At 39.5% G+C, this 132,908-nt stretch overlaps 1 long non-coding RNA gene across 4 annotated transcripts; it reads right to left on the bottom strand.

Annotated features, from left to right (window-relative positions):
* Positions 1 to 35,828: 35,828 nt before the first annotated feature.
* LOC106781704 (uncharacterized) lies at positions 35,829 to 110,211 on the bottom strand. Of its 4 annotated transcripts, XR_011426486.1 has the most exons (7): positions 86,615 to 86,733; positions 68,503 to 68,619; positions 67,773 to 67,854; positions 45,085 to 45,167; positions 41,109 to 41,248; positions 40,179 to 40,296; positions 35,829 to 38,619 (listed from the first exon to the last, which is right to left on the bottom strand). It is a non-coding gene; the product is annotated as an uncharacterized lncRNA (long non-coding RNA). The 4 variants fall into 4 exon arrangements; XR_011426485.1 differs by lacking the exons at positions 67,773 to 67,854; positions 86,615 to 86,733 and adding an exon at positions 110,068 to 110,211; XR_002800207.2 differs by lacking the exon at positions 67,773 to 67,854 and having other exon boundaries at positions 45,092 to 45,167.
* Positions 110,212 to 132,908: the final 22,697 nt, after the last annotated feature.

Below are 132,908 nucleotides of genomic sequence, written 5' to 3' on the forward strand. Positions count from 1 at the left end.
AGATTCTTAAAGGGACAAAAGCTGTAGGAGATAGGCGGTGTTTTTAGATTGGGTTCCCTGAGATGAAGCTTCGAGATTTGTGAGCGAGTGATTTATTAAGAAAGTGCTTAGAGGAGACTGGCAAGAGAGTGGAGGAGGCAGAGAGGAGAGAGGAGGAAGCCAAGCAAGGCTGCAGGTTCAGGCAAAGCCCTGCAGAGGGTGCCTTCAGCCGGATCCACAGAGGAACCCCAGGTGTAAGTTACACTTCTGAGTAGGACCAACTGAGGCAAGAGCACTGGACTTGCACATCCCCTTACTTTTAGGCCATTGATCAGGGCCATGGGCAGGGCTGTGGAGAATAAATTCCCAGGCACTTTGGGCTGAAGGCTGTCTGCACAGGCTCTGGTAGAACTAAAAGCAGTTTTCCAAAGAGCTTCAGATGCTGTGAATTAAAATCAAATGCACAACAAAGGAGTGAGAGCATGTGCCAAAAACGGTCAAGAGAAAAAAGATCTTGGGGCTCTGGGTAGGAGCACCAATATTGTCCCGTTCTCCCCCTGAAAGGAAGTGTTCTTAAAAGCCAATTGTAACCAGAGGGCCAGGGACTCGGTACCCCAAGCACAGCCACATAAACTCTTAAGAAGAGATGGGTAGAGAGCTGGGCCGGAGAAGGGAGGCTGGAAGTGTGTCAAGAGGAGAGCTCCCGGAGAAAATGTGTAACAGATACATTACTCCAGTGTCTGTTACTCCAGTAGGTCTGCCTCCCAGGCCTTCCAGAAAACATCTTCTCTCTGGACATTAGTTGTCTGGGTTCTGAGAGTCCATCGGCCTTTCCTGTCACTCACAGCTTCTCAGTGGTCATGTCTTCATCTCAGTGCCAGCCTCTAGCCATTCTGCAGGGCCTTCTCTCTCCCTCCCTCCTCCTCCTGCTCACTGCCCCTCTTCCAGCATCTCTCTCTTTCATCTCATTAATATGTTTTTCTTTTATAATGTAGAGAAAATAACTCTTTTTGTTTCCTTCCTAGTCCAGTAAAGCTGCGCCCAGTGGGTCCCATTTTCATAACCAAACGTACCCATAGAAGGTGTGCTCTTAAGCACGGGGAGTTCTCTCCCTGAGAGTCTGCAGGCGGCACTTTATGGGATTTTTCCCCTCCCTGTTACACACACACATACACCCACACACACACACGGAAACTGAGGCCCAGAGAAATGGCAACCTGCCTGAGGTCCCTGAACTAGTCAGTGATAAAATCAGGACAAGAACTCAAATTCATAGCTCTCTCTTCAGTGTTCAATACCTCCTAACACACTGCCTCCCGAGCATTCAAGCATTTTATATCAATGGTAATAAATATAAAATAGTTTCCTGGAAGAGACAATTCAAGCTAAGTGTCAAATGCATTCCATAGATACATGGATTTTTTTTTTCTGAATCCAGGGGACTGAGGCACACGGTATAAATGTGGGGAAACAGAAATTAGCGTACATTCCAAAAGAAAGTATAGGGGCCTCTCCAAATGGTTCAGGGCTGAAACAGACTGTTTAGAGGGACTGTTAATTTAAAAACCTTGTAGTGTCAGTAGCAATACTTTCTTTGCTGAATATTTTCTTACTAATTTCACCAAAATCATAAAAAGCTTGATAAAGTCAAAAGATGTTTCAATTAGATAATCAGATTCACTTTCCTACCGTCAAACAGGAAGGGGTTGTCTTATCTCCATTTCCAGAGAAATTAGGTAAGCACCAGAAGTCATGGATTTCGTATCAGCTCAAGGGTAGTTTAGAGCCCAGGTCTTCCACTGCCTCATTCTCCGGAAGCCACGTCTAACTCAGCCCTTCACAGATTACAAAGTGCTTTCCCCACATTGTACTGTATGTAACCCTCATAGTAACCTTGTGTGATAGAAAAATTATTACCTCGCTTCACAGACAGGAGAACTGGAGCTTGGAGAAGTTAACTAACTTGCCTAAAAACACCCCACTAGTATGAGACACAGTGGAGACTCAAATCCAAACCCTGAACTGCCAATCCCACGTTCCTTCACCAGTCTGTCTAACAACTCTCAGCGCTAGAGGACATGGGTTTGCTTGGGCCACTGGTTTGGATGTTACAGACCGAAAGAAAACCAGGCTAAACTATAAGCCACTGCAGGTGGGATCTTATCTTTATATCACAGGAGGGTGTTGGCTGGACAGGAGCTGAGTCTTGAACACCAGCAGTGAGTGTTTGGTTACTTCATGAGGGGCTCTGTTCCACGGATGGGGCAGTGACAAAAGGGAAAAAGTCCCCGCCCCCTGGAATTTACATCTAGTGGAATGCGATAGCATTGAAGCAAATAATGAAACATAAAATATGCAAGTGATGGTAAGTGCAATGGAGAAAAATAAAACAGAGCAAGGGGACTTAGGAGTGTGTGTGTGTGTGTGTGTGTGTGTGTAGGGCTAATGTGGTTCTATTTTATATATTAGGTGTTCAGGAATAGAATAAGGTCACAGTGAGAAGGGACCTAAAGGAAGTGAAGGAGCAAGTTTTATGGAGATCTGGGCAAAACAATTCCAGATAGAAGAGAAAGCAGGTACAAAGACCCTACGGTATGAGCTTGGTGAACCTGAGGAACACAAGGGAGGCCAGAGTGGCCAGGCAGGGTTTAACAGCCATGAACTTGCCTTTATGGAGCAAGGAAACTCATAAGAGAAAAGAAGTGCACAACTTTGAAACATAAAGAATAATACAAAGTGAAATTGCGTAAGTGTTATAGCGAGGCCTAAATCTAGTATTATGAGATTGCAGAGGAAGTAAGGGAGGCTGAGAATCATGGAGTCGGAACTTGATTCCCTATTCCAAGATACTGAATTTTTTTGAACAGTAAAATATACCTCTTTCAGGTTATATTTCATGTAGATTGTCAATATGAAAACAAATGGAATCAAAATACTCTGGTTGCAGCGAGGGTGGGAGGGTTCCAAGTTGGCCTTCCTCTTTCTCATCTCCAGCCACAGAGACACCTTCCTGGAACTCTAGCACTCTAAGAAGCAAAGTTTGCCAGTGGTCAATTTAGTCAAACTAGTTCATTTCACAAAAGAGAAATCTGAGGCTTGCAGAAGGAATTTTCTTCTGGAATCTAGTGGAATGAAGTCCCCCTGGTCTTCTGTGCTGGCCCCTGCAGCTGATGGCATGGATCCTGCTTCAGCCTCCGGTCTGCAAGTCCCCACCTCCTTGTGTTGACCCCGGGCCTGGCTGGCCTAGGACTCTTCTGCTCTCTGGCTTTCCCTGCATGTGTGCGCACCAGAGCAATTGCTTCTCTCTGCTCCTCTTGGAGGCCGGATGCAGTGCTCTGGGGAGCTCCTCCATGAGGCTGGCCATCTCCCCAGCAATAATTCCACCTGTGGGACCAATGCCTTCAGCGATTCTAGGGGCAGTCTGAGACCATCAGAACAAAAAGCTCATTGCTCAGATTTGAATTCCAAATTAGATTTTTGAGTGCAAAGTGAGCAAATAGTCTTCAAACTTGGATTTATTGAGAGAATGTACTTCTTTTTTTTTTTTTTTTTTTAAAGATTTTATTTTTTCCTTTTTCTCCCCAAAGCCCCCCAGTACATAGTTGTATATTCTTTGTTGTGGGTCCTTCTAGTTGTGGCATGTGGGACGCTGCCTCAGCGTGGTTTGATGAGCAGTGCCATGTCCGTGCCCAGGATTCGAACCAACGAAACACTGGGCCGCCTGCAGCGGAGCGCACAGACTTAACCACTCGGCCACGGGGCCAGCCCCGAGAGAATGTACTTCTTGACACACAGAAATAATGACAATGAAACTGCCCTACACTGATCCTCTGAACATGCCAAGCACGTCCTGGACTTCATGCCTTCACACCTGATGTGCTTCTCTATTTAGATTCTTTATGGTAAATTCTATTTCTTCTTCCAGGAAGCTAAATTCTCTCCCACTCTGATACTTTCTCAGACTTTCCCAAGTAGAATCAATTGACTCTTTATCTGTGTTCTTTTTTTTTTTCTTCTTCTTCTTCTCCCCAAAGCCCCCGAGTATGTAGCTGTACAATTTATCTGTGTTCTTATAACGCCTTCTCCATACATTTATTACAGCTCTCATTTATTGTGTTGAAAAAACATGTTTACATATCTTTCTCTCCCACTGACTCTGAGCTTCTCTTGTGAATAAGAAATATGTCTTATTTTATTTGTATCTGATGTTTCAGCTGCTGCTAACACAATGTTCTTGGTGCTTGATACATTTGTTGATTGACATTGTAATTCAGCACTGACTAGGGTTATGGGAAATGAGAGTTCTCCACCATAAATGTTTCGAGAAGTTGCCAACTAGTGATAAGCCACTATCAATTATTTTCATGGCCAGCTTGATAATTTATTGAACAGTAAAATGAGTATGTGAATATCCTGTTATTGGCCACTGAAAGTTTCTGATGGAAGACCCCAGCACTCACCTTTGGTCTTTTCCAGTCACAAGCCTTCTGACACATTTTTCTGTTTGTTCATCCACGCTAGATCTGCTCCGAGGCAGACATGTTGCTATGGCCAACACAGCCAGCAATGACACATTCTCCCTCGTGGCTGGCCACAGCCCCTGGTAACTGTCAGCCTTTCAGATATGACTGACAAGAGTGGAAAGCAAAATCTGTGGGAAAAAAATATGAAATCAGGTCCCAGCTCTTAGCCTCTCCTTATGTAAAGATGATCTCATGTTTTCTGAGCATTGTGTGGTGAATCTCACATGATCCTGAGACAGAGAGGTCTTTACAAGAGAGAACTGATTTTTCTGATGGACACATGGGCCTGGCTAGTGATGTCTCTAGCTGGTCAGCACTAATAGACAAACTTAAGTTGCATTTCCCAAATCCACACTACACATCAAAGTTGTGGAGAAGAGTCATTCCCTTTCACAATGGTAACATAACTGAAGCCAATTCATTTGCAGGACTTTATAAAAACTAGATTATCCCAGATCCACTTTCTTAAGCCAAGAACAAAACAAGCTCAGTAATTCAAAAAAGTCAGCTCTCACACGTCTCTTGATCTCTGCTTTGTCATCTAAGACCTTTCGGATTTTGGATTTTTGAAATACAACTCCCCCACCAACAGGTCACCTGCCTGATCATTTCCAGTCGCAGCTTTACAGTTAACAATTCAAAGTGCAATATTCTTGCTTTCATTTATAAGCATTTGTTTAATCACATGGGATTTGCCATGTTTGTTGTCAAACAGTTGATCTTTTCTTCCTAAATCCCTCTAGGGTCTCCATCTAGCTGATGTGCCTTTCATGTTTCTAACAAAAATAGCAAACAAGAACACAAGAGAGAAATGTTTGTATCTTGCTGAAATGTGGAGTATCCGGGGTTATCAGTAAAAGGCACTTGAGACATGGCCACAGAGAAAAGAAAATCTGAGGAACTATTTGGGAAGACGAATCACTTGAAGGGTGTTTATTTGGATTTCTCTGGCTTTATTTACATTTCATTAATATGAAGTTATCCAACCTGAGTAACATTTTCTCCTGCGTGGTTTACTGAGTTGACATTTGCAAGCAGCCAGACAGCAAGGAGGATCCTAAACAAGTTCTTGGTTGATGTGAAGTCCATAGTTATTGAATTAGAGAATTTTAAATAAAAACCGCCCTTTATATGTAATATTTCAGAAACACCAGTCCATTTCCCCTTAAAGAAGCAGATAACTCCGGAAGCAGGTCAGGTTTGGTACCTATAAACTAAGAAGGTCCAGCACTGCTTTCAAGGGCGAGAATTGAACTATAGAGTTTAAATTCCTAAACTGGACTTAGCACAATGGGTGTTAGGCTTGCTTCTTTCCAGTTTGTGTTAACTAAGTTCTAATTAAGCAGGATTCATTTAAATGTATTCAGGAGCCAGGTCTTGCTTTCTCTATCTAGACTTTCAATACTGCAGAGTTCTTTCTTAATTAAGCTGAAGAATTCCCTGTGGCTTTCACAGCCAAAATTTTCCATTTGTTCCACTTAGAACGCCAGTTGGCTTCTACTTCCTGCAACCACGTGCCTCTGGCACAGCTGGACAATTTATTAACTTCTTTGGGATTAAGAAGGTGCTATATCCTTGGGAAATATTCCTAATAACCTGGATTCCTATTTATTCTCACCAATGATCAGTCTTTTCTAAGCAGCAACAAGCAAGTGAGCAGAGAAGACAGGAAACAACAGATTTCAGCAGCAATGTTTCCAGAAAGGCCTCCTCTCCCCCTAAGCCCAGAGCCTGAATTCCGTGGAGACTGATACAGGCAGCCTTTAGCCAATAGCTCCTATCTGGGTGTCCAGAGCCAACTCGAAGATAGAGGAGAGAGGGGTCCTGGGCTGTCGTCATGGCTGCCTGGGTTGTGTGAAGGCACAAAGGGAATGGCCTCCCTTAGAGATGTGCAAGACCCCAGAGCTGGAATCAGCAGACTCAGTTCTAGTTCCTGCCCTCCCGCTGACTAATTACCAGAACTTCAAAGCTCTTTGCATCTCTGAACTTTGGTTTCCTCATCCATCAAGATAGAGAATATGACTAGACCAGTGCTTTTCAAACTATCAATAGTGAAGGAGCAAGATTTTCCCTTCCTTCATTGCCCCCTCCAATCTTTTGGGACTGATCTGTTGTGAAACACAACAAAAATGAATATCACAGTTAATGATACTGTATTGTATATCTGAAAGCTGCTAAAAGAATAGATCTTAAGAGTTCTCATCATAAAAAAATATGTAACTATGTGTGATCATGGATGTTAAGCAGACTTATTGTGATCATCATTTCACTATATATATATATCTCAAATCATTATGTTGTACACCTGAAACTAATATGCTAATTATATCTCAATTTAAAAAAACACACATTAGAAAATTTAGAAAAGAAAACCTTATATGATATATTTGAAATTGCAATCATATTTGAGATGGGACATTATGTAATTACTGCTCTAACTTTGTCTTTAACAAGCAAGTCTCATCCAATATTAAGCATGCAGTAGGCACTTAATAAATATTTGAATTAATCAGTGGGAAAACAAAGAATTACCAGGTAAATGGTGATGTTTGGATGTCACAGTAATGTCAAGCTGCTGTAAAAGTTTCTAAATGCTTATCCTCACTTGCTATATTTATCTCCTCGTGAACAGGTAACAGCGTGGACCAGTGGCAGTCAACAGACCACACTTTGGGAGGCACTGGACTCGATGATATCTTAGGTCGTTCCCGGCTCCTGCCTTGCACCTCCGCTTAACTTACCCAAGCACCCAAATTCTGACCTTGGTGGCAAGATACAATTATGCTTCTGGAGCAATAAAGACCAAAATAACCACTTGAACAACTAACAGTGTTTCTATCTCTGTATCTCCCTCACCTTGTCGATCTCCCTGAACAACGGTCTGGAATCCTGACTCTGCCACTTAGTATCAGGAGGCCAAAAGCAAGTTACTTAACCTCTCTGTGCCTCAGTTTTCTCATCTCTAAAATTAGACGGCTAATGAGACCTTTTGTTGTTTTTCTTTAAAGCTTCAGTACATGGTTGTGTATCCTAGTTCTTAGTTTAGTTCTCTATGTGAGCCGCCCCCACAATATAACAACTGACAACAGGTCATGTGGTTCCACAACCGGGCCACAGCAGCGAGAGTGCCAAATCTTAACCAATAGACCACCAGTAACTCAATAGGCTCCACAGGACCTTCTTGATAGGAGTATTTTTAGTAAATGTTTATCCTGATATAATTTCAAACCTACAGAAAAGTTGCTAGAATAATACAAAGAAATCCTATTTACTCTTTACTGAGATTACCCTTTGTAATATTTTCTCCATTTGCTTTATCATTCTCTTTCTTTCCCTCTCTCTCTCTTTTTGTCTTTCTGAACTATTTGAGAGTAACGTGCATCCATCACGCCCATAGGATTGCTTTGAGGATTAAAGGAAGTAATACATGTGAAATACTCACAATAGTGTCTGGCACATGTTATAAGTTGTCATAAAATATTCGTTCTTCTGCTTAATTTTCAAAGACCCTTCCAGACATTCAACAGAGACCTCAAATTCTAGTGACTGGTGGCCACCCCACGTGGAATCTTCAACATGCTGGGGGTCCATCCTTATGGCTCTGTTCTTCTCAAAGATTTATGCCAAATTCACTTATTTTCAAATGTGTTGGATTTGACCAACAAAAACATTTTCTATACCATATATATCTGGCCTTGAACACTGGCATTGAGTGTAGCTGCTCTAAATTACTATGTGCTATTAAATCCAAAGAACTCTGGGTTTTTTCCCCCTTTTTTATGAAATTATTCTACTACTGTTAACACAGTATTAAATAGATCAATCATGACTAGAAAACCAAACCTTCACTCTTTGTGTTCTTCAGGAAAATGATGGGAACACTGATTTCTGAGAAATTCAAATGTGACCCTTAGAACAAAACTCCTCTAAGCAGCTCAAATGCCTCCTGTTTCTGTTACCCAAAATGTTTATGCTTCTGATTCAGAAACAAAATTTTGATCAGCATAATGTCTTGTCTACTCCTGGTGTTGGTTTAACTTTAAGCTGAACCAGAACTTTCCTTTCTCGCATTCACCCTGGGTTTCTCTGCTTCCCGATTTCTTGCCTCATCCAGATCCTGCTGTGCTGAATTGAATTAAATGTGGAAAAAATACTGATTCAGCTTCATCTTCATGTACCCAGATTCAGCTGCAGAAAAGAAAGACTATTCAGTCCACAGCAATTTTTTAAATCATTCCACGTGAGTCATATACCAGAAAGAAATCAAATCACAGAGGCATCTGGTGTCCAGAAAGACCTACTCTTTTCTATAACCAGAATCTAGAAGGTTGGGTGACTTGCCCAGGTGACTCATTGCTCCTCAGAGAACATTAGAACAAGGCCCATGTGTCTTCCAGGCCCTTTTGCTCAGGATTACCATGTGACCAAAACAAATCCTATCATTGCTCCAGCAAGTTTCATCAGTCTTATGGCTTTTGTGCCAGACAATGCCAGGGGTGGAGTGTAGGCAAAGTAGATGCCTCTTCCATCCCAAGATGAATTACATATGTACAACTAGAGCCAGCTTAGCCTTGCATCACTCTCCTTGGGGATCCTGTGAATTTGAGGCCCCCACATATATTTACGGCCCTCATTGAATACTCTGTTCCCTGGAAAGCCTGTGATCCATATCACACAATTTGATATGTGCTCAAAAGTTTTTGCTTGATGTATGTGCCTTGTTCCTTGGGCTAACCTATCAAGTCCTAGAGGACCAAGGCCATAAGCGCCCTTCAGAGCAACCTCACGGTGTGCTGAGTACACAGTAGGTGAGAATTTACTTCTCTGGATGGCTTGTTGTAAAAAAGAAAATAGGGAAACCAGTCACTCCAGCTGTCAAATCATTGGCTCCATCCCCATTGGCCATCCTGGCTAACAGCGCAAGTGCCTGCTCTTCGGCAACGCCACAGATAGAGTTCCCTTCTCAAGAGAAACCAGCATCGCTGCTGCTGTCAGAGACTCAGACATCTGAAACGACAACTCCCACTCATGCCATTCCTCAAGCCACTCGGCCTACACGTTTCTCTACTAGCCCCACCGTCTTCCCAAAGAATTCAGGGAGTTTTACAGAGACTAGGAGACACACTGATATTCACCTGGTTCGTTTAAAAATCTAAGGTATGGTTCCTCCAAAAGTTACACATAAAGTTGCCATACACACAACAATTTCTTTCCCAGGTATATACACAAGAAAATTTAAAACGTATGTCCACATAAAAACTTGTATATGGATGTTCATAGCAGCATTATTCATAATAGACAAAAAGTAGAAACAACCCAAATGTCCATCAGCTGATGAATGGATAAACAAAATGTAAACTATCCATACCGTGGAATATTATTTGACCATAAAAAGAATGAGGTACTGATAACTACTACAACATGAATGGACTTCAAAAATATTATACCGAGTGAAATAATCCAGGCACAAAAGACCACACATTGTATGATTTCATTTATATGAAGTGTCCAGAATAGGTAAATCCACAGAGACAAAGAGTAGATTAGTGGATGCCAGAAGCTGGACGGAAAGGGGAATAGGGAGTGACTGTTAATGAGTACAAGGTTTCCTACTGGAGTGATAAAAATGTTCTGGAACTAGATAGTAGTAATGGTTGCACAAATCTGTGAATATGCTAAAAATCACTAAAGCATACATTTTTAATGGGTGAAGTTTAGGGTATGTGAATTATGTATCAATTTAAAAATTGATTAAGGAATAAAATAGGACACAAAACTTAAAAAAAAGATGTTCTTGCAAGTGAATCCCAGGTCCCAGGCTGGCCTGTTGATTTTACTGTTGTCACAGCTAAAATTGCCTCCCTTTCTTTTTGTTTCACTCAGATTCAGCACTGCAAACATAGGCTTTTCTAGAACATGTTATGTGCTGGGAAGCTCCACCCAATGTCCAGATCAGGACTGTCGCCAGGCTGTTGGACCTCATCTCTAGTGAGTTTTGATCTGGCCTCAATCTTTAGACAGTGCAAGCCTCGGGGCTCTGGCTTCTCCATTTCCACATTGCCACTGAGGGTTTCTGTCGAAAATCGTCATCTGTCTTCCATTGCAGCGCAGATGATCCCCAAATGTTACCCTCATCCGTCAAACTGTCAAGCTAATTGTTTCTAAAACATCCGGAAATGGTCGTCACAGAACAATCCAACTCAGTCCAGATAATATACACCACTGTGGTAGGGTGCAGCCGCTGGTGATGGAGAGCGCTGCTGACATTTCCTTCACAAACACCTTTCTTAGTCCAACAATCCTCAGAAACCTAGAGGTGCTGCTGCTGTCCTGGGACACCGAAACTGTTCTCAAGGAACTTAGTTGTCCTGTGACTAGAATGTTTTTTGATCATATGGAAATTGCTTCCAGTCCTAAGAGACTCCAGGAGTTGGGTTTTACATTTCTGCCGTGGTCCACCCTTAAGATGGGTGATGCAGGGTTTCCTGTCTTTGCTGCACCACCTGATCATATAAAGACTTATCTTTGAGTGGTGCTTGGAATTTGCTGAGCATTTTCACACAGATTTTCTTTCATCCTTGACCTCCCCATGAGGGAGGCAGAGCAGACAGAGTTATTTCTAGTTTCCATTTGAGGAGCCATTCAGACACTTGTTTCGTATCAGAGGAGTCATTGATGGCAGGGCGCAGACCTGTATGTTCTCAGCTCAGTGCTTTTTCCAGAGCACAGAGAGGATATGGGGTTTAGCTCAGGTCAGGAGACAAGTCTTCCTGAGCACCCTTCCCTTCCAGAACTCTCTGTTCCTCTGCTCAGTCTCCCAAAGCCTTTCTCAACCACAGTTTTTCTATCATTCTTTCCTTTTAAAATTTATCCTATTTCTCATTTCAAGCTTTCTCTTTCACAAGGTCTGAGCCAATCATTCATTTGAGAAGATTGCTTAAGCTTCTACTGAGTACCTAACGCTGTGCTAGGCAGATACAGAGAAATATGTCTCTCATCCCTTAGATGTTCAGAGTCTAGGGGTCGTCAGCCTCTCTGACTTCTGACCCTGAACTGCAAACCCTTTGCATCTCCGGGTTTTGTAGAACTTTTAGGTCTGTCTTCTTTCTACCCCACAAGTTGATTACCCTTTGATCTCTCTTCTCAGGGCTCTAAAGCCATTGGTCTCTCCAGGTAGACCAAGGAAACTTTATGAAGTAGCTATAGACATATAGCATACAAAACTATACATAACATGCATCTGTGTCCACTACAGGGAGGGAGGGACACAGGGCAGGTGTGCAGAAGCTCGGTCCCCTTATTTGACCTGGGCTCAGTCACTTATAGAGTTACTACTCTCTCACATGACCACAGGAGCCAGGGCTGAGCAGGATGCTGACAGGGACAGCTGCTCTAATTATAAAATCGATATCCATTTGTCAGTGTCTTTCCAAAGTCAGTATTTTTCAATTAATGCTACCAACTTTAAAGAGAGATGTCTGCTTTCATAACACAATAATCCATGGCCCTGTCTTAAGAATAAGACATGAGTAAGAGCCGACTAGCACAATACCCTCCCATTCACAGAGCACCATCAAGCCGTGTTTTCCAATGCCTGTAACAGAAAGAGGATCTGTTAAGATAGAATTTTCAAAAAAGTAGAATCATGACTCTCAGGCAAATACAAAAAGAACACTTGTCAGATATTTTATTTAATTCATTAATTAATGAGGTTAGCAGTAAGACATTAGGACTGGTTCAAAAAGCATTTGAGAAGCTAGGTATATATATAAAGAACTGGTTGATATCTTACAGGGCGATAAATCTTTTGGGTTACTAACCCAAATTCCGTTAAACAAGAATTTTCTTGCATCTCTTTTGGGAAAGATGTAAAATTCAACCTTTGCCCCATAGAGGTTTACAACAGGCAACCCCCAGAGAGTTAAACCCAGCACTTCACCAAAAACACTCAGGACTCCCTTTGGGCTACTTGAAGTTACTAGTGACTTTCTGACAGATCATTGATGCTGGAACTAGAAAGTGACTCAGAGACGCCATGGGAGCAAAGCCTTTATTATCTAGTGTTTAAAAAGTAACCAGGAAAAGGCAAAACTACGGAGACAGTAAAAAGACTAGGGGTTGCCAGAGGTAAGGAGTGGGAAGAGGGATGAATAGACGGGGCACAGAGGACTTTTAGGGCAGTGAAACTACTCTGTATGATACATGGATACATGTCATACATTTGTCCAAACTCACAGAATGTACAACGCCAAGAGTGAGACCCAATGTAAACTATGGATTCTGGGTGGTAATGATGTGTCAGTGTAGGTTCATCAACTGTTAACAAATCTACCACTCTTAGGGAGGGATGTTGATAATGGGGGAGGCTGTGCATGTGTAGGGGCAGGGAGTATATGGGAAATAACGGTACCTTCCTTTCAATTTTGCTGTGAGCATAAAACTACTCTAAAAAAATTAATTCTTTAAAAAAAAATGTTTACCAATGAACAAATGCCCATAACTATCCTCAAAGGTAAAAGGTACAACTCCCAGTCCCCCTGCTTCCACACAGCCCTCAGATATTCCTTGGTCAAACCTCTGCACCTTCGATATAACCCCCTGTTGTTGAATGGGAAGAGGAAAGAGGAAAGCCACCCTGAACAGCAAGTGGGCCAGACAAATTCAAGTTAAAGATCCCTCCCCTACAAGCCTGCAGAGCTAAGGCACTCAGGGAGGCCTTCAGCTATTTGGATGTCATGACTTTTTGAAATAGACTAATGCAATTTTGAGTGTAGTTCTACTACATCCAACATTCATATTTATCATCAAATAGAGAAGGCATCAACTTTTTAAAGAGATGTGGACCATTTGAATCATTTCCAATCCCCCCACCTCTAGCCCCTGCTGTCCACCAGAGCAATTCAAAGCTTAAGAAAGCAAGCAAAACAACAACAAAGGTAAGCTTCTAAAATTAAATCATTTCTGATAGGTAAAATTAATGAAAGAAGAGTTGAAGATTCTTACAGAATCAGTACACATTGCATAAGACTATTTTAAATTATAGGGAAGTTTTATAGTTGTAACACTTTTATTTTTATAAATTTGTGTATCTATGTCTCATATAAAATTGCTTATATCTATAACATATACAATTTATATGCATTATTGTTAGATTTATTTGCTGCTTAGTCTTTGATTAGAAATGCAACCCCCAATTATAATATTCTTCATCTGATGTTTTTGCGGGACTGTACTTTTTCAAGCTTTAGGATGGAGTTTTCAGGAATTCATTACTTCTGTATCAGTCAGGGTGGCTCAGTTATATGAGAAAAAAAAACAGCAGAATTTTAGTGGCTTAAAACTGCAAAGACATATTGCCCATTCATGCCTATTGCCTTGTGGGGCAGGGGTGCTCTGCTCCCCCTGGCCCTCTCTAAGGGTGCTGGGAGATGGTGTAGCCACTATCAGGACTTGCCAGGTGTCATGACAGAAGAAAAGAAAGTGTGGCACATACACATCAAGCCTCCACCCAGGAGTGACACATGCCACTTCCCTCACATTTCAGTGGACAAAGCAAACCATGTGGCCTTGCTTAATCTCAAGGAGGCAGGAAGTGCAACCCTAAAGGAAAATATTGATGGCTACGTCTACTTGCTACCAAAACTTGTTTTGGAAAATAGGGTGTCTTGTTTTCAAACAAGTTTTATTCCTTTAGCTACATTGATTTAGCAATTAACCGACATCTTTGTGAAGTTAGAATTAGCATAAATTTTTACCTATCAATTTAATTCGTAGTTTATCTGAAACTTCAACCGAACACAGATTTTTTTTGTGCCCCTCGCCTTAGGCAAAATACCATGGAAATGAATAAGGCAAAATCCTGCAAGCAGATCCCAGGTTGGGTAATTTGGTCCTGTGCCAGAAGACACAGCTTTCTTTTTGGAAAGGGCCCAGGTTTGGGATTGGCTCTAGTTCCTTTTTCCATAAGGTCTGAACCTGTCAACCTTCACAACACAGGATTCATTTGTTACCCCGGCATTCATGTGAGGATTGAATTAACACTGGTGTTTTGAGGAAATTTCATTTTAGCAAATTTGGGTTAGCAGGTGATTTTGTGGTTTCAATTTTATTTCTTTATTATTAATTTTCTACACTCAGCTTAGTGTTGCTGAATCCAGACTTCAAAGCATAAAATTCCCCCAACGAGGCAGTGTTAGGTGCATGAGGAACCAAGGGAGCCCCTGCCAAGGATTCCTGGCAGGTTGGGAGGCCAGGTTCAAGGCCTTGGTGAAATGTACGTAGCAAGTGTCAGCTTCACAAGAGGCCAGCAAGGAGAGGAGGGCTCAGAGTCCATGTTGGTGACCAGACTTGAAAACGAGCTCTTCTAATCACAAGAGGGTCATGTGGGCACTTGCTGTTAAACGATACAAAAAGCAAAATTAAGCAGATCACATAATTCTAAGACATAGCAAGCAAAAACTCAAACCATGAACCAGATAAAGTTCAGAAAGCACTGAAAAAACCCATTTGGCTTTCTAACCTCTCTGGTTTGTTTCCCTGAATACTGTTCCCACTAGCTTAAAACGCCCCATGACCAGCAGACTTAGATGTTTACATTTACAGCGCTCAGAGCCAGATTCTCCTTTTCTGTAACTGAAGGAAGATGTTTCTAGCAGGATGTTATTCTGGTTCATAAAGTGACGACCTATTTCATTTATGATTCCCAAGTGCTTTATCATCAGTGTCATTGGATTTGGCCAAGGGCAAGGAGTTTAGGATTCCCTTTTTTTCCTATGATTAAAAAGACAGACTAAAAGAGATGAGAAGTTCTCTCTGTGACTGAGTCGATGAACTCAGAGGATAAAACAGGCCAAAGAGAAGGTAGAGAGAGGAGAGCATCTAGTCCAGGAGACACATCGGCTAGTAAAGATCTGGAACGAAACGCCAGACTGAAAGGTTCTGAATGAGAGGTCAGAACACTAGCATGGAAATTCTGAGAGACATTACCCCTGTGGAGTGGGAAGAGAAAGAGTACAGCAGTGAAGAGAACTCATTCCTCTGGATGAGGACGTCACAGAGGTTATTCAAGATACAAGGTAGCACTTGGAACTGTGAAGAAGGATTCACAGAAGTTTGCTCCTCTCTGAAGTCTTCCAGGGCCGTCAGAACATGGGTGTCCTCTCCTTCAGGACCTCAGCAGAACGTGTACCTAACTTCCCTACAACGCTTGTCACAGCCAGTCGAAAGGCCTGTTTAGGAGTCTTCCAATGTCTACTTCAAACAGCCTGAGGCCAGGGATGTTGTCTTTCCATCTGTATATCTACTACTTAATGCATAGTAAATGATCAACAAATATCTGTTGAGTAAATGAGTGAATAAATAAATAGAAAATGAGGTAGAGGACAGTCCAAAGATCAAAGAGAAAATCGGTGAGAGGAGAGAGGTTTAGTCAGTGTCCTTAGGGAGTGAAAATTCATGAGTCCTTGGGTTCAACCCAAGAGTGGCTGCCAGCCTGACATCAACTGCTCAAGCTTTTCTGCTTTAGTGACATTAAAACTTAACTTTTCCCTGACTCTCAAAATCTAGACTTCCTGAACGTTTTTCTTTTGTGCGTATTCAGTTGCCTGGCTCTTAGTTTGACCTATTCCCCCGTGTATTTCCCCTCACTTCCTCTCTCTTTGATCAACACTCAAATATTCTTTCTCCCCCAAACCCTGATTTTTGACTCCCACCCTCACTCTCTGCATTTAGAACTTTGCAACAGGCCTCTTCCTTTTCCTGCCAATTCTTCCGAGCTTCAGGAGCTCCTCTACCCCTTCCAAGGCCTGTTTTGGAACAAATAGTCACCTACAGAAGGTAGAGATGGTTGATCTTGGATGAGGAAAGAATGTCCTGGATACAGTAGAGAAAATGCTTCCACAAAAAGCAAGCTCGGGATGTGAAGAACATAGTTGAATTTTTAAATATCCCATTGGTCACAGAGTGTGAGAGAGGTCTGTGAAGAAGAACAAGGAGAAGGGAGGAGGAGGAGGAGGAAGGAAATGAAGAGGAAGAGAAAAAAGAGAAGTTCTGGAAAAGAAAGTGATGGAAGAGGAAGAAAAGAAGGAGGAGGAGAATTGCCTGGTTACAATAGGTAACGTGACTCTTTTCCCTAACAACAGCTCACAGAAAGAGCCTAATCACTCAATTCATTGGCTGTCTCTCAGCCCATAGCTACTTGATACCCCTTCCTGAATTTCCCTTTCCTCTGCCTCCATGACACCTCCAGTCCTGACTTGGCTCCTGATTCTCAGTCTTCCTTGTGGAGCTCACAGCTCTTATGCTTGTTCCTCAAGCTTCTCTTCTACATTAACCCTTGGCTTCAGCCACTGTGGGATGATGGTGATGATTTCACAGCCTAGATCTCTGCTCTGTGATTCGTGTATCCAACAGCCTCTTGGACATCTAAATTCACATGTCCCTCAAGCACCTGGAATTCAACATATCTAGCGCTGAACTCATCATGTACACCACCCCTAATCCTGTTCTTCTTTTGCAATTTATAATTGAGATTGGTACCACCAGCCACCTTATTGATCAAATCAGGATCTGGGCTCCTCCCTCCTTGTCATACACACGTATTTACCTAATCAGTTCCTGTTCATTTCACTGCCTAAATTTCTCTTGAATCCTTCACATTGTTGTCTCTATTCCCTCCCCTGAGCTCCTGCACCACCTCCTACTTGATATTGACACACCCACTCTTGGCCCCTCCAATCCGCTCTCCACCTGGCAGCTGTGATCTTTCTAAAACACAAATCTGATTGTGTTCATGACTTACTTAAAACATTTCAATGTCCCCCATTGCACCCTGTATAATGTCTAATTTCTCTAATACCATCTAAAAGGACTGTATCTCTGGTCCTTGCTTATCTGCAGTCATTTATACTCTTTATCCATCAACAACTATTTGCAGTTGCTTGAACATCCTATTTTTTTGCATGTTCCAGGCTATGCCATACTTTTCCTGTGCCTGCAAAAGAGAGATTATGAAAAAATCATGTTGGATGAACAAATGCTTGAATATGAAAGACATCTACAGTTGCTGGTGATTCTGATTTAAAAACAAAAAAACTCTGTAGTTTATTTTCTTGCTTTTGTCCAAGAATATATGAGTTAATATTATACAAAGACAAACAGTGTCTTCATAAGTATGGCTTCTGCCATGTCTGCAGCAAGAGACTATCTTAATTCTTTTAGCATAATTTAATTTTGCCTGTTTTTTTATTAAACTGCATTTATTATGCAAGAGGGTTTTATGGTCCCTTAAATGATGCTTAGTGTTCTCTCTGCAAATTGTATTTTCTAAAGGCTTGTTCTTCCTAGAACTATTTTCCTATTAGAAGCCGGTTATTATTTTTCCAGGAATGGCAGCATGAAGCTCAGTTATTTGTTTGTAGTAGAATGATCCTGGAGATGTTGAATTTATTTATGTTTCCCCAGATCCCTGTTCCATAATAATGCAGCTTTCTGATTTTGACCAAACCTCAGGACTTTTGCCTGTGGTCCAATAAATGGGTGTGCACACATTGTTTAAATAAGTAAAATATGCTAGTGCTGTCTAACACTGGCCTCTTGATAGTCGGTAAACTGCAAAGCGCCTGCAGAAGCTCACAACCATCGCATCACGGGAGCTGGTTTTCTCTGTTCAAAATGCGGTTACTTACCTTTGCTACAGACACCAACTGCCAAGACTGTAGCTTCTTTTATCTTATTTTTAGGCTTTGTTAAATAATTCATTGGAAGATAATAATATATGGTTGTGTCAGGACACTTCAAATGCAACTGGCTCCAGCTGAGTTAAGCAAAACAAATTTTTTAGAGGATATTGAGTAGCTTCAGAATTGTCAGGAAGGCTGGAGAACCAAGTAAACTTAAACAATTTCCCCATGGGTGTAATATCCCTTTTGATTTACATTTTTGTATAGAGGAGGAGTTCTAGAGGTTTTGCATTGGTCCTTCCTACCATAGTGGCTGTTACCAACAGGTCAGAGAGCTGATGGGGGAATTCTGCCAGATGCTGACTACATCTATTCTAATTACACCCTAAAGAACTGGATCCTGCCCTGCCCCCTTCCCCTGGGCCTACTATGGGGTGGACTTGGCTAAAAATTCCATTTATTACGTGACCAACTAAATCCCTACCCCTTGACTAGGAGGCTACAGCAGCTTTCTAGGTCTCCAGGAATCTTTAGTTCACTCAGGGCCAGAACCTTGGGGATCCTGATATCCCCAGTGAAACCAAGGAGTCACTTCAAATGCAACGTCTTTCATCTGCATCACCAGCCTCCAGAGAGCAACCATCCAGGGGACTAAGAAGGAATAGTCAGAAAGCCAGGAGCAAAGTCTAGAACGCTAGTGTCTTTTCACTGCCGTTAGCCTTAACCAGACCACATTAGCTATACTTGAGTCCCTTGGCTTTTCAAAGGGACTGCCTTCAGCACTTTGGTAAAGGGAGTATCTTGCAGGCCACGTCAAGGGCTGTAGCTGGGGGGTGGCAGAACAGGTTACCATGATAAATCCTCTGCAGCATCCCTACCTCCCTAGTCTTTGAGTTCCTTCATTTAATAAAACATTTTCTGTTATCTCAAATACAATTAGTTTGGGCCACCAACACACCTGGGCAGGTAGAAAATCAAATTTACTCCCAGAGGGACTGCTGCCTGCAGACAATTCTCATCCCAATGTCTGTTCCAGTCCGTGTTCACTGTTTCAAGAAACAGAAATTCTCACTGACTGAAGGAGGTTGAGAAGTTGTTAAAAAGGTGGTAAGTGGCTCATGGAATACCCAAGGTAGCTGGAGAGGCAGACTCAGAGGCTACACAACCTCAGAGGACTCAGGCCCTCAAATCAGGATACAACACTGATGCTGCCACCCTTGTTCCATCCCAGGTACTTGCCCAGGACAACCCCATCCGTGATCCTACCTCAGCCACGGCCACTCAGAGGACTCCATCTTGTGACAGCCAGTGGCACCACTAGACAGGATTCCTGAAGATCCTGCTTCCTTGAAACACCAATCTCCAATGTAAAGTCTAGAGCAGAATGTCACATATCTGTGTCCCAGCTTCACAGGAGACTGGGGAAACAAGAAGTTGCCATGTATAGCTCCTATAGGGGGAAAGCAGCTCAATGATGTAAGATATCGTAGATAGGAAATTCCCTGAACCTAGGAATCAGGTTTCAGATGCTGGGCAGGCAAAATAACGATAAATGCCTATTGCAAAGTGTTTCCAGATTAAAGCTTCATCAAAATATTTTGAAATGGGCATGCGACAACACTTGCCATTTGGTCTCACTAATTTCTTCTAACTGACTCACTGATGAGGTACAGGTTGAAGCTGCAGAGATACCATAATTCATGAAATCTAACATGCCATCAACCGTGAGTCACGTCATTATTTTATGTACCACTAAAGAAATGCTGCCAAGTAACTTATGACTTGTTAAAGCATAGTTTTCAAAAGTTTAAAGAACAACACTCTCATGCAAATTTAAAGTAAACACATGTCAACGATTTTACTTAACTCATTAATTATTGAGGGAACCAGTAAGACGTTAAAACCAGTCCAAAGAGAATATGAAAAGCTAGGTAGATAGAGGCAATTCAATAGGTTGCTGGGTTAGATTAAAAAAAAAACCTACTTAATGTTAGACAGGCTATAGCCATAATTATTGGGCTTATCTGTTCCACTGGACAGGAATTATTTGCATTTCTACTGGACATAAATCTACAAACTAACCTCTGCTCCTACAGAGTTGTAAAATAGCCAAGAAAATAGAAAATCAAACCCAGCACTACACTGAAAGAACATCTAGTAATCTCTTTTGTCTATTTCCAAGATTTGGATAATATTTTTGACAGTCTCAATGCTTTCATATCACTTAGAGCTCCTTTGGACTTATTTAGAATAGAGTCTTATCATGTATCAGTGCATAAAAAGGAGGATGTTACTTAATTGAATTAGAGAATTCTATGCATTCACATTCAAAGTCAAACTCTTATAATTTCGTTTTCAAATCAGCGTCATCAAAGTTTGTACTTTTCCATCCATTATTGTTCCCCATGCCATCAAGAACATTGGGGGTGCAGCATTTCTTTTAAGCATTCCATTCTTTTCTCTGAAATTTTCTTCCAAGAAGCTGAAGCTCGTCCTGTAATTTTTGTTTTCTTTTCTTTTTTAATTTTAACGTGATAAGAACACTTAACATAAGATCTACCATCTTAACAGATTTTTAAGTGTATGATATGGTACTGTTATCTATACCATTCTGGAATCTTTGATGCTAAAGCATTCTTGGTTTTTCCAGGTGTCAGTAGAAGATTATAAAGCAAAAGTAATGTTCACATTCCTTCCTCAAATGGGCTTCAGATATTTTTTTCCTGTGAAGAGCTTATTCTTTAAACAGCCAAGTTTATGAATGTGCAAGTTATAGCAACCACATCATCACTGTTTCCTGACTGACAGAGACTGTAAGACACCATGAATCATTAAAACACATTTCACTTTCAGATCTGGTGTAAGGGAAAGTGTGTATCTTAGAAAGGATGAAATATAGGTAGCTCTAGATAAGATTGATCTAGATATATGCATATGTTTTTATTTTTGTATCATGTGAATGTATTTTTTCTTAACTTTTCCAGTATCAAAACTGAGAACTAGATAAGGCAGAGGTTGCTAAATATTCCCCAGAATATATTCCCCCTTCTTCATTTTAAGAAAAAAACACCCCTCTCACTGAATTTTATCAGGACAGTGGCTACCCAGCTAAATATACATTTCCCAACATCACTTGCATAAAGATGTGGCCATGTGACTAACTTTTTACCAAAGGATTTGAGCAGAAGTGATACCTGCATATTTCACATCTTATTTTTCAAAGAAAGTTTTTGCCTCCCCTTCTTTGCTTTGTCCTTTCCTGTGAGCTAAGATAAGAACATGGTGCTGGGAAATCAGGTTCAATCATGTAAATGGAACCACCCTTTAATTGGTTAGAAAAACAAGACAGAAAGAACCAAGTCACTGGATGACCCCATGGTGCAGAGCTTCCTATCTGCCTGGTAATATAGAAGAGAAATATTGTTTGAGTCACTATATTTTGGGGTCTCTTTGTGACAGCAGATTAGCCCATACCCTACACTAGTACACTAGATCCCATAGTTAGGATAGTTTTTCTAGAATAGTTTGGCTCCCCTTCTCTACTCAAGGGTGGGACTGTGTAATTCTGAGGCAAGCCTGGGGATATCTGATGATTAGCAGTCCATAAAACTTCAGAGGCCAAGTCAGCTTAAACTTTAAGTCAATTCGACCGTAACCTAAATATTTCTTAGGCCCCACCAGCTGCTCGTGCTGGGAAAGCTTTGTTTTTAACATTTTGTCCCCATTTCCACCATATCATTGGGCACACAACACGTGACAGGAACACCAGGAAGAGATGACACATCCTGGTCCTCAATTATCAGTTCTCACTTGAGGAGTGCCCTGGTCTCTTCACTAATCACATTCTCAGCTTTGTCACACTGCCCCAAACCTCTCTTGTCCATTTCATCCCCAAAAGTGGACTATGTCCTGTCTTTATTCCCTGCAGCTCAGCTTGGCAATAATGTTAAAGGGAAAGTATATAAAGAATATAAAGGGAAAGTTTTAAGGGAAGAAAAACAAGCTTTAGTGTCCACGAGATTTCAAAACATAACACTAGCAGTCTCATCAAGGGAATAGGTGGTGGGTTGTGGAAGAGAACAGGAAGCCCAAAACAGACTTTTAAGTTATGGAAATTTAGAAGAATAAAGGTGTAATTCAAATCAGGAGATAAATGACCTTGGGATGGCCATTTCGTAAGAAGCTAACTTTGATTTCTCTTTCAAATTGGACCCTAAAACAAATTTCCTATGGAGTTCTAAGACTATAAAAGTATTAAAAGGATGATAATATTTTAAATAATTTGGTGATAAAAATAGGTTTCTAGGGCCAGCCCTGTGGAGTAGTGGTTAAGTTCGGTGTACTATGCTTCAGCAACCCAGGTTCACGGGTTTGGATCCCAGGTGCAGACCTACACCACTCGTCAGCCATGCTGTGGCGGTGACCCACATACAAAATAGAGGAGGATTGGCACAGATGTTAACTCAGTGACAATCTTCCTCAAGCAAAAAAAAAGAGGAAGATTGGCAATAGATGTTAGCTCAGGGTGAATCTTCCTCAGCAACAAAAAAATGGAAAGTTTCTAAAGTCCCAAAGAAAGACAAAAGATTGAAATATCTGATGATTCAGAAGTTCAAAATTTCTTTATAGCAAAATACACCATGTGCAAGTTAAAAAAGAGGCATCAGGGGCTGGCACAATGGCATAGTGATTAAGTTTGCACACTCTGCTTCAGCGGCCTAGGGTTCTCAGGTTTGGATCCCAGGCACAGACCTAGCACCACTTGTCAAGTCAAGACGGGCCCAGATGTTAGCTCAGGGCCAATCTTCCTCACCAAAAAATAAAAAATAAAAAGGCATCAGTCTATCTAGCTATATCTGTATCTTAGATAAAGAATTATATACATAGTATGAAAAAGAGTTCCTAGAAATCAACAAGAAATATGCAAGTAACATATTCATGGAGGAAGAAATACAAATGGCCCAAAGGGATATGAAAAGACTCTCAATCTCAATAATAATGAGAGGTATGCAAATTAAAATAATAATGACACATCTCTACTCATCAGATGGACAAAAGTTAAAAAGTTGGTATTACGATGTTGCCTTGGCCAGGGCTTCTCACTCATGATCGTGCAGGAACGGGTTGCAGGTGTTGAGCTATTTCACTCTTAATTCAGAGTGACAAGGAGATGCCCAAGGCCCACAGAGCTCCCAGCCAGAAGCATCTTCTGTTCACAACAGGATGTGGTACAAACATATCACTTCATATGAATGCGACCTTGTGATAAAGTCTAGGTAGGACTGATCTGGCATTTGGGGAAACTAGCCACGCTCGCAGAGCCCTCCTGCAGGACAATTTAGTAGAGTCTCTCAAACTTAAATTAGTCACGACCTTTGTATCAGAAGTTTCACTTTGGAGAATCTCCACTGCAGGAATGTTTACAGATGTTCAGAGAACAAATATATATCTCTATATACAAAAACGTATGTTCATTATAGCATAGTCTTTAATTGTGAAATATTAGAAACAACCTAAATGTCAACTAATAAAGCAATAGTTCAACAAACTGCGTTATATGAATATCAAGGAATACCATGTAAGAAATGGAGAAGGAAAGGAAGAGAAGGAAGAAAGGAAGATGCATTGGATGAATGTATCTTTATGATATATTATTATAGTAAGTTGTATAACAATATGTATAACATGATTCCATTTATCTTAAGACATTCATGTATACACACACACACGTTTGTCTGTATGTGTGTTGTGTGCATGTGCGTAAATAATGGACAAAGGTCTAGAAAGTCAGACTACAAAATCTTAAAAATTGTTATGTTAAATTTCTGGCCAAAATAACTCCATAAGCTACTGACTCTTCCCTCACCCCCCTAAAAATCCACATAACATTAAGAAATATTTTTAATACACTAAAAAGACATAGCTGTGCTCCAAAACAGGATAAACATTCCTGTGGTCCAGGAAAGGAACAGAACTACACAGAGGTGAGAAGACTCAGACTTACTGGGCTTCCCAACAGGAAATCGCAGTGGCTGCCAGGAATTCAAGTCAGGCCCGGTAACGGGACTGTGGAAAGGGAAAGGAGCCAGGGTCGCTGCGTGAACTGGGAATTGAGAAGGACTCCTCTGTTAGCGAAAAGAGAGCAAAATAGAGCTGCAACCCCTGCTCTGAACTCCCCCGGCACCCAGCTACTGTCCAGGTGACAGGAGGAAGCAGGGACAGGCAGACCACCATGCACTGAGCTAAGATGCCCACTGGCTCACAATGAGAAGCTGCGGGAGACCTTCAAGTCACTAATGGCAGCCCCAATTTACAACAGGGGACCCGGGTGGGTCACATAGAGGCTCTCACGTCACCCAACAGGGAGAGGTGAGATCCGGGAAATGTGACACACACACACACCTCTCCTACTCAAGATGCTCTTGCACAGTCAAATTTAGAAAGCACTGTCGCCAGAAACAGTGACTTTGAAAGTGTGTCCCCACAGTTTCACTTATAGCTATATGGCCTAGTGAAAATCTTGCACTTGTGCACAAGGAGACATAGATAAATAAGTTCACTGTACTTATGCTTATAAAAATATCAACAATTGCAAATAAGTGTTCATCAATAGGGAATGGTTAAACAAAATATGGTATATTAATACAATAGATTACTACAGAGAAGTTAAAATGATTAAATCTTTTTCTACATTAATAAAGCTCTCAAAAGCATAGTAAAAAAGTAATTTGAGTAAAAAGGAATGTAATTTGCATAACAATTCATATAGAACATATTTATGTAAATAAATGATGTCTGTTATTTGCTGATTCATGGCTGTATTATTAAAAAAAATGAAGGATACACACCCACTTCATGATAGTAATTGCCTCTGGGAAGAGGCATATGATGTGGTTGGGAGTGAACAAAGAGATTTCAGCTTTATAATGCTCTATTTCTTTTACTTAAAAAAAATTTTTAAATGTGAAAATATGCTACCTTTGTCGATTTTGAGTAGTGAGCAGTTGGTACACAGGTGCTCACTATATCATTCTCTGCATTTTATCAGTTCTTTCAAGACTTTTCAGAAAAAAATTAAGTGGAGGAGGTAGTATTGGGGAGTGTGTGTGAGGAAGAGAGATTTCAGCTTTTATTATGATATTTCTGTAATAGGATGTTGAGTAGATGTAACTGCTATTTTAGGATCTACAACTTAGGGTTCAAACTGAGCCCCAAGAAGTGCTAACTACCTTACTTTCTAATGAGAACGTTCACCTCTGAAGAGCAAGATGACTCCTCTAGGATGCACAAGAAAGGCAGACCCTGCCCCGCCTTAGCTTGCTCCTCATCTCTACCCGGCAGATAACTAGAGAAGCTTGGGTAAGTGACAGAAGGCCTAGAGAAAGCGCTGTGGCCTCCCTTTTCCTTTAACCTTTATCACTCAGGCAAATTGACGGCGTCTCCAAAAGAATCACCTTAAAGACTGGGAGAAGCTGCAAGAAGTGGCCACTGGCATCTGAGCCCAGCTTGAGCACTGAATTTGCAGATTGCTACTGGGCCACTCTCCAGTGGGGCTCTCCAGGACCTGTCAGGCGTACTGAGTTCCATGACGCCTTCTTTACAGCAAAGCAGCATTTGTCTGCAATGGATGGTTCGGATATCTGCCGTCGCTAGACTAGGTGACAGCCTTTTGTGCACTGACCAAAGCAAACTTGGTCACAATTCTTAGGTTCTTTTTGGTAAATCACAGAAGCCACCAAAGAAGCCTGTGGTGGAGAGGGTTAGCTAGCTACCACCAGCCTCACTACTTGGTTATAATGAAAGAAAGGTTCAGACCCAGTTATGCTAGACGGAGATGTACTGGACAAACATCCAGGAGCATGGCAGGCACAAACTAAGCACACAGTCTACTCTGAAACCCGGGGAAGTCACAGTCGTGCTTTAGGTTCTGCATCCCTGTGTGACTCATTTTCTCAGGCACGGCCGCGTACCTTAGGCAGGACTCTGCTCCCTGTGATCAGAATCGTGCCAGCAGAAATCCTCCTAAACGAATGGTTTCTCAGCTTGGGGTGCTTTTGCCTCCTAGGGAACACTGACCATGTCTAGGGACATTTTTCCTTGTCACAAGAAGGGGAGTGTACTACTGACATCTAGTATGTAGAGGCCGGGGATGCTGTTAAACATCTTACAATGCATAGGACAGGCCCCCGCAACAAGGAATTATCCAGCCCGAAATGTCAATAGTGACAAAGTTGAGAAACCCCGTCCCAAGCCAATGGCTGGACACAGGCACAATTAGGGATCAAGCCTAGGGCACCGTCTCAAAGGGGATAGGGTACAAACCTTGCCAAATTCTGAAACCAAATTCATGCAAGGTTGGAGACCGTGTCTTTAATGTTTTTTAGCCACCTACATATATTGAATACTTTTAATTTCACCAATGAGCTCTGTTTTCCAGTATTTATCATGCTAATTAACAAGTCACTAGTTTCAACAATTAACAAAATTTTTTTGGCATTCCAGGATGCTAATTAGTAAAGCTTTGGCTGTTGATTAAGCTATAGATAGCAGAAGGCATGGGAAAGATTGCGGAAGTAGCAAATATTTCCATTTAGTTAGAATATCAGGCCCCTTCAAGGAGGTCCCAGAATATAAGGCTGGCAAAGCAGGCTAGAGCAAGAAAAGAGACCTTTAAGTTATCCTCTGGGTCCCTTTTGTGCAAATTCTCCACAGAGGTAATGAGTGTACAGTGAGTATTAAGCATGAAGCCCTGTTAACCCCTCGCTCTGCTGCCCATTTGGATGGATTGGAAACGCTAGCAGAAAACAGGCACACTTCGCGTCACATTGTCATCCTGACCAGAAGTTGGAAACACGTCGCCTACTTCTATAGAGCTGAGGGATTCATTTCCTAAGGACTTACGGGATATTCTACCCTTCAATTAGCCAAATCCTGCCTGAAGGATTTCAGGGAAACATATGTTTTCTAAACCACAAAAAATGCTATACATTCCCCTACAGAGCTTCTCTGTGACTGCTCAAAAGGGAAAAAAACCTGTAGAAATTTCTACAAACATTCAGTTTTAAAGATTTTTTTTTCCCCCCAAAGCCCCCGCGGTACATAGTTGTGTATTCTTCGTTGTGGGTTCTTCTAGTTGTGGCATGTGGGACGCTGCCTCAGCATGGTCTGACGAGCAGTGCCATGTCCGCGCCCAGGATTCGAACTAACGAAACACTGGGCCGCCTGCAGCGGAGCGCGCGAACTTAACCACTCGGCCACGGGGCCAGCCCCTACAAACATTCAGTTTTACATATCCTCCAAAGGAAAAAGAGACAAAATATATATTTAAGCATTTAGACAGACACCATAAAGATATGTGTTAAATATATACATTTCAGCTTCTTTTCCTAAGTTGATAAAAAAAAAAAGGGACCAAAGCTGGCTATAAAATAAAGTTATTTAATCAGGGTTGGAAATCAAACTAGAAGCCATGAAAGGTTGCGATGGGAAAATCTACCTAAATATACAGGTTTTCAAAGTGGGACAAGAAATATGCTCCACATAAAAGCTGAAGAAATTGATTTATACTAAATAATCAGAAAAACATTAGAACTTTCTAGTTCATAAATCTGCTAATCGCTTTGTAGATAAGTGCTGTAAACCATATAAAACTTAGTGGATGAGATTTAAATCATTTTGTCGTCACTCAAACATATATCAGTGGGAACCAAAAAAAGCTTTATACTAAACTATATTGTTCTCTGTAAGGATGAGAAATGGTACCAGTTATTTGTCTTAAACTGAAAAGGAAAATGTATTCGAAAGCCAGAACACATAAAGGTCATAAAAATATTTTCAAGAGTTATCACTTATAAACAGTACTAAAGGTTCAGTGAGCTACAATCAAATGATTAAGTGATTTAAAGAGTTTACTAATGAGTAATGCACCAAATGATCAAATGCATGCTATGCGCTTTGTAAACAGCTGAGGCTATCCTGTAGCATTCATTAATGAAGAAATAAATTCTGACCACTCAATTATGATAATCCCAATGACCAAACAGAAGGGATGGTATACACAAAATGGGGGGAGGAGTTCTCTAGGGAGCACAGATTTTTTTTTAAGAATATTTATTTAAAGAATAACTGGTGCTAACTCTCCAAGCCCTTCACAAATATTGACTCATTCAATCTTCATAATCTCAATGATGTAAAATATTATTATTCCCTTTCTAGAGATGAGGAAACCAAGGTTAAATAATTTGCCTAAGATCACAGCAAAAGGCTGTCACAGTTCTCTAAGAAGCATTAAGAGCTGAGATTTACAGAAAATGTTTAAGTCCACAAGCTATGTTTAGAGTAAGAAGAACACAGTAGGTCTTGCATCTATTGGAGAAGATGGTTTAATGTAAACAGATTATGTAGAAAAACAATTACTTCATTCCGGTATGGCTTCATCTTTTCCATCAAGAATGATCTTCCTTCCGAAAAGGATAGAACAAACATCATCAGCGAGGGAATTGGAAACCTGGATGTAAGGTAAGTTTACATCAGCGAGGGAATTGGAAACCTGGATGAAAGCATCTAATCATGCTAAATGAATTTAGGTCTCTACATCAAAATTAATTACATTTCAGCAGGCAAAAATAACATGCAAGTGTGATTCCTATGACCTTTGAGGAATCACGAAGAGCAAGACACTAAGAATAAAACCGGACATGAGCAGATGTCCTGATTTTCAGAAATGAGGAAAAAGTACTATTGCATGTATCTCTGGCAAAATGTTAGGAGAGATTAGTAAACAGAAGTTTATGAGCACTTGGAAAAGACACAGTGACTGCTAGAAGTCAGCATGAGTTTACTAAGAACAATATGTGGCAAACTGATCTCATTTCTGTTAGGATCGAGGAAACAGGTAGCAGGCCTTGTGCATCCATGATTGCTATCTATGTCTCTTTGATAGGACAGGAAATGGCTCAAAAAAGAAAAGTGGGGTGTTCCAAGGTGTGCCGTGACCAAATACGGAGACCTAACCATCTGCAGTCCTGATTGGAAGACAGATTTCTAAAGTGGGTCAGATTACTTGAAAATTTCCTCCCACACATGCAGCCATCAGGACAGCCAAATTTGACATTGTAGCCAACAAAAGGGAAAATCAAGCTTAGGTGGGTAAGTAGGGGGACAACAGATAATAGATGGAGTAGTCAGCACAAGTCAGGCTATAGGCTCCAAATACAACCTCAGAACCTGTGGACCAATTGAGAGGTGAAATTTTGTAAAACTAAAGCTAGTAGAATCAAGTTTTAAAAAATGACAGTAGTCATCTGCACACCTTCATCCAAATCTTTTGCAAATGTGTTTCTCAAAAATCTAAAGAGATTCCCAAACCTGATTAAGAGGCCAAAACCTCTCAAGCATAATCAAGGTTGCCTGCTGATATTCTAATGAAAAGAAAGAGGAAATCAAATTAAATTTATTATCATCTGACTGAGGAAATTATGAGTTAACAGAAGGGTGGTAAGCCACATGGCATCAAGAGAAAACAGAGCCAAAGAACAAGAATTTGGCTGAGTTTATCCAACATGGTCCAAAATAAAGTGATAGTACCCCTGGCACTGATGACAATTTTTTGTTAATATTTTGATGACCCTCTCTCTAGTCTTTTTTGCAAAGCATATTGTAAGGAACTACATACTTTTATCTTTCTGCCTATCACTACAACATAAGCATTTGCCCATATAATTAAAAACCATTCGTAAACACAATCTTGACAGCAGCACAATATTCCTTAATATGGAGATGCCATAATGTACTTAACTATTGCCTTATTTCTTAGTTTTTAAAGAATTTTTCATGATTTTCAAGATTCTGCAAAAATGCAAAACTTTTGCTCTGCTTTGCATTATTTTCTCAGGACGGATTCTGGAAATAGAATTACAGGGCCAAAGGATATTGACATCATAAAGCTCTTGGCACATATTAAATTGCTTTCCTCTGCTCTCTAATCAGTATGATTAGTCTTCAAAACAAATCTTTGATAATTTAGAAGGTGAAATTACACTTTAATTTCCATTTCTTAACGACGCTGAACATTTTTCCATATGTGTGTCATTTGATTTTTCTCTTGTGAATTGTGTGTTCATGCCTTCTGTCCTATTCGTTTTAGGAATTTTTCTTATGAATTTGAATGAGTTCTATTTGGTAAAGAAATTAAGCACCTCTTTGTCATATATATTGCCAATTATTTTTTTACCAGTTTTTCCTTTTAATTACATACGTTGTTTCTTAATGTTTTACATTTGTCCATAATCAAAACATTTTTCTTTCCTTCTCTATTTCTTTTATCACTTCTTAATTTAAAAGCTTTCCTAATCCTCAGATTTAAAATACCCATCTGTTTAATCTAGGTTTTATTATGATTTTATTAATAATACTTAACTAATTAACATGGGATATATTTTGAAATATGGTATGAAATTTGGATCTAAGTCTTTTTTTTCCATTATCTTGTATAGCTAAATAGGAATGTGCAACTAAAATTTACTGAATCAATCTTTCTCATCTTTCTGATGTATGATGCTTCCTTAAAAATATATTTAATTTTTTTATACAACAGTCTATTTGGGAGCTTTCTATTCTTTTCCATCAATCTGTCAATCTATTTTATACCAGTGTTACACTGTTCTAATTATTATAGCATTTTAATAAAATATAAGTAGGGCTACAAACTCTCCATTTTCAAAAGTTTCGTCTATTTTCCCCAGTTTGTTCTTCTAATTAAACTTTGAAATAACTTTTTCACGTTTAAAAAAAATCCAAATGGAATTTTAATTGTAATCTGCTTCATAAGAGTCAGTATTGAAACACCCATATTCCAGGAATAGTATACATTAGAAAATCAATAATTTTCAATGCTCTTCCTGAAACCATCAAATTACCTTGGTTTTGAGTGTTTGCTCAATAAAAACTTTTGATTATTAATTAGTTTTGTAAATGTCTTGATGTTGGCAAAATGGTGCCCTCAAAGGTAGACCTAAATGTTCTTCCTAAGAACATATGTTGCCTATTAAAAAAATACGTAAACATTCCAGCTAATGCATCAAAATATTGTGTCTTTTTACAAGAAAACGAAGGAGAATTGCAAATATTTTGTCTTTTAACCAGAAAGCTAAAAAGCTGGGAATCAGAACCCAGATCAGTGTTGATCCCACCAATATTCTGACTCTTCATAAGTATTGACTAAAGTGATTAGCTATTCTGTGTCAGTCTCTTGAATAAAAGAACCAAAAAATTGAAAGGAATATTGAAAGTCAACTCATGATTTACAACTATTGTTGAAGCCCTTTGACAACACCCCTCCCAAGTGGTATCCAATTATGCTTAAATAATGTACTTCAATAACAGCAAGCTCACTACATCTTGAGAAAGTCAATTTCACCTTTAGAAAGCTCTGATTTCGAGAAATTCTTGCATAGAATGAAATTAATTTCCCTGTAACTTGCTGGGTACAGAAGTCCTAACCTCTACACTACCTGAAAATCAATCATATATTTAAAGACAGTTATCATATAATCCCTGAATCTTTTATTCTCCAGGCTAACCATATTCAATACTCCACAGACTGTCTCATCAATGAAGAGGCTTCTGATCTTCTCACCATTAGTTTATCTGGCAACCCTAACTAGTTTCTCTAATTTGGATGGGGCAGGGGGATTGTGGGGAGGGGCTTGATTTTCAGTATCTCCCTTAAAATGCAGCACCAGAACTAACCACTAGAACCCAGTTGATTTGGAGAGGCCCTTCTACTTAACCCAAGGAAAACATTTGCTCAGATAAAACAATGTGAAAAAATGTTAAATTGGACTTTTGGTGGTGGTTGTGCTGAAGTTGGTGACAGGAAGTCAGATTTTAAAACAGAGGCTTCAAATGCGCCACATTCTAGAGCTACCAAAACTAAGCGTCTGACACCCAGCCTCTCTCACCCTTCCTTCTCAGAGACTGCAGAGAGGCAAAGAGACACCACAGACACTTTGGGGGACCACAATCAAATGGACTGCGGAAGAGCTAAAAGCTCTGGCAAGAGCTGGATCTCCCTCATTAAGAAATTGTGATTGTGGGGCTCCACATTCCCCTCTGAGGAATCTACAGGGTCCCCGCAGAAAACCACATGTGAACACCTTCCACTTCTACCTGGCAAAACCAATAGAGAGAAGACGGCATCCTTACTAGCCAGAAAAAAAGATATTTTCTCTTTTTTTCTATTCTTCTCCCTTCACCCAATAGCTGAGGGGTTGTAGCATAGAAGGCGGAGACGGAGGAGGTGTCCACGACACAGACCATGCCCCTTTCACCCTCCAATCTGGTGCAGACCATGCCCCATTCCCCCAGCAGGTCTTAGAATCATAGGTGAAGCCTGCACTGGGGGGAGGTGAGAAGGGGAAATTTAGATGGAATTGAGGACAGCTTTTAATTGCAAAACATGACTGGGAATTTATAGAATCTTTCTAAGATACGATCAAGTGATGGGGAAAGAGATTCAATGGAGCATGGATGAAGCCAACAATAGAACAAAATAAAGCTGTTCTGTATTTACATCCACTGAGGGGCAATTTCTCAATAAGCCAGTTATAAAGCTACATCTCCCTGTTTTGCTTTGATGTTTTGAGGTCAGTATAGGAAAATACTCAGACTGTTTAGGACCAGTTCCAAACAGTTGCAAAATATTCATTTTCCCCTATACAATCTTGAAATTAACTAGCTTTCTATTGTGTTCCAAGACATCATTAAACAAGGCCCCAAACACCTCCAGTTTGAAATGGCATCTCTAAAGTTCCTTGAGCCAACTCTGCATAGTTGCTTTGCTGCCAAAAACACTCCCTTTAATCAACATGGAGCAGAGTGGAGAAAACTCTTTTTACATTTCAAAGCAACTTTGGGCTCTCCTAGTAGCAATTGTTTAATGTCAAAAGTTCTGATTGTTTAACTAATCTAAATACTAAATATTCCCCACTCCACCACTGCTGACTTCTATATACCAGGCCATTTTACACCACTGGGCCTTTGCCACAACTGTTCTCTCTGCCTGAAAAGCCTTTGCTCTCTCTCACCTTCTGTGTGGGGCTCCCCTAGTCTACTTTCAAGGCTCCATCAAGTGAGGTCTCTCTGCCCCAGTCTCTCATCTGTTGTTTCCACCCACTGTGGCGTATCTCTCTCTGTGTTTAGACAGTGAGTTCCACAAGAAGAGAAGTTGTATTTTATCTTTTCTTTGTAACTCTGTCATCTAACGGGATCAAAGCACATAATTAGTGCTCAATAATTATTTTTAATAAATGGAGACATCTTCTTATTTCTGGATAAATACACCTAACAAACTTGGGAAGGAAGAACAACTGAGTGAAGTAGCCGTAACAATTACATGAGTTACTAGATCTGGGTGCCGGGGTAGATTCAGGCGGCTTAGGGCTTTGGCCTGCAGAGGGTGCTGAAGAAACAGCCTTGGAACAAGGCAAGGAAAGGAGCTAGACTAGGTAAGATTACCAAGCACAGAAGATAGATAGGACGCAGGAAGAAAAACACCTTCAGGGAAAGGGCGAACAGGGTGGAAAACTCCTTCATCTGCACAAGCTGACAGTAAGGAATACTGGACAGAAGTTTTTTAAAGATTCCGTGGGAACAAACGGCCACAGGCCAGCCTTCCCATACATTCTGGAACTAGATCTATACTGTTCGCATGATTCTAAAAACTACAAATAGATACTTATAATTTAAGATGGACTATGCTCTCATGCCTAATTTAAAGTGGACTCAGATTTAACGCCCGGAGGTGCCTGGTAGAAGCAACAACAATCTTCCCTAGGGGAATGCGTGTTCAAATTCAGCCTCAACAGTATCCCACTGATAGAATTACAACCAATATGAGCTCACAATAAAAAATCACAAAACAGAAGCAGAAGCAAGATACCAGGAGCGAGAATCAGAGGCAAATAAAACAGGATGAGATATACAAATTCATTAGATAGTGGAATGATGATGCAGAGTATAAAATAAATGTGTTTAATATTTAAAAACATAAAACAGAGAATTAGAAGTATGATAAAGGAATAAGCTTCAATACACATCCATATATAGAAGGAATGGCATGTCTTTTATAATGCTCATCATTCCCGTAAAAATGTAATAAATTTAACTAAATTTTATATTGCTTTATAACAAATTAAGTAATATGAAACAGAATATAGATTTATCTTTTTTATAACAACATAAAATTAATTATATAACTATAATAGTTTAATCTTGACGTGATTGTTGTCATCTCTAAGACATGATCTATAACTTATTTTTAATGGATTTTATAAAATTATATGAAATAAAATAAATATATCTCTATATTATATTATTAAATATATCAGATAAATTAATAGCCATTTCTTATTAAGTCTTGATGAAGACTTTTCAAAGATAAAGAAGGGTTTTTTTGGTGTTTTCTCAGAAACTAAGAAATGAATGACTCTAATGACTATATAACATATCCATTTGAAGGGCAGGGCTATTTTGAATTCTTGGCTTTAAACAAAGTTGAAGTTTTAAATTTAAATTTATGATAGATCCCTATGTGATTTTTGGTACAGAAGCCAGAAGTAGTCAAAAGAATTGAGTGATATTACTACAACAAAACTTAGTCTACTCACACCTATCTATGAGAACAAGACTTCTTAAACGTCTATAAAAATGAAAACTAGGTATAAAATTAATGCTGAACTCTCTCTCATTTTGGCAATAAGTCATTCTCATCCAATGGAATCACAAACTAAAAGTAAAAGCTCTATTTTACTTCATTGAGATAAGCAATTCCAATAAAATTTTGCTCTTTTAAACAGTTACTTATCAATATTTATCATATTTTGATCAATTGTATACTAATAATACTTATTACAGGAACTTAATTTACATCTGAAAGCTTTAACACTTAGAGCCTTAAATTACAGAAAATAAAATGAATTTTAAATTTTCAATTTATATATATATTTTTCTAGCAGAGAATTATGATAGGGTGATTGATAAAAACTTTTCAATTAAAATTAGTTTTCATTATGGTAATTTTTTCTAGGTGAAGTGAAATGGAAAGGTGAGCTAAAGGAGATAAATAATGATTGATAGATGATAGAGAGATGATAGATAGATAGAGCAGGATGGATGGATGGATGGATGGATGGATGGACGGATGAGATAGATAGATAGATAGATAGATAGGTAGATAGACAGACATAAAAAGGAAAGACACAATTTCCAAATGTTAAAAGGTCTTGTTCAAGCCAGCCCTGATGATCTAGAAGTTAAAATTCAGCACTCTCACTACTTCAGCGGCCTTGGTTTGCTTTCCAGTTGTGGAACCACACCACCCATCTGTCAGCTGCCATGCTGTGGCGGTGGCTCACATAGATGAATTAGAAGAACTTACAGCTAGGATATACAGCCATGCACTGGGGCTTTGGGGAGAAAAAAAGAGAGAGAGACAGAGGAAGAGTGGCAACAGATGTTAGCTCAGGGCAAATCCTCCCCTGCAAAAAAAAGTCTTCTTCATGTGTTTTTAACTGGACGTGGTGAGTTCTTTTAACTGGACATTGTTATTTAGATCCCACTGAATGCAATTAAAAGAGAAATGTAATCATTTTCTTTCAAGTATCAATATTTATAATATACCAGAAATTATATTCTTTAAATTTTTTTAATTATGACAAAGTTTTTTAGTGTTAATTTTAAAATATGTAACAGACGGTACATAGATTTTCAAAATTCTTTTGGAGTTATCTGAGCAAAAGTCTTTGAAGAGTAGGATACAAGGCTCTAGACTAGTGCTTCTAAATCTATCCCTGGTAAATGGTAAAGGACCATTTCTTAAGTATCCACAATTTTGTGGAATAAGTTTTCCAACTGTACATGACTACTCCACAGTCCTCGCCACACGCAACTTGATATGCATGTTCCACAACACGCAAATTTGTCTATAATCTGTTTAAAAAGATATGTACACTGTGGTGGTTTTTAAAAATATCCACAAACTTTTTGACACTCCTCTCATCAGAAGGTGGAGTCCAACTGCTCTCTCCTTGAGTGTGGGCTGTACTTAGTGACTTGCTTCTAATGAATAGAATGTGGCAGAACTTACCGTGTGTGACTTCTGAGACTAGTCATGAAAAGTGTTGCAACTTCTCTTTTGGATCACTAGCTCTGGAGAAGCCAGCTGCCATGTCATGAGGAGGCTGACGCAGCTCTGTGGAACAGTCCACGTGGAAAGGAACTGAGGTCTTCTGCCAAAAGGCATAGGAGTGAGTCATCTTGGAAGTGGATCTCCTGCCCTGGTCTACCCTTCAGATGACTGCCGCCCCAGCCAACACCTTGACAGCAAACTCAGGAGAAACCAGGCCAGAAACAACAGCTAAGCAGATCCTGATTTCCAGAACTACAGAAATTGTGTGAAATAACGAACATTTATTGCTGTTTAAAGCCACTAAGTTTGGGGATAATTTGTTTTGCATTAACAGATAAATTAATACAGCCATTAGACCTGCTCTTGGATGTTCTGGCAATGCTCAATCACTACGAAAATTTTTACTCTTACTCTCAATTTCAGCACTTATCTCTTCACGTACTTGTAACAGAGAGTTCATGGATCAGCACAGATCCATGGATCATGCTTTGAGTAGCAGTACCTTGACATCATGTCATTGCCACAAACACAGTTGTCCATTGCTTCCTAGGTTCATCTTCCACTCACATTCCCCAAATGAACAAACTATTACCTTCTTTCTAAACAATTGCCTTTGAGCTGGGCACTTCCCTGATCTAGGAAGTTATGACCAGAGTTACAGAGTCACGTGCCATAAAGCATGGCAAATCTATAGAAAGAGCTTCCTTAAAGGAGGATGGATCACATGGCAAGCTCTTAGATTTTCATGGACTCTATAGCACATTCTCCAAATGCCGCTTAGGTCATACTTCTTTCGTGAAGTCTCCTAGAGTAGCCTAACCTAGATCCAACCAATGGTTGGACACCACAACCTCCCACTCCTACTGCCCTGTGCTTCCGCCAAAAGCTGTGCTGCTCTCCATTGTACCAATTACCAATACCAAGCTGTAGGTTGTCTGGTATATTATCCTGGACTGTGACCAGCTCTTTTTATCTCTTTACACAATAAGCTCCCCAAGAGACCTTTGTTTCTATATCCCCAGTGTTAAGTGTAGTGCCTGGCTAGAATTTATTACAGTGTGTGTTTGAGTTTTTAATACAACTGCAATCATAAATTAACCCTTTTGTTTAAAAAATAAGAATTCATTCTTAAAGGAAAACTTTGAGACAATGCTTTTCTCATATGAATTTTCATACCCACACACGATAAACAAACACCAATTTACATACTTGGCAAGTTTGGATTCTGGAAGCAAAGCATACCAGCTGGAGGCTGTGCAGAGCTGGAGTTAGAATAAGTGCTTTAGGGGCAGACCTGCCTGCTCAAAACCAATCCTGTTACTTAATAGCTTTATGATTCTAGGCAAGATAATTAACTTCTCTCTGCCTTGATTTCTTAAGTGTAAATGAAGCTAGTTACAGAACCCAGCACTGAGAATGAAATCAGTTAATACATATGCCTGGAACACAGTAAGCACTCAATAAATGTTGGCCTTTTTTAGGGGCTCCTTGATCATTTGCATGTCGTAAATGTCTTTACCTCCTCTCTTCTGTTTACATGCATCAATCGCAGAGACCACGATTTCCACTTCCCTGCATCTCCCTGTGGTGCTAAGCTAATGGTCTACTCAAGGCGGAATCTGTGGACCACCCGCCTCAGAATCATCCATGGGTCTTGTTAAAAAACGCTCATTGTTCAATTCTACTCCAGGCCTAAATCAGCACATCTGCGTGTGAGGTCTAGGAAGGTGCATTTTAGACAGACACCACCCAAGGAATTGTGGTCTACTCTAAAGTTTGAGAATATGCTCCACAAGCAGGACTGTAGGTATATTCAGCAAATCCACCAGCCTAGGCAAAGGCCAAGAGTGAGCCCCAAGAGAATTACAAATCAGCCACCGTCATTCTCGGCCAATTTCTCCACTAGGATGTTTCACTGAACAGCAAACCAGTGTCAGAAAGTTAAGATTGCTGTCATGTAATTTTAGCGCAACATGGCAGCTATAACATTGCCCATGAAGAGAAACGAAAACACATAGACAGTGTATTCACGGGTGATTTTGTGCTACACATGGGGAAATACAGGCGTTCTGGTGAAGTGAAATGCCGAGGCGCTTCAACTTTGGTCATGTTGCACATTTACATGGTCATAACTTTAAGATATAATAACGGTCACATGTGCCCCAGTGCAGGTTGCTCTTGTCAGATTCTTGTAGATCGCCACTCCAGCATTACGGGCTTCAGAAAGTGCTATCATGTTGCCGTGCCACATCTGTAAGAAATTGAATACAAATTGCAGCTGAATTTATGTTTCAAGGTAGCAGTTTGCAGCTGCACATCATTTGTTTTGTCTTGTTTAAAATAGCTCTAAATCGCGTGCCAGCTACTGTAGGCTCCAGATCCTATTAATTAGGGGTGGAAAACTAAAACAGCAGCTTGTCCTCTGCAAGCTTGTGCCAGGTTGCTTCCAAAAACCTGCCTTGGTCTCTGCAGTCCCATCGGAAGCTTCCAGGTAATCGGGGTGGTTTTTCTAGGACAGTGTGGTCTCAAGGTGTGGTGCGAGGAAAAATTGCTCAAAAATTACCTGGGGAGCTTATTAAAAATGCAGTTTTCTACGCCTCACCCTGGACTCACTGAAGCTGGCTCTGGGAATGGGCCCAGAAATCTACATTTTAAGCATAGTCTTATGTATGATAAAGTTTGAGAACCACTGTTACCTGGATCCTACTCTGAAATCAATCATTTCCCCTGAAACCAAGCAGGATTTACTCAACCAGAAATGTCAGTCCACCCTTCCTAATTTTTTCCTGGTAATACTTCTTTATTCAAGGTCAAGTAAACTCTCATTTGCTTTATTGTGCGCCCTATCAATTATAGCGAAACTCAGAATCAAAGATTTTACTGGCTTTCACTAGTTAGTGAAGTCCAGATATAAAATATCTCACCATTTTATGAATATGGCCCCGTAGGAGTGAGACTGCATCCTGATTCATTATGAGAGAGAATGCATCTCTCCTTATAATATAAAAAGCTCCCAGAACAGGCATGATGGGTAAATAAGTGTTACCATGGCATTGTGCTCCTCTGTAACTTCCTCTCATTACAGATTTAGTTGTAAACATCATTCTTGGCTAAGTTCCTCATTTGTATGACTCTTTTGTGATGTACCAAGTGTGAATACATGTGACTGCTCTTTGAGAGCATTTAACGTATTGACATTGATCCTGACACAAGGATAAAGGGACAACCCCCTCGCACCACCAGTTCATCACCAGATGGATGGTAGGCCCTCAATAAATACGTGTGGAATGAAGGACCAGATGAATCCCACTGCTCTGTTCTCTCACCATGTATATTATAAGCCTGCTGAGGATCTTCTCGAAAAAGCCCATGGGCACTACCGCAATCTATAACAGATCCCTGCGGTTGTGATGCCTTCCTAAACTTCTCGTCGTATGTACCTCTGCCCTTTCGCAAGTTGTTCCCCTATCGTCCTCTACCACCTCTCTTTTTTGTGTTCACATTCTGCCCGTTTCCTTTACCCTCTGTTCAAAATGTTTACATCATCCAAGAACTGGCAGCTGTTCTGCTCAGCTGATCGATGTCCTAAAAATGTGTTCTTTTTGCCTCCAGATGATAGCTGAAAGTAAATCTTTGAAACAATTCTGCTGCACTAAAGAGATCCCTTCCTGATCTCGAAACCTGAATCAATAATTGTTTCTTTTGTATTGCGGCCTACTGGTCAACTTTTACTTCATGTTCTTAAGTGAATCAAAGTAGAATTAATATGGAGGTTAAACATTGTGGGAACTGATAGGCTGAGTGACTTACTCATGTTTCAGCAAAACATCCAGTCACAGGAGAAAATTTAGGACCACTTCTGTGTTTCCTGGTCAGCGTCTCATTCATTAAATCCTTGAGAGTGCCATTTGTCAAATGCAGTGACTATCTGTCAAAGAAAGCAGGCAAGTTTTCTCTGTGAATTGATACTTGACTAGGCAGTGGCTCAGGTCAGCCTGAAATAGTCCCTGTTTGCAATTAGGTCCCAGTATAATTATTTGTAGCATCCTCAAAGTCTGCAGTTTGGCCACTGAATTGTATAGTCACCCTGCACATGACCTCAAGTTTTAGATAGCATAAGAATACTACTTTTGTCCATGCTTTTCCCCCTTCTCATCTCATCCTATCCCACCAAGCTGTCCCATTTGAAACAACAGAGGAGCTAAATATTTGCCACTTTCAAACTAGCCCTAAGCCGTGGCCTCTTGTCAGCGAAGCTGGGATGTGGCACAAAGTAGAACAATTTGACTCCCCAGTGAAAAATGATGATGTGACTCAAATCAGAGCCACATTCTTACAGATATTCAGCTATCCCTTTCCTCAGTAGCCTTATAACAATCCATTCAAATGTGCTCTTATAACGAACACACCAATCACTATTTACCTAATTACAGCTAATTCACTCATTAATTCACAAATATTCATACAACACCTACCATGTGCCAGGCACTATTCTAGCCAGTGGGGATGTAGAAGTTAACACAAGATCTCTGCTGTCACAGAAATTACATTCCAGTGAGGGGAGACAGACAATAAACAAGTAAACAGAGAAATAAAGATAGCGGAAACTGCTATGAAGAAAATGAAACGTGGGTAGAGGGTATATTGTTTAGGGTACAGCTCAATTTAAGTAAAAGAGAAATCAGAAATACAGATGTTCAAAGAATACAGAAGTATATATTTTTTGCTCCCAGAGGTGACCTGTCCAAGGCTGGACGGTGGCTCCTTCTGTAAGGGCTTCCCATAAATAAGATTCCTTCCATCTCCCGGTCCATGCTCTAGGGTGCTGTCCTCATGAGCATGGTTGGAGCAGCTCACCAGCATCACGTCTGCATCTCGGCCTGTAGGAAAGGCATAGACAACATCCGGGGCAAGTGGTTCATCATTAAGGAGATGACCCACACATGATTTATTTTCATTCCTCTCACTTCCCATTGACCCAAATTTAATCACTCAGTCACAGCTAATTATAAGGACATTTGGGAAATGCAGTATCTATTTTGGCAGGCAGGTGCCCACCTAAAACTTGGGGAGTTCTATTATTTTAATAATAAAGGCATAAAAGGCACAAGTTGTGGTCTCTGCCATGATTGTCCCTTTGTACCCTGGACTAGACTGGTGGGGGCTTTTATATTCTTTTTTGAGGAAGATTAGTCCTGAGCTAACATTTGCTGCCAATCCTCCTCTTTTTGCTGAAGAAGACTGACCCTGAGCTCACATCCGTGTCCATCTTCCTCTACTTTATATGTAGGATGCCTACCACAGCATGGCTTGCCAAGCAATGACATGTTCACACCTGGGATCCGAACTGGCGAACCCCGGGCTGCTGAAGCGGAATGTGTGCACTTAACCGCTGTGCCACCGGGCCGGCCCCAAGGTGGGGGCTTTTTAGATGAGAGATTTTTTAGATAAAGTAGTCAAGGAAGACATGAGCTGCAAAAGACAAGAAGGAGGCAGCCATGTAACAAACGTGGGAGCTAAAAAATCAACAGCCGTGAGTTAAGATGACAACGGATATATGCATGTTTCAAACTAAAGTTTTAATTCATGTTTAATTTGATTAATTGTTACAATATGTGATTATTTAAGATAAGCTCACTAGTAAAGCACATCTCTCTTTATATACATATATTTTTTAATTGATAAGATTCTCAATTCTATTTACATTCCATACCTGGTTGTTTTTGATACATCTGATATAAAGTCATGGTGAAGAATTTATATAGATGATTGTCTGGTAGAAATGAAATTCTGAAAGTTTGATATCCTCCATTTGTTTTTCCAGTCATCTCGAATTTCCAAACAGCAATTACCATCTTCTCCACACCCTTTGCCATCCCTTCCATGAACTAAGCTCCTGGGCAGCTCCAGGCACAGGCTAAGAGATTATGGAATGGGCAAATCGTGTTCTAAAGTAAGTTGAGAGGAACCTCTAAGTTTTGGACTCACTCATTAGTCAGATGAATTGTATACAAGGCAAGAAGTGTTTTGACATTGATTATGAGGGAAGAAAATGCTTGCTGGAAAGGCATCTCGTCCTTGCCGGATTCTGGGCACTTGCCATGCATTTGATAAACTCAGGTCTAATTAAAACCGTAAGAAACACCACCTGAGGCAGACCTATAATCCATCTGGCCCACTGTTCAAACTCAGAGGGATCCCAAGATTCTAAGTGAGGGGGTCCAGTGCAAGCCTGATTCAGCCACAACTAGGTAGGAACCGTGTCCCAACAGCCCTGACTTTCCTCTACTGAAACGGGGCCTGAGGGTCTGGACATGCTGTCATCTCCAAGTCGCTTGCTCCCTCTCAGGCGGCTGTCATCGCCTTTAAGTCCACAAGCATCCATTAGTTAAAAAATAACCTATGTCCTGACAATAATTGCAGGAACACAGACTTCACAACAATGAGTCTAAGATGCTGGGGAGAATAATGATCATAAATACCTTTTTTCTGGGTGACTTACAGACTTGGCAAACACTGGGCTTGTGAAGATATGACCTTCCTTCTCCTTTAGTGAAATTATACCTATTATTGTTTCTGAAGAGTATAGTTTTATATAGTATTGCACCTGGGTCATACGCCCTTCCTTCTGCAAGTTCCCTGGGTCATTGGTTTCATTAAATGTTATCTTTGCTGTGAAGTTTCCCTCACAACAGCTCCTATCCCTTGGTCTAACCAAAAATCTTTTAGCCCAAACTCTGATCACAAGGTTTTCAGAGAGAACTTTTGTTTAAAGATTTATATACATAGCCTGAGTGGATGGTATACGAAAGCTGAAAAATTCCACTGCTACCCAGATCTTCATCTTCCGTCTGTTCTCTGCCTCACCCACATGGGCTGGAAGGCTGGGGAATGTTCTGGTTTCTGCCACCATGCTGCCTTAATGGACTTTCTTACAAACCTCAGAGTTGCTTAACTACCCTTGACATATTCTTAGCTATGAGCTAGCCCCTGGATTTTTCTGAAATGTATAGCTCACATATCCCTAGGCTTTCAAGTCCTTGAAACATAAAGTGCATGAAGGAGAAGGGTGCAGACTGAAACCCGGCACCTGGAATCTTTAGTAGTATTTCACACTCAACTAACAAGAAGACAGAGAAGTACCCAGAATACACAAAGGCACAGAAGTCTTCTTTGATCTAGTAAGAACTTCCTAGCTGGACAACACTTTGGAAAATAACTGAATTGCATTTTAATTCCAACTCTTCTCCATTTGAAAAAGGAGGACTCTGGGGCCCAGAGGGATTCAGACTTTCCCCCAGGTCACAAAGTCAGTGAAGAGCAAAGCAGTAAGTAGAAGCGAGCATCCAGTGCCCTTTCACTCCACCTCAGTGTTTGTTGGAAATAGTATATTTCTGTTTTGGCTTTCTTGATTTAGGTTTTGGCATAGTATAGCACGGTGTCGTAATCTTCCTCTCAGCTATAATACTCCCCCAGTCTTAAAAGCCATATAAGGAATTTGAATCTCTATCATACTTCCCAATTAGCTTTGACAAACTTGATGTCTTGCCAGCCAGTATCCTACATCACGCCCACTGACTTCAACAGGCAAATGATTCTATTAAGTATCTAGACTTAAGATCTCAGCAAAAAACAGCCATGTGTTCACACTTAATTACCATCTTCCCCAACATATTTATTTGACAATCTTAAAGAAAAACTGCACTTGCAGAGAGGACTGAGGATTTAAATTTTTAGCCTTTCTGCCGAAGAGCTGTCCATTAAACTTAATATTATCTCAAACCTGGTTCAAGTCTTACTGGAAATAGAAACACACATTTTTTTTTTCAGATGGTTCCAAAAACACATTCTTGCATTTATTTCTAAAAATAAAATTTTAAGAACAAATGGTAGGAGAAAAAAACAATAAAGTGGGCTGCCTTTCTTTTTCTTTCCTTCATTATTTTTTTGCCCTTTTTTTCTCCTTATTTTTCTTTCTTAAATATACATTTTCTTGAAAGAAAAAAATGGGAGGGAAAAAAGTTCAGCTGCCAGGTGTACCTTATCACTAATTGGCTCAACATGCCAGCCAAGAAGCCAGCTAGCTACATTAACCTCCTGTCATCTTCCCAGTGTGCCTCTCGAAGAACTCTTCTGGGTGCCAATCGCTGTATACAGGCAGTCCTTCATTCTCGTGTCACTCCTGTAGAGATCTGATTTGCATGTGGTCATTCAAAGTCTCTTTTAAATGTTTTAAATGGCCAGAATCTCAATGGCTGTCAACTTTGCAAACAGTTTTAGCTTGGATTGTATTATACATCAGATGCTTTTACAAAGTTAAACAGACACTAAACCTGAAGAAATTTACAGCAGAAAAAGGAATTCCCTGGTCACTCAGAATAAACTTATAAAAGCTGATAGCCATAACATGCATAACCAAGACTTTCTTGGCTTAATTATTAGCCACCCACAAGACAAAATATCCCTATCAAAAAAAAAATGTTCTATTTTGGGAGTTATTTTCTGGAATGAAGAAGAATGAGTTGAACCGCCTCTGGCCATCTGTGTATGTTTTTTCACTTTCATAGCCTTTGCCGATTGGAATGCATTCTGGTATCTTGGCCTCTTTTGGGGAAAAACAAGCAATTAAGAAGCTTTCCAGAGACCCACAGTTGTATAGGAATGAATTGCAAACAGCGTTTATTCACTTATTTAAGAAATGAATATTATTGCTTACTATATACCAGTTTCTATGCTCGTATCCGAGAATACAACCGTGGGCCAGGTAGACAGGTTTGCTGTCTTCATGGAACTTACAGTCTAGAGAGAGAGTGAGCAAAAGCATTGCTTAATTAATTGCACAAACAGAAGAAAAATTGTCTGTCAAAGAAGTCTGGCCTCTTTTTTTTAAATAGTTCTCAAAAAATGGTAAATACGCTCTGACCTCCTCAACTAAGTCTTCTTGAAAAGATCACATTGCTTCAGACTTCTCTTTCATCAGTGAGAAGGAAGCACACAAGTTTCTCTAGCTGAGGTCTTTATCTCTGATTACAATAATTGTCTAAGAGTCCAAAAAAATGGTCTCAACCTTATGTAAAATCTCCAAAGAAGACAACCGCCCCCACCTCCGGTGGCAACACAGTTTGCTGTGTCTCAATTCCACAAGCATACTGGTACTCAATGAGCTGCGCCTTGCTTAGCAAGTTCTCATTGCCAGATCAAGTTTCTCTGCTAATCTGGGATTGAGGCCTTATAAGAAAAAAGCCCAGAATTGAAAAGTGGACTAGTTTATATACGTCAACATTCATTAGTCATAAAACAGTGAACTAACAACAAAAATATCTACCTTCCTGATGCATATTACAGTCTGATTGCACAAGTCTTGTTCTAAACACCAATAAAGGATACTCCAGTTTGCATCCTGCTAGAGATGTACAGCAAAAATTGTATATTACATTTTATAAGGAGACTTTATTCTTTATCCATATTTGAGGAGATTAGCTGGAAACTTTGGCCAGTCAGCAGCCCACATTCACCTATAGAACCATTTGAAAATATTTTAATTTAAAAAAATTACACATTTTGGCTCCCCATGGTCTACATAGCATCATAAGCCCACTCCAGAGGATGCCTCCCCCTGAATAAACTGAAAAAATATTCTAAATAACTACCAGAAGACTCAAAGTATGGAATATAGATTCAAAAATTTTTAAGAAAATATTAGCACATTGAGTCCAACAATATATAAACATATAATGCACCATGATCATGTAGGGTCTATTCCAGGAGAGCAATGTTAGTTTAACATTTGAAAACCAATCAAATGTATTCACCATATTAATAGAATAAAGGAGAAAATCAATATGATCTTTTCAATAGATGGAGAAAAGGCATTTGACAAACTTCAACACTCATTTATGATTTAAAAAAGAATGCTCAGCAAACTAGGACTATTAGGGAACTTTCCTAAACTGATAATGGGCATCTACGCAAAACCTACAGCTAACATCATACTTAACGGTGAAAAATGAATTGTTATCACCTGAAATTGGTAACAGGCAAGGGTATACACTTTCACTGCTTCTGTTTAATATACTAGAGGTCTAAGCCATTGCAATAATGAGAAGAGGAGGGCAAAAGAAGAGAGAAGGGAAAAGAAATAGGAGGTAAAACTATATTTGCAGATAGAATTGTTTATGTAGAAAATCTCAGAGAATCTACAAAATAACTACTGGAACTTATAAATAAATTTAGCAAGACACATGGCTGACATTTTTTAAATCATGTATTCCAATAGACAAGGAGCAAACAATTCAAAAATGAAATTTTTTAAAATTCCACTTACAGTAACAACAACAAAAAAACTAATCAAAGATATCCACACTGAAAACTACAAAGCATCACTAAGAGAAAGTTTAAAAAAACGTAAAATGGGAAAGACACACTGTATTCATAGATTGAAAGATTTGATATCATTAAAATGACAATTTTCCCCAAACTGATCTATAGTTTCAGTGCAACATTGATCAAAATTCCAGCAGACATTTTTTTTGTGGAAATTGGCAAGCTGATTCTAAAATGTATACGAAATGCAAAGGACCTAGACTCACCAAAGTCAAAGCACATTTTTAAAAGAAAGAACAAAGTTGGAAGATTTACCCAACTTACCTGATTTCAAAAATTTCTGTAAAGCTACAGTAATCAAAACAACGTGGTACTGGTAAAAAATAAATTTATAAATCTTGGAAGAGAATATAGAGTCCAGAAATAAACCTATACACATAAGGTCAAATTGATTTTTCACAAAGATGCCAAAGCAATTCAATGGGGAAAGGAAAATCTTTTCAACAAACGATGCTGGATACACTGTACAGAAAAAAAAAAAAATTAACATTGACTCTTACCTCACAGCATACACAAAAATAAACTCAAAATAAATCATAGACTTAAATTTGAAACATAAAGCTCTAAAATTTTCTACCAGAAGCATAGGAGAATTATGACCTTGTAGTAGGCAAACATTTCTTGGATAGAACACAAAAAGCGTGAACCATAAGAGAAAAAAAATGATAAATTGATGTTTGACAAAACTAAAATGTTTGTTATTTGAAAGTCACCACTAAGAAAACAAAACAGCAAGCCACAGACCTGTAGGAAATATTTGCCAAATATGTACCAGACAAGTGTTTGTATCCAGAATATATGAAGAATTCTTATCACTCAACAGCAAGAAGGCAAACAATCTAATTTTTTAAATAAGCAAAAAATATAAATAGATATTTTACCTAAATAGACTTACAGTTGGCCCATAAACATATGAAGAGATGCTCAAATCATTAGTCATATGGGAAGTGCAAATTAAAATCACAATGACATACTACTATACACCCAAAAGAATGGCTAATATGTGGGGCTGGCCCCGTGGCCGAGTGGTTAAGTTCGCGTGCTCCGCTGCAGGCGGCCCACTGTTTCGTTGGTTTGAATCCTGGGCGCGGACATGGCACTGCTCATCAAACCACGCTGAGGCAGCGTCCCACATACCACAACTAGAAGGACCCACAACGAAGAATATACAACTATGTACCGGGGGGGCTTTGGGGAGAAAAAGGAAAAAATAAAATCTTTAAAAAAAAAAAAAAGAATGGCTAATATGTATTTTTTAAACTGACAATACCAAGTGTCGGTGAGCATGTGGAGAACGGCTGTTGAGAATGTAAAATGCTACAACCATTTTGGAAAACAGTTTGACAATTGCTTAAAAAGTTCAGCATACGCTTACCATACCACCTAGCTAGCTCACTCCTAGGCTTTTACCCAAGAGAAATGAAAACATATCCACACTAAGACTTGTACACAAATGTACAAATAACAACCTTATTTGTAATAGTCAAAACCTAGAGACAGTTCAAACACATCTATCAGCAGGTAAATGGATAAACAATTTGTGGCATGTCCATGTAATGCAAAATTACTCAGTAATACAAAAAAAAACTATTGGTATGCGCAACAAATTGAAATTTCATGTGAATCTCAAAATTATGCTGAGTGAAAGAAGCATGGCAAAAAGGAATATATACTATATGATTCTATTATATGAAACTCTAAAAGATGTGAAATAATCTATAGCGACAGAAAGCATTTCAGTGGTTGCCTGTGGATCTTGGTGGAGGGAAGGACGGATTACAAAAGAGCTGGAGGAAAATTCAGGAAAAGAGAAATAATTGTTGACTTGATGATGGTGATGATTTCATGGGTGTATGCATTTGTCAAAACTGATAAAATAGTATAGTTTAAACCTGTACACAGTTCATTGTACTTCAATTACACCTCAATAAAGTTGTAAGATAAATTAATACACGTTGTCCAATTGCCCCGACTCCAAGTCAATGCAGGGGATTGCTGCCTTCGCTCCATATTTAGATGTATCTCACATAGTCCCTGCTCCTGAGTCCAATTCCCAAGTTTGATCACGTTAAACTGTAGAATAATAAAGTGTTGTTTTTGAAATGTGGAAAGAATGGAAGCATTAATTAGCATACAAAAACCATACGTGGTGGTTGAGAATAAGGATCACAGAGGGGCTGGCCCCGTGGCGGAGTGGTTAAGTTTGCGCGCTCAGCAGCAGGCGGCTCAGTGTTTCATTGGTTCGAATCCTGGGTGCGGACATGGCACTGCTCATCAAACCATGCTGAAGCAGCATCCCACATACCACAACTAGAAGGACCCACAACGAAGAATATACAACTATGTACCGGGGGGCTTTGGGGAGAAAAAGGGAAAAAAAATAAATAAAATATTAAAAAAAAAAAAAAAAAAAAGAATAAGGATCACAGAGTTAGACATACCCAAGTTTGAGTCTCAGTTCTCCCTCTTGGGATGTGACCTTGCATGAAACTAAATTTCCTACGGATCAGTTTCCTCTTCTGTAAAATGGAGATAATAATACTACCCACCCAATAAACTGATTTTGAAGATTCCGTAAGATAATGCACGTACAGCACATGCCTGGCCCAGATAGCTTCCTAATAAAACCCTGCTGTCACTCTCAAATGGGATCCTCAAATTCCTAATTCTTTAAAATACTCAGTCACGTTACTGCAAGGTTGATGACATTACCCAGATGAGCCTGCACAGCTAATTGATGGGAGTTCCAGGAGTCAATCATCGATCATATCTTCTTCCAATTTCCTTAATTACTGGGTGTGTTTTCATGCAGATTTTATTGCAGTAAGAGTATAAACTAGGCTCCCAGTCTTCTCTGTTCCTACCCACCTCCTCTTCTGCTTTGTTTTGGTTTTTTGGGGTTTTTTTCCTCCTCAAAGCCCCAGTGCATGGTTGTATATCCTAGTTGTAAGTCCTTCTAGTTCTTCTATGTGAGCAGCCGCAACAGCGTGGCAACTGACAGAGGGGTTGTGTGGTTCCACATCTGGGAAACGAAGCTGCACCACCAAACCGGTGAGCGCACCAAACTTTAACCACTAGGCCATCAGGGTTGGTCCCTCATCTTGTTTTTGTAGTCATATCAAAATCCTTTTATGAGGTTTTTAGGTCTAAAATACTGGATGTAGATGTTTGCCCAGGAAATCTGTTAACTCTGTGTTTATAGGTGGATTAACCTTTTCTACACCTTGTCCTTTGACGCTGTTAGTGATCTGTTCCAATTTGGAACTCCCTCCATCTGGTACATAGTTGGAAGTCAATAAATGTTAATACCTTTATTTCTCTAGTTCAGGATTTATGTTTATCAACATAGCACTGAAGGGCACATGATAACGTAGAAATCACATGGGACTATTGGGTTCAGAGATAATTCTGTGGGAGGTTCATGAGGGTTACACTGAAATACAAGTGTAGCAGATGCATCATTTTAATACTATAGCTGATTCTAATCCTAACTTGGTAGTAGTACTTGGTAGTAGTAGTCTATTTTTATCACTCCAAAGTAGAGTAGTTGTTCACTTCATTGACTGTAAAGAAGGGCCTAAGTAAATGGGTATCTACTATATGCCAGTCACTGTGCTAGAAGTTTCCTATACCATTTCTATAAATCCTCATAATAAACCACTTCTGTTTTACACGGGAGCTAACTGAGGCTTGACTTCCTTAACATTGCAGATGTAGTGTGGACTAATGAGGCCAGGATTTGAACCCACAAAGGATTTTAGCTACACAACCTATGTTCTGTACATTATACATATCACTTCTTAATGTTTGTGGGTGTAGAAAAGGTCACTTTCTAATTTATCTTCCAAATGGAGACACTTCTAAGAGTGATGTGGCAGAAGCTCTTTTAATAATTATACCAGGACAGAAGGCATGAACTAGGATTCTGCTGGGCAAACCGAGGTGGATGGTCACCTTAATCTGAGTTATCAACTGTTCAAGCAACATTTCAAAGCAAAGAGGTATCAAGCAAGGAGATGAGAAGAAAGTTTGTCACATGCTAAATGCTGGCCAAACAGGCTCTCTGCAAAGGAAGACAGACAGGACTCTAATTTTAGGGAAAAGATCTCAGGACACAATCTAGTTCCTCACTACTCACAGTGTGGTCTGCAGATCAGCAACAGCCCCAGGGAGCTCTGTTAAAAATACAGAATCTTGTGGCTGGCCCCGTGGCTGGATGGTTAAGTTCGCATACTCCTCTTTGACAGCCCAGGGTTTCGCCAGTTTGGATCCTGGGCGCAGACATAGCAGTGCTCATCAAGTCATGCTGAGGCAGCGTCCCCCACGGAACAACCAGAGGGCCCTACACCTAGAATATACAATTATGTACTGGGGGGCTTTTGGGAGAAGAAGAAGAAAACGAAAAGAAGAAGATTGGCAACAGATTGTCAGCTCAGGTGCCAATCTTAAAAAAAAAAATACAGAATCTTGAGCCCCACCTCAGAGGCACTGAATCAGAATCTGCATTTTAAGAGGATAGCCTGACGATACAATACACATGAAAGTTTGAAAAGCACTGGTCTGTAGGTCTACAAACTTGCTTAACATCTGAGTATGTTAGGCAGCTTTAAAAAAAAAAGATTCCACGGGCCCGTTGCCCAGAGATCCTGCTTCTGTGGATTTTTTAGTGGACCGTGGAATCTACAATTTAAAATAGCTCACCATGAAATCCTTGGGGACGGCTAGTTTGGAAGCCCACTAATCTGGAGTATTCAACGTCAAGGGCACCCAAGTTTTCATCAGAAATCATACAGAGAGTTAAAATGAAGGCAGCCTGAGATACTCTGAGATACACTATTTACATTTTTATCAAGAAATGTATCTATTTTCAGTCACAGAATCCTTTGAGAGTTAGATTCCATAATAGGGAAATATGTTAGCTAGGGGAATTTCAATGAAATGAGGCAAAGCATAATTTTCCAAAGAAGGCCTTCCAGCTCCTGGAGCAAACCCCACACGGCCATCAGTGTACCCAGACACAGACACAAACATAAAACGAGACCAAGAAGATGGCCGAACGCTGCTTCCCAGTGCATTCACTGCACTGCGACCATGATTACTTGGTCTTTGTGGAACATCTCTCCTCCCGCCTCATCTCCAGGCCCAGAGTTTGTGCACAGTCCATGTTTCCACGTCATTTCTCAGGGTACTGTCACACAACAGAAGCTAAGCCTGAATGATCACAAGCACCTTGCTGTGTGTTATACCCACTCTTCCGCCTACGTTTCTTTTTGGCAGTAAATTTGCTGCTAAACGTCTGATGGATCTCTAGTGAAGCAAAGTTCGAGCGTTAAGACTCAGTGACTAGACTGACTCTAAAAACCCAGATCTTAATCTGGGGGGAAAGAGATATAGCATCATATTCGTAAACAACGCCCAGAGTCAGGACAAACAGTCAAGGTCATGGACACAGGTGTTCACATTCAAACTCTGAAATTGGTCCCTACAGCTACCGACCTAAAGTCAATCCTTTTGAAGGAATACTGGAAATTACAGATCTCTCAGGTGCAGACTTCCCATTCTTTATATTCTCTGCCTTTTGACATAATATCGAATTACTTCTACTGCTTACTTTTTCAATATTTTTAATGAAATAAAAGGACAAAAAACACCCCAGAAATAATGATTCAACCATTGTTTAACATTTTGCCCGATTTGAAAGAATTTCCCGATAAGCATTGCTTTAGCTGCTTCTTACAAATTTCATATACTATATTTTTATTTTCTTTTAGTTTAAAATATTGTCTATTTTTTTTATTTATTTCATCTATAAATTATTTAGAAGCATTTTGTTTAATGTCCAAAATGTTGGGGTTTTCTAGATATCTTACTGTTATTGAGTATAGTTTAATGCCATTATGATTAGAGAATATACTCTAGAATTTCGATCTGTTTTGAATTATTGAGGCTTCTTTTATTGCTCAACATGTGGTCGGTCTGTCTTGATGAACATACCACATACAATTGACAAGAATGTTTATTCTTCGGTATTGGGGCGTAATGTTTGATAAATATCAATTAGGTCAAGGTGGTTGATAGGCTTGTTTAGACCCTCTATATTTTTATTGACTTTTTTTTTTAAGATTTTATTTTTCCTTTTTCTCCCCAAAGCCTCCTGGTACATAGTTGTATATTTTTAGTTGTGCGTCCTTCTAGCTGTGGCATGTGGGATGCCACCTCAGCATGGCTTGACGAGGGGTGCCAGGTCCGCGCCCAGGATCCTAACCTGCAAAACCCTGGGCTGCCGAAGCAGAGCGTGCGAACCCAACCATTCAGCCACGGGGCTGGCCTTTTCATTGATTTTTTTTTGCATTGTTTTTCTATCAGTTGCTGAGGAGGGGTTTTTAATCTCCAACTATGATTTAGAGTCGTCTATCTCCTCTTCCTTCAGTCAATTTTTACTTCATATGTTTTGAAGCTCCAAAATGCATTTTACAACTTTTATTTTCCAAGATGGATATAAACAAGTAAGCTTTTTTTTTTAAGAGTTGAGTCATGATTTTAGGTCTCCCAAAGCATTTTTCTTTTTTTTTTTTTTTTTTTTGGTGAGACAGATTGGCCCTGAGCTAACATCTGTTGCCAATCTTCCTCTTTTTTTTTTCTCCCCTAAGCCTCAGTACACATTTGTATATCCTACTTGTAGGTCATTCTAGTTCTTTCATGTGGGACGCCACCACAGCATGGCCTGATGAACCGTCCAAGATGCCAACCTGCCAACCCCGGGCTGTCAAAGCAGAGCATGTGAACTTAACCACTTGACCACTGGGCCAGCCCCATATAATCAAGTATTCTTTCCAAAATGTTTAACCTGAATCTTATCAAGACTTTAGATCTGTCTAATTTCCTACCCTGAAGAGGAACAAATTAAACAAGATTATGAAGAAACAGACACATCCAGAATAAGGGACAGTCTACAAGAGGACTGGCCTGTTCTCTTCAAAATGTTAATGTCATAAAAAGAGATTGATTAGGAGTACCGTCCTACCTTATAAGACCTAGGAGATACATCGACTAAATGCAATGCCCTCTTTGAAATAGCTGATCATTTTTGCATAAACAACCAGGACTTGAGAGACATAGTGTTATAAATGCTCCACTTTGAATGTTAGAGAGGAAATAGAGCTAGATTACATCAGACTGAGTGCACAAAGATGATAAGTCTTGCTGAAGGCAAAGAGATCAACCCAATCCGAGAAAGAATCCTTCGGCACTTTCCCTGATAGGATCCCTGAAGCCAGGTCGACAGCATCAGAGTGCACTGGAACTTTGTGTGACGGTGCAGGAGGTAAAGAAAAGGGATTCTCACTGTGACCATTCATGCCATAGTTCTGTCTCCATTGGAAACCACCAACCGCCATAAAGGAAAGCAAAGTTGTTCACACAGGCTGCTTCTAGCTTGTTTTTTGCCGTGTGTATTGTGCTGGGCTACCCAGATCCTCACATCAGGAATGAAGGATTAGTTCCTCACCTGCTGGAAAGATTGTAAAATGACAGCTATCTATGGAGAGCCCTCCTTGGGAATTGCCTCAAAAGAAGAGAGTCATTGCACCCAAAGTCACAGCCCCTCCTAAGGTGGCCTATATTCAATGACTGGTCAACCTAGATAGAAATCTTGCTCCCTCACTTCAACTTGGTACAACTAAAGGACCAAGCCAACCTCAGAGCTTCCCAAGGGATTAGCTGAGCCCTTACTAGACGCAACCACAGCCAATCTCTCCCTCTGCCACATCCTTCTTGGTCCATATCTTGGACACTTGTTCATCCCAAAATAGTCTCTAGTACCCTTCCTGTGTGCTGATCTCCATCTCAGAGTTAGTTTCCTGGAGAAGCCAACCTGCAGCAAGGTGACATAGCCAACTACCTTTGGAGAGTCCATGATACTTTCATCAGTATTTCTATAGAAGCAGAATTTACTCAGATTTTGCAGGAGGAGAAATCAAGGCACCAAATTTCTGTGACTTGCTTAAGATTATCTGAGGTACCAATATTGTGTGAAGGCAGCGTGCCAAGACGTGCTTAAGAGCCACGTAAGTATGCTGCCAAGTTTTCATGTCTGTGTAAAATTTACTTTTGCTACAACAGAGTAAAACTCACCATTCCAGCAATGTGTGCCAGATGGAATAAGAGTCATGGGTTTGCAGAGTGGGGTACAGAGGAGGGAGTAACAGTTTAGAAAAAGTGTTGAGAAGCAGAGTATTCAAAGAAAGATAATGTGTTTACTGGAAATGCGATATACTCTTTTCGTGAGTATATAAGAGAAGGTGGGCGGGACAGTAAATCTACTGAAACAGCAACACCATGCTGAAGAGTGACAGTGACTATTGCAATAACTGTAGATGGCTTAGAGGTGTTGCAAAACATGGTTTTACAGTAGGAGTAGTTACGTTGATGTTTTTGCTGTCCAGTTTAATGTTTGTAGATATGCCATCAAAATGTCCAGGATTCAAAAGTCAGCATTGAATGCAAAAAAGGTGAGACCCCTGAGCTGGGGACTAGAACCCAGGACATCGGGCCCCCTCCATGAGTTTTATCTGCACCCACATGTTAAAATAGAAGAATAGATCGAATTTTTATTATCCCAAATTGAGAAGCTTCTGTGTTTCCTGAGAAAATTAAGCATTTTGGCCTTTGAAGCATGTTAACCATAGGATTGCTAATCAGAAGAAATTATAAAAGAGGGAGGAGGCATTTACATAAGAAGCAAAGCCAGCATTTTGATGTCCCTGGATCTGTTCAGCAGAAAGATGCGGCCCCATAGAGGAAATAAAAACACGGCTCTTCATTTTGACAGTGTCTACACTGCCTTTCTATTTTCTTTTCTCTTTAAGTTTGCTGGCGCATTCCCTGCCATGCACATTCCCTCCGGTGGAGCTACCAGTTCAGCAGCACAAAGCTTTCTTTGTTCCCCTAAAAGTGAGTATTGATAAGCCCAAAGGAATCAGATGAGACAGGTTTCTGGTTCTTTCAGGCATCAGTGAGGTCCAATTTTCAAAACGTCTGTGGCTGGGACTCCAGAGTCCCATATGAACTACTGTATTCTCTGACTTATTGGCAAATCTGCAACCGTTTCACCCAGGCTGAAGCCGAAAGTCTGCTCTCCAATATCAAGATTCATTGGGGTAATGATCCTAAATACATCACATAACGACACAGCCCTTTATTTCATGCAAGCCAGTGAAAAGTCACAACATTCACTTACAGGTCTTGCTTTAAAGATATTTAAAACAAAGGAAATACTTTAACTATGAAACCAAAAGTTGAGGAGAGTTTGAAACCTCTGCAACTTCTTATCTGCAGCACCTCCTGGTTCTTCTTCTCCGGACAAGCTGGTTATTTTCATTGATGCAGCTGGCAGTTCTGATCTGCCTGGAGGGGAATGTAACCCAGAGCAGCCAACAAGAATTTGAAATTCTCTGGTTTTTGTCACTTGCTGTTAGAATCACTGCCTTTTCTAAATTTAAGATAGTGAATCATATTCAACAGTGACCTGACTGCAAAGCTTCATCAAATTTGTGCCGGGGGTGCAATCAACAACGCATTGGATTGTAAAGGTCAACAATGTGAACATTTCAGAGCCTCCTCCTGGTTCCACGCTACAAAAGAAACTGACATTGTGAAGGAGGCTATATTTGTAGGACAGAATACAGATGTGTTCGCTTGCATTTTTTAGCTTCCTTTTCTAAGGCTCACAGTATAGTTTATGGATTCATAGCATATGCATATGTCAACTTGTGGCTCTAAAGGATTAATTTCACTTTATCCAATCTGTTGCTAAACCGCTTAGGGAATTCGTGGTTTAGTGCGATGGGCTGACATAGCACTAATTTAACTCAGAGTCTGTTTTTCATACTGTCACAATTTAACCATTACAGCATTATTTGTAGGAATTCAGATAAGGGTATTTAATGAAAGAAAAATGACAAAACATTCTTTAGCTCTCCTTGATTCTAGCGTATCTGTCACCCTTTATATCCAACAGGTCACTGAGATCTAAAGACCCTAATTCAGTCCAGCAGCTGACATCTCCCCCTCTTCCCACCACTGCTGCCTTGGTTCAGATCTCTTCAGCCTTCCCCAAGGTCCTCACAGTGACCTCCCACCTGGTCTTCCTTCTGCCAGAGTCTCTCTGCCCTGCAATCAGGATTCTTTCTAATCTGATCATGTCACTCCCTTCCTAAAATAAACTTCTTAGGTAAGCAACCTTTGCCTATAAGATAGAATAAGAAAAAAGTGTGCCATTGTGGAAGTGCAAAGAAGTTCCGGCTTCATAATGTTACATGAATGAATGAATTCACCACAGTCTACAGCCTTATCCTCAGATTCATAAGCTCGGAAATTCGACCAGTGGCTCAGCAGTGGACCCACATTAACTAATCCCACAAGATTCATGTAGGAACCAGAATTGTCAGCATATTTATTTTCATTGAAGCATATCTGCCAGACAAGCCCTAATCCTCACTTTGGCCTCAGCTGCATATTCCTTCCCCAGAAGCAGTTACGTGAATAGCCATTTTATAATAAGCTTCTTTATCGCCTTGGAGTTCTCTCAAAGAGAGTGACTTGTCTGGCCATTTGAGGCTTTAAGAGGATGATGATTCTGGCTGTGACCACCAGGCTGGTCCATGTCACTACAAGTACCTGCAGCAGGTACACGGAGCTCTTTCCCATGGCTCCACTTTCTTGGGCTTCTCTTTTCTACAATCCAGACTGACCAGCCATTTTCTGTTGGCCAAAACAGAGGATGAGGTTCCCACATTCTGCACAGAATTCTTGCCATTTTCCTGAGACTCCATCTCCTGTGGAATTCTGGGAGAAATTCTGGAACTCTTCAATAACAAACTCACTGATGGACCCAACTGGTACTTGCTTTACTCGCTCAACAACTAAACACATTCCATCTATGTCTTCTCAGAGGACAGCTTTGTTTTCAAGTTCTTTGTGGTCTCTTCCTGTCATCCTTTAAAACCTGGCCCCAAACTGCCTCATTTCCAGCTATTCTCACATATACTGTTCTCATCAGCCACACCAAACTCTTCAGCCTTCTCTTTTCATGCTGGAGTAGTAGAATTCTTAGGCTGCAAGCAACAGAAACTGTTTCTGGCTAACTTAAGGAGAGAAGGGATTTACTAGGGGTATATGGAGCAGCTTACAGCATCAAAGGCCAAACTGAAAAACCAGGTTGCAGAAGGGACAGAGAGCCAGGCAGAGCTGAAGACCTAGACAGCTGGGCTGTCTCTTCACGGAGACACTACAAGGAAGAATCAGCTCCAGCCACTTTCTATCCTGCCCAAGATTCAAATACCCACAATCTACACTTCAGCTTAGGGAAGGCAGGGCACCTTACTAGTGGACCCCCAAGACAGTTCAGAAGAAGGCAGGGGCAATTACTCCAAAGAAATTCAGGATCCCTACACTAAATATCACAGTGATATGGGGGGCAAAGCTGACTGAGCGTAAATAAACTGTGGAACCCAAGTATGAAGCTGGACCTAATTCTCAGACATCAGAAATGCTCAAGTGCACAAGTAATTTCAAGGTCAAAAGAGGAAATGTCTAGAGAGGCAACACACGGCATAGAAAGGAAAAGGGAGAAATGAGAAGAGGGAAAAGAATGAAAGTTTTAGTAGATATAAGTGATTTATGGAAATCTGATATGGCTGTAAAAAAAGTATAAGAATGCATAACGTGTAAACACTTTATAATTAAAATTTTTAAGGATTGAGTGGATTTAAAAGAATAGAGGCTCGCGAAATTCAAGGAATTAATATTTGCTGCTGTGTTTCAAGTCCCAGCTCTTCATAAAGGGCTTCAAAACCCAAAATTCTGTCCTGGCTACTCTTCCAGCCACAAGTTCTTTGTGCTTCAGCAAAACTGCCCATTTTTTATTCTCTCAAATGCCAGCTCCCTCCCACCTCAGAGCCTTTGCATACATGGTTCCTTTTGCTAAAGTCTTCTTCACCTCCTGTGTGAGGGTTCTCCAGAGAAACAGAACCAATAGGAGATATATCTATATCTGTATCTAATCTATATCTGTATCTATGTCTATCTATCTAGATTTATTTTAAGGAATTGGCTTACTTGCTTGTGGGGGCTGGCAAGACCAAAACCCAAGGGCAGGTCAGCAGGCTGGAAACTTGGGCAAGAGTTGATGTTGTGGTCTTGAGTCCAAAGGCTGGAAAACTCAGGCAGAATTTTAATTCCTTCCTCTTCGGGGAACTTCAGTCTTTGCTTTTAAGGCCTTCAATTGATTGGATGAGGCCCACCCGTGTTATGGAGGGTAATCTACTTGAATCAAAGTCTACTGATTTAAAAGTTAATCACATCTGAAGAAACACTTCATGGTATCATCCAATCTGGTGTTTGACCTAACAACTGAGCAGAATAGCCTAGCCAAGTTGAGACATAAATGGAACGATCATACTTCCTCCTCCTATTGGCCTACTCACACACATTTCCACCAGACTTTATTAATGCCACCTCCTTCATGTCTCAGCTCAAACTTCAGTCCCCCATGGAAGACTTCTCTGACCCCTTCTTACATGGACACTCTTAGAGCACTCTGGATCTTTCTCAGCATGTCCCACAGCCAGTGGTTAATATGTATGTGTGTGTGTGTTTGTATAAAACTGTGTAACTGCTTTACTACCACCCATCTCCTCCGCTGAAATGTAAGCCCCATGAGGTTAGACTGTTTTCCTTATCACCCTGCTCCCAGCACCAAGCACAGTGCCTGCACATTATAGGCACTCAGTTCATTTTTATTGAGAATTAATGTAGGAATTGTATTGAGGTTTGTGATCATAGACATTTGTAGACTTTCAATGGTTAAAACAGCCACAGACATCAGCAGAAGCCTTTGCTCACTCCCTAACTTTATCCCAACTTCCTACAAGGAGCATCATATAAAACGTTTTTTCAGAGGTTTAATACAAAGTGCCTCATGGGACTGCGCCCAACCTGACAAGTAAATATGGTCTCTTCCTCTTTCTTTTTCTTCCTAATCCCAAGGATAGTCAAGTTAAAAAGGGCCATTTTGGATACAAAGAAACTCCTTCTAGTGCTGAGCAGGCGCCACTGGGTTCTGCAGGCAGAGATTCTGTGACAGATTGAAGCTCTCAAGAAAACATCTTCACACATGTGGAATGGAGAATGCTGTTACCCTGGGAATCATCTAAATACATATAGTTTTTCATGAATAATGGATTTGTTAAGCATACTTGGAACATTCTCCATTATTAAATAGCTATGAATAACTGCAATATTCATAAATTACGATATATTAGCAGACTAAGCAGAAACACAGCAGTCAAATTAATTCCTTAAGCCCTTTCAGAGCTCTTATCTTATAGGTTGAAACCCAGGAAAACTGAATTGATATATCCATAAATGTAAATCAAAAATCTTAATAAGGTGCCCTCCTAAACAAAATACCGGCAGCTTTCTTTTTCTCAGGATGATTTAGTTTGATAAGGCAAAAAAACACTATGAAAAAGAAATGAACAAGCAAATATGGATATATCATATAGTTGGAAAAATCTCTTATCCCTTTTTATGTCCACATATTGGTTTCTACATATCCCCACCACTCATCCTTGACTGTCTCAAGATAAGCTTTTCCAGCCTCTCCATTTTTTCCTGCTGTTTTTACCCCACTTTTCCTTTCCATTTTTAGATAGTGAGAAGGCAAGATAAATAAATCTAGACAATATATTGCTTTTATGCTATAATTGAAAGAGTACATCTGAAAACTTATTTTGGATATTGCCTTCAATACTAAAATGCTTAATATGCACTATAACAGTCATTTGAAAACACAGGTACACCAGACACAGATGAGGCAATGAGCAGATGTATGTACAGACATGGATGGTGGGGTACTTTTTCAACATGAGATGCTAAAGAAATAAAAGGTTCTCTTTGTGCTTATAATCCACCTGGAGTGGGGTAGGGTGGGGACTGGGCAGCATCAGTGATCACACTGGAGATGCTGGAGGTCCAAGCAGTATATGAGAATATTCTTCACTGTGTACACAGATTGATTCTAAACTCAAGAACGTCTAGGTCAGCGGAACTGGACATGACAAGGTCTCTGGGGAAAAATGACCAGTCAAATCTAAGGGAATTTTTAGACTTGGAAGTCAGAAGAGAGCTAGAGATGAGAGTGCAGAGCTGGAAGGAGGGAATACCCAGACAAAGCACGAGGTCATGAATAAGGGCAACTGACACGAGGGCTGGTCCTTACACACCTGGCTGCAGAGGGGGAAAAAAAACATTGCTTGGAGGATCAGAGAGATAAGTATAAAAAATTCAGATGTGGAGGGTCTTGACTGCCACGGGTTTAGATGAGGTCTAATGAGCAACAGCAAATCTGCCCAGGGAGTCATGGAAACCACTGCCAGGGAAGTCAATGGTGAATCAATCAAAGATCCTTTACTCTGTCTCTTACTACTTTTTGACTCAGGAAAAAAGCTTGAGAAGTAGCCACTGACTTGGGACCACAGTGAGCCAATTAAAAAATGAGTTTTACCAGAATCTGTGGAGGACAGGCTGCAGCCTGGAGAACTCGGATGTGGTCTGGTAAAACAAATATTTACCAGTAAATTATTTGTGCTTACTTTCAAGGGCAATTATGCATGCTTTCAAGGGATTCCGATTGTCTTCATTTGGTACATGATGGTGATGAACTGTATCTAAAGATTTACCCAAGTGATTTCTAAACACAAGAATGTCAAGTGAACAGCCGTTTTAAAGAAACGGCTCACACTGGAGAAGTTGCATGGCACCATGGGTTTGAACGTTCCTTCAAGAGCCTTCAGAACAATAAACCATGATGGTCTAATGCAAACCAGAAATTCACAAGCGCAGGCTTTCTATAGTTTACACACACTCCATTCCCAGCTGGAAAACTAGCATTTCAAAAGTCAGAGTGGATACTTCCGGTCAGAAAAGCCTCAGTTCTGAACAGCAAAAGAAAGAGAGGAGGGCAGGAAAATGACATTGCTAAAGACAATTAAAGGAATTGGACAAGGCAGCATGGATAAAAAAGAATTGATGTTTAAGTTCCCCTTGCCCGGATGTGAAAATCATATTTCTTTCATTAAATTTTGGATTAGAAAGATGAGTAAGCAGCAAAGCACTGCTAGAGCTAAATTTTGAATTTACTTGTCTAGCTTAGTTCACTCCTAAAGAGGTTGAAATATACAAAAAGACAGGCATTATTTTTTTTCCCATAGAATCATCAACCTAGACAGATTACTTGCTTTATCAAGAGAAAAATCAAATTTTATTTCCCAAAAGGATGATAGATACTGTTTCAATCATTAGTATGTTGGTAAGAGGGCTACTTCAGGTACTTTGAGTATGTTTCCATGCAGACTACATGCATATTTAATTACAACTGATACGGAATGTTCACTCGATGGGATGCACGTGCCGTGTATATTCTAATCCTCCCAACCACCCAGTGAGGGTAGTTCTATTATTATCTCTACATTTCACAAAATGAGACACTGAAGCAACTTTGTCAAGGATAACCCCTGGACAGGGGAAGAGCTGGAATTTGAATGCAGACAGTGTAATTCTCTTCCTAACCACTGTGAGAAGTGTCTTTGAGAGAGTGTTTCAAAATACCTTCTGTATATAATACTAATGAAAGCATTATTTTCCAATTCACAAATAGAAATTGCTATACCAACTAGCAAGCAGAGTGTCAAAAAAGTTTTGACTAATTACGCACTATGAATTCAATGTAGTTACTCCAAAGACTTGAAATAAGTTGAAAGTTCAAGACGAGTCCATATGACCAATTGTTACATTGTTCATCTCCTGAATGAAATAATTGCCCATATATCCCAAAGTTTATTTTTAAATTATCTGCTGATACGTTAGGGCTGACCTCATGTAGATCACTTAAGGAAATGTGAGCACGTCTTGGTCACAGCAATGGCTGGCCAGCCTTCTCTCCACTTTCACCTCGATCTCCTCTAAAGTCCTTTGCTTCAATCAGACAAAAAGTTTTAACAGGAGGTCACGCCAATTGTCACTCTTTTTTTAATGACTAAATGTTCGCCAATGTCAAAAACTGGGAAGAACAATTAAATATTTATTAGCTAGGATTCTGTTTATATTTCTTTTACCAATTACTGAAAGGAGTTCTATCTTTTAAATGCACCAACATGTGTGAATTTTCAAACTTGTCAGTAGATTCCTTTTCATAGTAGGTACCTAAACTCAGGTAACACCTTCAAGCATCAGCTGATATGATCGAATTACTGATTTTTCCTGCACTGTCAACTTATTTTCACAACAAAATAATAAATAGTTCTGGTGTGAAATTATCTGAGTTTACTAACTGCTTCTCTGCTTTTTGAAATGAGTTTCTATAACAATGCAAACTAAAAGTGTAGGAGTTATAATCCTTTTAAAAGTGAGAGAGGCTCTATATCAACTTGAATGTTTCAGCTAATATTTCAGGACTTTCCTAGACAGGCACTCTAGCCAACAGAAATCTCCTCCATTGCTGACAAAAACTTCATCCTGTCAGAGACAATCAGGCCTAGAATGGGAGAAAAATATTGTTCTTTGGGAAATAAAATTCTCAGTATTCTCCATGTGGGGAAAGAAGCCCATTTCTATGTTTAGAATTCAGTGAAAGCAGATGAGCGCAAAGCTTGTCAATCGATCAAAATGCCAAAATCCATCATTTTAGACATACAAAAGAGTACACATCACTGTGAGCTTCCTGGCTTTACAGGGCCCAGCAGGGGCTGATTGATCTTGGTCCAGAGAATTAACAATGATGTAAATGTAAATATTCCTGTAAATCAGCAGTAAATGGAATTAAGTTTTCTCCCTGCAGCCAAGATTCGTCCTTTTTTCCAAGGCTCTACAACAATCTTAGAACAAAACTGCAATTCATACTTAGATTTCCCCTCTCTAAATGAACTTAACAAAATAATTGTGTATACCCTGCCTTAAGCAAGCTAATACGTAAAAAAATTTGTTTAGGGGATATTTATTTTAGGGATGAATTTTACAGTGCACGAAGTACCTCTAACTTACATTTTTAAAATTCTATATAAGTTATAACAACAAGTTTGCCTGATCTGACAATGCATCCCCTCCAACTCTTAGAAAATTAGAAATTCTAAAATACAACCAAAACATTTTAATATATGGCTGATCTCAAAAGGGAATTATACAAATGAAGTTACTCAACACTAGAGCGGTATGCTTACAGGCTGAGGGCCTCCGTGGCCCTGGCGGTCTTGTGGCCAGGACTGGAGTTTCAGTGTCCACCCAAAAACATAAGGCATTTTTCTGGATGCCAGGGAAAGGTAGAGTCTACTGAATCGTGCGCAACCACAAGGACTCTAGAAAGGCAGCCTCTCACCAGGGCAGTAGTGGGACATCTACAGGGGTTCTAGGAAAAGAAGAAACTTCATGCGAGAAGAAGGAAAAATCCCAAACTTGTGACGTAGGTGGATGTGGGGGTCAAATTTACACTATCTGTGTGATAAAGGAATAACAAGCTGAGAAATTAACATAAAAACAGGCCCTGGACCCTTGAAAACCTAGGGATTCCAGTAGAAACAAATATAAAATACCCTGTAGAGAAAGGTCCATAACCAAGAGCACGGAAAGCCCATGTAAAAACATCCCATTGAAGATGAGCTCACAATGAACAACACAACCAACATTTGGAAATTATTTGAAATGAGGGAAAACCAACAGACATGACAAACAGAGTCAATTAGGAAACTTAGAGCTACATAATAGAAGAGAGAACAATCTGAAAAAGACTTAAAAGGGAATGACATCACCATTATGGCGACTTAGGTCATTCCTGACTTCACTCCCCCTCACAAGAACTGATAACTATTCATGAACGAGACACCACTGAGAGAATCCCAGAACACGAGGGTGAAGCTGAAGCACCCCCTGCACCACTCAAAGAGAAATAAACTAACAGCATTAAAATGACTACAAAACGCAATAAAATTAGAAACCAACATGTAAAAGAAAAGTGAAAATATGCATTTGGAAATTTTAGAACATACTTCTAATTCATTCATAATCATGCTGGAAATTTTAATACTTAGAACTGAATAACAATGAAAACATAACATAAATCTGTGAGGAGCAGCCTAAGTATTCTTTAAAAGGAAATGTGCATGCTTTTACATATCTATGTCAGGAAAGGAAAAACAGAACAGTTACAAGGCCAGCAACTCAGGAAGTGTGAAGAAAACAACGAACGTCCAGGAAATACTAAACATAAAAGTAGAACTTAATAGAAGAGAAAACAAAGAAATATTAGAATTGATCAGTAAAACAAAAAACTGATTCTTTGGGGGGAAAAACACACAAAGGAAACACAAATCTGTAGAAGATTGATCAAGGAAAAAAGAAAAAAGATTAGGAATCAAAATCGATATAACTATAGATAGAATGAAGTTTTTTTTAAGTATATGAGAATATCGTGTAAAACTTTATATGAATAAAATTTAAATGAAAACGCTAGAAAAACATAAATTACCAATATTGACTAACAAAAACATGGAAAACCAGCATAACTCTATGTAAAGTTTAAAAGTGTCCATAGTTAAAAACATAGCTACAAAAAAAAAATTCTTCTAACGTTTCAGAAGCAACCTTTCCCAAATCTTCAAATTGCAGATAATTCACATTTTATATAAATGATTCAGAATTTAGAAAAAGAGAAAAAGATCAATTACTCATTTTATGAAGTTAGTAGAACCTTAATACTAAAAGTAGCTGAGTAATATATGTAAAAAAACAAGCAAACAAACAACACTGACTAATCTCACTAATGTGATAGATATAAAAATCCTAAGTAAAATACTGGAAAACTAAATCCAGTAGCGTATGGGTATGTATGTGTGTGTTTAAATTATGACCAAGTTAGGTATATTCCAGATATGGAAGGATAATTCAATTATTGGTAATCTATTAATGTAACTCACACCTGCTAATAGATTAAAGAAGAAAAATCATAAAATCATCCCAATACATGCCAAAAAAGAAGACATTCAATAAATTTTGACATTGATTCATGATTAAAAAGAGAAACATACTCTTACCAAACTAGAAATAGAAGGAAATAATCTTAATCTAATAAATGGTGCTTCATTATAGTGAACACCATGCTTAATTGTGAAATATGAGAAGCAATTTATTTATGATTGGGAACAAGATAAGGATGTCTGTTATTACCCTTTCTGCTCATCATAATACTGGTGGTTCTAACCAGTGCAAAAAGGTAAGAAAAATAAATAATAAATAAGGATTAGAAAGAAAAAAATAAAATTATCATTATTTTCCAACACCTTAGTTATACAGATAAATATCAGAAAACAGACAAATAATTGGAACTTAAGCAAGTTTGGCAAAGTTGCTAATAAAAAAAATAATACATAAATATTGGTTAAAATCGTATTTACAAACAACCACCAAGGAGAAAATCTTTTTAAAAAGATCCACTCACAGAAGCAACAAAAGGATTAAGTAATAGGGAATATAGGTAACATAAGACGTTCAAGATTTTTGGAGAAAATTTTAACATGTTATCAAATATTAAAAAAACTAAATAATGGAGAAACATAAAATGGTAATGGATGACAGACTCAACATCATTAAGGTATCATTTCTTCCCATATTGATCTATATGTTTTAATGCAATTCCTATCAAATTGCCACAGAGTGTTTTGCAGAATTTCACAAGTTGATGAAAGTCATGTAGAGAAGATAAGGGCCAAGAATGGTCACAACCATCTGAAGACAAAGGAGTCATGCAGGGATTAAAACAAAGTTATAGCGACTTTAAGAAAATGTATTTGTCCAAAGAAAGAGAAAATAGACCAAAGGAATAGAAGAGAAAGCTCAGGGAAAAAAAGACATGTACGTAAGGTATCATTGTAAGTCCGCGGAAAAGGATGGACCACACAATGCATGTCGCTGCAACTAAGGTTGTCCATATGCAAAAAAAAAATGCACAGCTGATTCCAACCTCACTTCATAAAAACCCACATGTGAATTTTAGAACTTTGAAAGAAAAGATAGGGAGTGGATATTTTTATGAACACAGAGAAATAAGTTGTTTCTTAAAGCAGATGCCAAGACCACAAATCATAAAGGAAAAGTTTGATTTTCTTTCTTGATTATATTTGATTATATTTTAATTTGATTATCTTGAAAATTAAATTTTTTGATATAAGATATCATAAACTAGGTTAAAACACTAACCACATACTTGGGAGAAGCTATTTGTCACACATAACTGAAAAACGGATAGTATCCAGAATACATCAAAAAATAAATATAATTTTTACATCAGTAAGAAAAATACAAAGAGTACAATAATAAAATGGGCAGAGGCTATGAATAGGCAATTCACAGAAGAGAAAACTGAAACACCTAAAATTTCTCAGTCTCAGTCGATGTGAGACACCACTTCAGAAAAAGAAGGTGTCTGAAATACTCATCGTTGAAGAGGAAATGGAGAAACTGGAACTCTCCCATGTGGCAGGTACAAATACTCTGATGAGTAATTTGGCAATATATCGCAAAGATGAAGATGCACATCCCTAGGATCCAGGATTTTACTTCTAGGTGCAAAACCCAGAGAGCCATCCCACATATGCCCACCAATAAATCGACAAGGATGTTCATTGAAACCTTGTTTGAATAGCAAAAACTTAGAAGCAAACTCAAAGTTTGTCAGTGAGGAAATGAATAATTACACGTAATGGCATATTTGACAGTAGCTTAAATGAATACATTACTAGTTAATGTACCAACATGGCTAAATCTTAAAATCGATGTTGCGTGAAAGGCAATTGCAAAAAGAATTACAACTACTTCATTTAGTAAATATGTAAAACTTACAAAAAAATACTACACATTGCTTGGGGCACATACATATATGATAAACATAAAAATACAGATGGCAAAGATACACACCAATTTCAGGATAGTGATTAACTCTGAAGGAAGGTAAAGGATGAGATAAGGAACAATAAACTGTATTGCTTATATTTTGTTTCTGAAAAAAGAAAAGACACAAATAAAGCAAATGTTGTTAGTGCTGTCAGGTCAATTCCAGTTCCTAGTGACCCTGTGTTCAGCAGAGCAGAACCCTGCCCGGTCTTTTCCAGCCATCCTCTCATCTTCTGGTGCTATAGCAGACAATGTTCTGCTGCTATTCATAGGGTTTTTATGGCTGATTTTTTTTTCAGAAGTGGGTGGCCACGTCCTTCTTCCTAGTCTGTTTCAATCTGGAAGCTCCCCTGAAACCCGTCCACCTTGGGAGACCCTGCTGGTATTTGAAACACCAGTGGCATAGCTTTCAGCATTACAGAAACATGCAGCTGCCACCAAATGACAACTGACAGACAGGTAGTGTGGCTCCCTAACCAGAAAACAAACCCGGGCCACAGTGGTAAGAGTGCCGGATCTTAACCACTAGACCACCAGGGTAAGGCAGGTGTTACTAGCTTTTAAATCCAGTGGTTGATACGTGGGTGTCTGATAGATTATCTCCAAAATTTTCAATTTCATAGTTTTTTAAAAATAATAAACTAAATCAACAAATCACTTAAATATCCACGATCTCATTTTAATGGAACCTCCAAATAAGATGGTCTGGTGTTCATTTTACAGATGAGGCGAAGGGTGCTTCAAGGTTACATACCTGACCAGCCCTCACAGAGCCAGGAAGAGGAAGAGTTGGGATCGCAACTTAGGTCACCTGAACCAACACGTTCTTCCAAAAGATCCTTATCTTGAAAGATGATTATCCACAGAGTCCCTGTAAAGATCAAGTTTTTTACTGCAGTGAGCATTTATGAAAATTTAACTGGCAATCAACTTTTCAGGGTAACATTGATTTTTTTCCCGTAAGTCAGTGCCTACCTGAATTCATGGAGATTGGCACTGTACAGCTGAGAAAAATGTATCATAATAACGTCACTGTCTGGTTCCAGTTGGCATTTACATTGGCGGGTCTGGGAGCCTGAGCAATTGTGGCTCTAACAGCACTCTTTCCCCCTACCCAATATCATTCCGAAATCAAAGGCTCAGTGGTAGAAGAAAACCACCAACAAATGCCTATCTCCATGGCCTTAAGCCATCTTGAGATTTTTGAAGAAAATCTGTGACTTGGCATTCATACTGATTTACAAGCTCAGTTTAAAAATATATGTTACAACAGCCAAGCAGCTGTTATTTCTCCTTGCTTTGCCAACTGATTATGTATAGCAAGTTTTGTCATTTTTCCATTATTCACAACTCTCGGGTTATCAGTCTTCTGAACAAACGATAACATGCTTTATTGGAAGACAAACTGTTTGAAGACGGAGTTGGAAAACAAGTTATTCAGGGCAACTGAGAAGGGGTTTTGTGCATCAGATGGTTTTAATTAAAGAGCGATCTCAAATCTGCTTCTACTTACAGAGGCCAGACACCTCCCAGGGTCTGAGATTAAAGCTTTTGTTAGTCTTTTCCACCAAAACTCTACCTAGGTCTTCTGAAGTTTTCTCTTTTCCCATTAAATGCCTGAGAATCTTTGGTATATAATCATGGCAGATAATGGGGAAAAGGCTAGTGCTGGTGGCTGTCCCCAAAAAACGAGAGGAAGGGAGGGAGGGAGAGAGGGAGGGAAGGAGAAAGGCTGTGTTTTTTCTGTTTGTTTCTGATTTGTTTGTTATGTTTGTGCAAAATCCTCATCATCTAGAGTTGCCTTAGCATAGAAGATATACATACGGACACTGTATGCTACAGTCTCTTTTCCTAACAGAGTGCATGTCTCCATTCCTACTTCTTCTACTATCATGCAATGCTCTGTGCACCCTGCAGTTTATGACAAGACCCTCTCAATGCTCCAGAAGGGTGTTTAGGATGCTATGTCATTTTTATAAAGATTATGGTCCTCCCAAGTTCACAATTTCTTTTTTGTTTTTTTTTTTGGCAAAGGAGATTGGCCCTGTGCTAACATCTGTAGCCAATCTTCCCCTTTTTGTTTGAGGAAGAGTGGCCCCAAGCTAATATCTGTGCCCATCTTCCTCTATTTTGTATGTGGGATGCGCCACAGGATGGCTCGATGAGCAGTGTGTAGGTTTGCACCCAGGATCTGAACCCATGAATCCTGGGCCACCAAAGCAGAGTTGTGAGAACTTAACCACTATGCCACTGGGACGGCCCCTGAAAGTTCACGGTTTTTCTCTGACTGAGAACCTTGACTTCACCTATTGTGAAATCCCACATGAATGTGTGATGAGCACTCTATTTCCCCTATCAAATTATGGGCTCTTCCTAGGTCCCTTTAAAATAACATTTGAAAAACATAATTCAACACAAAATAATTCTTTATCAACTATTTTACTGCTATCCAGCACTGCATTTGACCCAGGGCTATAGAGACAATAAGAAGTTCTTTTTAAAATTCAAATTTGAATACAGGCTGCCCTGTCTCTTAGGAAAAATACAATACAGCCACATCTCTGTTATCCCAGAGACAGAGAAATGAGCTCATAAGGATACACTTATGTCAAAAAGTAATCCCAGGGGCCAGCCCTGTGGCCTAGTGGTTAAGTTTGGTGCACTCCACTTCGGCAGCCTGGATTCAGTTCTCAGGTACAGACCTACACCACTCATTGGTGGCTATGCTGTGGCGGCAACCCACGTACAAAATAGAGGATGATTGGCACAGATATTAGCTCAGGGCAAATCTTCCTCAGCAGAAAAAAAAAAGTCATCTCAAAACTTTATTTTCTTAAGTCTAGCCACCAAAGTAGTTAAATGACATTTAATAGTAAAACTGGCTTATTAAAAGTTTGTTTCTTTCTTCTTTCTGATCCCCTCTAGGTCCATTACACAGACAGAAAAATTTCATGACACTTAAATTCTAAAAAGTGTTTCCAGAAGCACTTGACACAGTTCCTTAGATTTTCAACAAGAAAAAAATAGAAAAATTTGCCCTACAGTTACCTAAGTACTGTCACCTAGGTAAACCAGCCTTGACTCTGGCACAGATTCTGAATAAGCAGAGCCATGTTACCATACGCACTTGGAAGGGAAAGGGGACAGTATTATTTTTTCCTGTTTTCCGAAAATGACCACACTGCCCAACACAATGCAGATTTTCAATAAATGTGTATGGAACAGACAAACACACCTCCTTCCTGTAACCCACTTATCAATTCAGGTACACTGTCCTCTGAGATTCATCCATTTATTCATTCATTTAACAAATATTTATTGAGCACAATGTGAGCATTGGGGATGCTACAGAAACAACAACAACAAGCCTGCCTCAGGGAGCTTACATTCTAGTGGAGGAAGTCAGGCAATTAATAAAATAATTAAGTAAAATGCACAGTATTTTGGTAATGGTAAGTGCTGTGGGGAAAAATTAGTTAAGGAAGGGAAATAGATGGTTTTGTGGAGTGAGTTATTCCAATTATAAATACATCAGTTTAGGGAGGCCTAATCGAGAAGGTGTGATACCTGAGGGAAGAGGATTTCAGGCAAAGGGACAACAAATGTAAGGACACTACAGAAGGGCAAAGAGGCCGTATAGCTAGAGTAGATTGAGGGATGAGGAGAGTGACCAGCCATGGAATCAGAGAGGTAATGAGGGGCCATGTAATAGAGGGTCATCCCTCGGCTCTTACTCTGAGGGAAATGGGAAGGCTTTCCCTCAGAGTGAGCCTTTCCTGAGGGTTTTAGAATTTCAGACACAATAGAACTAATGTGTTAAAAGCACCACTCTGAGGGCTGCTTGGAGAACAGATCATAGAGGGAGAAGGACAAAAGCAGGAAGACCAGTAGGAGGCTATTGCAATAATCTGGGTGAACAGTGACTTCATCCAGAGTGGTAGCAGGGGATGTGTAGAGACGTTGTTGGGCTCTGGATATATCTTGAAGGTAGAGTCAAAAATATCTGCAGACAGATTGGATGTGTTGTTTGTAAGAGAGTCTTCAAGAATGACTCTAAGTTGCTTGGCCTGAACAACTGAATAGATGGGGTGCCACTAACTGAAATGAAAAAGTCTTCAGGGTGAGCAAGTCTTCTAGAGAAGATCAGGGTCACATAAAGTTTGATATGCCTATTAGACTTCCAGGTGATGAGCTTGAGTAGAGAGTTGGAATTTTGATGTAAATGGAGTAAGCCAGGCTGGAGATACAAATTTGAAAGTCATTAGCATACATATGCTATTTAAAGTTAGGAGACTACGTGACAACCCAAAGAGAGAAAATATACTAAGAGAAGAGGAGATGCATGCAGGATTGAGTCCTGGGTTCTCCAACAGTAAGTCCCTCCAACAGTCCCTCCAATAGTAAGAGATCAAGAAGACTAGGAGGAAGCAGCAAAGATGACAAGAAGGAGCAGCCAGTGAGAAGGAGGAAAACCAGGAGTGTGTTCTGGAAGCCAAATGAAGAAAGTGTTCTAAGAAAGAGGGAGCCACTTCTCAGCAGAAATCTTACAGGCTAGAAGGGAGTGGCATGATATGTGTAAAGTGCTGAAAGGAAAAAACCTACAGCCAAGAATACTCTACCCAGCAAGCTTATCATTCAGAATGGAAGGAGAGATAAAAAGTTTCCCAGACAAGCAAAAACTAAGGGAGTTTATCACCATGGAACCAGCCTTACAAGAAATGCTAAAGTGACTTATTTAAGTGGAAAAGAGAAGACCACAAACAAGAATAAGAAAATTATATTTTAAAAAAAGCAATAAAATCACTGGTAAAGGCAAATATACAGTAAAGGTAGCAGATCAACCACCTATGAAGCTAATATGAAGCTCAAATGACAAAGCACTAAAATTATCTATTCCCATGATAAGAGGGTAACAGACATACATCTACAAAAAAAGAGGTTAGATATGATACCAAAAACACAAAATGTGAGAGGAGGGGAGTAAAAGAGTAGAGCTTTTAGCAAGAGGTCAAACTAAAGACACCATCAACTTAATATAGATTGCTATATATGTAGGTTATTTTATATGAACCTCATGGTAATCACAAACCAGAAACCTATAATAAGTACACAAAAAATTAAGAGAAAGGAACACAAACATAATACTAATGAAAGCCATCAAACCACAAGGGAAGAGAGCAAGAAAAGAAGAAAAGAACAGAGAAGAACTACTAAAACACCCAGAAAAAAAGGAACAAAATGGCAATAAGTGCATTTTTATCAATAGCTACTTTAAATGTCAATGGACTAAATGCTCCAATCAAAAGGCATAGGATGACTGATTCAATTAAAAAAAAGACCCATGTATATGCTGCATACAAAAGACACACTTCAGACCCAAAGACACTCACAAACTGAAAGTGAAGGGATGGAAAAAGATACTCCATGCAAATGGCAATGAAAAGAACGCTGGGGTATCAATACTTATATTGGACAAAGAGACTTTAAAACAAAAACTGTAATAAGAGTCAAAGAAGGGCACTACATAATGATAAAGGGAACAATCCAACAAGAGGATATAACTCTTGTAAATATCTATGCACTCAACATAGGAGCACCTAAATATATAAAGCAATTATTAACAGACATAAAAGGAGAAATAGACAATAGCACAATCATAGTAGGGGACTTTAACACTCCACTTACACCAATAGATAGATCATCTAAATAGAAAATAAATAAGGAAATATTGGCCTTAAATGACACATTAGACCAGATGACTTAATAGATAAATACAGAACATTCCATCCAAAACTCACAGAATACACATTCTTTTCAAATGCACACAGAACATTCCCCAAGATTGATAACACATTGTCACAAAACAAGTCTTAATAAATTTAAGAAGATTGAAATAATACCATGCATCTTTTCTGACCACAAGTTATGAAACTAGAAATCAACTCCTGGAAGAAAATCAGAAAAGCCATAAATATGCAGAGATTAAATAAAATGCTACTGAACAATGATTGGGTCAATGAAGAAATCAAAGCAGAAATCAAAATATTCCTAGAGACAAATGAAAATGAAAATATAACATGCCAAAATTTATGAGATACAGCAAGAGCAGTTCTAAGAGGAAAGTTTATAGCAATACAAGCCTACCTAAACAAACAGGAAAAATCTCAAATAAACAATCTAACAGTGCACCTAAAGGAACTGGAAAAAGAAGAACAAACAAAGCCCAAAATCAGTATAAGGAAGGGAATAATAAAAATCAGGGCAAAAATTAAGGAAATGGAGACCAAAAAAATAGGAAAAAATCAATGAAGGTAAGAGCTGGTTCTTTGAAAATATAAACAAAATTGACAAATATTTAGCTAGACTCACCAAGATAAAAAGAGAGAAGGCTCAAATCAATAAAATCAGAAATGAAAGAGGAGAAATTACAACAGACACCTCAGAAATACAAAAGATAAGAGAATACTATGAAAAGCTATATGCCAACAAATTGGATAATCTAGAAGAAATGGATAAATTCTTAGAATTATACAACCTTCCAAAACTGAATCAAGAAGAAATAGAGAATTTGAATAGACCAATCACCAGTAAGAAGATCAAAACAGTAATCAAAAACCTCCCCAATAATAAGAGTTCAGGACCCGAAAACTTCCCTGGTGAATTCTATCAAACATTCAAATAAGACTTAATACCTATCCTTCTCAAATTCTTCCAAAAAATTGAAGAGGAGGGGAAGCATCCTAACTCATTCTGTGAAGCCAACATTACCCTGATACCAAAACCAGACAGGAGCAACACAAAAAAAATAAAATTATAGGCCAATAACACTGATGAAAATCAGTGCAAAAATCCTCAACAAAATACTAGCAAATTGAGTACAACAAAACATTTAAAGGATTATACACCATGATCGAGTGGGATTCATCTGCAAATCAATCGATGTGATACCCCATATTAACAAAATGAAGAATAAAAATCACATAATCATCTCAATAGATGCAGAGAGAGCATTTGACAAAAGACAGTATCCATTTCTGATAAAAACTCTGAATAAAATGGGTATAGAAGGAAAGAGCATACAATGGAGAAAGGAAAGTCTCTTCAATAAGTGTTGTTAGGAAAACTGCACAGCCACAAGCAAAAGAATGAAAGTAGATCACTATCTTACACCACACACAAAAATTAATTCAAAATGGATTAAAGACTAGATTGCAAGACATGAAACCATGAAACTTCTAGAAGAAAACATAGGCAGTAAACTCTTCGACATTAGTCTTAGCAGTATATTTTCAAGTACCATGTCTGACCAGGCAAGGGAAACAAAAGAAAAAATAAACAAATGGGATTACAACAAACTAAAAAGCTTCTGCACAGCAAAGGAAACAATCAACAAAATGAAAAACAACCTAACAATTTGGAGAAGATATTTGCAAACCATATATCAGATAAGGGGTTAATATCCAAAATATATAAAGAACTCATAATCTCAACAACAAAGAAACTAACAACCCAATTAAAAAATGGGCAAAAGATCTGAACAGACATTTCTCCAAAGAAGATATACAGATGACCAACAGGCACATGAAAAGATGTTTAGCATCACTAATTATCAGGGAAATGCAGATCAAAACTACAATGAAATATCACCTCTTGCCCATCAGAATACCTATAATTAACAAGACAGGAAATAAGTATTGGAAAGGATGTGGAGAAAAGGCAACTCTCATACACTGCTGGTGTGAGTGCAAACTCATGCAGCCACCAAGGAAAACAGTATGGATATTGCCCAAAAAATTAAGAATAGATCTACCATATGATCTAGCTATTCCACTGCTGGGTATTTATCCAAAGAACATGAAAACATGAATGCATAAAGATACATGCGCCCCTATGTTCACTGCAGCATTATTCACAATAGCCAAGACTTGGAAGCAACCTAGGTGCCCATCAAGAGACGAATGAATAAAGAAGATGTGGTATATATACACAATGGAATACTACTCAGCTATAAAAAATGATGAAAATCCAGCCATTTGTGACAACACAGATGGATGTTGAGGGTGTTATGCTAAGCGAAATAAGTCAGAGGGAGAAAGTCAAATACAGTATGATCTCACTCATAAGCAGAAGTTAAAAACAACAACAAACAATCACACAGAGACAAACATTGGATTGGTGGTTACCAGAGGGGAAGCAGAGATGGAGGAAGGTGAAAGGGGTGATTAGATTGTAATTAGTGACGGATTGTAATCAGTCTTTGAGTGGTGAAAATGATGTAATCTACACAGGAATCAAAATATAATGATGTACATCTGAAATTTATATAATGTTTTTTGTCGTTGTTGTTTTTGAGGAAGATTAGCCCTGAGCTAACTACTACCAATCCTCCTCTTTTTGCTGAGAAAGACTGGCCCTGAGCTAACATCCATGCCCATCTTTCTCTACTTTATGTGTGGGACGCCTACCACAGCACGGCTTTTGCCAAGCAGTGCCATGTCCGCACCCAGGATCCAAACCGGGAAACCCCGGGCCACCGAGAAGCGGAACGTGTGCACTTAACCACTGCGCCACCGGGCCGGCCACCTGAAATTTATATAATGCTATAAACCAATGTTACGGCAATAAAAAATAAATAAAATTAATTAAAAAATAAAATCTTATAAAATTAAAAAATAAAAAGGTGGGTGCCATTAACTGCATCAAATGCTTCTGATAAGTCAGGTAAGATAAGGACTATCTTTCTAGTGGGATATAAACTTCGTAAGGAGAGGAGTTTTGTCTTATTCCCAGGTATATTCCAAGCACCTATGACAGTGCCTGTTCGTAGTAAGTGCTCACTAAACATTTCATGAATTTTTAAAGTGCGAACAGGGTATGAATCTTGATGCACAAGCTCAACTGTGCAAGAAATGGCCGAGCTATTCTTTCTAGAAACAACTTCATTTCCCTTTTGAGCCTCATCCCAAAGAGATGACAGGAACCTTAACCTCAGTCATTTCCAGGCCCTGGCCTCTACCCCGCGGGTGACGCAAGTACTGGAGGACCTCAGCGCCTATTGGCTTCAGAATATGGATTTCTAGGAGGTTTTTTCTATGTTTTTTTAAATAGTTGAACTCATACAGTACGTAGAGTTTGGGTTTTTTCTTATTGGAATGTAAATATTTTCCTATGCTAACAAACTCATATGCATCATTTTAATGTCTACGTTTTATAGACGTGCCACACTTAATTCTCCTTTGCTGAACAATTAGTTTGTAACTTTTAGTGATATAAATAACTGTAATGGCCATCTTTGTACATTAAACTTTTTCTATATGAAGAGTTATTTCTCAAGAGTGGGAAAAATTTTAAGACCCAGTACATTTTGTCAATTTGTTTGATGGGTAAAAATTTGACCAAAAAAAAAAAATGAAGAGAAAGCATGAATAAAAGAACAGGACTATACTCAGTTGGACCAAAGCAGAGCCCCACGTTGCTACATAGAATAAGGTGTTTCAACTTGATGAGGTCAACAGTGATCTTTACAAAAGACAACCACTGCAGGTCTTTACAAAAGGATTAACAGTATGAACATGACATTTTAGGAACATTTCTCAGCCAACTAGACCCACTGTGGACTAGGAGATACAAGAGGCTGGAGGCAGGAGACCAGCCAAGAAGTTGTTACAGTAGCTTTGGTATAAGACAATGAGGGTCTGGATTAAGGTGAAGGCAGCAGGAATTGTAAGAACATCTGAGACACAGCAATGTGCTATATCTGACAAAATAACAAAACCGGTTCTTAACAAATTTATTACCGGCAGATCCATTAAATAAGTTTCTCTACAGCTTGGCTCTGATAGAGAGCAGCTTGCGATTGGCTTATAGCCATTCATTCGTTCCTTCAACATAAAGGGGAACCAGAACTATGCTTCTGCTTAACATTTAATCTCCCCAAAAGCTAGGAATTTTTTCAATTCCCTACAGAACAACCTGTTTTGTTGTGGTGGTGGTTGTTGTTTTAATGACATAGGGAGCAGCAGTGGTCTACAAACCCTGAAATCCCACCTATATACATCACAAAATCATCCCACGAAATAACACAGCCTGAGACAATTTACGGAAGTGTCCCAAGTAGGCCCATCCCCAGGATAAAGGCAGAGGCCTCTGAGATCAGCTTGCGTTTTTAGTGGCCACAAGTACTGAAGATTTGGGAACTCTGGTTTTGAAGGAACACAAGAAAAGAAATTGATCCTGAACAAAATGAGATTGGAAGAATTTTATTATACTTTTTCCTTAAAACCTATACTAGACAAAATTCTCATTTCATTCATGTGCAGTCACTGCTCTGAAACGTGAAAGAGAGACAGGACAGTTGAAGAATCAACAATGACAGCACAGGAGGACATCTCTGGGTTTCATTGCTTAACGGATGGCTTGAGCATGAGGATGAAGCCAACAGCATTTTTCTTGAAATGTACACTGAGTTCACAGATGTCATATAATCACTTTTAAATTGGGGGAATCATCTTTTCAAAATGCTTGTCTGCACAAGTTTTTAGAACTGCAATATGTCAGCCAAACAGATACCAAACAAAGCTTCACTTTTAAGGATAAACATGTCCTTCTGGAGGTGTTGCATGACTGCAATATTGCAGACTCTTTCATTTGAAGCTCCAGAGGATGTGGAATTGGCATGAATAAGTGATTTCCAAATTTATCTAATAAAAATGTCAAAACATTGACAGCCAGAATATCCTTCATTTACCCATGTAAAAGTAACAGCAAAGAAAAAAAGAGGCAAATTAAAAGCAATGAATTCAAATCAAAGATAATCGAACTAGACCTTAGCTATGAATGTTTCAGCCCCCTTTCTGGAAGTCCTAACCTTCCTATAAAGTCATAACCCATAAGGAGTTACAGAGATAATTCAATGAAAGCATATTTATTAAGGGAAAAAAAAGTGTTCTCTTACCTCAAAGATTTATTCTAACATTTAAAATCAGCCTCGGATTTCTTTTAAATCATTCCTAAACCTTTCTCAATGGAAAAATTATTCCACAGTTTACAAATCTCTCCCATCACAATAGTTACTTACACATTTCATTTAGTACCTCAAATTTCATTCCCAAGAGCAAAAGCATGACTTGAATACAATAAAATAACAGGATCTAAGCTAAAATCACAGAAATCAGTAAATATGTCTACAGCTAGTTCAATGTGTAAATATTTGGTTCTTGAATAATCTCTATTATTTCCTAAAGACCAGTCTTGTCTAATAAACTTCTACAAATAAAGTAAAACTATGTTGGAAGAAAACTTCAATTGGTACCCACTCCTTCAAAACAAAAGAAGGCATTCTCTCTCCCCATCTGGCCAGCTAGCTAGGCATAGGGATGTATGGTTCAAAAGTTGAACTGGGTATTTTTATTCCCAGCCGCACCGAAAAATAACATCCTTTAGTGCTGTTTCAGAAATTTGGGAGTACCACTCAAATACATCTAGTTATTTGTGGAAGAACATGTGCTAAAGCCCTGAAACTGAACCTCAAAGTCCATCCTAAAAACAGACCAAATATTGGGGCCTTTCCAAGCAAAATCAATTTATGATTAAAATCTCACCAAGACCAGTTCTTCCACTTTGACAAGGAAACAAACATTTTAGGTATTTTCCTATGGTCGAGAATTTCCAGAAATAGCAGCTTTGGGTGCTTGTCATCTGGTAGGTTGGCAACAGCCTGATCCAAAACCTCCTCCAGGGAAAATCATGCAAAAACTGGAAAAGGATTCCTAAAAGTAGGCAAAGGGTCAACAGTGTAATTAACAAGTGCCTGCTTCCCAGCCACACCTGCCTTGAAGAAATCAAGAGTGCAAGTCTGAAACCATTGATCCTAGATTTAAACTCTACCAGGACCCAAACCTGGAATCTTCTGACTTTCTCCCTGAATTGAAGGAGTGCTTTGAGAGGAGAAAAAAAGCAACGTCCCGAAAAGACAACTCTCAGTGAGACATGGAGGGTTAGAGACCTCACTACAGCAAGTCCCTCCCCATGGCCAATGACAGCAAGGGCCTTGATCGCCACCTCCATGCCATACCGCCACCTCCACACCACTTCTCTCTCTCATAACAGGCACCATTCTCTTTCCTCCTTATCCTTAACGCTGTTTCTTTCTTTCATTATTACATCTCTCTCTGTTACAAAACTCGATCAAATTCAGCACTTCTCAAAATGAGTTTGGGAGAACTCTACTAGAAGTACACAGATGCTCACAGGCACTCCTCCTCAAAATGGTCTCACGATCCAGCACTTTTGGGAAACTCTGATTCAAACAAGATTTAAAATGTTTCCTTTGCTGCAGGACTTCTCAGAGCCTTTAATGTGCAAATATGTGTTAAGGATTTCTCGTTTCCTAATTTCTTTAACCATGGATGCCTCTTGTTGCGTCATACTTAACATCTCACTAAAGAGTTGTAGTGAGTGAAATCTTTTTTGAATTTAGCAAGAGTCTAACCATTTGACTATTTAGTTATTTGAAAACCCTGGAACATTAAACAATGCCTTAAACAATGCCACACTTGTTCCCTTTCCTCTAAGTCACCTTCTCATGGTCCTAAACTGGTGGACGTCTGTTGCCCCCTCTCCCTAACCCACGTTTCCCTACAATGGCATTTTAACCCAAAATTAGAGGCAGAAAAATGTCAAAAGACTTTAAATTGGTCCTTGAGGTCCTTTGCATAGCTCCTTTCCCTGTAAGTCTTAAGGTTCTCTCCTGCAGAAAGTGTCCTGGGTCTGCCAAAAGTGTCCCACATCTCCTGAGACAAATGCGTAAGACATAAATAGCTGGAGTTAATGGATTAAGGGAGATAATAGCTATGATAGCATTAACTGTCATAAAATGTAAGGGATCATTATCATTTTCACATCATTAAGTCAGTCCCTTTTATGTATCACCATGTACAATTAGGCACTTAATAAATACTTTTTAGTACTATAATGATTGAGTAAACTGAATCCATGCAATTTCAATCTTGCAATTAAGTTTCTGAAGCACAGAGATAAGGAATGACATATGGCCAAAGTGGGGAGAGGTGGGAGCAAAGAGCAGTGTTGAAGTGAGTAATTAAGTAAAGGAGCTTGTGACCCAGCAGCACAGGTTTGACAAGTTGAGATTTGCCCCCACGGGGCCAGAGATGACATCATGGGAATCCATATCAAGACCAGCGATGAGGTTATGTAGCTGAGAACCCCAAACCCATCTAAAAAGCCAGAGTATGAGTGTTCATTAATAAGCTAGTGCTGCCAGGTATACAAACACAGGAAAATATTCTGAATTAGCCAGAAATGTGAGCCATGACGGAGAAAGGGGGGCAAATAAAGATAGGAAGGGGGAGTCAAAAAGGCAGAGGTTCCCCCAGTCGGTACCCATCGGAATTGCTGCTCTGGAAAGACGAGGGCATTTGTAGCTGAGCACAGGGGCGGCAGCTTCTGCGAATCCCATTGCCTCCTGGAAAGAGTCTCCCAGGCTCTACTGGCTCAAGAAGGAGCAGCAAAGCCTTAACAACCCCAAAGCACCAGCTGATGCTGCCAGCTCCCAGTCTATCTGGAGAGCCCACTACAGGGAAACGAGAATCGCTTAAGAGGCAGCTCACAGACTGTCCTAGGAAAGAGGGGAGGTTGGATAGGGAGGTGCTTAACCCCCATTAATACCTCCCAACCAATTTTAATGCGAGTAGAAATTTGGGTTATCTCCCAAATAAGAGAACAACCTTTTGAAGGGTGCAGTCTTTTAGGAGAGGTAATTAATACAAAAAAGTAGGGGCCTAGGAGACCAACCCTAGCCCTGCTGCTAACTGGCTCCGGCAACTTGAAGCAATTTCTTCTCTCAGTTCAGTGACCACATGTGTAAGACCAGAGGAGCAAGAGAATGAAGATGAAGGTGCTTTGAAACTGTGAGGCCCCTTCACACCTGAAAGACCCGTCCTGGACGAGCCACGCTCGGCCCTGCGGATGGATCTTACTTTCGCCTGGCTGCAGCCACGGTCCTGTGACCTAATAGATCCCATTTCCCCCTTACATTCCACACAAATGCCAAAACCAACCTGCGTTTAATCACGAGCCCTAAGTTTAGGCAACATACTTAGCTCACAGAAGATGGTCCATGGGACCCCAACGCCTCCTCCCTTTCTCTGTGTAGTCACTTCCATTTTCTCAGTTATGTTTTTACTTTCTGGATGTGTCCAATTTTATTTTCAATGATTGACCTGGATTTTAGGTTTTAATAGCCTAAATATCAAATTTTGTTAGCTCAGCTGTACAGTTAAAATGCTCTTACTCTTTCCCTCTTAATTAATGGATACCATTTAACAATGAAGGATTCTGTTTAATCTTTTTTTCAAATGAGATTTAAATTATCCTTTGTTTGCACATGGCCCAAGAGAGGCTTTTCTGGGGGTTTGGTAAAAGAAGTGGTATGAGTCAGTTTCCCTTAATAGAAAAAGATTCCCTGTGACTGTAAAATAGAGAGCTTCCCCACCTGGTAGTTATTTAGGAAACTGATTCTTTAACCTAATCACGGGATTTTTACACTTAGATCAAATTCCACTTTTGTTAGTTTTGACCCAGCAATTCAGCCTGGACATCCGTTTTTAAATTAAGCTTTTATTGTTGTTTTTTAAAAGACTTTCTTAAAAAGTCTAAAGAGGGCCTAGTCTTCTCTTTCGCCAGACCCCACAGTCAGGAAACAATCTGTAATACCGAATGGCCGTTTACTCCACACTCAATGTGGGTAAAGGCATATGAGGAATACCCTCAAAAGCCGTCTTCTTGGCATTATGAATCCAGATACAGTGGAATTCTGAAAATAACCCAAAAGACTGGACATCATTTGACCATCTACACATTTCTGAGATGATGGAGACACTAACCCCCAAACACACACCTTGGCCTGTAGATTATAAAAATTTATTAGGTGAGCCCACTTCAGGGTATTGCTAAATTCCTTAGCTGGCAATGAGCTTGGTTTTCATCAGAGACAAGCTGCCTTAAAATAAGGCCCTTGAAAGGACTTACTCCAGACCCTTCGGCAGGGGAGCTGCCAAGTAATTTCAGGGGAGAATTCAGTTGCTCTGGAAACAGGTTCTGACAATGGCTCTGTGTGCCAAAGGGCTGAGCATGGGGAGGGCACTGGGTTCCCGCCTCTTGAATGATACTTGAGGCTTTGCTCTCCAAATAGATGACTTCATTCAGACAACAATGGTTTTTTTCCGAGAAGCTGCCAGTTCATACACATTATAAAATAAATTCTCTCATTGACATTGGAGTGGCAGGAACTACAAACATTGCTTTTAAAAAGTGAGTTGGAAAAGGTAAGCTGGAAAAGGAACAGAATTTCTTCCAAAAAGAATTTGTGGTAACCATGGAAACCAAACACCTAATCAGCCATCACTTTATCAACCCCAGTATTGATTAAAGAGGTGTTAAGCTGTGCACAATGACTTTATCTTGGGAAACTTTACCCCAGCCTGAACGCGGTGTTCAGAAGCCTGGGTCCTAGTAATGTCTAAGTCTTCTCTTAGCCCTCTAGGATGCCACATCTACTAAAGGAAGAAAAGATCCAGCAGTTAATGAGTCCTTATCTAAATAAGGTTTTTAACATTACTGGTTTTTAACATCCCACACCCTCCGTCTCCCAAGGGGTACCAGAGATCAGGGGTACAGACAAGGAGGAGCCTTTGGACATCATTATTCTCCCTTCAATGCAAACACCAAGGAGAGAGGGGAATCAACTTCTCCCGGTTATGTTCGGCCTGAGCCCACATGTGCCTTGGCTGTAAACACACCTGGGTGATGTGGTGAAGATGAAAGTTTGCACATGATGAAACTGTTTCATTATTCCTACGACCTTAAGCCTTTGATTCCTTTCTGTGTATCAGCTGTCCTTAATTTTTTCTGTAAAAGCCCACATGGCGCAAAGGCTTTGCATGCCGCATGTGGTCTCTGTCTCTTCCACATCCTCTTCCTCCTCCTCCTCCTCCTCCTCCTCCTTCTCTTCCCCCTCCTTCGCTTTCTATAACGCTTTAAAGCGTCAAAACCATTCTTACCTTGCAGATTTGATCTATGGACCATAATTTGTTGACCCCTGCTCTATATCATGCTAAAGAAACTCTGACATCTCAGCCCCATAGAATATAAGCCACTGTTTAGTCCAAGTTTCAGTCAAGCAATCAAGCACACCAGAGCCACTTCCAGCCAGTTAAGCTAATACGTTAAACCCAAAATCTCTGGTAAATGTGCTCATTTCAATAAATTCAGCCTGACCTCATATTAAATTCTGTCCTCCTTGATCTAATACACTTAGAATTTATTCGCACACATAGTCCGTACTCCCTAGGTTTCAGCTGATATAAATTAACTAGATCATGAGCTTCTCTTGGAGTATCTGCTGTCTCTTCACAGGTCAGGTTTACACTTCTGCTCCTGTACATGATGGGATCAGACTCTAGCTGTAAGTCCAGAGGTAATGAAAAGCGGTTCTTGATGGGGTTGTATCTCACTAGACAATAGGGTTATGTGAGATTAAACAGAGTTTTCAAGCAAAGGAGAGAGAATCTCAAACTTGGAAGGAGGAGCTCATTCTGCTAGCAGGGAAGGTTCAGAAACACTTGGGAGGGGTTCAAAAACTTCAGCTTTCTTGGGACCAGCCCAGTGGCGCAGCAGGTAAGTGCACATGTTCCGCTTCTCGGCGGCCGGGGTTTCGCCAGTTCAGATCCCGGGTGTGGACACGGTACTGCTTGGCAAAAGCCATCCTGTGGTAGGCATCCCACGTATAAAGTAGAGGAAGATGGGCATGGATGTTAGCTCAGGGCCAGTCTTCCTCAGCAAAAAGAGGAGAATTGGCAACAGTTAGCTCAGGGCTAATCTTTCACCAAAAAAAAAAAAAAAAATTTCAGCTTTCTCTGAGTCCACACACAATATCCTCATTCTAGATCTCAGGGTCCCAATCAAGTCCCTAACTTTCACAAAAGAAATTAGGCAAGTCTGTGATTTCAGTTTACATTGTAATTCTGCAATCCACACAATTAAATTTGGGATTTGGCTTTCAATAATATTTGTTCCACAACTATAAGAAATACAATGGCCTTTTATAAGGCAATCATAGAAATCCTCTGGTTCCCTGAGACTTAGGCTGAGAATTTTGAACTATCAGCAGCTGAGAGCTTGTCATTTTCTTATTATTCCTCCAGTGCAGACTGAAAAAGCCATCTCATGCCACAGTCCTTCTTGTCATTATTACTACAAAACAGTCAAGTGTAGTGGTCACTTTGACCCCAAGGAACTTACTTTAACAGGAACTTTATCCCAAGTGACCATAGTTGCTGATTTAATGATTATGCCACTGCATCCCATTTTCCTTTCAAAAGGAGCTCAGCGCTACATTCGGGGCCAAGGTCTTAACCAAACCAATCCAAGAATTCCATCATTTATAGTTTGTTTAACAGGACTATTCCTTCCTTCCACAGCAAAGGAAGGAAGGGAGGGAGAGAGGGAAGAAAAGAAATTACACCAGATATTTAAACAGAGAGGGTTTAATACAAGAAATTGTTTTCACAGGTGTTAGAGAAATGAAAGAACAAAAGAGAGAACTAAGATAATCTAGAGATGATAACCAAAGAAAGACTCTACAACCCTTAGCACTAGGTGAAGAAAAGACAAGAGGTTGGGATTATCAAAACCTAGAAGCTCAGAAGAGGGGCACCCATTAAGCTGGGGCTCAGTCCTCTGAATAGGTCATACTGCTCAACGGCTGATAGAATCTCAAAATCTCAGAGAAGGAGCCCCATGGTGCTGGGAAAGGGGAAACACCTGGCTACCAGTGATATATCTGAGTGAGTAAGATAGAGCTAGTTCTGACAAAGCTAGAAGAAGCCAAAGACAAGAGTGAACTTCTAAAGTCAAGGCAACACTGACAAGACCAAAGAGAAATATGGAAGCCTTTACTCCCTGGCTCCTGCCTTCCATTCTCCCTCTAGAGATAGAAATTAACAGAACCCGCTAGGAAGCCAGCTGTCAAAAGAGTCTGGGATATGTGTTTGGCAAAGCTCTAACCTCAGCATCACAGAGCATAGAATTGTGGGTTTGGGGCTCAGAGTCAATAGGTAAGTGATCAGCACAGATAGTAGTATGTTTCTCAGTTCCTCCTGTTTAAAATAGGTCTGGTATCTTCTATGATGCCTTTCAACACTCTCTGCCTTTTTCACTCAAAATTTTACAATTCCATTCTTGCCAGTAATACCTGGATCCAAGTCTCAGACAGGAGAACCACGCCTACAAAGTGAGAAGTCTGCTTCTCCACACACCATCTACGAATGACCACAATTTAACTTGAATTTTCTTAGCTCGGTTCTATTCTTGGTTTTGGCAGGTATGAACACTCAGGCAGATCTGTTACCTTAACCATCAAAATGTGTTTCTTAAAGTATATGCTGACTAGAGCGTAGAGATAAATACCACAAAAATGCTAAAACAAGGCCAGAGAAGGGCCAAGCTCATAGCACACTCTATAGAATGAGTCTTGGGGTAGCCAAGAAGCATCTATAAAACATAATAATAAGAACAGTAGTAAAACATATTGAGCTAAGACACTAATTACTAGGCACTAAGTTACTTATATGTATTAATTCATTCCATCCTTCTACACTTTGTGGTAGGAGTTAATATTATTCTTATATTACAGATGAAGGAATTGAGAAACTAGCCTCCACTAGCTTCATCTACATTTTAAAACATTATATAAACTCTAAATATAATATATACAACTATAGAATATATATATATTTACATAGACATATAGACAATGTATATATCTATATTTAACTTCCTAGGCTCACCCAGATAAAGAACTCAATAGCTTGACAAACAATGTTGCATTGTGTAATGGGTGTTAGACAGAGAAAGAGCCTTTGGCAGTTTCTTTGGTTCTGTTCCAGTAAAAATAGAGAGCAATGAACTTGCTCCAGATTCTGATTCCAGAACTTTCAGAGGCTGGAGATAGTGGTGATCTGTCTGTGAGGCCTCTGTGTTTATCATTTCTCAGAAGCCAGCAAGCAGACCAGGCCACCTGCCAGTATATGGTTAGCACATTTATGTAAACTGGTTTGTCAGCCAGGTACCAGGGCTTTTCCTAAGTCATAACTTCCAAACTATGTGAAAATAAAACCACAATGTTAGCCAAGATAGCAATAAGAGACCTTTCTTTGTATACCACACTAGTAGCTCTGCAAAAAGGTATGCAACGTAATTTTGTGCACTGTAACTGGCTGTCCAGGCAGCTCAATTCCTTCTGATCTGATATGTCTCTCTTCCAGCTGTTTTGAATTTATTTTCTATGGACAAGAACAGAGTGAGTGAGAAAGTGAAGGATATTTTGATATTTGTTAAAAGATACTGAAGCCTAGTTTCTTCCCAAATCATTTTGGAGTCCTATCCAGTGGGCAAAGAACACATCAAATGAATTCACCTCTAAGAGTCTAGTTCTCTTATTGGAAATTCTCAATTTCTAAAAATTGAGCTAAGAGGATTTTTTTCGGTTAACCAATCATCAGATAAAACTATACATGCCTACAAAAAGTAATGGGAAAAGATTATTCAATTTTGCCTTAAAGTTCAATTTCATAACTTCTACTTCCAGTATATGATATAGTAACTGGAACTAGATTTGCCTTCCTACTATAAATTACCTTTTAAAAAGACAAAATACATGAAACAACTCTTGTCAAATGTGAACTGCAGACTGAACAGGACTTGATCCCTGAAAGAAAGGAAACAAATGAGATTAGCTCTAAAAATGCCCCAGCTAGAAAGCTACCTGGAGACTAGAATGTATAAAAATGGAACCCAAGTAGATCACAGGATCTCACTGAAGTGAAGAAATAATATTAGAGTTTGGAGAGGCTAGGGCAGCTTGCATCTGCAATGGAAAGTACCAGAGAAGAGAGAGTTACACAGAGAAAGAGCTCCAGAAATCTGCATAGGTGGCCCTTTGAGTCTTTGGCAGAATGTCCAATTCCACATATGTGTGGTAAGACACCATGAAACCAGGCAAAGAATAACTATGAGTGAAAGAACAACTAACAAGGAGCTGTAAGCCGAACAATTCCCAGAACTCATACAGGGCTGGGAGTCATCCAAGTTCTAACCAGTTGTGGTGGAGAAATCTCATTGAACAAGCAGGGCATTTAGAAGACACTCCAGAAGTATTAGGGCTAAACTACGCTAAAGTAAGGCCACTGCAGACCCACACTAAAAACAAACCTCAAAAGGATTGAGCTGATCTGCAAGTAACTTAACTGACTGCCAAAATAAAGTCCAACAATCTTTAAAATGAGATACCAAAATCCAATTAACAATGTGACATTCACAATGTCCAGTATCCAATCAAAAATAACTAGCCCTGATAAGCAAGAAAATGGGACATGTAGCCAGAAAAACTAATAACTCAATAGAAAAATATGCAAAATTACAAAGATGACAGAATTCGCAAAGATTTTTAAAAAGTGATAATTAAATGTGTTCAAAGATTTAAAGGAAAATGTAAACAAAAGAAATAGATAAATTAAAGATATAAAAGAGAACAAAATGGAACTTCTGGAGCTGAAAACCACGTTATCTTAAATGAAAATTTTACTGATGAGATTAACAGCAGATTACACAGTAAAAATGAAAAGATCAGTGAACATGAAGACATAGAAATAGAAGGTATATAAAATAATGGACAAAATTTTTATAAATTTGGTGAAAAATATAAACCTACAGATCCAAAAATATCAACACAGCTCACACAGTATAAACACAAAGAAAATACATTAAAGTACATCATATTAAAATTGCTGAAAACTAGAAATAGAGAAAAAACACTAAAAGTAGCCTGAGGAAAGAAAACCACATTTGACACAGAAGAACAAATAAGAAAATCACTGACTTCACATCAGAAACAAAGTAAGCCAAAAGACAACTGAATGACAGTCTTAAAAGTATTGAAAGGAAGAGAAAAAGTAAACCCACAATTCTATGTCCATCAAAAATATTGTTCAAAAGTAAAAGCAAAGGGGCCCACCCAATGGCCAAGTGGTTAAGTTTGCATGCTCTGCTTTGGCGGCCCAGGGTTTTGCCAGTTCGAATCCTGGGCACAGTCATGGCACCACTCATCAAGCTATGCTGAGGCAGCATGCCACATGCCACAACTAGAAGGACCCATAACTGAAAAAAAAAAAAAAAAGCACAACTATGTACCAGGGGGCTTTAGGAGAAAAAGGAAAAATAAAATCTTTAAAAATAAAAAATAAAAGCACAATGAAGACATTTTCAGACAAACACAGGCTGAGAGATTATAATCAGCAGACCTACACAACAATAAGTGTAAAAGGAAGCTCTTGGGGCTGTAGGAATAATTATAACAGATGGAAATTCAGATCTACAAAAGGGACAAAGAACTCCAGAGATGGTAAGTATGCAAGCAAATATAAAAGATATTTTTTCATTTTTAAATTTCTTTAAAAGATAACATATGGTTTAAACAAAAATAATAATGATGTATTGTGAGATTTATAATACATGTATAAGTAAAATGTATGACAACAATAGCACAAAAGATGAGAGGGGAGAAATGGAAGTATATAACTTAAATGTTTTTACATTACTTGTAAAGTGGTAGTACATTACTTGAAAGTAGACTATGATGGCTTAAAGATGCATGTTTTAAACACTAGAATGACCAACAAGCAGGAAAGGAATTAGCCAATATTGGAAATAAAATAGAATGCTAACTTGTTCAATCCAAAAGAGTCAGAAAAAGAGGAAAACGGAGAAAAGAAAATATGAGACAAATAGAAAACAAACAACAAGATGATAAACTTAAATCCAAACATATTGATAATATATTAAATGGTCCAAGCACTACAATTAAAAAGCATAAATTATCAGATAATATTTTTTAAAAACTAGACCCAATTATACACTGTCTATGAGAAATACACTTCAAACATATTGAAACAGAGATGTTAAAAATGAAAGGATGGAAGAATACATGCTGTGCAAACACTATTCATAAAAAATCTGGAGAAAATATATTAACTTAGACAGAGTAGACATGAAGACAAGAAAGATTAACAGAGAGAAAGAGGTACATTTTCTCATGATAAAAGGGTCAATCTTCATGAAGACGTAAGCAATCCTAAATGTGTACGCATCTAATTTTAGAGCTTCAAAATACTTGGAGAAAAACTGATAGAACAGACGGGAAAAACAAACAAACCTACATGGAGACAAAGATTTCAACAGTCCTCTCTCAGTAACTGATAGAACAAGTAGACTTTTTTTTCTCCTGCTTTACCTCCGCAAACCCCCCCTGTACACAGTTGTATATCTTAGTTGCAGGTCCCTCTAGTTGTGGGATATGGGACGCCGCCTCCACGAGGCCTGATGAGCTGTGCCATGTCCGCGCCCAGGATCCGAACCCTGGGCCGCTGCAGTGGAGCACGTGAACTTAACCACTCGGCCACGGAGCCGGTCCCTAGACTTTTTTTTAATTCAGCAATAATAAAAAGTTCTGAAAAATTCAAATAACTTGACCTAATTGATATATTTTTTAAACACTACATGTAACATGATAAAATACACATTCTTTTCACGTGCAGATGGAACATTCACCAAGATGGACCTATGCTGGATCATAAAAGAAGTCTCAATACATTTTAAAGAATTGAAATCATATTGAGTGTATTTTCTGATGACAATGGAAATAAACTAGAAATGAATAACAAAAATATGACTGGAAGATCCCCATATTTTTTTAAATTATGTAAACCACTTCCAAATAAGTCATGGCTCAAAGAAGAAATCACAAAGAAAATATGAAAATATTTTTAACGGAATGATAACAAATACACAACACATCGAAATGTATGGGGTGCAGCTACAGCAGTGCTTAAAGGGAAACATATGGCTTTAAACGCTTACATGAGAAAGCACAAGGTTTAAAATCAATAATCTAAACTTCGTACTCAAGAAGCTAAAAAAAAAACCCCACTAAGTTAAACCCTAAGTGGATAGAAGGAAAAAAATAATAAAGAGCAGAAATCAATGAAATAGAAAACAGAGAAAGAATAAAGAGGTTTTTCTCTCTCTCCCTGTTTTGATCGCTCACTCTAGGGGTATCCAGCTGTCATGCTGTTGTGAAGAGGCCCGTGTGGTGAGGAGCCAAAACCTCCTGACAAAAGTCAGGTGACGAGTTTGGAAGCAGATCCTCCAGCACCAGGCAGCCCTTCAGATGACTTCAGCCCAACCAACGTCCTTACTGAGCCTTATAATAGAGCCTGAGCCAGACCTCAAGCTAAACTGCTCCTGGATTCTTGACCCACAGTGGCTGTGTGAGATAACAAATGTTTGTTGTTTTAAGCTGCTTTTAAAAATAGAGAAAATCAATGAAACCAAAGGTGGTTTTTTGAAGAGACTTGTGAAATCCTATCTAGACCAATCAAGAAAAAAAGAGAAAAGTTTCAAATTATCAATATGAGATATGATGCAACAGCACTATAGATCCTGTGGAAATTAAAAGGATAATGAAAGAATATTATATGTTATTATATATTACTTAATGACAATAAACTCAACAATTTAGAATAAATTAGCAAATCTTTTGAAAAGCATAAATGACAAAAACTAGCATAAAAAGAAATTTAAAATCTGAATACTCCTATATCTTTTAAAGACATTAAATTTAAAATTTTAAAACTTTCCCCAAAGAAAACTCCAGGCCTAGGTGGCTTAACTGGTAAATTATATCAAATGTTTAAGGAAGAAATATTATCAATTTTACACAAACTACACAAACTGAAGAAAAGCCAGTATGATCTTGACACTAAAATCAGATGAAGATACTACAGGAAAACCTTGGACTAATATCCCTCATTAACATATGTGCATTAATTATTAACAAAAGATTACAAAATAGAATCTAGCAATCTGTAAAAGGATAATACATCATGACCAAATGGGAATTATCTCAGGAATTCAAGATTAGAAAGCAATGAATGTAATACACCATATCAATGGAATCAAGGAGAAAAACTCTATAATCATGTTAATAGATGCAAAAAAGTGTTGGAGAAATTCAACAACCATGTGTTTTTTTAAGTCCCTCAGTGAACTAGGAGTAGAAGGGAATTTTCTCAACCTAATAAAAGGCATCTACAAAAAAAAAAAAACCAACAACAACTACAGCTAACATCATACATAATTCCAAACTGACTGTTTTCCCTCTAATATTGGGAACAAAGCAAGGACGTGTGATCTCATCACTTCCCTTCAGAGTTGTATTGGAGATCCTAGCCAGTGCAATAAGGCAAGAAAAAGATGATAATAGGCATACATATTGGAAAGGAAGAACTAAAACTTCCTTTATTCACAGATAACATGACTGCGCATATTTAAAATCTAAAGAATCTATAATAAAAAACTATTATAACTGATAGGTGAATACAGCAAGGTTGCTGGATACAAGATTAATATTTTTAAACATTCGTAAATCCATATGCCAGTGTAATGAACAAATGTAAAACAAAACTCAAAAACAATGCCAGTTACAATAGTATCAAAAACCATAAAATACTTAGACATAAACTTAAGAAAAGATGTGTAAGACCTCTGCACTAAAAACTACTTTACCTTTCTGAGAGAAATTTTTAAAGCCCTAAATAAATAGAGAGACGTACTATGTTTACGAATCAAAAGACTCAATATTATAAATAGGTCAGTTTTCCCTAAATTGATCTATAGAGTCAATGCAACTCTAATCAAAATCCGAGGAAGCTTTTTTAAAGAAATTAACAGGCTATTTTTGACGTTTATAGTGACATAATGCAAAGGACCTACAATAGTCAAAATAATTTTGAAAAGGAATAACAAATTTGGAGAACTTAAACTATTTGAATTTGAGACTGTCTATAAAGCTACAGAAATGGAGACAGTGTGGCATTTACATAAAGATAGGCATGTAAATAAAAGGAACAGAATAGACAGTTCAGAAATAGAACCAAACACAGTCAATTAATTTTCAACAAAGGTGCCAAGGTAATTCAATAAATAAAGGATAGTGTTTTCAACATAGTTCTAGAAAAACTAGATACCATATTTTTAAAAAAAAAAAGATAAACTTTGACCTTTCACACAATACACAAAAATTAACTCAAAATTGATCATAGAAATAGAAGTTAAAACTATAAAAATTCTAGAAAAATACATGAGAGAATGTGACCATTCTCTTTGTGACCATGGGATAGGCAAAGATTTTTTTAGCTAGTGCAGATAAAAAGCACAAAATAGGGGCCAGTCCCATGGCCGAGTGGTTAAGTTCGTGCGCTCAACTGCGGCGGCCCAGAGTTTCACCTGTTCAGATCCTGGGTACAGACATGGCACTGCTCATCAGGCCATGCTGAGGCAGCATCCCACCTGCCACAACTAGAAGGACTCCCAACTAAAAATATGCAACTATGTACCAGGGGTCTTTGGGGAGAAAAAGGAAAAAAAAGCACAAAATATAAAGAAAAAATTATAGATTAAACTTTATCAAAATTGAAGACTTCTTCTAGTCCAAAAACACCATTAAAGAATAAAAAGACAATCCAGAAACTGGGAGAAAATATTCACAATACACATACCTAAGGAAGAGCCTGTATCTTCCCTTTATAATTAGACAGGAAGAAGACAAAAAAAAAATTTTTAATGGGCAGAAGATTTGAACAGAAGATATATCACAAAAGAAGATATACAAATGTCCAATAAATGCATGAAACGATGCTCAACACCTTTGATCGTCAGGAAAATGTGTATTTAAACCTCTATACCCTACTGAATTACCTAAAATTCAAGACTGATACCGTCAGCTTTGGTGAGGATGTGAAGCTGCTGGAACTCTCAGACACTGTTGGTGGAAATGTGAAACGAAACAACTACTCTGGAAAATAGAATGGCAGTCACTTATAAAGTTCAACATATAAAATTCCCATCTGACTCAGCAATCCCACTCCTAGGTATTTACCCAAGAGAAACGAAAATGCTTATCAGCTCAAAAACGTGTACATGAATGTTCATAGCAGCTTTATTCAGAATAGCCAAAAAACTGCAATCCAAATGTCTATCAACTGGAAAATGAATAAACAAATTGTAGTATATTCATCCAGTGGAAACTGCTCAGCAATAATGTTGATACATACAACAAAATGGATAAATCTCAAAAATATTATGCAAACAAAAGAGCATATGCTACGAGATTCCATGAAAATCTAGAATGGGCAAAACTAATCAATACAAAGCCAGATCAGTGGTTTCCTGAGGCCAAGGATGGCAGGGATTTACCGCAAAGGAGCAAGGAATTTTTTGGGTGATAGAAATATTCTGTGTCTTGATTGCGGTGATCGCCACACAGTTGTACACATTTATCAAAATTTATTGAACTGTACACTTAAAATGTTTGCATTTTATTGAATGTAATTAGACCTCAATAAAATATTTTAAACGTGAAGAGATAAATCAGATGTCACAGAATGACCAATGTATATTTTACCATTCAGACTGGAATACAAGATTTGGAGATGATAGAGCGTTCTGACAGGCCTACTTCCAGGTGGACTGTCCTTACTGTGATCCTTTTGTCTTGAGCAGTGCTGTACCTATGACAAACTGTATTTTCCAGACATGGCATATCCACAATACGACCTTGATACTCCTCCCATCAAAGAGTGGGGCTGTGTTCCCTCCCCTTATTTCCAAGCTCTCTTGTGACCTGCTTGGAACCAACAGAAAGGCAGCAGAAGTGACACTGTATGACTTCTGAAGCTAAGTTAGAAAGGGTGAAGCAACATTCCCCTGGGTCACTGGAACACTAGCATTAGAATCCACCTAAGCAGGCCCCTCCCTGAGGCCACCGTGCTGTGAGGAAGCCCATGTTATCCCAAGCGAAAGACCCCATGGAGAAGCCCGGAGCCTGCATGGAGGGAGAGATGCCCAGCCAGACTTAGCTCCTGCAGGCGCCTGCTGTTCCAGCTCCAGCCACTGACTGGCTACCATCCCTCGTGAGACGCCATGCCAGAACCACCCACCATAGCCCTTCCCAAATTTCTGACCCACAGAAACTGTGGGGTGATTTGACATGCAGCACAAGCAACTGGTACAACGCCCGCAGCAATACCACACAGACACAGTGCTCAAAATCAAGGGAAGGAGGAGCTGGGACACCATCACTCTTCTTTATAAGCCTTGAACTAGTCCCCTTTTGTCGGGCTCACTGCTCCCATGTAGAAATCAGCACACCTTTTACTTCAGAGACTGACTAAACACGTGCATTGAGTGACTCCCTGTTACCCAATGAGAGTGGCATTGAATTAATCACCATTCAGACAGCCTGGCTTTTTTACAGGAGTGGTGACAGATAAACTGCTAAGCCCACAAGCACAACACATTCCTCTTTTCTGCACCCTGGACTCGCTCTAAGACTTCTGGAAAAAGAATTTTACCGAAAGTATATGGGCAAACGGGATCGCCCTAAGCCGGAGGGCACTTCAGAAACACAGACCTGTTGTCTCTTTCTCAGTGAAGGTTCCTGATATACATTATTATGTAAGACATGGCACTAGACCAGGAGCTGGCCCAGACAGACTTTGAAAAACAATTCCACCTCAAAACACATCAATCTTGCTGCGTCGGCATGTTGACAGATAAGCTGAACTTCAGGGAGGCCTACCCACTGGTAGGCGTAAGTCTCACCATGGCAGGTAATGGGCAAACTGCCTTTACCCTGATCAAAATCCATCCATCCATGTCTGCTTGGTAGCCAGCGTGAAATAGGTTGAAGCAAACCAAAAATGTAGCCACAAAGAAGTGCACACAAACACACACACACACACCCCTTTCTCACTCACTAGTCAAGGAAAGGGTACAAATAGAAATTAAGTATGTGCATGTGTTTATTTTAAAGTGGGTGTTTATTTGCCAGTTTCCATAGGAAATAAGTGAGCTAATACTATCTTCCAAAAGTAAATACTTTTATGCAAAACTCCCTAAAACTGATCCCAGGCCGAGATGCCTGCTGCAGCCTCCTCCCGCCCTCATACCTTCGGACTCTCACACTGCGGTCCACAGCACATAGGATTATTAACAGAGCATGGCCTTGCCTCATCCCCCAGCCCTTTTGAAAGTTGAATGACAGAGTCTTTTGTCTTACTCTCGCCAGATCCTACCGCTTGAGACAGGCCATAAAATCTAACGGGAACCCAGAAATGCGGGGACTCCTGGAGGTTTGACCCTGTCAGTTCCTCTTGGCCATGGACACCAATTAATCCCCTCCTTGGGTCATTTGTGGGATTATGTAAACCAGGAGGGCCGGAGTCTGCTGTTGGTTGTATTCATGTGGAGCCCTATAAGTTTTGTGTTGCTGTCCTTTTAATAATGTTGTTTTTTGTATTTGTTTGCTTGTCCTAATAAAGAACTATTTTTAAGATCCTACTCACCAACCACTCTCTCCTTCATCCACACCACCAACAACCTTTTAACATCATCTGCCTAATTTTAAAAGAGGCAGATATTTCAAATGTCCATGTAATGATCGCAATGTATTTTTTATCAACAAAGGCTACATTTTCTAGGCACCATCCTTTTTTGGAAATGCGGTAAGCTCCTGACATTTTGAGGGGACAGGTCCAGAGACCTTCCCCAAACTCAAAATCTCAGACATAGGAATGTTTACTCTGGCCTCTGGCTCTGGGTCAAGAGTCCTGAATTTCCCTTGTATGTCATCACTCCAACCACATTTTGACCCGGATAAATGTATATAAATGGAGAAAACATAACCAACCACAGACTGATACTCGGAAAAAGATTAAATTATTGAAGATAAGTATGAAGGGAGACCTGAATGGAATCCAAGCTTTCTGCTCTTACTAGGAATTAAGCTCATGCATGTTAAAGATCAGTTGAAGTAATTAGGCTGACTACAGAAAAATTATTCAGACTTTTATCATTACAAAGTGCATATTCTGTTATTGCTCAACGTACTCACTGGATGAATTCTAGTCTTACTATAAATCTTAAAGCCTTTATATGTCATTAGAACATAAATGTCAAAACACTGTACATGTCACCCAAAATATATGCTTGCAAAGACTGTTAAAGAAACCAAAATAAGTATTCAGGAAAGCATTCAAAAGAGCCCATTGATATGGAAAAATTGTACTCAACCAAAATGTCCCCCAAAAGCAATTAAGGAAATAATTGTCCATCCATTCAATGAACTATAAGGTAAACATTAAAATTATTAGTGTGTAATTCATTGCAGTGTAGATACCAGTGTCCCAAAGGGCCCTGGGTTCTTTAGGGGACATTACTCCATTCACTCAGCTTAAGCCCCCATTCAAAAAATAATCCCCTTAGACAGCTAAACACTCCCTGCTTGCAGGCACTCATTCTATTTATTCATTTATTCAGCAAGTTCCAGCATATCAGTCCTGGAATGCTAACCTCATGATTGAGTTTAGTCAAGAAATAATATTCTACATGCAACCGCCATCATCTTCAGTGATGCGCTGACAACTTTCAGTTTGGAATCTCAACTCTGCCACTGGTGTATGACTTTGGGAAAGACAATAACCTGTCTATTCTTTAGATTCCTTATTTATAAATAGAGAGGATAATACATCTCTTTGAGAGTTGTAAGGATAAAAAAAGATAACATATGTAGAGTGCCTGGCACATAGATAAGACTCTAGTGACAACTCTTACTAGTGTTCTTGTTACTTCAACATAAAGCCATTGTATCTGCCTATCATTCAACCATTTACAAACATACAAAATCAAATGTAATTTACACACATAAGAAACATGCTATTTATCTTCCTTAGATATATATAATTCATGGTAGAAATTAGATGGTCTCTTTTTCCATGGTGGAATTTCAACCAAGACCTTCTGTGCGCTCTATGCTTCCTCAAACCTGGGCCCGGAGGTTGAGGATGGATATGTCATATCATTACAAAAAGAGAAAGGAATATTCATCAAAAGCCAATTACACACTAGGCACTGTTCGAGGCATGTATACACTTTGTCATGTTGCTATCCTCATTGTAAAGGTGAAGAAGCAGAGGCTCAGAATGGTTGAGGAATTTGTCCTAGATCCCAGCAAAGTAAATGACAGAATCAGGATTCATATTAGGGTCAGTTCAACTCCAAAGACCATACACTTTCCATTATATTCAGCTGCCAAGTTTAGTTTCTTACTGCAATGTCATGAACTATTGTTACAAGAAAATGAGACCACTGTTTACTATCCATCAGGGCTAGGCTTTAAATCAAGCCTAAGGATATAAAACTTATGACCTCTACATCTTAAATAAAAACCCATTTGAATTAAAACAAAACAATGGGAAATGCCTTAGTAATAATATTTGAAAAATCTTCAGAATGTGAGCTATCAACTGGCTTTGTTTAGTGGAATGTCCCTGCGCAGAGATGGATGGACGTCTGTGGGTGTCAGAGCGGTCAGTTTTGCCAGAGTGGAATGCGTGAGTCTAAAGCCATGTGTTCTCCCTTCCTGGTCGCCAAGCCATTGTTCAAATCTACCATAATTACCCTTTTCTACAGTTTGTAAACCTTCATCCCGACAGGATTACAGATTCTGACTAGGCTTAATTTTAAATAGAAAAACAAATTAGTTTCATTCTTTCAGTATATGAGTCATGTAGGCAGAGAAAACTGTGCCTGGCAGTGCTTTCTCTGCTTCTACAATGCTCTGATAATGCACACTTCCCCAAAGAGCCACTACCCAAGGCGGGGCCCCAAAGGGAGTGGCCTTCTGCCTGTGCCACCATCACCAGCCCCTGCCACATGCCAAGGGCTAGCTCTTAACCCAGCACCTGGTGCGTAATGGATGTTCAGTAAATATTTCTTCAATGAATAAATAAGTGAAATCATGTCTGCCCAAATCAGCAAAGGAACTTAAAATCATTCCCCCTTGATTTCTTCATAGTAAGGTTGGCTTTTCTTTCTACCTGCGCCTCATGCCTCCCAGCTGATGTCTTCCAATGCACAGGCCCAATGCAGTTCCAGGTTTTCATCTTTAAGGTCACGAGACCTGTCTGCCCCCCAGGTCTTGAGAGGCTCAAAATAGAGCAGGCTTTCAGAAGCTTGAGGGTCACACTGTATGCCCCACGCCCTCAAAAACGGGCAGAGGGAATGTGTCCAATTTTCATCCTTGGCCGCATACTAAGATCATTTGAGAAGCTTTCAGAAAATAGAAACATTAGGTCATACTCCAGTCAAATCAGAATCTCTAAGGACAGAGCATGGGTGCTAACATTATTTAAATATCCACCTGGTAATTTGAAGATGCAGTCAAGATTGAAGGTCACGAGGCTGGAGGAGGCCAAGAAAAGAGAGATCAGCCCCACACAAGCAGGAAGAAGTGTCTTGCTCTCCTGGAAGGGGAGGGTAAGAGGATGGGAAAGGTAATATGGAGCAGCAGCTACTGCTGTTGGCCAAATGCCCTTTCCTAGCGCTATCGTCCTCACTGCTACCCTTCCTACTTCCACCATCCCTCCTCCTCCAAATGGTCCTGGAGCTGCAGTCTCACCTTGGACCAGACAAAGGGAACCTGACCCAAGCATCCTCATCTTTTGAAACGGAACTAGCCTACAGGTCCTGATCTCTACCCGCCATCCCAGCCCCACAAACCCTGTTCTCTCTCCACCCCTCCTTAAAACTGGAGGTTCCAAGTGACAAGCCCCAAATGAGTACTGATGCATTGGTGCATAAGCCCACGGCACTGTGGAAAGTACCAGATCTTGCGAAGTCCCCAAGGAAAGCTAGAGGTGGGAGCACAGCCAGAGACACAAAATGTCGGAGCTCCTTATGTCCTCTGTGTTATGAGAAAGTCACTGATTCATCACACTGGGAAAAACACCTCTTAGACCTAGCATGGCATAGGAAGTACACATACACACCACACACACACACACACAATTTAGAGGCTGAAGCCCTAGGTTCACAGCCCAACTGTTATGGACTAAATGTTTGTGTCCCCCGAAATTCCTATGTTGAAGCCCTAACCCCTAGAATAGCTATATTTGGAGATGGGCCCTCTAAGGAAATAACTAAGGTTAAATGAGTCATAAAGGTGGGGCCCTGGTCCAATAGGATTAGTGTCCTTATAAGAAGAGACACCAGAGAGCTCACCAGCTCTCTCTGCCACTTGAGGACACAGGAAGAAGGTGGCCACCTGCAAGCCAGGAAGAGGGTTCCCACCAGAAACGGACCCCGCCAGACCTTAATCTGAGATTTCTAGGTTCCAGAACTGTGAGAAAATAAATGTCTGTTGTTTAAGCTAGCCAGTATATGGTCTTTTGTTACTAATACACCAACCTTAGACAGGTCACAACATCACCAAACCTCAGTTTCCTCGTCAATAAGAGACAGATAAATCCTACCTGTTCGTAAGCATCAAGTGAGGTAATGTATACTTTAAAGGCTCTGCAAACAGTAAAGTATTAAATAGGCACTAATTGTTCATCATTCTCCATCTCTCTGCCCTTGTACTTTAAGCCTTCTGCTAGCCAAGCATTTACCACATTTTATGAGATTGAATTGTTTTTTTCTGTCTCCCCTGTCAGACTGGAAAATCCTTATGGCCAGGAGCCAAGTCTCACTCATCTTTAAATCCCCAACACCAAGGCACACAGTCACTGCTCAAGAAACGATTATGGAACAATCCCCGGGTGGCACTGATACCCTTTCCCTGTGTCCCATAGCACCTCACTTAGCATCAGGTACTGAAGGTATTAATTTTTGTATTTTTCTTTACCACTAGAGTGTAAGCTCCCAGATGGTGGAGATCACATATTATCATTTCTGTATCCCTAATGACTAGTACAATGCCTGGTACCTGGTAGGAACTCAGTAAAAGTTGATGGAAACAAGGGAAATGATTCATTTCTTTTGGAATTAGCATCCTTGAATATCAGTGTTGACAGCTGCCCTGTATTTTCAATCCACCATCTCCAACAGAACAAATTTCATGCTCTTCATCCCACTGAGTCTTTTTTCCAAAGGGCTCCTATCAGGTCCCAGCTCATGCAGCTCTTTTATCCTATTACAACCAGCAAAGGATCTGAATGCACCATTTTATTGTACAAATCAATACTATCCCCCAGAGAACCAAGACTAGTCATTTATACCAACAGCAGTTGCTATGCAACTACCCTGCAAATCTCAGGTTGAAAGATTCAGGGCTAAGGTAGTGATTTTTACCACCTGGAAGGGAGTGTAATTTCTAAGGAAAAACACACTGTTATGCAGAGTCACTCAATCTTCTTACAAAAGGAAATTTAACCACATCAGAAAAGTATACTTTCTAGGTTTCCTTAACTATGCATGTAATGCATGTATAGCCTTTATAGAAACAGATGTGTATTTTTAGCTACTGGAATCCAAACACACACCATATATAAATTTATGCAATTTATAAATATTTGGATATTTATAAACATGCATATGTATATTAGAAAAAGAGTAAATACCATTTATTTTTATGCCAAAGAAGTTCCAGGAGGGTCAAATTATCCATTTCTTTGTACAGAAGTAAACTTTTAATGTAAGTTTCTAGGGGCTGGCCCAGTGGTGCAATGGTTAAGTTCACACCGTCCACGTTCGTGGCCCCGGGGTTCACCAGTTCGGATCCCGCATGCAGACCTGCGCACTGCTTATCAAGCCATGCTGTGGTAGGCATCCCATATATAAGACAGAGGAAGATGGACACGGATGTTAACTCAGGGCCAATCTGCCTCAGCAAAAAAAAGAGGAGGATTAGAGGCCGATGTTAGCTCAGGGCTAATCTTCCTCAAAATAAATAAATAAATAAATTTCTATTTTCTCAAGGCAAAAAAAAATCCAGAAAATACAGAAATATTTAAAGAAGAAAATAAAGAAGCTATGTTAAATTGCCTACATAAAACCATTGTTAGTATTTGCTGTGTAGCCTTCCAGATGTTTTATATATATAATGTTCTTAATGTTCTTATGTATGTATAAACATCTGGAATATATATATATATAAATAATGTTCTTAATGTTCTTACATATGTATAAACATCTGGAATATATATATGTTTAGCTAGTTAGTTAGAATATATATATTCTTACTAAAATGGAAACATATCATATGCATAGTTTGGATACCTCCCTTCTGTAAAACTTCACACCATACCATGGATGTCTTTCCAAGTCAACATATAGTTATATCATTATTTTTAAGGCTGCATATCTCATAGCTTAAATATATCATAATATATTTAATTGTTTGCCTTTTGTGTCTATTTTTCACTATTATAAATAACATTGTGAAAAACATCCTCATGCACGCATCTTTGAAAACTCGTGTGGTTTCTTCTGTAAGATTAATTTATGCATCAGACCAGGGATTATGTGCTTATTTTAAAGCTTTTAGAACATTTACACAAAAATAACCTAATATTTGACGTTTATCCCCAAAATCCGAGTTTTAGGTCGATACAAACTTAGTCAAATCTTTACACAATTTTAAATATTTAAAAAATAATAATCCGAGAGTTTCAAGGACATATTCTGAGAAAATAATTTTAAATTTCTCCCCTCATTTTGCTGTTTAACAATCCACTTTATATCTGCTGCCCTTTGCCAAACAAAGCAAGCTGTCTTTCTTTGCTCCCTCAGTTGGTACTTCCAGCCTCTACTTCCTATGGTTTCTCCCCATGATCTTACCTGTTGTCACCAGATGCACTTTAGGATTGGCTATTGATGGCTCTACCAGGCTTACAGCCAAGTCTGAGGAATAGCTTCAGAAACCCCATGTAAGATCTGGAACAGGTTCATGAGTCATGTGCATATGAAAGCTGAATGTCCTAAAAACATTTAATTTGGAGTATATTGACGGTTACCTTCCAAAAGACATGATCACTTCCATTCAAACTTTCTTCTTTGTTGAAAACAGTTAAAAGACTAGTTTCCCCACTTACAACCCCGCCTTGTTTTTCAAAGTCAACACACACGCTTCTGCCGGAGTAATCTTCCTTACTATGCAACTCTGATCACTTCAGATCCTGTTCAAAAACATGAAGACTTCCCACACCAATAAAATCCAGGGTCCTCAGAAGAGCATTCCAAGTCCTTCCAGTCTTACCCCATACCAATCTTACTCCTATAATGGGCTCTTTGCCATTCTGTAAACAAAATCTATTTCTATTCCACACGTTTGCCCACACTGCTCCTATTGCCCTGTACTTTCCACGTTCAAGCACATTTTTAACTTGCCCCAAAATCTATCCATTCTTGAAAGTTTCTTTCTTAAGTCACCTTCTTTAAGAAATCAGCCCCATTTCCTCCAGTCAACATAGAATTTCTCCAAGTAACCAGAATCAAGAAATACCCAAAGTATCCAGGACCAGGTGGTAGAGCTGTGGGTCCAGACTTGCTAGTAACATGTAAAAGTTTAGTACTCCATTGCATTAAAGTCATTCTCAAACAATGGAAACTGAAAACAGTGAAACGAAATTGGGCCAGCAAGAGGATCATAAGACTACATGATTAATTTTTACCCCCTTCTTTCTGTCTCCTAATAACACTCCGCAGCCCCTGGCCCAAAAGGTAGGGGAAGAACCTTAATAATTCCCAGGTGGTGTCAGAGCCCTCACTTCCATGCACTTCCCAGATCCCTTCCTTGTTCCTTCACCCCACTGAATCCTAAGAAACTGAATGTACAGACAATGGCCGGACTATACATAAAAACAGCACTGTGACCCACAACATGCGAACTTACTGTCTGAAGCACCAGTCCAGGAAGCCAAAAAACAACCCCTGTAGCCATCAGTTCAAAACGGCCAAGACTTGACTAATAACTGATATTTCTCTAATTTCTGCCCTCACTTCTAACTTAGGACCAGCCAGAGAAAGCCAAATATGAACCCCTAACTAATCCCATAGGATGCCCCACTTCCAGTTAGCCCATCGAAACTTCCCCATGTCAACAGCCTCCAATCAGGGCATACCTAAAGCATTCTCTTTTTTCTGCTAGAAAGCTTTTCCACTCCTCTGCCTGCCTTTGTCTCTGCCAAATGCAAATGATGGTGACTGACTCCCTTGTGACAGCAAGCTCTGAATAAATAGCCTTTGCCTATTCTCATTTGAGTAGTCTTCGTTTATTTCCACAATCCCAACTCAAGCCCCAGTGCTGAGAGGTGACTCAAAAAAGTTTTCTTTTTTTTCCTTTTTTTTGGGGAAGATTAGCCCTGAGCTAACATCTGCTGCCAATCCTCCTGTTTTTGCTAAGAAAGACTGGCCCTGAGCTAACATCCGTGCCCATCGTCCTCTACTTTATATGTGGGACGCCTGCCGCAGCATGGTTTGACAAGCGGTGCCATATCCACACCCAGGATCTGAACTGGAGAACCCCCGGCCACCCAAGTGGAACGTGTGAACTTAACCACTGCACGACCGGGCCGGCCCCAAAAAAGTTTTCTAATAAACACCCTTCATGGTCTTGACTCAACCTGCAGTGGATGGACTATGGTGACCAAAGTTTAGTCCTTTTTCATTGTCAAGGCCCAGAGGCCAGTGAGGCAGCCCAGAGTGCCCTAGATCAAAAAAGCCTGGACCCCTGGCTGTGGCCAGGAGTCCCCTCCTGGCTCTGCCATTAACTTGCTGTATGATTTCAGGCTTGTCTCTATGTTTCAATCCCCCATCCATAAAGTGGGGACAAATCCTATGCTCGTTCACAGGCTTAGTCTAAGAATAAGACGGAATACAATGTACAACTGTGCTTTGAAATGGTTCCTAATTATGAAATGTAAGATGTTACAACGGTCACATGCAGCCCTTCTTTCAACACCCCCTGGTGTCTCAGACATGGGAGAGATCAAATAGGGATAAAGAAGGAAGAAAAAAAAATTGGCTCAAGGCACACTAGCTGGACAGAGTAAGGAAGCACAAGCTGGCCAGCGGCTGGAGCTGGTTCCTGATCATGTTATTCTATGCTTTTAAACTCCCACACACACCCCATCCTCCGCCAAAATACATAAACCTCTTCGAATTACACTCCTTCTCTTACAGAAGCAATTGACTACAGTTGGATGTGATTTTCCTTTGTTTGTTTTAATTTATGGATGATCAGGAATGCTGCCCTGCCTCCTTTTTTTAACATACCCACCACTCTTCCATCAGAGGTCCTCTTCTGGGGTCTTAGTTTTCTGGTAAATTTTTTTGATAAGAATAGTTGTGGTTAGAGGCAGCTCCAAGCACAGCTCCAGGCTGCAAGGCTCATTAAGGACTTTCCCAAAGGAGCCTAAGGCAGTAAATCTCAAGAGTGGGTTGGGAAGGTGACTGGAGAGTCCTTTAGTTGGCTTCAGGACAGAAGGCTGCATGGGTCTCATTCCAGGATGACAGCCCCCATAAAGGAGAAGAGTTTGAAGAATATAAAAGGGAAGAAACTGAGGCTTATAATCACACTTTTCATCTATCAGCCAGCACCTGTTATTTTGCAAACTTTGCAAGCAAGGAGAGCAAGGGAAAAACCAACTTGACTCAAAGATTGCTCAGGAAAGCATCTCAGTTTAGAGTTTCTCACTTAAAATCCCCAAGAATGACTTCTGTCACACCCCACCTCCCACTTAGAAGATAACTTACGCCCCTAGAAAGGCAAATTACAAGATAATATCTCAATCCTGAGTAGAACAATGAAACTACTTTTGTTTTTTCCTGACTTCAGTATCAGTAGAGAACCGTACATCTAAGACTAGCATTTTCCAAAGTTGTTAATTAATACGTGTACACCCAACATCAAAAGAGAAAGAGTGTGTGAGATTAAGAAAAGTTGACTACCTGCCTCTCTTGGAGAGTCACAGTGCATATTAGCACGCTAAATGCTCCAAGAAGTCCTGCATTGAAGAAATGTGTTTATCTAAAATACAGCATTTCCAAAGTGTGCTTGAAGGCAGCACTAACATTTTTTGTTAATGTGTGACATCTATTAATATTCTGCAGAAAGCATTGCCCCCCAAAAATAAAAGGCTACATTTGGCCATTTAGATTCCGTCTGGTTTGAAGAAAAAGGCAAATTTGCCTCCAAAGTAAATCTTCTCAATATGCGATTGCTCACTGGAGTAATGCTGACATTCGCGCGAACCCCAGTCCCTGGATCAGGAACAAGTGGTGGTTAATCTCAACTCTTCTCCGTGTCCCTACTCCCACCTTCCACCATCTCTCAACTCTCTTCTGCCACATCTCCCCGGTGAAGGCGAGCTGATAGTTTCCTAGAGTACACGTGGCAGAGAGCAAAACAATTAAAATGGAGACCAGCCAAAGAAATCTGTGAAGCAGATGATAATGTCAAATATACATGCAGAGCATTTTTATGTGGTTCTTAAATGGAAAGAAAGATTTCTCTTCTTTCAGTCCTTCTGTTCATAATTTTTAACAAATGGGTTTCTTGGAATAAGCAAATTTAGAGATGGAAGGAAAAGATGTGTATAGGGAAGTTGAGTTTTAATTAAAGGGAGCATCCCCAAGAAAAAGGGTCAGGCGATTTGCAAGACGCAACTGAGGAACGATTTTACATTTATCCATGGAAAATTGTTCACAATGTATTGCTAAGTGAAAAAGCAAATTACAAAACTGCATATACAGAGTGACTCATTTTTGTTAATGCAGTAGACTCAATGTTTGTCGAAAAAATAAATATGCATAAAAAGGAGACTATAAAAGTTTATACCACATTGACAGTAGTTAACTCCAAGTGGAAGAATTTTCTCATTTCCTTTTTCTTTTTTTTAACTTAACTATTTGTTCTAACTTTTCTCAAATATTTCTAACAATAGAAATCATATTTTAGAACTGCTCTAAACCATCACTTGTGTTATCTGTGGAGAAATATCTAAGGACGAAAGAAGCAGTTTCCCTCATGGAGGCAGGATTCTGAGACCAGGCAGTGTGGACAGTGAGTAGTCAAAGCCAAGACAATGGCCTCCACAGCACTTAGTGTAAGTTTCACACACAGTAGGCAACACGCACTTACCATAAACAAGGTAAAATAGAAGGTAACAGCAGAAAGTGACTATTCTAAATACTGGGGACAACCAGTACATCCCAAGCGAGACCAACCAGTAAGTACAGAGAGGTTACAAATACGACCCAGATCTCCATACTCGATACCGAAACACAACCACCACTACCACCACCCCACATACACACATACCTACTTCCTAGCCGGAAGTCCAATCTTTTTTTGGAATTACTTTCCCCAACCAGTCCAAAGAATTTCCAGGGCTGTTGGGGGATCCTCGGATTGATTCCCCTAGTAGTCACAAAGAAAAGGGTGGAGATGTCACATAAGTAATCATGGTCTCTTCCTGCCCTCCTCTGTCCTGCCGTGTTGACCATTGTTGCTCCATCACCCACAGGCCACTACTCACTCAAGGCCAACTGGTCTCCTCTAAACCACCAAGCTCAGCTGTTCTTCCCCGTCTCCAGACCTTTGCGAAACATCTGCCTCTCACAAGAGCTCCTGCGCTAGGGATTCCCCCGCAGAGCGTGGGTCTCTTTAGTTCTCTCTTCCCGCAGTCTCTGGAGGACGGGCAGGCACCGCATGGTTGGGAAGAAGGCCTGGTAGTGATACAGGTGTATCTGGGGAGTAAAGGCCACATCTGGGCTCATATGCACATAATCTCTGAACTCTAATATTTAGACCCTGCTTCTCAGCTTGGCCCAAACTGCCAAAATTCTCCCTCACATATGATTTTTTTGTCCCTCTCTTCACTCTGGCTTCCTGTAGACCCCCTGAGTACTTCAGAAAATTCAGTACATATCAAAACTCTAAAAATGGACAGAGTTCACCTGTTTTCCTCAAAAGACCCCTGGGCTCCAAGCAATCAAAAAAATATGGTTAAATCTCGTTCCCTGAAGGGTCCATGATAGTTGAGACCTTAAGAAGTGCCCTCCAACTTCTAAAGATGGTTAGAAGATTAGCCAGCCCTAAATACAAAGATATTCATTAAGAGTAGTATTGCTAATTCCACAGTATTGCTAATTGCCTGCCCTAGTCTTCTTTGGTCATAATGTTTGTCACATAGGTGACTATGCAAAGTAAAAGATTTTTACTCAAAATTCCCACTCAGGGCTGGGAGGAGCCTTGGTAATCTCCTCTATCTTCCCCATATTACAAGTTAGGAAACATGCGCAGGGTCACTCCAGCCAGATAGTGGTAAACCAGACTGGATGCTAAGGCTCCCAACTTATATTCAGTGAAACAGAATACCAAGCCCCTCATATTAAAAATAACAATAGCCAGAGCAAAGTGTACATAACGAGAAACAGTCAATCAACTTGGATCCAAGCTCTATATTAGTTCCTATTTTTGTTTATCTTTGTCAAATATCCTTCTATTTATTCCTTAATATTATCCTCATTTTGCAGATAAATAAATTGAGTCTCAGAGAAGTAACTTTCCTGGAATTATGCAGTTTGGACATAGTGGAGCCAGACTTCCAACTGAAGCCCGTCTGACCCCAAAGCCCATGTTTTTCTACTACACTTAATTGATTTCATGAAAACCTGAGAAAGCAGAGTAGATGAAAGTTCCTATATTTAAACATAAAGTGGTGATTTATCAAATGGATTTGCAAAGAAAATAAAGTTCCATAAGTGTGTTGAGTGGCTCTGAATCCTCACACTAAAAACCAGTTCCAAATAAATCAATGCCCTGTTTCAATGGACTTCTCAAAATTATTGTGATCTCTTCATCAATTACATAAAATAAAAGAAACAGGAGAGCTACTATGAGGAAAAATAATGTTATTATTCTAATCAAGTAACTTTGGGGAAAAAATAGTACAATACCTATGCTTTGCAAGGACATTACAAACATCAAATCACAACTCATAAAGAAAAATAAAATGCTTTTTTTAATCAATGGATGAATAATCTCATTTCTAAAAACAACAAGAATGTGAAAAAGGACCAATTAATTAAAATTTTACAAAATTTAGACCAAAGAAAGATTATCAGTTTTGCAAAATGCTCTGGTGTATGTGTACTTGTCAAACTGCCAGATGTGAGCTAAACAAAAATGAAGAAAAATTTAACACTTCACAACACTTGTTGGCTGGAAAACACGTGAATAGATTGTGTGTGTGTGTGCTTGTGTGTATAGGGATTGTGTGTGTCACTCCATACACGAGTATATAAAGATTTTGCTCCTACAAAATGACTGGGTTGAGATAAATATGACTTATTGGAATGGGTGCATGTCAATGTTGCACCGAATGAAAACAAAACAAAACCAAAAAAACTACAAAACAGCAAACACACTTTCTGCTGCAGAAAGGAAGAGAATCTTTTTCAATATAGGTTTTCTTTCTAGCCCAGCTCATAGATTCAGTGAAAGATATATCTCAGAGAGAGAGACACAGAGGGGCCCTGTGGACTGCATCCATATTCTCCTTGCTACTTCATCTTTTCCTTTTCTTTTCTGAGTAAATTAGCGATAGATTTTAGATATAAAACCTTTAGACAACACCGAAGTAAAAACCAATATCATTTCAAGATAATCACAAGGACTATTAGGTTGTAGTTTCTATTTTGAAGACATTCAGTTTTTATCCTATTTTTCCCAATATATCTTGCATGTTTTCCCCAACTTTATATATATTCTATGAAAGCATGATTTTTTAATAATAGCATAGCATATTATCATATGAATGTCTAACAATTTATTAAGGCACTTTGCTCTCGTTCGATATTTAGATTGTTTCTAATGATTTGCTATTATAAATATAAAGGTGTATTAAATACTCTTGTACATACATTTTAATCTGCATCTGGAGTGAACTCCTTAAAATTAATTTTTGAGAGTTATTATCAAAAGTAGAACTATTGGGTCAGAGTTCTATTTTTAAATTTTTTCTTCTTTTTTACTCAACTAATACTTTCTTTTTTAAAAGATTCAAATAATATAAAAACATATAAAATAAAAAGAAAAATCTGCCTGTCTGCGCCTCTAATCTCATTCTCATCCCTAGACCATTATTTCAGTCTTGAGTTGAGATCGTTCCATTATATATCCCTTCTGTTGAATTTTTCATTTTGGCAATCCTATTTGCAATTTTCCAAAAGCCTCTCATTTTCTGATTTGCTACCTTCTTATAGCTGCCTGTTCTTTTTTTGTGAATGTAATGTATAGTATCCCCCCATCTACGGTTTCGTTTTCCACAGTTTCACTTACCGCTCCTCCCCCGAACGCCTGTCTGAAAATATCAAATGGAAAATTCCAAATATAAACAATTAGTAAGTTTTAAATTGCTCCGCATTCTGATTAGCCTGATGAAACCTTTCGCTGTTCTGCTCTGTCCCGCCCAGGACGTGAATCATCCCTTTGTCCCATGTATCCACTTTGTATATACTACCGACCCATTAGTCACTTAGTAGCCATTTGGGTTATCAGATCCACTGTTGCCTGTGGCGCAGTGCTTGCCTTCAACCCTTATCTTACTTAATAATGACCCCAAAGAATAGCAATGCTGGCAATTTGGATATGACAAAGAGAAGCCGTAAAGTGCTTCGTTTAAGTGAAAAGGTGAGCGTTCTTAGCTTAATAAGGAGAGAAAAACAATTGTACACTGAGGTTGTTCAGATCTCTGGTAAGAATGAATCTTCTATCCTTGAAATTTTGAAGAAAGAAAAAGAAATTCATGCTGCTTTTGCTGTCACACCTCAAATATGTAAGTATAGGAAGAAACATAGTACATATAGGATTCAGTACCATCTACGGTTTCAGGCATCCACTGGGAGCCTTGGAATGTACCCTCTGCAGATAAGAGGGGACTACTGTACTTTTGGGGGTTTTCTCCCCAAGATATAAAACAGAATTCTTTTAAGAACGGAATTCTTTTTTGTTCTCCGAATTTCTTGTCTCCTCTAGAGTCCACTGAATTACTTAATCCTTCTCCTTCTTGCTGTTGGTTTTCCCCATGTATCTAGAATTCCTGGATTTCCCACTCATCTCTATGAATGAAGACTTGGGAAGCTTTATTTTGGTAGCTTTGCAGTTGCAGAGGTCTTTCCCCATCCCCAACCCAAATTGTCTGAATGGGAGAGTTGACTGTATGCTCTCTAGAAGGCTCCAGATCCTAACTAGGAGCCCCCTCCAGGCAGCAGTTCTACCCTTGTGTGCAGATCTTGTTGTTTTAACCAGGAGTCTATGCCGTGCTCCACCTTCCCTCCCCTGTGACCTGTGGCTCAGTTTCAGAGGGTTTATGGGCACAGCTGGCCCCTGTTGAGTAATGATGACCCACCGATTGCCACATTGTCCCTCAAATGTTCTTTGTTCTCTTGAAATTTCTGAATCTGCTCTTATCTTCCTGGCCGTTTTCTCTGTGTGATTTAGGCTGGGGTTTTCTCAATTCTTATCAGTTCAATCCTATTACTTTATCTCATCCAGGAAATACCTCGCAATTTCCGTTATGTTGATGTTGCCTTTTCTTGTTTTCCTTGACAGTAGTGGGTCTAGTCTTTAGTGAGTATATTTTTTCTTCCATTTCAAGGGATTTAGGAGGTGGGGCAGAGGTGGCTGAGTGTGCCTAAACCATCACACAGATCCAATACACTACAGTTTTTTTCTGTTGTAAGAATGATATTATTTTACGTTTGATTTTTATTCTCTATCAAAACAATTATCATCTTCGATATTAAAGTAATTGTTTCAGAAAAGTGTTGGATACAAGTATCAGAAAGTGCTGATCCAAACTGACCGGAAAAGTAAAGGGAATGCATTGACCCACATAATGCACTCTTCGTCACTATAAATTTGTTTACATTTTCTAGAATTTTGTATGTATAGAATTGTACAGTATGCGCTCTTGCGTATGGCTTCTTTCACTCAGCATAATAACTTGAAATTCATCCACGTTACTACGTCTATCAGAAGTTCATTCTTTTTAATTGCTAAGTAATTTTTCATCATATTGATATATCACAATTTGTTCATGCAATTACCAAATCGTGAATATGATGCTATGAACATAAGTTTTTATTTCTCTTGGATAAATGCCTAGAAGAGGTCTTCTAGTTTGTATTGTAAGTATATTTTTAGCTTTTTTTAATACTGCCATATTCTTTCAAAATAGTTGATCCATTTTATATTTATATGTGCAAATCTTTTGCTCATTTTTTAAACTGAGTCGTGTGTCCTATTACCCATTTGTAAGAAGAATTCTGTACATATTCTAAAATTGAGTCCTTTGTGAGATCTATGCATTGCAAATATTTTCTCCCATTCCATGGCCTGCATTTTCTTGTTCTTAATGATGTCTCTGGATGAGCAGAAGTTTTTCATTTTCATGAAATCCAATTTACCATTTTTTTCTTTTGTGGTTTGTGCTTCATGTGCTGTATCTAAGAAATTTTTCCCTACCCAAAGTCACAAAATTTTCTCCCATTTTTTAAAAAATTTTTACAGTATTGGCTTTTACAGTTAGGTCTATAATTAATTTTGTGTATGGAGAAAGATAAGGGCTGATGTTTTCTGTTTTCCTATGGAGATCAGTTACTTTAACACCATTTCTTGAACACCAATTGAACATACGTGTGTGGGACTATTTCTGGACTCTCTTCTCTTCTCTTGTTCTATTTTACTTCTGTTGAACTATGACTATCTTTTCACAAACACCATAGTGTTAGTTACTCTAACTTTATAGTAAGTCTTAAAATCTGGTAGTATAAGGTTTTTGTTTTTAGTTTTTTTCAGGAAGATTAGCCTTAAGCTGACATCTGTGCCCATCTTCCTCTGTTATATATGTAGGACATCTGCAACAACATGGCTTGATAAGCGGTGCGTATGTCCGTGCCCGGGATGCGAACCTGCGAACTCTGAGCTGCCAAAGTGGAGCAGGGGAGCTTAACCTCTGCACCACTGGGCTGGCCCCTGGTAGTATAAGTTTTTGAACTTTGTTCTTTTTTAAAATTGCTTTGGCTTTTTCAGGTTATTTGCATTTTATTTACTATTTATTGCAGGTTATGTAAATTTTAGAATTAGCATTTCAATTTCTACAAAAAGCTTTTTTGTATTATCCTTTTTAAATAGTCTTGGATTCAGTTTACCAAATTTTTTCAAGAATTTTTGCAGCTAGGCTCATAAGGGGTAATCGTCTGGACTTTTTGTTTTTGAATTCTCTTTGTTATGTTCAGGGTTATGCTGGCCTCAGAAACTGAGCTGGAAAATGTTCTCTTCTCCTCTATTTTCTGAAAGAGTTTGGGTTATTATTCCATAGAATTCACCAGAGAAGCTATCTGAGCCTGAAGTTTTCATTGTATGAACGTTTTTGATAATGAATTCAACTTCATTATTAAAGAGACTATGTAGATTTTCTGTTTCATCTTATATCAATTTTAGTTGTATTTTTTAAGGAATTGGTCTATTCCATCTAAATTATCTTATTTTTTGGCATACATTTGTTCACAATGTTCTCTTAATATCCTTTTAATATCTGTAAGGTCTGTAGTGATAGCTTCTCTTTTCTTTCCAATATTGGTGATTTATGTTCTTTTTCTTCATCTATTTAACTAGACGTTTATCCATTTTGTTGATCTTTTCAAAGAACTTACTTTTGGATTATTTGTTTCTGTTTTGTTTTTATTTGCTCTTGTCTTTATTATTTTCTCCCTTTCACAAAGTGTGGATTTACTTTGCTCTTCTTTTTCAAATGTCTTGAGGTGTTTCCTTAGGTCACTGTTCTTTCTTTTCTAATATAAGCATCTGAAACTACAAATTTCCCTCTAAGCACTTCTTTATCTACATCTCACAAATTTTGATATGTTGTACTTTCATTATCACTGAGTTAAAAATATATTCTAATTTATTTTGTGACTTATTTGACCCATCAATATTTTAAAATGTGTTTTTTGATTGCAAAACATTTGAAATTCAACCAGGTATCTTAATGTTATTGGTTTCTAGTTAATTTCATTGTGGTCAGAGATCATATCTGTACTATTTCAGTCTTTGTAAATTTATTAAGGCTTGTACTATGACCCCAATATGGTATATATTCATAAACATACCATGTACAATAAAACAAATGTGTATTGTGTACTGAAATGAATGTTTATTTTGCACTTGTTGAGTGAGGGTCCCCTAATTATTCATTAGGTCAAGAGAGTTGATAGTGTATTTACATCCTCTATGTCTTCACTGATCTTTGGCTAGTTGTCCTATAAATCCCTGAGAGACAGTTACTAAAGTCTTCTGCAAAAATTATGGAGGGGCCAGCCCGTAGTCGAGTAGTTAAGTTCGCACGCTCTGCTCTGGCAGCCCAAGGTTCCGCTGGTTCAGATCCTGGGCACGGACATGGTACCACTTGTCAGGCCATGCTGAGGTGGCATCCCATGTGTCACAACTAGAAGAACCCACAACTAAAATATACAACTATGTACTGGGGGATTTGGGGAGAAAAAACAGAAAGAAAAAAAGAAAGAAAGAAAGAAAAAAGATTAGCAACAGTTGTTAGCTCAGGTGCCAATCTCTAAAAAGAAAAAAAAAAATTATGGAATTACCTTCCTATAATTGTGTCAATTTTTGCTTGATATATTTTGAGGCTGTGTTTTTAGGCACATACACATTAATGTTTGTTTTATTTTCCTTATCTTTTCTTTTTAGCTCTGGCAATACTCTTTTTCTTGAAGTCTGTTTTATCTGATATTAATGTAGCCACCTCAGCCTTCATATGTTGTTTTTATGGCACATTTTGTTACATCAGTTTATTTTCAAGCTATCCGTATCTTTCTATTTCAAGTGCATCTCTCCCAGTCATACAGAGTCAGGTTTTCCCTTTTTATCCATCTGACAATTTCTGCCTTTAATTGGAGTGTTTAGTCTGTTAACTTCACAAATGTAAGCTCAGCTGTGATGGTTACCTCAAAGACAGAACTGAGGTCTCCCCTGATGCTGGCAAAGGGATCAACTGTGAATCTGAGCCCTGGCAACAACCACAGAGACACACACATGAACACGTATGCTTAGGAAAATGAACAAGGGTGATTTAAATGGACTTCAACAGAGTGTTTGAAACCTCAGTAAACTCGAAATAAACCAACTGTGAACTCCCCAGAGGACAAAATTCACCCTGTGTTGCAACAGTTTTGATATATTTAACTCCAATGTCACTGTCACAGCCCTAAGAGCCTGATGCATTTACTGGGTTCAGCAACCCTTTCACTATTTAAATATTTTTGTTTTACAACTGATTGATAAATTTGAGGAGATAAATTCCTCATGAAAATCTTCTGCACTAGAAATTCTAAAGAGAGCAGTAAAAATATCAAACACCCATTTTTATTCCTGACTAAAATATATGAAACAATAAATCAAGCAGAGTTCTTCTCTTTTCCTAAAACTCTCAGGCAGTGAAAGTCAGAACTAAATTAATGGCTTACACTTTTAGGGCTTCTGTTAAAAATGTGATCCAAATATTTTCTATTTAAAGTTTCTTCAAAATGTATAGCTCATTATTTCAAACAGAAAATGTCTGGTTCATTTGCTTGCCTAATAAACATTTTTCAAGATAAATTGCTATAAAATGAGTGACTTGAGATATTTTTGGTAGCTTTCTGATTCTCAGTGAAAAAATAATTCTACACATCTTTGAAAGCCCTAGTTAAGACTCATGTCTTTCCTGAACCTTCCAGACAATGTGTGTTGACCAATCTGTACAGGTGCCAGCACTCAATAACCAGTGTCCGTCCCAGCTGAAGATCAGGCTGCAGCCCAGCCTCTTGGCAGCTAGACCCTTAGTTATTTCCACCATTAATTCATCATGTATAAAGCACCAGGCACCGTGCTGTGTCTTAGATACATATTATCTCATTTAATCTTCCCAGCAACCCTTCAGACCCAAAGTCAAGGCTACACGACTTGCCCAAGATCTCAAAGCTAGTAAAGGCAAAGCCAGGATTTAAAACCAAGTGTTGTTTCCCAAACCCATGCTCTTAACCTCCATGGTATCTAATAGATTTAACCCCTTTACAACTATTTCTCAGTGTGGCTTTGGAGGCTTAGAGGCCAGAGTTCAAAGCTTGCTTCTTGCCATCTCTAGCTATCTGAACCTAATTCTCCATCCATAAGATGAAGATGACATCTCCTTTCATGGAATGTTTTAAAGAGTAAATGACTTAATGCCTGTAAACAATACATAGTCTTGACCCCAGCTCCATTATTGTTCTTTTGTATCTTGATTCAGGCTCCCAGCTTCCAGCCCTGGCTGCCCAGAATATCTGTAGGGTGGCTCATAATGCATGCTAACGAAGACCCCCGATTCTCACTCCTGCATGCTTTCCATATCTCTGGCAAGCATGGGGGAAAGACCACAGACTGACTGCTTTTTACAATTCTACCAAGCACCCCCTCAACTGCACGCCTGCCACTGCAAGGCCTTCCCTTCCACGGTGGAACATAGAGGACGTCAAGTACAAATATCCCTGGAAGAACCAGCACAAAAATACAATAATCCCACACGAACATTTAAGATATAAGACCTAATCACCTCCTAAAGGGAACTTGTTACAGAGTCTAGGAGGATTAGCATCTCAAAAGAAGGAGGAGAGGGGATGAAAGCAAACTTTAAAGTTTCATCCCATCTTTCCTCCACAGCCTAACCTCTGTTTCTCAGATCCTAGGGCTCCCGAGAGGTCCACATCTGAGAAAAGGCAGGGTCACTTACCGGCTTAGCAAAGGGGACAAGGCACTCAATGCATGAAGAGTACCTCCATCCCTACTATGGCATACACACACACATACACACACACACACACACACACATACACACACACACACACACACACACCCCACCTCTACATCTTGGAGCCACAAAAGAGTTTATCTATGGAGCAATTCACTTCTCTTCTCTAGGCCTCAGTTTCTTCATTTCCAAAATAAGGTGGTTCTACTTGAAACGATCTCTAATGTCCCAGCTAATCCTGACATTCTGAGCTGACATAACCATTCTTTCAAGTAGATGACAAGAACTACATATATTCTTATTCCTATAGAACTACACAGGAGTATGACCCCCGTGCCCCCTCATGGGTCCCCATCGGCTGGAGTGAAGACAGAGCCCCAGAACTCTGCTCTGGCTGCTTCTTTCTATTTACTCTCACCACCTCAGTGATCTCACCCAGGCTTGTGGCTGTAAATACCCTCTGTCTCTAGTAAATCATAATTTATGTCAAGCCCAGACCTGTCCCCTAAACTCCAGACTTGTGTAACATAGTCATCTACATTTGAATGTCTAATAAACATCTCAAACTTACATGCCCTAAATTAAGCTTCTGATATTTGCCCTCAAGCCTGCTCCTCTGTGTTCTCCCCCTTTTCAGTTAATGGCAATTTCACTCTTGCGGCGGCTCAGATGCCTGACTCCTGTCTTTCTCTAATATTTTGCATCCAATCTCTTGTGAAATCCTGTTGACTCAACTTACAAAATGTATCCAGAATCCAACTATTTGTCACCACCTCCACTCTACCACCTTGGTCCAAGTCACCATCATCTGTCATTCAGGATGTTGCAATAGCCTCTAAGTGATCTCCTTACTTCTACCCTGGTCCCCCTAGAGTCTTTTCTCAGCAGAGCATCCAGGATTATCCTCCAAAACAAAAGTCAGATCATATCGTTCCCCTGCCCAAACCTTGCGATCGCTCTCTTTCTCCCTCATAGGAAAAGCCAGGGCCAATCTGGCCTTGCGTGGCCTCTCTGACTTCATCTCCTTCCATTTGCCCTGTCCTCACTCTCCCCTGTGCAGTGCCCTCCTAGATGATTCTCGAATACACTAAACATACCCTCCCGCAGAACCTTTGCACTGTACTCTTCCCTTTGCCTAGAATATTCATCCCCAAATAGTCACGTGATTCACTCAGTCACCTCCATTAAGTGCCTCCCTATTGAAAATTGCAACCTCACCCCTACCCATAGCAGTCTTCTTCCCCTCTTGCCTTTCTTTAATTTTCTCCATCACACTTATCATCTGACATACTACACGTTTAATTGATTGACTGATTGACTGTCACTCTCTTTCTCTCTCTCACACATGCACACACATGCACACACGAATGTAAGCTCCACAATGTCTTGCATTTTTTATAAACCACTTTACTGAGGTATAATTGGCATGTACAATGGTTTACCTTTTTGCTCATTGCTATATCTCCTGTCCCTAGCACTGTGCCTGACACGTAATAGGTGCATAATATTTGCTACTTGAGATGAGCAGTATGCTTCCAAACTGTAGGTGATGAGTTGGGAGGAGTTAGTAACCAAAATCTTTGATAACAGTATGTGTGTCCAATGTGTACTTACAGGTCTTCTTGCTTGCACACCCCTGTGACTGGCAGCTAGACGCATTGTTATAGATTGCACAGAGCTGACCCGTTCAGTCAGTCATCCCTGTGAACTCTGAGGGTAAGATTACATTCACACCACCGAGTCTCTGAAGTACACTACTCCTTGAGTTGCCATGGATCTATGGTAATTCACTTGGGCCTCCATAGAAGGCATGGTGGATAAGCTAAGCCCGGTTCATCTGGGAACTCCATAGCTGGGTGAGCCAAGTCTCGTCGGCTCCACATGGACCTAGCCTGTCATCATTATATCCGGTACAGAACAGTGATTCTGGATCCAGAGTTACTTGAGGTTGACTCCATCAGTGCTTGAGAAGCTTCCTTCTGTATATCTCTCCAAGACTGGAAGCAGCCAAGAATGTGGTGTGAGCTTTGCTTGATGCCACGAGTGTGTGTGGGTTTGGTTTTGCACACAGCTCTGATGTCCTCAGCTGGGCCGTTTTCACCCAGTATATAAACACTGACAGGATATTGGCTCAGACTGAAGACTCAGCAGCTGAGGTTCGGAATTCCGATGTCTTCGAGAAGAGGTAGTGCCTCCAGCCCCGTGAGCTCTCTGGAGTCAGAAGTGGTGTGAACTGGATAGATGTGGGTAGTAAACAGAGTTTCAAGTTTATTTATCACACAAAGTCGAGCTCTTTGTTTTCACACATCTGTCATGATCACGCACTCCTTTAGGAGAGGGCCTGGCTCTGGTTTATGTTTCCTTCCTTGGCACCTGGTCCTGTGCCTGGCACATGGCATGGCTCAGTAAATCTGTTGCACTACACTCAACTGCACATGGCTCCCAGGATTCCTGTTCCCCCTTGGAAACTAGGAATAATAACCATGGCTTGTTCTTTGTGCTTATCATTTCCGAGTTAGTTACAACAAACAGGGATTGCTTTTGCATTAAGGAAAAAAAAGAAAGTTGCTGCCCTTGCCTTTTTCAGTGACAGCCCAGCTCAGCCTCTGTTCCTCTCCAACACAGCAAATAAATGTCATCAGACAACGGCAGTTTTTTGTGGAGTAAGGGAGTGTGCGGTGTGGTAGAAACTAATTACAGAGGCAATATATTAAAAGTATAATTTCATGATAGTTAGTCATCTTAACTAAGAGTTTTAAAGTACTGCTTCTGAAGAAAGAAATTATTCAGAAAGCCTCTTTCAGGGAACAAAGCACAATGGCTAAAAGCCAGCCTGTGGTTTTAGCCAACTTGGTTCCAAACCCCGACCCCGACGCCTGTGAGCTATGTGATCCTGGATACGTTACTTAACTTCCCTGAGCCTCAGCTTCTTCATCCCAGAAATGGAGATAAAAAATGGTGCCCGCTGTAGTGGCTTGTCATGAAAAGTAAACAACATTATGTCTGTAAGGGCTTACTTAGCACAACGTGTCTATAGAGTAAGCGCTTAACAAGCGATGGTTGTTAGTGTCACTATTATTAATTGGACCTTCCCGCACCTACCCCTTAGTGTCCTCCCTGGGTCTAGCTCCCATGCCATCTCGGAGGATTACGGTCCTTTGCGGTGCCAGATGCAAGTTCTCTTCTCCGAGCACACGGACATTGCTGCACTCCCACTTTCCTTGATCCTGAGGAAATTCTGACTAACTGTTACATTTTCTCTCCTGACTGTGAGGGTAGGTCCTGCTGTCTCTCTTCAATGCATCCTGAAACTTCTCTCCTTCTTCTTTCTACCTTCAATTCAACTCCAGATTTCACTTGTTAGCTCTATCGCTAGGGCTCTTTGCCCTAGCTTTCCCACAACAGACTTCTCTCATCTCTATCTCTCTCTTTTTTTTTATTAATAGACTTTACTTGGCTGGGCAGGGTGGAGTTTTAGTCTACAGAAAAGTTGGGTGGAAAGTACAGAGTTCCCATATGTCTTCTTCCCGGTTCCCCCTATTATTAACTTTCTGCATACATCTGTTACTACCTCTAAGAAATACTGATACAGTATTATTAGCCAAAGCCCATAGTTTCCAACAGGGTTCATTCTTGGTGATGTACATTCTTCCTTCACCTCTTTTTTGCTTTCCATAGATCTCCCTGCTTCCTGGTCTACTCCCCCTTTAATGGAAGGCCCTGCTCTGCTCCGTCTTTTGCTCAGACTACATCCTAGTCACTAATGCTTTTGCCTAATCCCCTTTAGTTTCCCAGTACAATCTACGTTCTCAGTGCAATCTCTTTCCACATTTTAAAATAGTTGCGTCCTCCCATGTATATGTAACACAAGACTTTTCTGGCCTAGCCCTAGACTGTCTCTCCTCAAGAGTGAATCTTTCCAGCTGGCCCTGATGACCTAGCAGTTAAAGTTCGGCGTGCTCTGCTTCGGCAGCCCAGGTTTGGTTCCCAGATGCAGAACCACACCACTATCTGTCAGTAGCCATGCTGTGGTGGCAGCTCACATAGAAGAACTAGAAGAATTTACAACTATACACAACTATGTACTGGGGCTTTTGGGGAGAAAAAGGAGAAAGATTGGCAACAGAAGTTAGCTTAGGGCAAATCTCTCCCTGGGGAAAAACAAAAGAAGAGTGACTCTTTCCTCTGCAGAGCACCCCTGGGATTCCCAAGTCAGCCAGCCTACACTCACTTTTGTGCAAGTCTAACTCAGGGAAGGAAGGGTGAAAGGCTGCTTTTCTCATTTTGCCCTGACATGTGCTCTCCCTGACCACTCGTTCACCATCACTCCTGTCCTCATCAGACCGGAAGGAACAGAAAATGAAATGAATACCAAAAGCCTCTTGCCCCCACCTTCCTTCTTTCCCAGAGCCCCCTTAATTAGCTTAACTAATTAGTTAATGAGAGAACACCTGCAAAACACCCTAGACTTGAAAGAAATGACCCATCAATATAAGTGTTAGTGGTGGTGCTGTCATCAGAAGGTGATATTCCCATTCCTCTCAATTTCCCTGTCATCTATACATATTAACACCCCAGGAGTCTGTCCTCAGGCTCAGAGATGTCCTCTTAGCAATGGTCCCCTCCCCTTGGCAACACCTTGACTCAAATTTGTCACCAACTCCAACAAAACCAGAAACTCAATACCTATGGAGTCATAATGTTAGGAAGCTGATATTTGAGAAATGCATATTGCTATATTAAAGACTTTCACATCCAATTTACTAACTGAGTTTCAAGCCGATGGCACATTTAGGCTACATCAATATAAATCAGCTTGACTGAATTCAGTAAAATACGTGTGTATATAATTCAATCAGATAGCTGCATTTTCTTTACCCGCATGACACCAGTGATGAATTTTTCACTCTTTAATCAGTTGTTTTGACAAGCGTAGGCATAGGGTAAACTACCATTTTGTTTTTCTGCTTTATAGGTGCTGGGTTAGAAAAGAATCTGTTGGCACAATTTTTTAAATGGTATTTTTAAGTCACAGAGGGGATTTGCCATTTCCTCACAAGCTAACATGCCTTTAGGATGTGTGTTTAACTGCATTCTCACCCCATTGTGCTCTGCATAGAACTTACAAGCCTCGTTGGAGAATTTGGGGCCAATTTTATTGTTAAATAAACTCTGGAATGCCCCAGGCAGGATCGTTAACTTGTCTCCACTACACACAAAGTGTCCGAATAGCCACCTCCCTTCTGTGAGTTCCCACAGGGCTCTGGGTGTGCTCCATAGCCTGCCCCCCAGCATGAGGGGACAATTGGACCATTATATTTGCACCAAGAGTAAGCAGCCAGCTCAGTTCAGCTCTGTACACAGCGATGAAAAAGATTGGGCCCCAAATACAGACCACTGGGACAATTTATTTGTCTTAAGAGTGTTTAAGACGTACAAGCAAGCCCTAGCAGGTTATAAATGGTCATCTTTGTGCAATTACCACACAAGTCTGAAGAGCATTCTATGTGGATTCAGTTTAGAAGCCCTATGGTGGGTCACACCATGTAGGTGGCCTTGACAAGAGTCTCACTCTCAGCATCCATGACAACCCAGGAGATTATGGACCCACCCCAACACCCTTCTCCACATTGTGTTTTTAAAGATCTATATCATTGTCTCACTCAAAATGTCCGTTTGAAATTCCCATTTTCTCCCAAAAATAAAACGTTAGAATTAATGAGAATCTTAAAACTTGCAAAAGTTCTTCTTGTCCAAATCTCTCATTTTCAGAAAGCGTTCATACACCAGTTGAGCCAGTTGTATTCTAATTCTAGCTTTAATTCCAACTAGCCATCTAATATTTTTTAGCCTAGGTTACTAAAAGGGATCACTGAAACTGTTGACTGTGACTGAAATATGTATCTGTGTACCGATAAGGCAATTAGTAAGAAAAAGGAAAAAAGGAAGCAAGGACAAAAAAAGAAAGGAGGAGAAGATTTAGAGCCTGGTTTTCTCAGTCAACATTTATAGCACATCTTCTGGATAGAAATACTGGGGGCTTCCCCTCATCCCCCCAGGACCCACTCCTGTCTTTCTGAGAGCATCTTCATCCACAGTTTCTGAGGATTTCAACTATCTGGTCTGGCCCCTCATCCTCTCCTGAAGAGGTAAATGTGGCATCTCTCCCTGCAGTTCAGCACTGTGTATTCCAGAAAGAGACTCCTGGGGACAGTGACTTAACCCACAGCAGGAGGAGACCTCTACTGCCCTTCCAGGCTTTGAAGTCCTGAATCACTGTGAGAATGAAGTTTCCATGCAAAGACAGCTGCTGATGCTGACAAGGATGGGCTGGGATATGAATAAGTGGAAACTTGCCTGAGTGACAGCTGTGAGCCTCTCTCTTGAAGACAAGTGGCTAAGGGATAGAAGCTTGGACAGAGAAAAAACAAATCCATACAAGCACAGGGCATAAGATCGTTTAGCTTTGTATTCCGATGCTGCCATGACAAAACTAAGCAGGGGTGGCAGAAAGGAGCCAAAAGCACCTGTCTCTTCAAGGAAGGGATTGCTGCCACCCCCTTGTTGACAGAGCTGACCACACAGTTCCAAAGCCTGGATGACTCGAAGAGGGTTGCATGGTGTTTTCGTTCCAGCTGCCCCATCCACCCCAGCTTGCTGTACCCAGTACCCAGTATGTAGGCGATCTCCAATCATCCCCATGACCCAAGCCAGTGTCAAGGTGGCCACAGCCCATCAGGACCTGGTGGTAGGAGGGTCTGCCACCAAGCAGCCTTCTACTGTTTCCTCTGTGTTAAGATTCCCTCAACTTGTCCCCATCAATGAGCCCCACCTCTTCCTCTTTCTTCCTCATGGCCTTTTGCAGATGCTGAACCTGCAAGATAAAGAAAGGAGACACGCTAGACCAGGAGAAGGAACACCTAATCTAGGCTTCTTCCCGGGTCAGCTGGGGCCCAGGACAAGTCCCTTAACTGGTCTGACCTCTGTCAGATGGATCCTAATCTGTCAAGTTAGGATAATAACCAGGCAGCATAGTTTATAGTTTAACCCCTTTATAGTTAAGGGGTTAAACATGCAGCTCTGGGGTCATAAACCTTGAGTTTAAATCTCAGTTCATCCACTTACTAGGTGGGTAACCTTGGATAAGTACCTTGACCTCTCTATGCTTCATTTTCCTCATCTGCAAAATGAGGGTAGTAACATTGTTGTGTCAGTGAACTGAAACAATGTACATGGGAATTAAATGCGATAAAGACTATAAGGTCGTTAGCATGGTGCAAAGTAAAAATACAATAAATGTTAACCATTTGCACTGCCATCATCACCACCTCCTGGTGAAACAGGGCTCCCATCTCCCTGAAAGGGATCAAGTGCTACAATCATTATCAGCCTTATCACGGGGAGTCTGGTTTGCCTGTTCCTTCAGTCCATTTCACTTGGTGAAAAGAAGGGCAAAATTACCCGTTTTTCACTTTGGGTTACCAATGGGATCTCAGAGGTGAACATTTTGCCCTCAATCCTCAATGGATTTATAACAAAAGAAACCTGAAAAGCTCAGATAAACGTGGAACAAAAATCACCAAGCTCTGCTCTAACTTCCTTGAATCTTGTGCATCTCCTAGTGGTCAGCTCTCAGAATACTCTGAAAGCTCCTCCTTCAGACAGAGTCAGGGAGAAACTGCGAGAGTCATTCAGACTTCTAGGGTAGGCTGGGCAACACACCACGAGGCTTGACTGGATTTTCATTTGGTTGGTTGGTTGGGGTTTTTTCCCAGCTTTATTGAGATGTAACATACATAACATTGTGTAAGTTTAAGGTGTACAATGTTATGATTTGATACACACATATATTGTGAAATGTTTACCACAATAAGGTTAGTTAACACATCCTTCACCTCACATAATTACCATTTTGTTGTGGTTGTTATGCTGAGAACATTAAAGCTCTACTGTCATAGCAACTTTCAGGTACATAATACAGTATTGTTAATTATAGGCACCATGCTGTACATTAGATGCCCGGAACTTACTCATCTAATAACACAAAGTTTGTACACCTTGACCACCATCCCCCTATTCCCTCTACCCCGCAGCCCCAGGCAACCACCTTTCTACTCTCTGTTTCTATGAGTTCAATGTTTTTAGATTCCACATATAAGTGAGATGATACAGTATTTGTCTTTCTCTTTCTGGCTTATTTCACTTAGCATAATGCACTCAAGGTTCATCATGTTGTCACTAATAGCAGGATTTCCTCCTTTTTTATGGCTGAATAATATTCCAGGGTGTGTGTGTGTGTGTGTGTGTGTGTGTGTGTGTGTGTGTGTATCACATCTTCTTATATCCATCATCCATCAATGGACATTTAAGTTGTTTCTATGTCTTGGCTATTGTGAGTAACAATGCAATGTTAAGGAGATTCTTCTCTATGTTTTGCTCTAGGAGGTTTACTATCCCAGGTGTTGCGTCAAATCTTTAATCCATTTTCAGTTGATTTTTGTGCATGGTGTAACATAGGGGTCTAGTTTCATTCTTCTGAATTAGAATATCCAGTGTTCCCGACACCATTTATTGAAGAGACTATCCTTTCTTCATTGAATATTTTTGGCTCCTTTGTCAAATGTTAGTTGACTATACATGCATGGGTTTATTTCCGGGCTCTCAATTCTGTTCCATTGGTTTATGTGTCTGTTTTTATGCCAATACCATACTGGTTTGATTACTATAGGCTTGTAATATAGTTTGAAATCAGAAAGTGTAATGCTTCCAGCTTTGTTCTTCTTTCTCAAGGTTGCTTTGGCTATTCAGAGTCTTTTCTGGTTCCATACAAATTTTAGGACTATTGTTTCTATTTCTGTGAAAAATTCCATTGGAATTTTTATTGGGATTGCACTGAATCTGTAGATGGCTTTGGGTAGTATGGACATTTTCACAACATTAACTCTTCTGATCCATGAATATGAGGTATCTTTCCATTTATTTGTGTTATGTTCAATGTCTTTTATCAGTCTAAGACACTTCACTGTTAGAGGGAGAGATAGGAAGTCTAGCTTCTCTATAAAGAATCATGAGGAAAATTGAAGGCCAGTGAAATCTTACCTCCAGCCTTCTGAGTACAAGAGCCACAAAACACAGTGTGTGTTATGTTGCCCCAAGTAAAACTGTAAGAAAATGTTAACTAGCAAACAGTCTTTAATGCCTCTTTGCTATCTCCCACATTAACCCATCCACAGATCCCTTTTCAAGCATGATCAGAGCTCCATGAGACATTAACTTGGAAAGAATTAAGGAACTAGGCTTCAATACTTGGGCTCCATCCCCAAGTTGGTACATCCCTTAGAGGATATTGCCTCTCAACACAGATGCATATATTGTCATCAAGTTCTCCAACTATCCCATCAGCACTGCACAAAGATGTCCTTGCAAGTCTTCACAAATTTGTTCGATGGCAATAATAGGTAAGTGGTTATATAAACTACTACATACTCACATGATGGAATATTATGCAGCCATTAAAATGTTTATAAAGAACTTGCTATAACATAGAAAGTGCTTACACTATAACAAAGCTTATAAGGCAGGAAGAATTTTTGTGTATGCAGTATAATCAAAACTATGTTAACAATGCAAAGAAAAGAGTTTGGCAAGGAATATACCAAACTATTAACTATTGTTTTCTCTGGCTAGTAATACTTGGAGTAATTTTTTCTATTTTTTAATCTTCAAAAATTTCTCCAATTGAAACATATTAATTTCATAATAAAAAATAATAAATATAAGTTCAGAAGTTAGCAGGAACCAAAATGACAACATAGGAAGCTCCTGAACTTCCCTCTTCCCAAGGACCCACCAAGTGTACAACTACACATGGTGCAATTCCCTCTGAGAGAAGGCCAGAAACTAACAATGGTATGAAACTAGAATCAATTCTAAGATAAAACTAGAAAATTCACAAGTATGCACAGATTAAACAGCATGCTCCTGAATAATCAATGAGTCAAAGAAGAAGTCAACAGGAAAATCAAAAAATATCTTGATCCAAATGAAAATGGAAACACAACATATCAAAACTTACGGGATGCAGCAAAAGAGGGAAGTTTATAGCAATAAGTGTCTACAATAAGAAAAAATATCTCAAATAAACAACTTAACTTTACACTTCAAAGAACTAGAAAACAAAGAACAAGCTAAGCTCAAGGTTAGTAGAAGGAAGTAGGTGTAATTTTAAAATAAATTCCACTAACCCAGAAGGATGAAACTCTTAAATGAAATTATACTGATAAAAATATTATTAAAACAAGTCAATGGGTCTTTTTCCTATTGGAAATTAGGTCAGTTTGCCATTAAATAATAGGAAAAAAGAAATAAAATCAAGAATGGTCCTGGCCTCTCCTATGTGGCTTGCCTCTGGCGTGGCATATGTGTGTGTGCCTAAGTGCCATGGTCCCCGTGAGAGGAAAGCCTTATCTTCACCTGCCAGATAGCCCAAAAAGATTCCAAACTAAGAAAACATCCATGAGTTAGGGCCTCAACCCAGCTACCCTGACTCAGAGCCTGGAATACACTCTGAGAAAGGTCAGGCCTGGAGTAAAATAATTTCCCAAATAGGAACACTTAGGCCCCTTCTGGTGTTAACCCAGAATGGATGTGCCTGATCCCAAACTCTCCTGCCCACAGCAGGGCCTCAAGCCCTTTTGTTGGACAATAAATACATTAAAATCACATCTTTAAAAAGTAAAATAAAAAGTATTAATAAAATTTAAGAATAAAATAAATTAAACGTGCTCTCCCATCAAACTACTATAACCTTTCTTTTACCACCAATTTTTTCAAAAATGTATCTATGCTGACTCCTCTTCCTCACTACTTCAAGAAATGATTTATTTAAATAGCTATTCTCATGGGTGGTGTTTAAAAGATTTAACAAGTGAAATGGCATTAATTAGAATGGAGTACACACCTAACAGACTGGGTGGCAGCCATGGGGAGCCAGTGTGGCTGTGCAGGGGGCACCGGTGAACAGCAGGCCCCACTCACCCACTTGCAAACACAATTTCCAGGAGTCTACAAGTTTAACTGACACAAATACCCAATTTAATATCAACACGATGACTAGTACGAGAAGTGGGCAAACTGTCTCTTCCCTAATTCTCCACAGTATTTTTCCAGGTTTTCAAGTTCATGTCCTGACTTAGAATGTCTAAGGATTGTCATCCCCACTCCATTCTCATGCTTTATACTCTACCTCCCATCCACCCTGGAAATGTAGAATCACTTCATGATCTCTCCTTCTCTCCTCCTAAGAAAGGGCAGTACACTCAATATCTATTATGGATTGAATTGTGTACCTCCAAAGAGATACATTGAAGTCCTAACCCCCAGTACCTCAGAATGACCTTATTTGGAAATAGGGTCATTATAGATGTAATTAGTTAAGATGAGGTCATACTAGAGTAGAGTGGGCCCCTAATCCAATGTGACTGGTATCTTTATAAGAAATTTGGGGCCAGCCCCGTGGCCAAGGGGTTAAGTTCGGCAGGTCCACTTCAGTGGCTGGGGATTTCACCGGTTTGGATCCTGGGCATGGACACAACACCCCTCATCAGGCCATACTGAGGTGGCATCCCACACAGCACAACCAGAGGCACTCACAACTAGAATATACGACTATGTACTGGAGAGCTTTGGGGAGAAGAAGAAAACAAAAGAAGATTGGCAACAGATGTTAGTTCGATAGTGCCAATCTTTTAAAAAAAAAACAGAGTGAGATTTGAAGAGACACAGAGGGAAGACAGCAACAGAGGCAAAGCTTGGAGTGATGCTGTCACGAGCCAAGGAACAGCTGGGGCTACCAGAAGCTGCAAGAGACAATGAAGAATTTCCCTCTGGAGGGTTTGGAGGGAGCATGGCTCTACCAAGACCTTGATTTTGGACTTCCAGCCTCCAGAACTTTGAGAGAATGAATTTCAGTTGTTTTAAGCCACTCCGCTTGTGGTACAGCAGCCTAGGAAACTATTAATGTAGCAGCCAGTTTGAATTTTCTTGCATACCTCAGACTACTTACAGAGCCCTGTAAAACTTCATAAGAAGGGTTGAACCTCAGTTCTTTTCCTTTCTTTTGTGGCTGACTTTTCCCTCCTAATCCTAATGACCTATCTTTTCTCTCCGCAGAGTCACCTCCAGTCTCCCTTGGGGCCTACCCTCCCACTCCCGTTAAAAGCCATCTGAGAGAATCCCTCTTTTTCATATTGAAAATCAAGGTAGATTTTTAAATGAAACTCTGTTTTTTAATTAGGAGATGACGTCTTTGAAAGTTCTATGTGAAGCTCTTAGAAACACCTTCCATCCCACCTTGGGATACTTTATGTGAGGGAACAAGTCTCAATAAGCCAAATGTTGTATTTCTGCCTTAGGAACTTAGCTAACTAATATCTCTGAAGTGATTTAGTCCTGTCTCCTTTCTACTCGTGTTTTATTCAGTATTCCCACCAAAGAATTTAGACATGTTTTGGACATAATTTTACAAAAAACAAAATTTTTAAGTTTAAGTAATAGAAGTTTAGCTATTACTGGATATAAATGATATGTAAACTTTGGATAACCTTATTACTAAAGGTTTGTTTTGTCTTTATTAACAATAGACTAGAGTTGATAATTATTAAATCTGCAAATATAATCTATACCAATGGTCTCCAAATTGTTTTAATTACTCTCCCATCAGTAAAAAAAAAAAACAACTGTGTAGGTACTCACTGCATATGTACATTATTTATAAAATATATAGTTGTATATGGTGCATTAAGATATATTAAACTTGGAATTTTTAAAGGATGAAATTTTAAACTAAATATAAATAATAGTGCCTTTGTTTTCACACAGACTATCTTGAAAGCCTCACTCTGGACACCACTAGCTTACATAATGGTGCATATGATATAGGTAAACAGTAAGATCCTGAATTACCTCAGCAATAACAAAAGGATGCTCCGAGATATTTGAGAGGTGTCATAGAACTGGGCTATGGGGAATCCTTTTCAGACCCTATTACTCTTCTCTCACTTATGAAAACCCTTCCCACCAGCATCGGGCAAGTTAGCGGGTTAGCAAGTACAGAGACAGTTAGAACAGAGAGTTCCCCAACAGATAACAAATATTTGCAGCCAATAATATATTGAAGAACAGCAAACCTTACATTTCAGAGTGATGTGGATCTGCACAAATAGAAATAATAGTAAAATAGCCGCACATTGGGAGGAAATATACCAGTTAAGGCTCTCGTGTTAGACAAACCAGGGTTGAGACGAGCAGGATGAGTCAAGAATGCTGAGAGTCATTTCTTAATTTTAATTCCTTAATACACTCACAAACAGCAAATTCGTAGTATTTGGAACATGCCACACAAAACCCTGTATAAATATCTCTTTGTACATCCTTCTGGATTCAGTATGGGTCTTTTCCAGATACCAGTAAGACCATTGGTATTGGACTTACTTGATGAGATGTTACACTGTGGAGTAATAAGTCTTTATTGCTGCTCCGATTTACTGAGTGGTTGATAAGTACCCTACAGACATTATCCCATCCAACTCTCAGGATCTGTTTCCTCATCTATGAACAGTAATTATGATAACTATCCCCACAGAGTCAGCCAGAAATTAGGTCCCAGAGACAGGATTTCAAGACAGCACAGACAATGCCAATCGGCTTCACCATTCCCATACTGTCAGGAAGAAAGACCTCCTCATTCCACCAGATCACAGAAAAGACATCAAACTGCCTTTTCAGTAATCCTAGTTACTCCATTAAATCTTCTTTCCTACCTGGCAAATCAGATAAAGAAAAAATCATTAAGCAATGGATTAGCCCATTCTCACTTTTTTCCTTATCAGCCTCAGAGAAGGAAATGCTTGCTGGAGGGAGCATTAGAGGGGGGGCTGCGAGAAGAGGGGCATCCAGAATCTCCTCTGCTAGCAAAAGAGACATCCTTGAACTCCTCTGCTGAGTTGAAGACTGACCTCATTATTGCTGATGTCACCCTCCAAACTGATTACACTTTTGATCTTACAGTAGTGCCCCATTATCGGTGGGAATAGTTTCCACCACCCCCAATGGATGCCTGAAACTGTGGATAGTACTGAACCCCATATATAGTATTTTTTTTCCTGAACATATATATTTAAGGTACAACAGCAGAACTAGCACAGATTTCTTTTTCCTTCTTCACAATTTCACAGATAAGGGATTTGTTCTTACCGTGGATTTTATAGCTTTAGCACAGGATTTTTTTTCTTTCCTTAATTCGAGAACCTTCACCTTTTCACTTAAAGGAACGATTTACAACTTCTCTTTGGTATATTCGAATTGCCAGCATCACGACTCTTGCACTTTGGGGCCATTATTAAGTAAAATAAGCGTCACTTGAACACGAACACTGTGATACCACGACAGTCGATCCGATAACCAAGAGGGCTACTAAGTGACTAGTCGGCAGGTAGCATATACAGCATGGATATGCTTGACAAAGGGATGATTCACATCCAGGGCCGGACGGAGTGGGAGAGCAGGAGATTTCATCACACTACTCAGGATGGCTGGCAATTTAACACTTGTTGATTTGTTTATTTCTGAAATATTCCATTTAATATTTTCAGACTGCGGTTGACCACGGGTAATTGAAACCACAGATAAGGGGGACTACTGTATTTTATTTTATTGTAAGGATACTACTAGACGTTTCTGGAAGGAATGAGCCATTGACTTGGAGTGCTAAAGATGTTCTCTCGGTTTATTTCCACATGGGGCTGGGAAATGGTGGGTGAGATGAGGAGGAAGTCATTTTAAATGTCCTGGGCATTGGATACCAACTAAATAATAAACAGGGACTTATTCTTATCCAATGTTATTATATTGTTAGGTAACATACTTTTATGAAAAAAATTATGGGGGTTTGAGGAGACCCAGTAATTCACACTTTCTCCTATGCCAGAGTTCTGAATTTATGGAGACAGACAAAGGAGTAAGGCAGATGAAGGGCGTATTAGCACCTCTATTATTAATAAAGGCCATGTTGAACAGTGACAATTTTGCCCCCAGGAGGCTCTCACATAGATGCTAGGAGTTCATCAGTTCAATTGATCCCAATGCCACTCCTCATCCAAGGTTGGATATTCACTCCCTATTCTATTTTCCACTTCAAATTAATCTGTCCACATTGTCCAAAATATTTTATCAGCACTTCTGCAAAAAACCAAAATAACATCATAAAAACACTTCAATGATTATATGCTAGAGTTCCTATGTATAAGTTTAAGCTTGCTTACTATGAAGTTCCAAGAGAGAAATTAAAATCCTCAAATTAAATCCCTTTACAAATTTAAGACTTAAAAACAGAAAACACCAAAGAGATTCAAATCTAAAATCAAATTCACTTTCCTTGTATATTAAAAATTCAAAGAAACCCTCCAAAACTCTTTCTGCCAATATAACTAAGTATCATGAAAACTTGTTCTAATAAAAGACACTTAACAATGCTGAAAAAAATATGCAAAGCATTTCTTTAAATGCCTAGCAGCTGAGCTGGCAAGAAAGTAATGGAAATCCTTCATAGTCAAAGTTATTTAAAAAAAAAAAAAAAGCACCAATCCAGCAAGATAACTAAACATTGAAGCCAACAGCTGCCCCCAAGAGTCTTCTGATCCTGATAACCTAGAACTTGAGTTTCAATGAGCCATAAGCAACAAAGCCTATATCCTGAGGAAGATGAGATGCCAGATGAAGGACTCCTGATAAAGGCTGGACCACCATAAGATGATATCCTCAGAGAAAGAAAAAGTAATAACTCGTAGAGATAGACCACAAAGAACCTTGACTCCTACTTATGGATCTAAAGTGAAAAAGCATATTCTCTGAGAATTTATATCTATAAGCTGATCCCCAGTTGGATCTAGGATTGGAATTTATAGTATGCATGTGGCAAGAAAAACCTCCAAGTTGAAAATCTAGTTTAAAGTAGTCCCAGATTGGTAGTGCCAATTGTCACATAGAATAACCAAATAGAAATCCTCCCAAAAAGAAGACAACATAATGTAGTGCTCAAAGAATTTTCACAGATAAAAGTCCTCCGGGACACGAGCTCATATTTAAAAATCACCAGCAAATGTAAAAATAAAAATAAACCAAGAAAACAAGCCAATATGGTTAGGAGTTGATAGAAAAACAAACCACTACTTCATATCCGCAATTAATATAGGTATTGTAGATATAAAATATAAAATACAAATTATGTTAAAAATGTTTAATGAAGTGAACAATTCTGAAATTGTGATAGAGTAAAAAA

The sequence above is a fragment of the Equus caballus genome, chromosome 15 (assembly GCF_041296265.1).
Source record: "Equus caballus isolate H_3958 breed thoroughbred chromosome 15, TB-T2T, whole genome shotgun sequence".
In the NCBI taxonomy this organism is placed as follows: domain Eukaryota; kingdom Metazoa; phylum Chordata; class Mammalia; order Perissodactyla; family Equidae; genus Equus; species Equus caballus.